This window comes from Electrona antarctica, assembly GCF_951216825.1.
Source record: "Electrona antarctica genome assembly, chromosome: 19".
Taxonomy (NCBI): domain Eukaryota; kingdom Metazoa; phylum Chordata; class Actinopteri; order Myctophiformes; family Myctophidae; genus Electrona; species Electrona antarctica.
Genome location: NC_136800.1, coordinates 3,506,595 through 3,650,773, shown reverse-complemented (window position 1 = coordinate 3,650,773; position 144,179 = coordinate 3,506,595). Strand labels below are relative to the sequence as shown.

Below are 144,179 nucleotides of genomic sequence, written 5' to 3'. Positions count from 1 at the left end.
TTGTGCATCAATTCACCCATTCACACACACATTCATACACCGATGGCGGCAGAAACCATGCAAGGCACTAGCCAGCACATCGGGAGAAATTAGGGGTTCAGTGTCTTGCTCAAGGACACTTCAACACTAACTCTGGGGGAGCCGGGGTTCAAACAGGCAACCTTGCGGTTACCATCCAGCCACTCTACCCCTTAGCCCTCGCACACAGCGGTGATGTGTTGGGTTTTCCAACTGACGCGTCGATAAGCACTTCCTGTCAGAATGTCAGTAAGAGCAGCGTGACGTTACAGAGAAACCACATGACTCTGATGAAGAGATCAAGATAAAACACGATGTGCCAACCCCAAAGAGACACCAGACAGCACTACGTCTATAAAACCCCAAAAAAGACACCAGACCACGCTGCGTCTTGTTGACTGAAGGTCCATTTATCTGTTCTGACGGCTAGAAACAGATATGTTTCTATATCAAATATTGGTGCTGTTCACCTTTTTCTGGACCTCAGGTAGGACTCTGTTTTTGTTGATTGTTTTAACGTGTTATATAAAATAAATTACTAAACTCATCGCCTTCAAATCACTCAATGGTTTTAGGGCTAAAATGCATACCTCTGACTTGCTTTTACATTGTGAATCCTTTAGAAGTGTCGTGTCATCAAGGACTAGTTTGAACACAGTCCTGTATCTGTACTGGGACATATATAAGTTTTTCTTTCCTGTCAGGGTCGTAGTCTAGATGAGTTCATGTTACAAAATCTCACCAGGTTTGGTGTGTTGACATAAAGTAGAGTATAAAATGGTCTCACGCAATACAGCATTGAGTATTATATACTCCAGACGAACCAGATCATTATATCTTTTTCCTTTATCTCTTTTTATAATTTCCAAATGACACTATATCATCTTTCAACATATAAAGTTAATATTCTTAAGCATAATATGCAGAGGCGTATCTACAATAAGGCGAGGGCAGGCGGCCGCCTGTCCAAGTCTCAATCTCGCCTGTCCAAACTGAGAGCAAAGTGTTGCTCCAAATTGTTCGTCCATTCACCCATTTCACCCCTCGCCCATTCATCACGGCCCGGGCGTGTTCATTATGTGGCGCGATTCGCGACCCTTCCATAGACATGCTTTCCGTCTTTTCCGACCCCCCCCCCGGGTTTTTATATGTTCGCCTGGCCAACTTGTAATTCCTGCATACGCCACTGATAATATGTGATGTAACAAGCAGAGCAACATTGACGTGCCACGGGCCAGTCTTTGCCTCACACGCGGCCTGCAAGGCAGCAGCACAAGTCTTCACACCAGGACCGTTTGGTTCGTTTAAAACAAACCATGGGGATCACTATTGATATGACAGCTGTCAGCTGATTATAATAGTAGACCACTATCAGACCCGCATCCATGTAGGAGGCGCAGCGCAAAGTTATGACGATCAAAGCCTACATCGTGAAAGACAGTATGTGTGTGTGTGTGTGTGTGTGTGTGTGTGTGTGTGTGTGTGTGTGTGTGTGTGTGTGTGTGTGTGTGTGTGTGTGTGTGTGTGTGTGTGTGTGTGTGTGTGTGTGTGTGTGTGTGTGTGTGCGTGCGTGCGTGCGTGCGACTGTGACTGACTGTGTGTGTGTGTGTGTGTGTGTGTGTGTGTGTGTGTGTGTGTGTGTGTGTGTGTGTGTGTGTGTGTGCGCGCGTGCATGTGACAGACATATTTACATCTTTGACAGCTAATACACCAGATGTTGTTGTGGTTGATGAAGAGTCCAGAGAAGTGTCTGTAGGCCTACTAGAGATAGCAGGACCTTTGACCACAGCCTAGAGGAAGGAGGAAGCCTTTATGACCAAGGTCATAAAATACCAACCACTTCTATACATACCATCAGAGCTGGGCTATAGGTGCAGACTATTTGTGTTTATATTCGGCAGCCTAGGGCATACGCACAGACTGCATGGTTGTTAGATGGTTCCAACAACTTGGGATGCACAAAAAGGAGGCAAAAAGGCTGGCAAAGTATTGTGGTGTCTCTGCTATTATTGGCAGCCGCCACATATGGTGGAGACGCTGCTACTTATGTCAAACTCAAGGCCCAGGGGCCAAATCAGGTCCGTGAATGAATTATCTTTGGCCCGCAGGATGATATTAAAATAGTATTAGAACTGGCCCTCTGGTATATTGCACACACCACCACACAAGCCTGCATCACTATTGATCAGCAGTGGAAGTGTATCAACTGTGGTCAACTTTCAGCGCCTACCCCTCTCCCCAAAAATGGCTAAAGGAAACTGGAAAGGTGGACTCTGAAAACAGGGGTTCAAGTCAGGTGGGAGGCAGAGGGGGAACCTCTGTGTCTTCTGTGTGGAGACAGTGTGGCTGTAATGAAAGAATATTACCTAAGAAGACTTTATGATAAGAAATGAATGCAACCGATTTGATTTACTTTCTCATTTGACCATGAAAGCAGTGCTTGGTGAGGATCATAGAACAGGAAACTGAGCTTTAATAATATGCATTTTCAGTTTTTAATGCATGCAGTTTCATCTTTGCATTTATCTTGCTATTAAGGGACATTGTTTTTTTTTTTTAAGTACAATTACTTTTTTGCTGTTTGCCTGGGACGTCCTGTGCCATAGATAGATGCTGAGTGACATGCCTATTGTAGGCCCTACCATGAAAACACATGCCATGATTTTGTAAGTGTAACTGTACTGCACCTTAACTATTTGTGTCCTTGTGCATCTCCTTTGTGTGGACATAAATAAATGGTTAAAGTGTGTGTGCGTGCGTGCGTGTGTGCGTGCGCTGCGCGCACATATGCGGGGAGAGACCCGATATGGGAGAGACGCAGAGACAGAGAAATATTAAAATCATCCTGTCTCGCTCTAGCGCACTGCCGCACGTATAGAGAAAGAGCCAGGGTTGTCAATATTGTGCACATGTGCACGCACGCACATGTCATGGATTCGTCGTGGTGTTGTGCAACATAGAATCAAGACGTTTTTATTTGCCAGTAATTTTCTTATTTTGATCACAAGACCCAATTACTGAATGTCAGTCTCCAAGTTTTCTTCAGAATATATGACATTTATTCACTACGGCAATATGGCATAATATTATTAGGAGTCCTGACCAGCACAGCTTCAAGTTTAAACCATAATATATATGTATAAATTGCCCGCCGATTTGATGCGCAGAAATAACCTAACCGGGAAGAAATGTCCTTTTTATCAGGGATACCTTGTTGTAGGCTGTACGTCTCCGGTGAATTGCACGCAGCCATAAGCACATTATTGTTGTTCAAACACCTGCTCCTCTGTTCATCTGTTGCTCTTATTTTGGCGTATAAAATAATTATTAAGAAATAATGCAATAGCAAGTTGTTGCTGTCATTCCATGTTGCTGTTCTCTTCTCTCTCTATGTGTGACTGAAGGTTGTGCCCAAAAAATATTGTAGACAGTGATTTCCCCTCGTTCTTTTTCCCTCGGTCGTAAAATTACCTCTTTTCTTATTTTTCACCATTTGGTTCGCCTAACATGTCCACGTGTAATTTGTTTACATATTTGTTTCGCTTTAGACAGATGAACAGAGGAGCAGGTGTTTGAACAACAATAATGTGCTTATTGCTGCGTGCAATTCACCGGAGACATATAGCCTACAACAAGGTATCCCGATAAAAAGGACATTTCTTCCATGTGTGCACCTTAACCCGGTTAGATCTGATATGTTATTTCTGCGCATCAAATCGGCGGGCAATTACATGTCATAGTTGGTTTAAACTTGAAGCCGTGCTGGTCAGTTATTGAGATTCAAGTCAGAACAGCTCTGCTGCAGCTAATTGACTTGACCCTGTTTCACGTATTTTGCTATAGTGATGTAATCAATTAATCATTTGGGACCACCTGTGTAGCTTATTTAACATTTTAAATGGCTTGCATGTAGGCTACTTTTGACATTCGTCTTCAATTTGTCACCATTGGCTCTTTCTCTAGGATGATTTTAAATATTTATCTGTCTCTGCGTCTATATTGATGTTATTAATATATCTTGCTCATTAATATAGCTTTGTACTGATTGATAAGATCATATAGACAAAATCTGACAGATGCTTATTTACTCAATGTTCATATCTTGCTCAATACTGATTTGTATACTGATTGACTCAAGTATAGTTAGTATAACCTTTTGCGCATGTGAACCTTGTACGCTGCCATTAAATTTGCGCTGCACCTCCTACATGGATGGATGCGGGTCTGATAGTGGTCTACTATTATAATCAGCTGACAGCTGTCATATCAATAATGAGCCCCATAAAAAAATACATGCTTTTAGAACGAATTATGAATGCAACCTCACAACTGCCGACGCCCGACGGCTTTTTTGGCTATCTTCCTATATTTGGTCCTCTATAAAGTCCGAATGCGTTCACACACACCAGTAACTGACTGCGCCGTGGTTCGTTTGGAAGCAAACCGAGTTCGGCATTTTTTGGCGGACCATGGTTCATTTCTTTGATCCGCACCACCTGAGTTCGGATGCACGTTCACTTCATGGATTCGCCTGGAGTTTTTATTTGCCAATAACTTGTACTTGTAGGAGCAGTGAAATGTGGTTGTTCCGCAAATTGTGCTACAATCTAATATATTAACCCATTTTGGGCGGGAACCCCTTTTGGTGTTTTAAAGCATTATGTTATAGCGGCTATAACATAATGCTTTAAAACACCAAAAGGGCTATAATAGCCTATACTTTAGCTATTGAAAAATAGCAGATCTACTAAACTATGAACTTGTAGGTCTGCTATTTTTGAGAAATCGTGAAAATGTGCCTCAAATCTTTGAATATATATTATTACAGAGTGAACATTTTAACTCAAATCTTTGGTCCTGGGGAGGTAACTGGAACAACATATTTTCAGATGGGGGGGCGGAGGCATATTACATATCATTTTTGGGGTCCTTGACATGACATATTGAGCACCACTGATACAGAAACATGAGGTTTTTCAGAAAACTGTCAGGATTTAAAAAAGGGCCTATGGGTTATAGCAAAAGTGGCAATTTTGTATTATTTTACACATCATTATAATGTTCTTTATTTTGATCATAGTAATTACTGAATGTCAGTCTCTCTGAAGTTTTCTTCATAATATGTATGACACTTATTCACTACGACAATATGGCATATTAGGAGTCCTACTTGTTCTCAAATGTTTTATTTGCAAGGACCCTCTAAACTCTGACCCCTATAGCTGACATTATCACTTCCTCCAGATCTGCCATGTTCGCCGCGCCACGCCGGTGTACGACAAAGCATAAACTGATGTCTGTCTGTCTGTCTGTCTGTCTGTCTGTCTGTCTGTCTGTCTGTCTGTCTGTCTGTCTGTCTGTCTGTCTGTCTGCCTGCCTGCCTGCCTGCCTGCCTGCCTGCCTGTCTGTATGCATGTCTGTCTGTCTGTCTGTCTGTCTGTCTGTCTGCCTGCCTGCCTGCCTGCCTGCCTGCCTGCCTGCCTGCCTGTCTGTCTGTCTGTGTGTCTGTCTGTCTGTCTGTCAGAATGCTATATACTCTATGATGCTGAAGCTACTGAGAAAACTGTTGCGCCTTTCTTCGTCTTTTTTTTTTTTAACTTGACTTTTATGAGAAAAAGACTCGCTCACTATATAGAAATTATATATAAAGAAAGAATAATAAAACATTTTTATTTTAACATGCTCAATTGCTCATAAAGTGCTCTGTGCTCAAAGTTCAATTAAAAGTAGCAAACATTTCTGTCCTATAAGAGCACTGACGAAGGTCTTAGAACCGAAACGTTTTTATACCGTGAGCGAGTCTTTTTCTGTCAAGGTTTCCTGCCTGTCAGAATGACCTCTACTTTTAATCATTTGAGGGAAACAAAGAACACATGTGAGAAACGCATCAGAAAAGATAAGAGTCAAGAAGAGAAAAATGCTGGTGCGAGATGTTAGATTTGTGAAAAGTGACAATTCTATTGACAATATCCTAAGGTGGAAGGGCCAAGGATGATGCTGTGACCGCTAACCCAGCCTTAGCCACTGAAGAGGCAGGACTCAGCAGCCAGGTGGACACCACAGGTGGGTATGGCATGGGACGTGCACACATAGACATCAAAGGGGGCTTCAGCCTTTTACCCGTCTGTAAAACAACTGCCCTTTCCAGACCACGAATGCAGCATTTACTGTTTACATCATACAAGGGCAACTGGCGGCCCGGGGGCCACATGCGGCCCCCAACATCACTTAATGTGGCCCTCAGGTTAATATCACAATACTGATATATTATTGATTTGAAAACATGACCCGCTTGAATTACTTCTGTCTAAATTCTAGTAGCTTAATGAGTAGTATTATTAAAATGTTATGTCTTTTTTATGTCCAATGTATTTGTATTTAGTTTATAAAGTTAACATTACATATTAATTAAAGTCATTTGAAAGGCATTTTAAATTAAATAATGTTACTTTTCAGGATTCCAATTGAAAAATAGCAAAAAGTAGCTGATCTACAAGCTCAAAACGTTTTGAGCTTGTGGATCGGCTATTTTTGCTAGAACAGTAATATGCAATGTGGCCCCTCTGGAGTGAGTGAGGAAATATAGTGGCCCTATCCATCGTCAAAGTTGTCCACCCCTGGTTTACATGGTGAAAGAAATGCAAATGCCCTCCTCTCCTTTCCATGCCATGCCGGAAGGAATGCAGCGTTCAGGAGTAATGTTTTTTTTCTCCTCCTGTCTCCTGAACTTGAACGCGGTATTTTGCGTTGAACAAATTTGTTTTGCAATCCAGGGAGACATGGGTTGGGAACCGATGGAGACTAGGCAAAAGGGAGAAGTGATCCGCTTGTGGAACCGTTTTATTAATCTGCCAGAAGATAGGTTAACAAAAAAGGTATTCAATTGGGATAAGGCACACAATGGCCCCTGGATGAAGGAAGTTTTTTCTATTTTTAGAGAGGCAGATCTGTCGTATATCTTTCAAAATATGCTTTGTGGTAATATCAATAGGTTGAAACAAAAACTATTTAGTAATTACAAAGATAAATGGTCAAATGACATATGGTCTAAACCAAAACTTAGATCATATGTCCAGATGAAGCAGTGTTTTGGTACTGAACTGTATATGTCAAATCCTTTCTGACCAGAAACCAGCGGTCATTGTGTGCCCAGCTGAGAACTGGTATCCTGCCTCTGGCTATTGAGGTAGGGCGGTTTTCAGCGGTCCCAGAAGAGAATAGATTATGTATTGTATGTGACCTAAATTATGTGGAAAATGAATTTCATTTTATGTTTTATTGTACCCTGTATGATGATTTTGAGGGTTCCACTGTTTGAGGTAATGCAACAAAGAAATCCTGATCTATTCTGGGAAGATGATGGACAGAAGTTAGACTGGTTATTTAATTATGAAGTATTTAGGACAGCCCAGTTTGTTTCTAGAGCCTGGAGTAGAAGACAATGCCATGTTCAAGTAGGTACATGTGTCTCCTGTCACTGCAGGCCTAATGGTGTATTTTATTTTATGTTATATATTATGTAATCTGCTTCGTAAGGATCTGGAGTGTCAGTTTGGTATTCAATTGATCATTGTTTGCAAACCGTCATGTCGGTTTATTGTAATTGTTCATGTAAACTGTAAAAAGTGTCCTGTAAGTCCATATGGGCTGGGCTTCTTCGGAAGCATGACACTTAAATAAAGAATCAATCAATCAAAATCAATCAATCCACTAGCTAAAGAGTGCTGGGTTGCGCCCCGAAAAAAGCTGATCTACAAGCTCTCAACGCGTCGCAGCACGTCGCGTTGTGAGCTTGTAGATCTGCTATTTTCGCTATTTTTGTCCAAAAAGTGCCCTCTTAACGGGATTGCAGCCCCTGCCCCTCTATACACTCTCTGCATGTGTTCCCTTTTCTTAGATGGTTTTAATGGTGAAATGCTTCTTATGTTTTTATTTTTATTCTTTTTTTGCTCACTGTAGCACTTTTATTATTATTATTATTATTATTAACATCATCTAGATATTATAGGTCTAGGCCATTTATTATGATATGTCGGGGAGAAACCAACTCCAAAATGTTCATAAAAAAACCAAACAATTTTAAATAATGCACACTGCCTCATCACAATTGGTATTGTGACTTTATATGTTGTCAATTACTGTCCCCGACAGTGACGACAGATACATTTTTTGGTAACACTTTACAATAATATGGCCACAAATCATTAACAGTCATTAGCATGACTAACATGTGAGATGCTCGATTCATTATTTACAATTTACAATTTAGGCATTTAGCAGACACTCATAATCCAGAGCGATTTACATTAAGCAAGAACAAAAAGCATGGCAATGCATCGCATAGCCTACATAAAAAGTAGTTATCATGAAACATGCATAGCTAAGAACGTAACAGTGGAATATCTATATACTGAAACTATACATACATACTATACTTTATTACATGGCTTGGTTGAATGCTTGATTCTGATTGGTCAATCACTTAATTCAGCGGTGAGTTACCTCATCATAATGACCGATCCGCTGTATAACAGACCTCTGCCTAATCAAACCCACTGAGCACCAGCTGCGCGGCTGCGCCCCGCTTGATTTACTGCTGTTTCCAACATGACAGCCATGTAAACACACACACACACACACACACACACACACACACACACACACACACACACACACACACACACACACACACTAGTGACACACAATGTCATTTACAGCTAAACATTACTCTCAAAAAAAAAATTGAAAACATTTGAGCGAGAAATAGACAAAGCAGGACCCGAAAATGGATTATATTTGATCAACTCACTTCCTTGTTTTCTGACAGTGCTGCAGCCCTGCAGCTGGCCAGACACAACCAGCGCGAACTTATGGAATACTTTTTTGTTGTGTTTTGGGTCAATGTATTAATTTATGTAGCCCTGAAACATGACTGCCATGATGATTATCATGGCAGTCATGTTTCAGGGCTATAATTATTTATGTTAGGTAGCCATGTAATAAGCGGGATAATATCTGGCTAGGTGGTCATTGTCGGGAGATAATTCACCGACAGGGAGTTTAACCACCGAGGCGAAGCCGAGGTGGTTACACTCCCTGAAGGTACATACTATGCTATGAAGTGCTATGACTACATACAAAGCATACAATGCAATTCTAGTGATACAAAAAGTGCTATCTAAGGGGGTAGGGTGAGTGCTACAGGCCATATTTAGATATTTGATTTTAACGCCCCCTTCAATTACGAACACTAATTGTAATTTCAAACTCACATTTTAATACCATGATGGATTCATCTAAAACATTTGAATACCATGATGAATTCATCTAAAACATTTTAATACCATGATGGATTAATCTAAAACATCCATCCTTTATTGTCTTTATGTAATACTACTTTTTATGAATAAATAAAAAGGTATAATTGAAAAAACACTCATGTACTAGAATTAGAGGGACAATTAAATGTTGTGTTTTGTTTTTTAATCTTGTATGAAGTAATAAGGTACTGTAGTAAGGTCTGATAAAATGCACATCAGCATGAGCTTGTAGATCTGCTATTTTTCAATAGCTAAAGTATAACATAATGCTTTAAAACACCAAAAGGGGTTCCCGCCCAGAATGGGTTTTAAATACGTATGTTTGAAAGTGAAATATCCCTTCAACCATCATGCAGCGTTCACCTTTCTCTCATGCCAATGAAGCCAATTGAATTGAATTGAATTGAATTGAATTGAATTGAATTGAATTGAATTGAATTGAATTGCGTGCGCACATTGTGGGTGTGTGTGTGCGTGCGCGCATGTATGTGTGTGTGTGTGTGTGTGTGTGTGTGCGCGCACGCACGCACGCACGCACGCACGCATTTGTTAAAATACAAATAAAAGTATGTCACGGCATCACAGGTCCTCTCAAATTGTTGGTGCTGGCTCCCCGGCTATTGTGATTCTGTAGAACACTGTTGTTATGCAGAGTTGTGGTGATTAGACTCCATTAAAGCTTTCGTCTGTAAGCTCCTCTGGTTGTGGAAGCTCTGCTTCTCAAGGCTCTACACTGTATGTGTCAACCCATTCTGGACGGGAACCCCTTTTGGTGCTTTAAGCATTATTTAAAACTTTAGCTGTTGAAAAATAGCAGATCTACAAGTGCACCAAGTGCCGCGCTACGAGCTTGTAGATTTGCTATTTTTGAAAAATCATGAAAATGTGGCACAAATCTTTGAATATATACTTTCAGAGCGAACGTTTTTTAACTCAAATCTTTGCTTCTGGGGAGGTCCCTGGAACAACATATTTTCAGATGGGTGTCCGCTCAGCAGCCAAATACAGATAATTATTCGGGGTCCTTGACATGAAAAAGGTTGCACCACTGACATAGAAACATAGGTTTTCAGAAAACTGTCATGATTTAGAAGACATTTTGTAGAATCGACCTCAGGTCTAAATGGGTTAAGATGGCCAGGGTCCACTTACTGAAATAAATTAATAGTTACCGTATGCAATAAAGAGGTTTTCTTCTAAACCAAACCTTTTAGCCGTGTGACTCAAAAAGCAAAATATGATGTCTCCCCTCCCCGACACCCAAACTATAGCCTAGTTACTGTAAAATAGCCGATCTACAAGCTCACAACACGGGCGCATTGTGAGCTTGTAGATTGGCTATTTTCACTTGTTTTCTAATTTATGGAATTTCTTTGATTTTCTTTCTTTGATTTCTTCATGACATTACTTAAAAAATGTAATTTGCTTTTTTTAAATGTCCTGAAATAGTAATAAATAATAATTAAAAACAGAATGTAGGAAACAAAAAATAAAGGGACCCACAACAATGTGTCCATGACCCACAAATGGGTCCCGACCCTCTGTTTGGGAAACAGTGTTCTAAAGAACTAGTTCTAAATTTAAGGAAACACAGAAAACAGACAAAACTGAGGACATTTTGATCTGGAAGGGCAAACCTCGTAAAAAAAAAGAGAAAAAAAAGTTGCAGTATACAAAAATCAATTGAAATGCTTAATATAATATTCAAATAATGAAATCTTACCTGAAATAGGTTCAAAAGTAGGTGAACTTTATACGCTTGCATAATGCATGGCTGCCAAATGAACTACTTTTCTCCAGTGCATTTGGTGCAACAGATAAACCACAACTAGACCCAAGCAGAATGTATTAGTAGAGACCATCCATGTTCTCTGTTACAGTGGAACTCATTTATTTATTCTGATATCTTTCTCCTCAGCTCTCCAGACTGAATCACACAACACAACAGGTACACATTATTATTATTGTTGTCTCCACCAGGCCGAAGGCCGGTGTGTGTGTGTGTGTGTGTGTGTGTGTGTGTGTGTGTGTGTGTGTGTGTGTGTGTGTGTGTCCGTCCGTCTGTTACCAGCTATTCTCCGGCACCGTTAACCCGGTCGATGCCAACCTTTGCACACACACGCCCTGGATACCAATTTTCCAGAACGGCCTGTTATAGCGCCACCAGGAGGCCAACTTTTGTAAAACACATGTTTTTATATTACTCCTCCAGATTCTGTCCAAAAATCCTGCAAATCGTTACACACTATCTCTATAGTCATGTGCTCAACACAGATCTGTCCGATATTTCATATTCCATCCTGATTGGCTAACATTGGCTCTCAAAGTTTACAGGATTGGCCCGTTTTGAACAAAAAGCCTCAAATCATGAACGCAGCGTGCAATTTACGTGAAATCTTTCACAGACGTTCCTACTAGGCTGAGGAATATATCCCACCCTTTTCACATTGGCCTGTTATAGCGCCACCAACAGCTGGATTTTTGCAAAACACATTTTTGGAACAAAATGCCTCAAATCATCCAATTGCCATCCAAGGCGTAAGAAGAAATTGCACCCTTTTCACATTGGCCTATTATAGCACCACCAGGAGGCCACAACCTGACCTGCCCTGGTGGAGACCTGTCCTATTATAGCGCCACCAGGAGGCCACAACCTGACCTGCCCTGGTGGGGACCTGTCCTATTATAGCGCCACCAGGAGGCCACAACCTGACCTGCCCTGGTGGAGACCTGTCCTATTATAGCGCCACCAGGAGGCCACAACCTGACCTGCCCTGGTGGAGACCTGTCCTATTATAGCGCCACCAGGAGGCCACAACCTGACCTGCCCTGGTGGGGACCTGTCCTATTATAGCGCCACCAGGAGGCCACAACCTGACCTGCCCTGGTGGAGACCTGTCCTATTATAGCGCCACCAGGAGGCCACAACCTGACCTGCCCTGGTGGGGACCTGTCCTATTATAGCGCCACCAGGAGGCCACAACCTGACCTGCCCTGGTGGCGACCTGTCCTATTATAGCGCCACCAGGAGGCCACAACCTGACCTGCCCTGGTGGGGACCTGTCCTATTATAGCGCCACCAGGAGGCCACAACCTGACCTGCCCTGGTGGGGACCTGTCCTATTATAGCGCCACCAGGAGGCCACAACCTGACCTGCCCTGGTGGGGACCTGTCCTATTATAGCGCCACCAGGAGGCCACAACCTGACCTGCCCTGGTGGGGACCTGTCCTATTATAGCGCCACCAGGAGGCCACAACCTGACCTGCCCTGGTGGGGACCTGTCCTATTATAGCGCCACCAGGAGGCCACAACCTGACCTGCCCTGGTGGAGACCTGTCCTATTATAGCGCCACCAGAAGGCCACAACCTGACCTGCCCTGGTGGAGACCTGTCCTATTATAGCGCCACCAGGAGGCCACAACCTGACCTGCCCTGGTGGAGACCTGTGCTATTATAGCGCCACCAGGAGGCCACAACCTAACTTTATCTAGTTATTGTCGTTGTCCAATGGATCCACTGTAGTTATTATTCATTCACAATATCTTGTTAATACTTTTGCATTGGTTGGTTAGATATTCATGAAACTTTCACTTATGTTTATTTTTATTTATTTTTAAATAGCTAAAATAGCCGTATAGCTAAAAAAAATAGCTAAAATACATGCGATGCGATGTTGCGATGCGTTACCGAGACCAAAACCTACATTAAGAATGAATGACTTAAGCCCTAATTGATAGTGAAAATAGCAGATCTACAAGCTCACGTTGTGGACTTGTAGATCTGCTATTTTCACTGTCTTACTTTATTGCGTTGTGTGCTTGTAGATCGGATATATATATATAGGAACAAGCAGGGAAAAAATATGGAAATAAGAGGTTAACAATATATTCCAGGTGTGGGATTGACAGTAATAAACACAGACATTAATAAATGAAGAAGAACTGTTGCTTTTTCCTCTTATTGTGTAATAATGTTCTGACCCAACACCTACTGTACTTCCTGTGCCTCAGTGTTCAACAGCACGTGTGACAGCGAAGAGTTCCTGTGTCAAAACCAAATATGTGTCCCCAAGAGCTTTGTCTGTGACCATGACGACGACTGTGGTGATGACTCAGATGAGTCCAAGACGTGTGGTGAGTGGACCATTCTTTAAGGAGTGTGGTGAGTGGACCATTCTTTAAGGAGTGTGGTGAGTGGACCATTCTTTAAGGAGTGTGGTGAGTGGACCATTCTTTAAGGAGTGTGGTGAGTGGACCATTCTTTAAGGAGTGTGGTGAGTGGAGCATTCTTTAAGGAGTGTGGTGAGTGGACCATTATTTAAGGAGTGTGGTGAGTGGACCATTCTTTAAGGAGTGTGGTGAGTGGACCATTCTTTAAGGAGTGTGGTGAGTGGACCATTCTTTAAGGAGTGTGGTGAGTGGAGCATTCTTTAAGGAGTGTGGTGAGTGGAGCATTCTTTAAGGAGTGTGGTGAGTGGACCATTCTTTAAGGAGTGTGGTGAGTGGACCATTCTTTAAGGAGTGTGGTGAGTGGACCATTCTTTAAGGAGTGTGGTGAGTGGAGCATTCTTTAAGGAGTGTGGTGAGTGGACCATTCTTTAAGGAGTGTGGTGAGTGGACCATTCTTTAAGGAGTGTGGTGAGTGGACCATTCTTTAAGGAGTGTGGTGAGTGGACCATTCTTTAAGGAGTGTGGTGAGTGGACCATTCTTTAAGGAGTGTGGTGAGTGGACCATTCTTTAACTGACGTCGAAATAAAAAACACGTTTGCTCTGAAAGAATATATATTCAAAGATTTGTGCCGCATTTTTACGATTTTCCAAAAATAGCAGACCTACAAGCTCGTAGCGCGCCACTCGGTGCCACTCGGTGGCGCGCTATGAGCTTGTAGATCTGCTATTTTTCAATAGCTAAAGTAGAACATATATGCTTAGTTAAAACACCAAAAGGGGTTCCCGTCCAGAATGGGTTAACCCGGTGCTTCTCATACTGAATGAATATGGATATAAATTAATTTGGTTGCGGACCCCCACAGGAAAATATGTTGTGCCTAGTTGTTGAAACGTTTCAAACATATTCACAATTTCTTCACTTTTTTGCCCCTCCAAGATAGTTTGAAAATAACAGCGCTAGAATCTCACGACAACATCGTGATGCATTGTTAGCTTGTAGTGGTTAAAGTGAATTTGGAGGCTATCAATTGGCTGTGGGACCCCAGAGTGTCCGATATGTGATTCTTTGACCCATTAGCCTGTAAAGAACAGCCTCTAGCCTCCATTTGTGACTCTTCAAGCTCTCCTTCCTGTTCCAGAGTATCCAGCATGTGGCTCCAACCAGTTCCGCTGTGCCAACGGCCGCTGTCTCATCCAGAGAGCGTGGGAGTGTGACGGAGAGATCGACTGTCACGACCACACAGATGAAGCTCCCAAGAATACTCGCTGCAAAGACCCAAGTAAGAAAGGCAGGCACGCACGCACGCACGCACGCACGCACGCACGCACGCACGCACGCACGCACGCACGCACGCACACGCACACACACGCACACAACTAGCCTACATGTAGCAATGAAGACTTAGTTTCGTAAGCTTCGACACGATCAGAATCAAACTGTGTGATTATATTGTAACCATTGTTCTCTGCCGTACGGAGACTGTATCCTATCCACAACTATACTTCATATTTATAACACATGTATGAGAAACTCCAGCATTACACCCAGATGTGTAAAGGGGCCACACACCGCTATACATCTGATCACCGCTGGCATGCAGATTCATCACACCCTGCTGGGACAGCCAACCAGGGTCCACAGATGGAACTACACCCTGCTGGGACAGCCAACCAGGGTCCACAGATGGAACTACACCCTGCTGGGACAGCCAACCAGGGTCCACAGATGGAACTACACCCGACACCTAATCTGACACCACCAGCAACACATTGAACAGCAGCTCTCTTTGCTGATCAGTTTTTGATTGATTGATTGAAATATTTATTAACAGTTTGCAGAATTACAGTACATTTCAAGCACAAACTCAATACAAAGACTGTTAACTGTGAGTGGACGACCCAATTAAGCATTACACTTGTTTACAAGAGGGTCCACCGTGTTCAATTCATCAAAACATTTAGAGATGTACAGATAGACACTTCTATATAGTCAAAGAACAGAACAGGAATTCATCATAAAGGAGGTAAAAAGGGAAAAGAAACATATACAGTGAGGGGAAAAAGTGGGGGGGGATTCAGATTTTACGGGGGCCAGTTTCGAATTGCAGCCGTCCATAGGTGCCCCTTGAGAGCGGTTTTGAAGGAGTCAAGGGATTCACATGTCTTAATGACTGTTGGTAGGGCGTTCCACATTTTGGTGGCATAGGAGCGAAAATAATTTAGTCCCTTGTTTGTGCCGAATCTGGGTTGTACATGGTTTGTTGCACTCCCTCTGGTGTTGTGGGTGTGGACTTCGTTAACATTAAGGAAGTATTTAGACAGGTACATGCATGGGTATCTTGGTGGTGTATCGAATCTTGTGGACCCGACCCATTGCAAGATGCCGTACTCTCCTCTGTCGTCGACCCTAAGCCATTCCAGCCTGTCAAAGTGGGCAGGGGTGAGGTGGGTTCGGGGAGTGAGGCCAAGTAGGAGCCTGACCAGTTTGTTTTGGGAGGTCTGGAGCCTTGTTTTAAGGGCCTTTGAGGTGCTGTGGTACCAAGAGGTGCATGCATAGTCAAAGAAACCTTGTACGAGGGCTCCTGTTAAGGTCTTCAAGGTGTTTTTGTTGACCAGTGAGGAGATCCTGTAAAGGAATCTTGTTCTTTGATTGACTTTCTTGATTACGTTGGTGGCCATTTTATCACCGGAAAGATTAGCCTCCAGGATGGAACCTGGAGGTTAATCTTTCCGGTGATCTATTCCACTGGTTCCCAGACTTTTTCATGTCAAGGACCCCCAAATTGACACTCATTAGCCCTCATTAGCACTCATTAGACCCCCATTTGAAAAGATATGCCAGGGACCCCCATAAGAGAAGATTTTTACGGTTCTAGCAGTGATTAATTTCAAGGACTCCCAGTTTGATTGATTGATTGATTGATTGATATATTAGACAGAAATGCAAACAGCAGGAGTACAGTCAAACACTTGGTCTAAAAGGATAACAAAGCGTCATGTGGACTTGTTTCCATCAAGGTCTTATGTAAACAATAGAGAATACACTATTCTATATTACAAGGTAGGATATTGAAGATATCAGTCACACATTAAATTAATAAACAGATACATTAATAAGAGAACGTCAAACATCAGAACGTCAACATACTGTAGACATAACTATAGAACTGGCTTTTTGCTCTTATTCTATAATAATGGATTGACCTAAACAACTACTTCCTGTGTCTCAGCAAACCTGTGCCCCAGCAGCCAGTTCATGTGTCAAAATAAACGATGCATCCCCAAGAGTTACGAGTGTGACAGATACGATGACTGTCGGGACAACTCAGATGAGGCTCACTGTAATAACCCAGGTAAGACACGCACGCACGCACGCACGCACGCACACGCACGCACGCACGCACGCACGCACCCACGCACGCACGCACGCACGCACACACGCACACACACAGCTATGAGAGCACCTCTAACACCTCTAAATACTTTCCAGGAAGACTTAATTGCGTCATAAACTTTTACTTTTACTTTTACACGATCAGAATCACATTCATCTGAACCTCCTCTGCTTCCATTGCTCTTCCCTTTCTCCACAGTTCTCCCAGTTTCCACTCCAACAGAGAAGATATGCTATGTTTGTCACAACGGGAACTGTGTCCAGGAGACATTGCTGTGTGACGGCAAGGATGACTGTGGTGACGGCTCTGATGAGCTCAGCAGCTGCTCTGTTAACGAGTGTCTGAACAGCGAGCTGAGTGGCTGCTCCTCCCAGCTCAGCTGTAAAGACCTCAAGATAGGCTTCAAGGTATGGAATCGACAGTGCCATTTGATACAGATTCCACAAAGACACTGATGAAACACCTGGTCAGCATCACGCTCTGTTCCTGTCTCCTTACAGTGCACATGTCCCAGCGGCTTCCGTCTGAAGGACGATGGGAAGACGTGTGTGGATGTAGATGAGTGTAGCAGCTATCCCTGCACCCAGCACTGCAACAACACACAGGGCAGCTTCCACTGTCTCTGTGTGGAGGGTTACCAGCTCAGCCCTGAACACCCCACCATCTGCAGGTCCACATCTGGTAGGAAACAATGGGAGCTGAAAGCACTGAAAGCACATTGGTTGTCTATTCCAAGAATAGCAGATATAACTTATACAAGCTCATAGCGCTGCACTGTGCCGCGCTATGAGACCGTATAGCTCTGCTATGTTTGAAAAAAAGTATGACAAATCTTTGAATATATATATATATATTTTTAAAGCGAACATTTTTAACTCAAATCTTTGCTTCTGGGGGTCCCGGGGTCCCTGTAACAAAATACTTTGGGATGGGGGCCAGATACAGATAATTTTGGGGGTCCTTAACATGAATACTTTTGAGAACCACTGATACGTTTTTCAGACTGTTTGGGTTTAGAAGACATTTGTAGAATGTCTGTCTGTCTGTCTGTCTGAGTTGGTTATTTGAATTCATTCATGAATCTTTGTGTTGTAATTTTACCAATCTCTTTGTAACTGATATTTTTGTCTCTTTTAACCCAAAGAATATATATTCAAAGATTTGTGCCACATTTTTCAAAAATAGCAGACCTACAAGCTCGTAGCGCGCGAGGAAGGGAACCCCTTTTGGTGTTTTAAGCATAATTTTGAACTTCTATTGAAAATTAGCAGATTTATAAGCCCATAGCGCTGCACTGAGTGCCGCGCTACGAGCTTGTAGATCTGCTATTTTTGAAAATGTGGCGCACATCTTTGAAAATATATTATTTGAGAGCAAACATTTTGAAGTCTTTGCTTCTGGGGGGGATGATTTCTCATCTCTATGTAGTTTTATAAATGATGCTGTGTTCATGAATATGTTCTGTCTCTCCCAAACAAACAAATAAAGCATTGCATTTTTTTTAAGCTAAATGTGATGTCTAATTTTCTCTAGATGTGGAGCCCTTCCTCATCTTCACCACCGGCAACGGACTGAATAAGATGAACTTGAACGGCTCCAACCACACTGTGCAGGTGAAAACCATTGAACATACTGTAACAACACAATCCTATACACGCTTACATGCAACAACAATAACACATTCAAGCCCCTAATCAACTGCATAGATGATATTAAAACCTGGATGGATGAAAACCTCTTACATCTCAATGACAATAAAAGGGAAATCATCATCATCACAACCTCGGCCCCTTCACTTCCAATATCAACACAGGCTGTTATTTTTGATAATATTTTTAAATTTGACAAGCAGATAAGCTCTGTTGTCAAAACAAGCTTTTATCACCTACGCCTACTCGCCAAGGTTAAACCCTGCCTCCCCCTCAAACAATGTGAAACGGTCATTCACTCCTTCATCTCTTCAAGGCTGGACTATTGTAACGCCCTATACTATGGCATCAACCAATCCTCACTCCGAAGACTCCAATTAGTCCAAAATGCTGCTGTCCGCCTTCTCACCGGACCTAAAAAGTTTGACCACATCACACCAGTCCTGATATCACGCCATTGGCTCCCGATAAAACAAAGCATTGATTTTAAGATCCTCATTTTTTACTTTTAACCCATTCAGGACAGGAACCCCTGTTGGTGTTTCTAAGGATTATGTTATACTTTAGCTATTGAAAAATAGCAGATCTACAAGCTCATAGCGCGGCACAGAGTGCCGCGCTACAAGCTTGTAGATCTGCTATTTTTTTTAAATCGTGAAAATGTGGCTCAAATCTTGATTATATATTCTTTCACAGTGAACGTTTTTAACTCATACCGTTGCTTTTGGGAGGACCCTGGAACTACATATTTTCAGATGGAGGTCCTTGCCATGAAAAAGGTTGAGCACCACTGACAGGTTTTTCAGAAAACTGTCATGATTTAGAAGACATTTGTATAATATGGTCTATAAGGTCTAAATGGGTTAAATCTCTTGCCCTATATGGCTGAACGTATACAGCGCTACAACCCTCCCAGAGCTCTGAGGTCTGCTGACCAATCACTGCTGACCGTGCCAACAACCTGAACCCTCAGAACAAGAGGTGACCGCGCTTTAGCGGTGGCGGCCCCAGAGCTGTGGAACAACCTCCCCCCCCTTTATTAGAGCTGCCCAATCCATCGAGATTATTAAATCCTTACTTAACCCATTTTGACCTGAGATCAGATTCTAAAAATGTCTTCTACATCCTGACAGTTTTCTGAAAAAGCTATGTTTCTATGTCAGTCGTTCTTCGATTCTTCAAAAATAGCAGACCTACAAGCTCGTAGCGCGCCACTCGGTGGCGCGCTATGAGCTTGTAGATCTGCTATTTTTCAATAGCTAAAGCATAACATAATGCTAACCCGCCCAAAATGGTTTAAAACGCACCTTTTCTCCCTGTTAATGTAATCTGATTTTAATGTGCTTATATATTCCTATATTGTCCATGTATCATGTTTGCCTCATTTGCTATGCATCTGGTTCTACTTGATGTAAATTGCTTTAAATGATATTTGCTCTAAATGTTTTTTCTTTCCTGTGAAGCACTTTGGTCAATTTCAGTTGTGTTAAATGTGCTATAAATTAAGGATGATTTGATTTGATACAATACACACACTGCTTTTGACATGTTGGAATGTATTCGACCTGTCAGAGACTAACAGCTAACTAAGTAACTGCTGTGCTGTGACAGCTCTTGAATGAAGCGTGGTCTCTGGACTTTGACTACGAGCAGCAGATGGTCTATTGGACAGAAGGGTTCTCACCAGATCTCCCCACCAGTCGTGAGTCGATCAGTCGTATGCACATCAATGGCAGTGACGTCCAGGTCAGTGTGACAAATACACAGATGGGAAGTGAAGCAATGTCAGAAAATGGTTATACTTGTATTCAAAATACTTTGTAATATCACCGTTAGACAGTCTGGTGGGAACTAAGTATTTTTACTCAAGTACTGTAAGGTACTTGTGTATAAATACTTCCCAAGTATTTATATTTCCTAATACATACAACTCCACTACATCTCAGAGGCATATTTGTACGTTTTACTTATTTGACAGCTTTAGTTACTTGCAGTGGTGGACAGTAATGAATGAGGTACTTTTTAAATATGAATACAGCAATGCATTGATACAAATTATTTATTTACACATTATACAGTATAGGCTACAAGTACATCAGTACTTTAGCTCAAGTACACATTTGACAGAGCAATTTATACTTAGTTGAGTAATATTTGACCAGGAGTATCTATACTTTGACTCAAGTACTGGGTTTGAGTACTTTGTACAACACTGGTTACTAGTTACTTTGTAGATTTAGATTGTTATGATGTTATACAATATAAATAATAACATTATTTATTGAAAATGTTCAACATAGTTAGAAAATAGCAGATCTACAAGCTCACAACGCATCACGTCACAATGCATTGTGAGCTTTATAGCATAGACCTGCTATTTTCAAAAAGCCAAATTATGAAATAAGGCTTAAGTGCTGAGAGTTGTGCAAACAAGCAGTCAGGTTGAGTAGTGGCAGTTAATTAGTGCACAGACAATATGCTCTTTATACAATATCATGTGATATTAATATGTTGAACAAATGACTTACAAATAGAACAATAAAACGTGGTGAGTATATCCAGAGTGAATGTATGTCTCATTGACAGGTCCTCCACACGTCACTCAGTGGACCAGTGGGTCTGGCTGTTGATTGGGTGGGAGGAAACCTCTACTGGAGTGACCATGAGCAGCACACCATAGAGGTGTCCAAACTAAACGGGGCGTACCGAACAGTCCTGGTCAACACCGGCCTGGAGGCGCCATACTCCATGGCTGTGGATGTACGCTACGGGTAAGTGTACTGTACGTGGTGTGGTGATCATGAACCTTACACTGACTTTATCAACCGTCCTGTGAAACACCACAGATACAAGAAGACTGAATTACATCTAAAAGCTAAACGGATGACATTGCATCATATTTATTTGTTGTAGGCCTACCTCTTTGACAGCAAATTCTGATTTAGTCTTAGTCTTTTGAATAACACCATTTCGTTTTAGTCCTATTTTAGTCTTCTGAAATTGTTTAGTCTTAGTCGACTAAATATCAACATCTTGTGGTCTTTATTATTTTAGTCTTTTAATCTTAGTCTTAATGAAGTGTACATTTTTAAAGATTTAGTCTTAGTCTTTTGCACAACACAGCATTTTGTTTGAGTCCTATTTTAGTTTACTACACAACATAATTAACAGTCTTGCAGATCTAGTTAAATAAAAGTCACATTAGTTCTTTTTTTGTATAAGACTAGGATGGATCACATGAGTATATATATATATATATATATATATATATATATATATCCGATCTACAAGCTCGCACAACGCGTCTCAACGAGACCGTCGAGACGTGTTGTGTGAGCTTGTAGATCAGCTATTTTTGGTGTATGTTCCCCCCAGAATAGGGATGGTGAAGTTCAAGTGTTTAAAGTAAACGTCAAGTATGAAGTTATTTTCATGGAAATGACTAGTTGACGTACCGTAAAATGACATAAAGGTTCTATAAAGTAACAATGCAATTCAGGGGTGCGGTTGACGAAAACGTTATTTTGCCGATCGAGGTGCACTGAGCCAAAAATGTTTGAGAACCACTGCTGTACAGACAGTACTGTATTAATTTTGTTGTTAACAGTGACCTGACACAGTGTCTCCTCTGACAGCTACTTGTACTGGGCAGACTGGGGCAGCAACAACCCCCACATAGGGAGGATAGGGATGGACGGCACCAACAGGAGCATCATAATGGAGGATAAGATCACCAAGCCCAGGGGCCTGACGTTAGACTACATCAATGATCACATCTACTGGAGCGACGAAGAGGAGAAAAGCATTGAGTTTGCCAACCTGGATGGAACCAACAGACATACAGGTAACACACACACACGTTTGTGTGGGGATTCATGGATGCCATTTTTACAAATGTTTTGGTCAACACAAATCATAGAGAGCCAAATATAGCTGATCTACAGGCTCACAATGCGACGCGTTGTGAGCTTGTAGATCTGCTATTCTTGGTGAGTGACACCGTTGTGCAGTTAAATAAGTAAGGCATAATTCACGCACACACACACGCACGCAGCCACACATGCACACACACGCAGCCACGCAGCCACACACACACACACACACACACACACACACACACACACACACACACACACACACACACACACACACACACACACACACACGGTCCCCGAGCCGTCTGTTCATGACAAGCTGTCACTCACTCCTGGGAACCGCCTATTGTGAAAAGCCCCGTTGTTTGCGCCGGTGCGAGTGAGAGTGTGGAGGCAGACAGACAGAGAGTGAGAGAGAACCGTCAGCGTTGGACCTGTCACTAGTGAACGAGCAAGTTGAAGTTAGCCCCTCATTCTCCGTGCCGTTTTGGTCCGTAATGTGGCGTAGCCTCGGGCGTTGTTCAAACCTGCAGAGCTACAAACAAGCATTCAAACGGACGACAATAACCCACAACCACAACTGACGATCCCCGCATCCTGGTCTGTCCCTTCTCCTTGGCTCAGCTGTCACGCACGGAGCAGTGCGGTAGTATTTGATTCCCCCACTATTATTTCAAGAGCTTGTTTTGTTTATTATTTTGTTGTTTTGGAGACTAATTAAAGAGCCGCTCTGCTTGGACAGACGGGCTACTTTCATAACATTTACTAACATTCACGTTGCGTGGATCTGGAACAATACCAACAGTTTATTTATGTATTTATTTATGAACTGCGCACGGTAACTCACTAGGCTACAAAATGGTTGTCATGAAATGAATTGATGCATGTGTAATAAACCTTGTCTCAGGTATGAGAAGTGTAAAGAGCCCGCCCTACAGAATATTTCCACTGTGAGCATTTAATAATGGAGCCAGAACATCCCATGTACTATTTCACAGCACAGACACTTTATTAATTCACTCTTAGGAAATAGACAATAATAAATATGCAGTCAGATATTTTCCTTCCCCCACCCACTACAACCCCTTTAAAGCACAGTACAGATCATTGACGGAATGCCATCAGCCGATGGACTTCCCAAGCATTCAATATTCAATCTATACATTTCATAAGCAGTTTAATAATTCATCCTAATTAAAACCTACACCATATACACAATACAATTAGTCTAAGATCACAATATATAATATCCGTGCACTGACTGACTGAATGTCTTTAACGCGCTATGTACTTAACTTTCCACAAGGAAACGACCCCCCACAGGGTCGGAGCTGTGTCGTTGGCTCGGCTGTTCGTTTGTCTGTGTTGGTGTGTGGGAAACACCGCCGGCCCAACGCCGTGAGTGATCTCCGTGGGCTGTATGAGACCGCTCGCCCCAACTGGAGAGCGGAACAAGAGCACTCCTATGTCCCCGCTATATCTTACTCTCTCCCTGCCTAACGCAGGAACCTGGCCCTAAGTCCCTGACTATCTTCGCCGCCGGCAGCCCTAAACAGCGTGCGAACGTCACCCACCCCCCCAGTAGTGAGTGCACAAACAAATAGTTCGGTAGTTGGCTCAACGCCAGCAACAACAGAGCTCCGCTCTCCAGACACGCCGTAACGTACTGAGCAAAACAGTTTTATAGTTTCACCTTCCTCAAACCAATCATGTCCAGCCGTGAGTGATCAGCGCGACGCACGTCTCACACTCAGGCGGTGGCCATCAGTCTGTGATTGACAGTTGTCATTTCTGACGTCACTCCAAGTTCAGGTTCACTACACATGGTTTTGGTTGAAAGGTTACGGACGTAACCCCATTTCTTTGAGTGTTTTCTCCCTCATTTCTTTGAGTGCAAACTGTTGGGTCTTGTTTCATGAACTGATTAACTGTTTGTGTTTATGTTGGTTGAAATCTCAATATATAATAACTTGAGAGTGAGACTGAGTTGATACCGTGTGTTGTGTGTTTTATTTCTTGGTGTAAGGGTTTTCATTTTACTCATACTCACATACTCACATACTGATACATATTTATTGTGACATATTTAAGACACCGTAATTACACAATTCCAGGTCCATTTTACACTCTCAGTGTTAAAGGAATGCTCCATATTTGACTGTGTTTAAGAACAGCTTTTGTAAATGTTGTCCATGAGTAGTGGAAGAAAAAGTAATTAAAGCAGTAAGAACATGATTTACTTTAGTACACTTTACTAAAACATTGTATATCTTATTATAAATAGTCTTATTACTATTTCATAATATTCTGACACTTTTGGTTTTGTGTGTCTGTAGTTCTGCGTCAGGGAGCTATCTATGGTATTACCCTGTTTGAGGAGTTCATCTACTGGACAGGCTCCAGCTCCATCTCCAGAGCTCACAAGACTCAGGGAACCAACAACACACAACACAGAAACCTGAAAGCATTTGACATCAAGATCTACCACCCCTATCAACAACCTGAGGGTCTGTACCACCTACTGTACACAACACTCTCATTATGACTCTGCTTAATGTTTTATGACTTCTATTAACTGTCTATCATTGTATTATTATCTGATCTGTTTTGAAAAGCATCACGTATACACTATACAGTATAAATACACCCTATAATAATAACAACAACAACAACAACAATAATAATAGTCATATTGTGACATAGTAGTAGCAATAGTATTAGTATAGTATAATCGGAATTGGTCTCAAAATAATCCAGATTATTTAATCGGTTTACACCAGCAAAATAAATGAAAAATTCTACATTTAACTTGTGTACTCATCTCATTCAGTAGTCATTCAGTTGTGAAAATGGACACTTGGAAAAAGAGTATAGGTTATTTATTGATTGATTGAATACTTAGGACCTAGGCTTGTTTCCATTGTGGTCCTCTGTATAATGAATCGGTCAGATTTGGTATCGGCAGATATGACCCTGCAAATAATCGGAGGTCGGATATCGGTCATAATTTCATAATTGTGCACCCCTAAATAGTATTGTAACATAATAGTAGTAGTAGCAGTATTGTATCATAGTAGTATAGTAGTAGTATTCAGGGCTCTCATATTCATTACATGTGTACATGTTTTCCTGCAGTGTCTGCTCATCCGTGTCAGACCAACAATGGAGGATGCAGTAACCTGTGTCTGCTCTCACCTGGAGGAGGCTACAAGTGTTCCTGTCCAACCTACTTCTACTTGGCAGCTGACAACAAGCAGTGCATGTCCAGCTGCGCTGCCAGCCAGGTGATTCACCTCCATCACTTGTGTTATATGCAGTGCTTAATTTCTAACTCAATGGATGCCGGAGCTCAACTCCCGCACATGCACACGCGCACCAGTGTGCGTGCATGTGCGGCCACGCACAGCGTGGCTGCCGAAAAAACTGTTTTTCGTCGGGTTTGGGCGTATTTATGCCGGTTATTTGGTGGTAATTCCGCCCCAGAGTGACCGCCAGACTTTAGGTAGGCTATACCAAACACTTTTTCACAAATCAGACTGCACAGGCTAGCCACAGACTGTACAGTCACAGAGAGTGAGACTACAGAGAGTCACCTGTCATGATAATACTCATAAGAGAGATGATTATTGATTACAAATACAAACTGCAGCAGCAGCACTGCTAGTCCCGGCCGCTAGCCGCCAGTGTGGCTCAGCCTGTACAACACACAACAACAACAACCAGGCGCGTCACCACCATTCACTGTGAGTCGCAACACCTGCTGTAATGAAGGACTCTGATGTTGATGTCTGATGGACTCTTTGATGTCAGAAGGACCCTTTGATGTTAACGAACGACCCTTTGATGTTGACGTTTAAGGACTCTTTGATGTTTGATGTTTACTAATTGTTCTCTTTGATGTTTAACTAGTTGGGTCATCATGACCTATGTGAGCCAGTGTGACCTTATGTGTGTTGAAGCACTTGTTTGATGTTTTGGGTGTTCAGCTCAGAGAGAGAGGGGCAGCAATTACAGCCAGGTGTGTTCAATTGAGTTTGTTCTTTGTAGGGAGGGTTTTTGGTTTGTGAGTCAGTCAGTTTGCAGCTTTCACAGAGTGAGGACCTATTCTCTGTTGGACATAGGAATACATGTTTTTGATCGTGTTTGGACTGTTTCTCATTAAGGATACCTTTTGTTTTATTATCTGCAATACAGGGCTGTTTTTGGGCAGCCTTTTCTGTACAAGGATTTACAATAAACATCTTTGAGGAATAAGAAGCCTTTCTGCATTTTTACCGATGCACCACAGTGGTCGCCACTTTCCAAACCAGTGAAATAGTTTGTCTACATTACAAACGGTCCTTCGAGCCGGATAAAGTGACTGCTGTGGAGAGAGCGAAGATGTTTCCATCCGACAAAAATGGAGTTACGCAGCCGGCCGACGCCCGCACCAAACGCCAGGTGCGTGCGCCCGCATGGCTTGCTGAATTTGACTATTCTCTGCCCGCCTTTGGGAGACCTATCACCGATGGACCCCCCTCAGCTGCAGCTGCCTCAACCCAGTACCCCCTTCAGCAACCCCAATACGTGCAGGAGCCCTACTATAGTAAGGAGAGGGTTTCTGATATGCAATATCTCACCCCCCTGCTATCCGATCAGTGGAGCCCATCGGCTGGTGCTCGCCCAAAGCTCCCCAGAGAGTCAGTGTACTCGGGACCCCAGCACCACAGTACCCCAGACCCACTGTCATCCCGTGCAGAACCAGAGGCTTCACTTGCTATATTGGAAGTACTGAGACAGATGAGAGAAGATAACCAGAGGCTGCAACTCACTGTCATTGACATGCAAAGGCAGATGAATACCAGCAGAGGGCAAGGCCTACCCTCTCCCCCTCCCCCCTCCTCATACAGTTATCCTCCTCCTCCCACCACGCCATACAGCTCACACATCTATCCTCCTCCACCTCCCCCCACTCCATACAGCCCACCAAGCACAGCGCTACAGGCCATGGCTAACTATCCAACAAGGTCGGTGCATGCAGCACGGAAGGAAGATGGGGACTGGCGACTCCCCCCTCCTCCAGTAGCGGAGGAGGACACAAGGCGTCAGTTATCCACTGCAGTGATGCACACCAAACCCCCTGTACCCACTACCACACTGCCCACAGACCTAGTGGCAGAGCTGACCACATGCCTTAAGAATCTGGGAAGGACCTCAGTGCCCAGACCCCCAACACCTGAGTACTGTGAGCCATACGAGTCTGAGTCGGAGGGGTCACACCATTCCTCAGAATCACCAGTCATCCTACATAGATCGGCCTACCCCGCTCCTACACATCGAGGCCACCCGGATGACCAGAGACATGAGGACTTCTACCCCAGCCGTCACACAGAGTACGTGTACCGGGGCCCTCAACCCACCATCCCAGACTTCAGTAGAGGGGATCCCCGTGAGTTTGCCAGACTAAAGACCTCCCTGGAGAACCTCCTCCCTAAGGATGCCACAGAGAGGTTCAAATATCAGATCCTGGTAGATCATCTCAAATTCGAAGAAGCACTTCTCATCGCTGACTCGTACACAAACTCTGCAACGCCCTATACAAACACCATGGCGTCTCTAACAGAGCATTATGGGCAACCCCACCAGCTGGCGTTAAGGCGCATTGCCGACCTAATGGAGGCCCCTAGCATCCGTAGCCAAGACACAGGTGCTTTCAAATGTTTTGCCCTCAGAGTGAGAGCCTTGGTTGGCATGCTCGACCAGCTTGGACCGAAAGGCCGCATTGAGCTACAGTGTGGGTCCCACGTCACTAGATTGATGTCCAAGCTCCCCCAGAGTATGAGATCTGAGTTCATGAGGTACATTTTCCCCCAACATGTCGGTGTCCCTACTCTGCTACACTTTGCAGACTGGCTGGAGTTCGAGCTGAAGATTCAGGAGTATGGTTATGAGTCTCAACCTCAACACAGAGAGGGCAAAGAAAACACTGAGGCGAAGAGGGACAGGCAGAAGGATTCAAGGTCTGGCAGACCCACCACCGTCCTCCATGGTGCCGAACAGACAGTATGTAGCACCGCTGTCTCAGACCCCCCAGCCATTAGTGCCAATACACCAGGAAAAGTCATACTGCCGTGCCCATACTGTGGGGACGCACCGCACTACCTGAACCAGTGTACTAAGTTCCCCCAGCTTTCAACTGAGCAGCAGAAAGCCTGGATCAAGAGTAACAGACGGTGCTGGCGTTGCTGTCGCACCCACCAGGCTGCACAGTGCAGATTAAGGGCCAAGTGCAAGAAATGTGACGGCAAACATCTGGATGTTCTCCATGACGTCAACCAGAGGCCTGCCACAGTGGACACCTCCTGCCTGGTAAATACTGCCAATGAGGTGCTGTACTTGGACAGGCAGTCCGGCTGCAGTCAGGTACATCTGAAGGTGACCAAGGTCATGCTGCACAATGGAGAACATACTATGGAGACATACGCGATTTTGGACGACGGATCGGAACGCACCATGCTCCTACCAGCGGCTGCTAAGGTGCTTAAACTGCAAGGAGAGCCAGAGGCCCTTGCCTTGAGGACTGTGCGCCAAGATCTCAGAGTCCTGCATGGTTTGTCTGTGTCCTTCTCCATTTCCCCTGCAAGCCAACCACAGAATACGTTCAAGATCCAGAGAGCCTTCACTGCTGATCAGCTGGGCTTGGCGGAGCACTCACAGCCCGTAGAGACACTCCAGCGTAAGTATAAGCACCTGAGAGGCCTTCCCCTTCAAACGCTGGACCGAGCCCATCCCATGGTCCTCATTGGTTCGGACTACCCCCACTTAATCACCCCAACTGCTCCGGTCCGTCTGGGACCCCCAGGAGGACCAGCTGCTGTGAAGACCAGGCTGGGCTGGACTATTCAAGGGCCTACCAGTGTTGTCCGCCAGTACCTTGAGCCACAGCAGTGTCTCCATATAGCCACCAAGTCACCGAATGATGAGCTCCTTCATCATGTGCAGCAGCTCTGGCAAATGGATGTGTTGCCTTACAGGAGCGAAAAGATGGTGACGCGGTCAAGACAAGACCAAGAAGCAATACACATGCTGGAAACTCAAACTGTAAGGGTGGAAGTTGATGGAGTGCAACGCTATGCTACCCCCTTGCTGCGTGTGAAGGACATGCCCCGTCTGCATACCCCTAAAGAGGCAGTCTTGCCTTGTCTAAGGAGCACTGAGAGACGCCTGATGAAAGACTCAGCCCGAGCATCAGCCTATAGTGCTGAGATCCTGAAACTGGAGCAGGCTGGATATGTGAAGAAGGTGGCCGAAAAGGAGCTGAGCAAGTCATCTGAGTCCTGGTTTATCCCACACCACATGGTGAGTCATAATGAGAAAAATCGGATTGTATTTAACTGTTCCTTCACCCACAAGGGTTGTAACCTGAACGAGCTGCTACTACCAGGCCCTACTCTGACCTCCAGCCTGCTAGGTGTCCTGCTGAGATTCAGAGAGCATGTCGTCGCCATCAGCAGTGACATTAAAGGCATGTTCCACCAGGTCAGGTTGCTGCCTGAAGACAGGCCCTTGGTCCGTTTCTTGTGGAGAGACTTGCACAGAGAGGCACCACCCACCATTTATGAATGGCAGGTCCTCCCCTTTGGAACGACCTGTAGCCCATGCTGCGCCACGTTTGCACTCCAGAAGCATGTGGCAGATCACAGCCAGCCAGAGGAGGACGTCAGGGTGGCCATCGAGCAGTACTTCTATGTGGACAACCACCTACAAAGTCTCTCCTCCCCCACTGTGGCCAGGCAGCTGGTCGACAAACTGAAGACGATATTAGCCACAGGCGGATTTGAGCTGCGGCAGTGGACCAGCAACGTCCCAGAAGTCATCAGCCATTTGCCAAAGGAGGCAAGATCGGAGAGTAGTGAGTTGTGGCTCACAGAGTCAATGGCAGATCCACAGGAGCTCGCACTTGGACTCCGATGGTATTGTGCCTCCGACACCCTTGGCTACAAGTGCCGCCTCACCGACCGTCCCCTACCGACTATGAGGAACATTTACAGCACACTGGCGAAGCTTTACGATCCTCTAGGCTTCCTAGTCCCCTTCACTACACGGGCTAAAGTCATTGTGCAGCACTTGTGGGACAAAGAGAGAGAGTGGGACGACCCGTCCCTGCCAGAGGACGCTCTCAATGCGTGGCTAACCTGGGAAGATGAGCTACAACATCTGCCAGATATCAGTCTTCCACGATGCTACACGACACCTGCTCTAGACCACCCCAACTCCGTGAGAAGCCTCCACATATTCGGTGATGCATCTGAGAGAGCCTATGGCTCAGTTGCGTACCTGCGCACCGAAGGCCATGACGGGAACGTGGGGGTGTCTTTCCTGACAGCACGATCAAGAGTTGCTCCCAAGCGGCAACAATCTATACCCCGTTTGGAGTTATGTGCAGCGCTAACTGGTGCACAGCTGGCTGCGCTGTTGCAGCGCGAACTCACCCTGGTGCTCGACGAGGTGGTACTCTGGACAGACTCCACCACAGTTCTCACATGGCTGCAGTCTGACTCTTGTCGTTTTAAAGTGTTTGTGGGTACGAGAGTCGCCGAGATCCAGGAGCTGACTGAAGCCCAATCCTGGAGATACGTGGACTCGGCCAACAACCCCGCAGATGACCTCACCCAGGGAAAGACACTGAAGGAACTAGCAGCGGAAACCCGGTGGAGCAACGGCCCAGCATTCTTGCTCCTTTCACCACAGTGCTGGCCCACAAAACCACAAGTGGAGCCCTTGGATGGCACAGAGCTGCGGAAGACTGCATTCTGCGGTTCTATCACCACTGCCCCTCTTCCTCCTCAAGTTGATGCCAGTCAGTTCACACGTTTCAGGGGTATGGTGGAGGCAGTTGTGCAGGCACGCCACGGGGCGGCAGGTGATCAGTCTACCCCATCTGCACAAGATTATCGAGAGGCTGAGAGAGACATGCTGAGACAATCCCAGATTGACTGTTTTGCCGGTGACCTTCAGTACCTGTCAGACAACAAGCCAGTTCTCTCCACCAGCCGTTTGATCACCCTTGCCCCTGAGTATGACAAGCAACTGGAGCTGATCCGAGTTGGAGGTAGGCTGCGTCGCAGTGACCTTCTGGAACCAGAAACCATTCACCCTATAGTTCTGGACCCAGCCCACCAGGTGACCAAACTTATCATCCATGATGTGGATCAAGATCTACATCACCCAGGTGCTGAGAGGCTCTTTGCGGAGCTCAGGCGCAAGTATTGGATCCTCCGTGGAAGAGAGGCTGTAAGGCGACACCAGCACGCCTGCCCGGATTGTCAGAGATGGAGGGCGAAACCTGCAGTACCTCGGATGGCAGACCTACCCCCTGCACGTCTGAGGCTGTTCAAACCACCGTTCTTCTCGACAGGAATGGATTGTTTTGGGCCCTTCACCGTACGAGTTGGACGGCGAAACGAGAAACGGTGGGGTATACTCTTCAAGTGCCTCACCACCCGTGCAGTCCACATAGATGTCCTCAGTAGTATGGACCAGGATTCCTTCCTAATGGCCCTCCGTCGATTCATCTCACGCCGGGGGAAACCAGCAGAGCTTTTATCGGATCAGGGCACCAACTTCAAAGGTGGTGAGAGGGAGCTCCACGACTCGTTCAATGCTATGCATCCTACTCTACAGTCTGAACTGGCCAAACAGCAAGTCAAGTTCAGATTCAACCCTCCAAGTGCACCTCACTTCGGTGGGGCCTGGGAGAGGGAGATAAAGTCGATCAAAGCTGCTCTGTATGCTACTACCCAGATGCAGACCGTAACAGAGGAGGTTCTGCGCACTGTGCTGATCGAGGTAGAGGGCATTCTAAACTCGAAGCCCCTGGGGTATGTTTCCAGCGATGTAGCCGACCCAGACCCGGTAACCCCGAACATGCTCTTGATGGGGCGGCCCGACCCTTCGCTGCCTCAGATACTATACCCAGAGTCTGAACTGTTGAGCCGCCGCCGCTGGAGACACACACAGGTCCTTGCAGACCAATTCTGGAGGAAATTCATCCGGCTCTACCTCCCAGCTCAGCAGACCCGCACCAAGTGGCAGAAAGAGACCGCCCCTCTGCAAACTGGTGTGGTCGCCATGATTGTGGACCCTCAGCTCCCGCGAGCACTTTGGCCTATCGGTCGCATCACCAAGGTCATTCCGGGGGTGGACGGGAGGATTCGGACAGCGGAGATTCAAGTTAACAAGAAGACGTACACCAGGCCGGTTGCCCGTCTCATCCCGCTCCCTGCCATTCCTGAGACGGTACCCGAGACTTTCAGTCCTTCTCAGGGTTAGCAAAATTGACTGTGCATTTTTGGGGGCGGCTGTAATGAAGGACTCTGATGTTGATGTCTGATGGACTCTTTGATGTCAGAAGGACCCTTTGATGTTAACGAACGACCCTTTGATGTTGACGTTTAAGGACTCTTTGATGTTTGATGTTTACTAATTGTTCTCTTTGATGTTTAACTAGTTGGGTCATCATGACCTATGTGAGCCAGTGTGACCTTATGTGTGTTGAAGCACTTGTTTGATGTTTTGGGTGTTCAGCTCAGAGAGAGAGGGGCAGCAATTACAGCCAGGTGTGTTCAATTGAGTTTGTTCTTTGTAGGGAGGGTTTTTGGTTTGTGAGTCAGTCAGTTTGCAGCTTTCACAGAGTGAGGACCTATTCTCTGTTGGACATAGGAATACATGTTTTTGATCGTGTTTGGACTGTTTCTCATTAAGGATACCTTTTGTTTTATTATCTGCAATACAGGGCTGTTTTTGGGCAGCCTTTTCTGTACAAGGATTTACAATAAACATCTTTGAGGAATAAGAAGCCTTTCTGCATTTTTACCGATGCACCACAGTGGTCGCCACTTTCCAAACCAGTGAAATAGTTTGTCTACATTACACCTGCACTCTCACATATACTGTAGGTCAGTGATTTCACCCCCCCGCCCCCCACATAAACACACACACTTTGACCACCCGATAGCTCCGTTTGGAACAAGTAACAACAACCGGCATTCACAGCACAGGACACTGCAAGGCTGCAAGTTGACAGTTTATTTACCTGATTGCTGCTGCCCGTATAGTTCAGTCTGAAGCCTTTTCTTTTTTCATATCCTGAACGAACGGATAAAGTCGCTTCATGATGAATAGATTCCGTGTGTTGTCTAAAAATAAACTCTCCCGTCCGAACCTGAACCGATTACAACGAAGCAAAAATACTTTGAAAGGGGGGCGTTTCTACGTGGTGGGAATAATAATTTATACAGTCAGCCGTCAACAGGCATGTTTCCAATTCTGATCACTAAGGTATGTTATTGACGGAAGATTCCACCCTTATGAGCAGCGTACACTCACTGCGCAAAGAACGTAGTTGCGCCCGCCCTGCGCAAAGAACGTAGTTGCACCCGCCCTGCGCAAAGAACGTAGCTGTACGTTCTTTGAACGTAGTTTTTTGCGCAGTGCGGGTGGAGGCCTTTTTGGGAATCGGGGGCCCTACGCAGCCTGTGTAGTCTACTCTGCGTATAGGACCAATCGGCTCCCATAGCGGAGCGCCACCTACAGGTACCGGAGCTGCCTTTACACTTAGGGGAGCTGAAGTGACAGTTACCGGAGCTGAGCTCCGCCAAGCTCCGGCTGAAATTAAGCACTGGTTATATGTCTTTATGTCTTCATGTTTCGTGTCTGCTGTCGATAGTCATTCTAAAGATGTGTGTCGTCTCTCCCATCAGTTTCCTTGTAAGAACTACAAGTGCATTCCGTTGTGGTGGAAATGTGACACGGCAGATGACTGTAAAGACGGCTCAGACGAAGCTGCAGACTGCAGTGAGTATAGAGACTCCGAGACTGAAACACTATCTTACTACATGTGTTTACACTGATTACACTTAGTATTACTTTGTACTCCAATGTCCTTTAACTGACATGCAACTCACATGCATTAAATATATAACTACAAATGTCTTCTAATTCATGACAGTTTTCTTAAAATCCTGTTTCTGTATGTCAGTGGTGCTCAAACCTTTTCATGTCAAGGACCCCCAGAATAATATGCATTTGGCCGTGGACCCCCATCTGAAAATATGTTGTTCCAGGGACCACCCAGAAGCAAATATTTGAATTAAAAATGTTCACTTTGAAAGAATATATAGTCAAAGATTTGCGCCACATTTTCACGATTTTTCAAAAATAGCAGATCTACAAGCTCATAGCGCGGCACTCTGTGTCGTGCTATGAGTCCTTTTTGAGTAAAATCTATTGGTAAAAATGAAATAGAGGTCCATTTTAAAACAACCAACATCCAACAGACCATACAAACAACTGTAAAAAAACAAAAAACAAATTAATAAAATAGCCTACTAATGTAAACAATTAAAAACAAATGGCTTCTAAATCCTAAATGTTTTCTGTAAAACCTGTGTTTCTATGTCAGTGGTGCTAAACCTTTTTCAGGTCAAGGACCCCCAGAATTTCGCCGTATACCCCCATCAGAAAATGTCTTTCCAGGGACCCCCCAGAAGCAAAGATTTGAGTTAAAAACGTTCGCTCTGAACGAATATATTTTCAAACATTTGCGCCACTTTTTCGCGATTTTACGAAGCTCGTAGCACGGCACTCGGTGCCGCGCTATGAGCTTGTAGATCTGCTATTTTTCAATAGCTAAAGTATAACATAATGCTTAAAATACCAAAAGGGGTTCCCGTCCTGAATGGGTTTAAGGCCATGCACAGTGCACACACACATTTAGAACTGATGGCTTCCCCTGTTGGACAATTACAAAATAACTTTACACACAGTGTTATGAAGCATGTCCTGTGAGTTGTAATGTTTGGACTTAACAATTCATTGACAGCCAACTGTTTGATGGTGGCCGTTTGAAGTTTTGAACAATAGGCTATACATGATATGAAGTAATACTATACCGTAATGTACCGTGAACAATCCTCAAATATGAAGTGCGGCAGGAACAATGTACCCCTCACTTTGTTCCTGACACACTTCATATTTGAGGATTGTTCACGGTAGTGAAACAAAATGTGTTGTCCGTCCACTATGCCATTTGAAACTTAATTAAACTAGCTATATTACAGGAACAGGCACAAAGCAGATATCCACCAATACAAATATACAAATAGTTTGGGGAGTGGGACAACGTCGCTGCACAACACATGTAGTGTCGCTCTCTCGCTGATTGAAACACACGTATTTTAGTGGTGGGCCGTCAGGGCCAGCAAGGCCTTCTCTGCTGGCCCTGCACTTTCCTGATGCAGAAATTTATATTTTATAATAAGTTTTTCTTTTTAACTAATATTATATATTGTATTTATTTCGCTGCCACTGCACTATTTCTCACTCAGACAGGCTGGATGCTCTGCTTCCATTCTGTGCAGGTACAACAGCGCTTGTTTTTTTTTTAACCAATAGGATTATTTCCTTGTATTGTCTCCGGGTAAAAGTCTCTACCGTCAGGCCTTCATAAACTCCACTGAATCCCCTTGCTGTTGAAATGAATGGGAGCAATATAGAGATTGACAGGTTCCTTAGCCAATCAGATTTCAGTTTTCCCTGCTGGGCGTCTTCTTTCAAGTGCTAGGGCCAGCTAGCTGGCCTTTGGTGATGTTAACGTCTTGCTTGGATCCCATCGCTGGGGGAAAATATTGTCCAATGAGAAAAGAGAACTGGGTGTTTGAAACTTTCTGCGCGAGTTCCCATCTGATTCTGATACTCATTCTGAGGTGGGCATTGACTGTGTGGGTAGTTGTCATGATCCAAGGAATCCAGGGAATGTCAGTTTTGATTTTACGACCTTTGATTCAAGAGTTATGGGCCGAAATGTAACGCCTGGCCTGGTGGAGACAATGTATTAGAGTAATAGAGACAATCCACGTTCTCTGTTGTGAAGCTAATTTATTGTGTTATTTGTTTCCCTTCAGCTCTCCAGGCTGAACAAACACACAACACAACAGGTAAACAAAGATTACAAATCATCATAGATTATAGATAGACCAAGAGAGAGCTTCTTCTAATTAAATCTCTCTCTCTCTCTCTCTCTCTCTCTCTCTCTCTCTCTCTCTCTCTCTCTCTCGGTGTGCGTGTGTGTGTTTAGTCCCCCGGTGACAGGTTGACACTTGACAGGCTGCAGCTTATTATTATTGTTTGTGTGCTTTCGTTGTTCCAAACTTCCAGTATAATAACGTTGATGTGCATTGTTACGCCGTTGTGTGTGTGTGTGTGTGTGTGAGCACGCGCACAGCCGTTCCGCGACCGTCCCAGACGATCTCTAGATTGTTGAAGGCCCAGTTAATTTCAGTACGGACCGCCACTTGTGACTTTTCTTTGCTCACATCGCTGGCAGTGAGGACAGGGTGTAAGTATTGAACTGTACAGCCGTACATAAAGTCAAACCTTTCCCCCTATAGGTTCCTTGGGTCATGACACAATGACACATGTAGGCCTGACAAGACTTTCTGGGATGAAGCTCACACAAGAAAAATATAATTCCACCATTGCTTTACACCTGCAAAACTGTGATGTGACAAACTAAACAGATTCTGATACTCATTCTGAGATGGGCATTGACTGTGTGGGTAGTTGTCATGATCCAAGGAATCCAGGGAAAGTCATGTTTTGATTGTACGACCTTTGATTCAAGAGTTATGGGCCGAAATGTAACGCCTGGCCTGGTGGAGACAATGTATTAGAGTAATAGAGACAATCCACGTTCTCTGTGTTGTGAAGCTAATTTATTGTGTTATTTGTTTCCCTTCAGCTCTCCAGGCTGAACAAACACACAACACAACAGGTAAACAAAGATTACAAATCATCATAGATTATAGATAGACCAAGAGCTTTTTCTAATTAAATCTCTCTCTCTCTCTCTCTCTCTCTCTCTCTCTCTCTCTCTCTCTCTCTCTCTCTCTCTCTCTCTCTCTCTCTCTCTCTCTCTCTCTCTCTCTCTCTCTTTATCTCTCTCTATCTCTCTCTCTCTCTCTCCAGAGTCTGTGAGGTTGGTGAATGGGACCAGTGTGTGTTCAGGCAGAGTGGAGGTGAAGTCTAATCAGTCTTGGGTCTCAGTTTGTGAAGATGACTTTGACCAGCAGGACGCAAAGGTGGTCTGTAGGGAGCTTGGCTGTGCAGCTCCTTCAGTCCTCCAGGGGGCGCTCTATGGAGAAGTGAACGCTTCAATGTGGACCAAAGAGTTCCAGTGTGAAGGCAGCGAGTCTGTTCTCCTGGACTGTAGAACTTCAGACTCAACTAGAAACACCACCTGCTCACCTGACAAGACTGTTGAACTCACCTGCTCAGGTAATTATATATATATATATATATATATATATATAATTTATTTATTTTTGAAAGAAAATGGTTGCACCTGTCTGTATGTTCATTACACTAGGTATGGAGGGCTCTGCAAATAACACACAGCCCCGCCTCCCCCTGCTGTCAAAGCAGTTATCAATGTTGTTCACAACATCATGTCAATGTTTACAACTTTATGTCAATGTTTACAACTTCATCTCAATGTTTACAACTTTATGAGAGGATTAAGTGGAACTTGTGTTCTCTCTCCCAGGTTGATGTCAGTAAATAAATCAAAGTAACTTTACATTGACATGCATCTCTCTCTTTGTCATAATGCTTGACAATAGTGAGAGTATTTCATATGTTTAGTGTGATGTAGCGTGTTGCACGTGCACGTTGTGTTTAGTGTGATGTAGCGTGTTGCACGTGCACGTTGTGTTTAGTGTGATGTAGCGCGTTGCACGTGCACGTTGTGTTTAGTGTGATGTAGCGTGTTGCACGTGCACGTTGTGTTTAGTGTGATGTAGCGTGTTGCACGTGCACGTTGTGTTTAGTGTGATGTAGCATGTTGCACGTGCACATTGTGTTTAGTGTGATGTAGCGTGTTGCACGTGCACATTGTGTTTAGTGTGATAAAGCGTGTTGCACGTGCACATTGTGTTTAGTGTGATAAAGCGTGTTGCACGTGCACATTGTGTTTTGTGTGATAAAGCGTGTTGCACGTGCACATTGTGTTTAGTGTGATAAAGCGTGTTGCACGTGCACATTGTCACAGTACATGGATGTGAAGGTTAGGAGGAGGAGCGAGCCGTAACAATTCGTCCCCTACGCACCAACAGAAGAGAAACAAGGGTTTATGCACAGATGAGAGAGAGGGAGAGGTTTCCACGTTCATATGTTAAATCAATTAATATTATTATTATGGTTAAATCAATTTATTTCATATCATGAAATATTGGGCTTCTAAGAATTTACAAGCACTGTGTGCAGCGCTTTTCCAAAATGTATTTAAAGCATTTTACAAATGCTGCAGTGGCAGCGAAAGATACAACTTTTACTATAATATAACACAAACGAGATACATGAGAAAAAGTATCAACTTAAAACAAATTGAAGATATTCAAAAAGACACTGACTCTCTGAGATAACGACACTTTTAGTTTTTGATGAAATAAAACGTTGTTTTACTACTTACTCCCTTGTCTCTGTACAGAGCCTGTCAGGCTGGTGGGAGGAAGCAAGTGTACTGGTAGACTGGAGACGCAACACCAGGGAGACTGGAAACCTGTGGATGGTCATTCTGACTGGAACCTGCAGTCATCTTCTGTAGTGTGTAGGCAGGTGGACTGTGGCTCTGCTGTTTCAACACGATGGAGTTATGCTTCAGAAGATCAACCGGTATGGAAGATGACAGTGTCCTGTGATGGGTCTGAATCTTCACTGAGGGAGTGTGGAACCAAGACGTCTGATACTTCCCGTAGGATCCTGGAGGTATTCTGTTCAGGTAACACAAACAATCACTTCAACAATGACTGTAATCTGTACAGTTAATGTAATTGATCTGTCTGTCTGTCTGTCTGTCTGTCTGTCTGTCTGTCTGTCTGTCTGTCTGTCTGTCTGTCTGTGTCTTTGTTGAAACTCATGTCCGTGTCTGTTATGCACAGTGGTGGACAGTAGCAAAGTATGTTTACTTGTATTGAGTACTATTACTTAAGTACTTCTATTTTTGTATACTTTTACTCCACTACATTTCAAAGACATCTCTAGGAAGGGAAAAGTTTAACCACTTAAATGCACTTTAAAATACAGTGAAAATAGCAGATCTACAAGTTCACAACATGTTGCGATGTGACACATTGTGAGCTTGTAGATCTGCTACCTTCACTATCCTATCCTACTATAATAAGGAAACCGTTCAGTCAGTCAGTCACTCTTGTCTGTTCTGGATGGTTCTCCTCAGTGGCTTGAGCAATTGCTCTGCACACGGGCATTGACCATTAGCATATGCACACAACCACAACGCCTGTTTTTAACATTTAAGCTGTTTATTAGCGTGTCTGTGTAAACACCGGACATTCAGATCGTAGCTGCTGGCCAGACACTGCCACACAGTGAACGCCACAACACACACACACACACACACACACACACACACACACATGCTGCAAACTTATAAAGGGCTTTCATTTACGGCCCGAGTCCAACACATGTTTTATGAGCGGGAAGGCTCTTTGGGATATCATCCTCATAGCACGAGCACGTAGCTTAACACAGCACGCCGGTCAGTTGACTTAACTCACAAAAACACATTTAACATCCTGTTTAACCTTCAAATTCAAATCATCTGACAATGCAAACAACGACACGTGCGTACTGCATGTATGAACGTTCTCGCGCGTGGCTATATGGAAAGCTCACTCCTCCGTTCTTCACTTGACGTGTAGATTTCTGAACGAACTTGACCACTGAATGTACCGCTATGGTTGACGGCTGCAGTCTTGTGTTAAAAGCATTTTAACACAGCTTTAAATTGAGTGACTGGCTGTAGGCTATTTACTGTATGTAATCACGGGTAACAGGGCGGACAACGGGTCCCTTATTTGACGGGCGTGGCGGGTCTGGTTTGTATTTTGATATAATCGCTGGTGACTGGATTATTATTATATTATATTATGGATTATTGACTGGCAGGGCGCGGGTTGTCAAAATTGGAGCCCATTCACTGGGGGTCTGCGACAACCTGCCTCACAAGAGGGATATTTATTTCATCTTAGACTGTCGAAAGCTGATTTCCCACTGCATGGCTACTGCTTTGCCTAGCTTGATAACAGATCAATAGCCTCCTGTAACAATGGCATACTTCGTTCACGCCTTCGTTCTATTCAAATCAACTAAGATCCCCACTCATTAATGTTCTTGAAATGATTGTTGTCGATTAAATAATCGTCCAAAGATGAAGGAATGACAAAGTTCTTCAGGGTGAAGTATTGAGAATTTATTAAGAAGATTCAGCAGAGAAACAATATACAGAGAGTGAGGAACAGGCCTCCGTGCCTGTTCCAGCAGCCCCTCCGGGCGCAAGCCTCCCCAACCCCATTCTCAAACAGTTCTTATAGTCTTGTTTTAACAGAGATGCTATACTGAATGGTCATATAAGGGTCTGTGCTAAAGATAAGGGCGACACACAAATAGTTACACAAGTACACATTCGCTGACATAGTGATAGTAAGCATGGAGAAGTCCGGTCAGCTGTTAGATTGACAGCTGCATGAATTAGACTGAGCACATTGGTGAGCGAAAGAGACTTAATGGAAGGAAGATAAATACACAATAATGCATATATTTGGCACTGTAGTTGGCATTCTAAAACTCCCATAACATGATCTATCTCTCTCTCTCTCTCTCTCTCTCTCTCCAGAGTCTGTGAGGTTGGTGAATGGGACCAGTGTGTGTTCAGGCAGAGTGGAGGTGAAGTCTAACCAGTCGTGGGTCTCGGTGTGTGAAGATGACTTTGACCAGCAGGATGCAGAGGTGGTCTGTAGGGAGCTTGACTGTGGGCCTCCTTCAGTCCTCCAGGGGGCACTCTATGGAGAAGTGAACGCTTCAATGTGGACCAAAGAGTTCCTGTGTCAAGGCAACGAGTCTGTTCTCCTGGACTGTAGAAGGTCAGACTCAACTAGAAACACCACCTGCTCACCTGACAAAACTGTTGGACTCACCTGCTCAGGTAATAATACAAATCACACCCGTGTGTGTCGTATCTGGTAGACACGAAACACTCTAGTTCTACTATACGAAATACTGTTAAACCTGAAAGCTGGGAGAGCACCGGAGAAAATGTGAGACGGCACGACAGCAGACAGAGTGAGATGTTCCGATCATGTTGGTTTATTCAGCAACACAGCACACAGCATAGGCTCCTCCGGCGGCCTTACGCCGTCCGGTAGACTGACAAAGTTACATTCAATTGCATGGAATTAAGTACAGTTTCACAGACATAGGTGAGAATGTAGGCGTGTTCACTGTTCCTCTGAAGGCGAGATGCTTAACCTTTGATCAAGCACTCCAACAGTGGCCACTTTGAACTACTATTTAGCATGTAATTGCCCCTAGGTGTGACCCAGGAACTCAGGACTCAAACAAAAGGCACAGACTACAGTATAAACAGGCGCCACATCGACACCCCCATAGGTGTCAACAGGATGAGCTCTACTGCATGTAAATAACACAAGGCACATTTTGTAACATGAAATATTGAAGAATTATTGGTTCCAGATTCCACAAGTGAGGGGCGCTCTTATCATCATACATCATCACATTCCGGCCAATCAAAATTTGCGTCCTCAATGTTTGTGTTTACACACTTTTGTCCTCAATGTTTGTGTTTACACACTTTTGTCCTCAATGTTTGTGTTTACACTAACACTCAAAGCTGGACATAGGAGGGGCTAGTGCCCCTCAAAAATAGTAATAAGGACAAAGGTTACATGCTTTACAAACCAACATCTTATTTGAAAAATCACACCCATGTGAAGTGAGGGGCACATCACCATGACGTAAAATTAGACACATTGTCTATTTGCTCAGACACTATGACACAACGACTGTGGACACAGACTATGGACGTGGGAGGGGCTGGCGCCCCTCAAAAGACAAAATTAAACGACATGAGAAATGATGGTGAAAATAGAACAGAATCAGTTAAAAAAACAGAAAACAAACACAAGGATGTGGTTTCGATAGCCTGACATAACAATCTACACTCTTTGTTAGGATTGTTATTTTATAAGGAAAGTAATAGTACTTTGTTTGACTGTACTTATGGTATTCTCACTTGTCTCTGTACAGGGCCTGATGATGTTAGGTTGGTGGGGGGAAGCAGTAACTGTACTGGTAGACTAGAGATCAAACACCAGAGAGAATGGAGACGAGGGTTTACTCAGTCTGTCTGGAACCTGAAGGCAGCATCTGTAGTGTGTCGGCAGATAGACTGTGGCTCTGCTCTGTCGACACAAATGAGTTCTGCTGATTATACTGATGATACTGAAGTATGGGATATTATATCTTCCTGTGATGGCACTGAGTCTTCACTGAGGGAGTGTGGCGCAATGAGGTCTGGCAGCTACTCTCACAGTCTGGAGGTGATCTGTTCAGGTAACACAAACAAACAATAACAGTAATCTGTACAGTCTGCTATTTAATTGATCTGGCTTGTCTGTCTGTCTGTCCCCGTCCGTCTGTCCCCATAGGTCTGTCCATCCGTTGATTCATGTCTATCTGTGTGTGTGTGTGTGTGTGTGTGTGTGTGTGTGTGTGTGTGTGTGTGTGTGTGTGTGTGTGTGTGTGTGTGTGTGTCCTCATGTTCTCGTCTGTTGTCTGTTACCTTTAATGAATGAAAATGTTGAACACCCTCCCCCCCGCCACACACACACACACACCCTCTCTCTCTCTCTCTCTCTCCAGAGTCTGCTGTGAGGTTGGTGAATGGGACCAGTGTGTGTTCAGGCAGAGTGGAGGTGAAGTCTAACCAGTCGTGGGTCTCGGTGTGTGAAGATGACTTTGACCAGCAGGATGCAGAGGTGGTCTGTAGGGAGCTTGACTGTGGGCCTCCTTCAGTCCTCCAGGGGGCGCTCTATGGGGAAGTGAACGCTTCGATGTGGACCAAAGAGTTCCAGTGTGAAGGCAACGAGTCTGTTCTCCTGGACTGTAGAAGTTCAGACTCAACTAGAAACACCTGCTCACCTGACAAGACTGTTGGACTCACCTGCTCAGGTAATCAGGGACGTGCAGAGGGACCAGGAGAGCTGTGGCCTGATTCTTTTCTTTTTTACTATACCCAGATTTAGAGGAATATCTCATTTTAAATGAACACTAGGAATCTAGAACAAATTGTAACCGCAGTGCATGATGCAGTAAAGCCAATATACTCAAACAAAAATAATACTTGTACATTAACCGTTTCCGTACCCAATGGACCCGTACATAGGACGTCTGAGGACGTCCTAGCGCATCCTCAATGATACAGGGCGAGATAAGAATATTCTGAATTTTTTCCTTTTTTTTATTTGTCAGTTCGCCTTTCGGCTACCGTATGCTACACTCTAGGCAATTGTTAGCTTATCATTGACTTAGCTGTTAGCGCGGCGGAAAGAATGACTCGTCTCTCATAATCCAGGGCGCTCTCCGTGGTGTTGAACGGATCGATATACTGGCGCTTCATTTCTGCTCCTCATCCGTCTCTCCCGCAAAATATGAACGCTTTTTGGATCATATATCGTATAAACTAAAACTATCGCAATGTAAGCTAGCTATGTAAAGTAAACCTTTTTTAGTGGATTGTTTCCGGGTCATGGGTTTCCGAGTAAAAGCGGCCATGTCTTTCTGGCACCCCAGAGCTCCTATTTTGAAGGACTTCCGGCACTGATTGTGTTAACCCATTTAGGCCTGACGTCGAAATTAAAATAATTAGGTATTTCTGAAAAACCTCATGTTTCTGTATCAGTGGTGCTCAATATTTCATGTCAAGGACCCCAAAAATTATATGTAATTGACCACCGACCCCCATCTGAAAATATGTTGTTCAAGGGACCCCCCAGAAGCAAAGTTAGAGTTAAAAATGTTCGCTCTGAAAGAATATATTCCAAATTTGCGACACATTTTCACGATTTTTCAAAAATAGCAGACCTACAAGTTCATAGCGCGGCACTGAGTGCCGCGCTATGAACTTGTAGGTCTGCTATTTTTCAATAGCTAAAGTATAACATAATGCTTAAAACACCAAAAGGGGTTCCCGCCAAAAATGGGTTAATGAAACAAACAACGCAAAATAGACTAGAACAGTCATACCAGGTCACTTTCCTATATCAGCTGAATCTCATCACGATTGCAAATGCTTTCCCCACACTGAAAGTACAAAAACTATCATTTCATTGGAATGACCACGATGGGCCGCAGAGACATGAAGCAGAGGCCGCATGGGGCCCGCGGGCCGCGGGTTGAGTAGCGCTGCTGTACACTGTGTACAGTATGTGTTAAAATTGATGAGTTATGTGGACACACCCACCTGACCCATCTCCTCTGCCTCCTCCTCCTACATCACAATGTGCTATGACAGCAGCCTATCATTTCAAACTTTAATTAGCATTCTTTTCAACATGCGTGTGATTTGCTTTAAATGGTAAATGGTGCATTTACTGTATATAGTGCTTTTATCCAGAGTGCTTTACATAGATTGTGCATTACATTCACCCATTCACACACACGTTCACACACCGATGGCAGAGTTAGTGTCTAACCTACTTAGAACCTACACTAACTCTGGGGGAGCCCGGGATCGAACCGGCTACTCTACCGGCCACTCTATCCCTGAGCCACTGCCCCTTTACTTACTCTGATTTAGGTTGACAGATCTTTTTGGAACGTACCGGTGATGCTTTCTGTGTCCCCTGCAGGATAGACTGTGTAGAGTCTTAAAACATACTTAAAATGAAAGTAATGCATTTTTTTTTTTTTTTTTTAGTTTTTACTGCTTACTTTCGTTTCTGTACAGATGTCAGATTGGTGGAAGGAACCAGTAACTGTGCTGGAAAACTGGAGATGAAACTCCATTATGAGTGGAGACCAGTGGATGATTCTGACTGGACCCTGCAGTCATCATCTGTAGTGTGTAGACACCTAGCCTGTGGTTCTGCTGTTTCATCACTAAGACTGGTTGGTTCTACAAATCAACCTGTATGGTGGATAACATCTCCCTGTGTTGGCTCTGAGTCTTCACTGAAGGACTGTGGAACAAATGCGTCTTATACTTCAGCCCACAGACTGGAGGTGATCTGTTCAGGTAACACCTGTTCTGTCTGTCTGTCTGTCTGTCTGTCTGTCTGTCTGTCTGTCTGTCTGTCTGTCTGTCTGTCTGTCTGTCTGTCTGTCTGTCTGTGCCTCACCTGAGACACCAAAACTGATACACACAGAACACACACCTCCCTTGTGTTCTGATACACACAAACATCTTTACTTGTATTAACCTGAAGTACTAAATAAAGTACCACCAACAAAATGCTCACATATTAATAGGTTACCGAGTCCTGACTGTCCATTACAGAGACATGTTAGGAATTCTGAATACACAAATATTAGTTATTACATTTAGACAACTCCTTATTTGTGCGTAGTGATGTTGGAAAATGTATTCTTGAATGATCTCAACTAAGATCCCCCACTCTTAAAAAAATGGCATTTCAGAGATGAGCGGAGCAGTCCTGGAAAAGTGTAATGTATTTGTTTTTGATAAAAAAAATCACTCTCTCTCTCTCTCTCTCTCTCTCTCTCTCTCTCCAGAGTCTGTGAGGTTGGTGAATGGGACCAGTGCGTGTTCAGGCAGAGTGGAGGTGAAGTCTAACCAATCGTGGGTCTCAGTGTGTGAAGATGACTTTGACCAGCAGGATGCAGAGGTGGTCTGTAGGGATCTTGGCTGTGGGGCTCCTTCAGTCCTCCAGGGGGCGCTCCATGGAGAAGTGAACGCTTCGATGTGGACCAAAGAGTTCCAGTGTGAAGGCAACGAATCTGCTCTCCTGGACTGTAGAACCTCAGACTCAACTAGAAACACCACCTGCTCACCTGACAAGACTGTTGGACTCACCTGCTCAGGTAATAATAATCACAACTAGAAAAGAACATTTCACATAATGTGACTGGTTTGTGGTCACCTGCAGCCTGGCATCATTCACTTCCCTGTGCAGTGAGTGAAATGTACTCTAGCTGCAGACAACGTCATGTCTGTGATTACTTTGATTCTGATGGGATGAGAAATCACATCCAATATAAGCATATGGTTGTGAATCACCAAGGTGGTAAAACTGGAGCTATTTAGGCTATTACCGTGTACTTCCTGCTGCCACCGTAGTCCAATTGAATTGTGGAATTGGTCGAATTGAAGAAGTAATCCAGCACCGCACCACATTGTGGGTGTGAGGCAGAGTACAGAAAGTTTGCATGCCAGTCTCTCATGGCTCAGAGTAGAGGAGAGGTTGGCATGCAATTTAGTGAGTTTCTTTAGGAATGTTTGTCATAGTAAACAACCAGTTTGTCTGTATTCACAAATACAGTATGTGAGAGATCGTCATAGTCATGCTACCAGGCAGGCTACTAGTGGCCACATGGTCAAAGAAAAACCCAGAACAAATGCGGTTTGCAGATCTGTAATGTTCAGGGCTATTTCAGTATGGAACACGTTACCAACTATAATCACGGAAGCACCCAGTAAGGCTAGTTTTAAGAGGCTCCTTAAGAGACACCTGATCAATTACCCCAATTTTAATTTTAATTAACTGTCATCATTTAAGGGGATGTCTTGTTTAGTGTTTTTATTTTCTCTGTATTTTTAATGTCTTAAATGCATTTGTATTTTGTATTATGAATGTATTTTTTTCAAGATTGCACCTGTTTTTATTGTGCAGTGTTATTTTTGATTGTGTTGTGTTATATGTATTGTTTGTCATGGACCCCAGGAAGAGTAGCTGCTACATTGGTGGCAGCTAATGGGGATCCATCTGAATAAAGAATATCACAAAGCACAAGGCACCACAAATATATTATGCTTAGGGAACCCAAATGGCCAGCAGCTGCCCTGATTACCTCTATGGTCATGTCATCAAGGGAGACCTGTCCAATAATTCATATTTCATCCAGATTGGCTAAGATTGACCTCTACTATATTGTCGGTGGAGTCCTGTGCTCAGAGGAGCACATATTTCTAGTTTAAAACATGAAAATGACATTGCTAGCCTGAGATAATTCGGATTCCTATTTAACAATGAAAGTAATAGTACTTTATTTTATTCTTTGCCTCGTTTTGCCACTGTACAGAGCCTGGTGACGTCATGTTGGAGGGAGGAACCAGTAACTGTTCTGGTATACTGGAGGTGAAACACCAGGAAGAGTGGAGACCAGCGGGTTCTATTTATGACTGGAACCTGAAGTCATCATCTGTAGTGTGTAGACAGCTGAACTGTGGCTCTGCTGTTTCAACACAAAGGAGGTCTGATGCAACCGTTGAACCTGTGTGGAAGATTCCATGTGTTGGATCTCAATCTTCACTGAGGGAGTGTGGAACAAAGGAGTCTCACAATTCCACTGAGAGACTGGAGGTGTTCTGTTCGGGTAAAACAAATAAACAGTGACCTCAACTATTACAATAATGTGGACTCCACTTCACCTCCACAACTCGTGCGTGTGTGCGTGCATGCGCGTGCGTGTTGAAACATTAATAAGATACACGTATGTTGACAACCACCCCCCCCCCCCTCTCTCTCTCCAGAGTCTGTGAGGTTGGTGAATGGGACCAGTGTGTGTTCAGGCAGACTGGAGGTAAAGTCTAACCAGTCGTGGGTCTCAGTGTGTGAAGATGACTTTGACCAGCAGGACGCAAAGGTGGTCTGTAGGGATCTTGGCTGCGGGGCTCCTTCAGTCCCCCAGGGGGCGCTCTATGGAGAAGTGAACGCTTCGATGTGGACCAAAGAGTTCCAGTGTGAAGGCAACGAGTCTGTTCTCCTGGACTGTAGAACCTCAGACTCAACTAGAAACACCACCTGCTCACCTGACAAGACTGTTGGACTCACCTGCTCAGGTATAATCTAATAATTTGAGTAATGTCCTCAAAGTATGAGGAGGGAAAATTACCATCTATGCCGCCAAACTTTGAGGACGGAATTGCAGCAAAATTAACCATGTATGGCCGACATTGGCGATGTGGTTGGCCGATTGGCTGGAAGGTGTGCCATTATTCCCATTATGCACTGTGATTGGCTGAGCATGGCATGAGGGTGTGCCACAGCCAGGGACACCCGTTATATATAAGTTGCACGGAAGTTGCATATTCCGTGCATATTCCGTGCTCAAACTTTGAGTTTTGAGTTTGACGTTTGGTCAAATCCGTTCCAAGAAGTCACCCGTTTGCCGTCTTGGGAGTGACAGTTCACCATGTGTTAGTGTTAGACAGTGTTAGGAATAGATCCCCACCATCTGTTAACAGAACACCACCATCCATTAACATGGAGTGGGAGAACTGAACACTTTCGGCTCACAAGGCATGTCTGCTCTAAATGGTTTGTAACGGTCTTCTCTCTGTACAGAGCCTGATGACGTCAGGCTGGTGGGAGGAAACAGTAACTGTAGCGGTGTACTGGAGATGCAACACCAGGGAGACTGGAGACCCGTGGATGGTCAGTCCGACTGGAACCTGAAGTCATCCTCTGTCGTGTGTAGGCAGATGGATTGTGGCTCTGACGTTTCAACACAAAGGAGTCCTGCTTCAACGGTTCAACCTGTGTGGTGGATCACAGCTGACTGTGTTGGAACCGAGTCTTCACTGAGGGAGTGTGGAATGACACTGTCTCAGAATTCCACTGTCACATTGGAGGTGATCTGTTCAGGTAACACAAACAGTGACGTCCGTCTACTTGCCTACTTACTTAACCTACCTATCTACAGCATAGAAACAGGATGTTTCTTTTTCTGAATTAATTTAAAATAACTTTTTTTGCATCGTCTAATTTCAGCAAAAGTCATACAAAAGCCTTACAATATGTTGGATCTCTAATCTTGGTTCCATCTCATTGGCTACTCTATACTGTATGTAAATATCTGCTGTACTATAATTCAATCACTCGTGTCTTGTTACAGATCTTCTGTTTAAGCCAAACATCAGTGTCTTCCCCACTCTAAACGGGGTTTCTGAGGGCCAGCAGCAGGGGCAGCAGGTGTTGGAAGGTTCCAACTTCAGCATCAGCTGCTCCATCCTGCCACAGTACCCAGACGGCTCCTTCCACCTCACCTTCACTGGAGCCAACAGCACACACAACCACACCCAGCCAGCTGTCAATCACTCTGCCAACTTCCTGTTCTTCGAAGCAGGCCCCGGCCACCAAGGGAATTACAGCTGTGCTTATCACGTCGACGTTGTTATAAAACACACCAACGTGTTTTCTCACAATGTCTCCTCTGAGAGCGACATCCTCTCTCTCACCGTCACAGGTAACCTGAATGAAATTACCTTTAAACCATTCTGGGCGGGAACCCCTTTTGGTGTTTTAAGCGTTATGTTATACTTTAGCTGTTGAAAAATAGCAGACCTACAAGCTTGTAGCGCGTCACCGAGTGCCACGCTACGAGCTTGCAGGTCTGCTATTCTTGATACATCTTGAAAATGTGGCTCAATTCTTTGAATATATATATTCTTTCAGAGTGATTTTTTTTAACTCAAATCTTTGCAACATATTTTGGGCCAAATACAGATAATTCTGGGGGTCCTTGACATGAAAAAGGTTGAGCACCACTGACATAGAACTGTTAGCATTTAGAAGCCCTTTTTTAAGAATCGGCCTCAGGTCTAAATGGGTTAAACTCACAATATGAATCTCCGTCAGGCATGATTCAATCAAACATGAAGGTTTATTTGGTGATGTTTTTTTCCCACAGTCCCTCCTACAGTCCCTCCGACAGTCCCTCCGACACCTGAGGACAACAGCAGCAGAGTTACAATCACTGTGGTGGTGCTGCTGTTGGTGGTGCTGTTGTACCCACCCATCGCCCTCTATTGTCTCTGGAAGGTAATACATCTTTACACAACACAAGACTGGAATGTAAATGACAGTTAAACCAGAGTTCACGTGTCTTCATATACAAACAAACAATAGAGAGATAGGAGGGTTCTCAGCCAGATGATGATTCAGTGACTTAACGTTGGGTGTTTCTGTGTTTCTCCAGGCCTCCAGAAGACATAATGCAGGAGTGTGGGACACTGCGACGGTTCATTATAATGTCGGAAATGAGAACATTGATATCGAGTATTATAATGTTGTTGGTTCTGATTCTGAATCTGGCCTCGAGTATGAAGTGATAGATGAACAAGTAGTTGTTGGATCTGGCCCCATTGAAGAGGCAGAAGACTCAGATTATGAAGAGATAGACAAACAGGTAGTTGTTGAAGCTGCTGGACCCAGTGAGGAGACAGAATACCACCAGTATGAAGAGATAGATCAACAAGTAGTTGTTGAAGCTGGACCCAGTGCTGAGACTGGAGTCCAGGCCCCATAGACCCTTGAGACGCTCGGGTGGCACAGTAAAGTAGCTGTGCCCACCATTGCGGAGTCTGGGGGGTTAGAATCCACCACAATGCATCTGGCTTTGTCGAGCATCTACACGAACACATTTGGCCCATGTTCGGGGTAGAGAAGCCGGGCGGAGAGGGTGATATATGTATATATAGTCACTGCACATAATCCTACAGAGTATTCCTTCCTGTCAGCAGGGAGTGTTGGGTGAGAGGAGTCAGATGAAGGCTCTACATCCTCCCGGTAGGAGCTCCAGGTGAGCTTGTGACAATGTACAGAAATGTGTGTGGGGGGCAATACATTGGCATAATGAGGAAATTGGGGAGAAAAAGGGGGGAAACGAAAAGAAAAAATGATTGACAGGAACAGACAGACGGAAGAACAAGTACTGTACTTTACCTGGTGTTTGTGGTTGTAAATAGAAATTGGGGAGAAAAAGGGGCAAAAAAAGAAAAAAAGATTGACAGGAACAGACAGACATTAGAACAAGTACTGTACTTTACCTGGTGTTTGTGGTTGTAAATAGAAAGAATTCCTCCCAGTCCACACAGACCAAAGCTAAACGAGGACAGACATAAGATGTGATTTTGAAACGGAAGCCCTGTTGCGTTGTTATTTAGCTTGTTATGGGAGCATGGTTGAATCAATTAATTTAATGTCACGGTCAGTCATCCATGCTGGCGCTGTATAATACTACAAATATTATTAGTCCCAAACGTCAGGCTCAACCGCCGCCTATGCAGGCAGTGACGCATCCAGTCAGGATGCTCTCTGTGGTTCCTCTGTAGAAGATAAGATTATGGGACCATGCCCCGAGAATTAATATCCCACGCAGGCAACAGCAACACGTAAATAGTTGTGTAGGAGAATTAAAATAGTCAACTTGATGAAGGGCTATAGTCAGTGGTTGCTATACAATTGTTACTTTTACATATTTTATGCGATTAGGGTATTAATATGAATAATCTTGCATTGTCATTCAAGCTAATGTGTAATCCCTCCATTTTTTGCTCTGTGTTTTGTTTATATAATTTTTTACAGAACAGTGTTTGTTATGAGCAGTAAACCATAGTGTAAATAGGAGGTTATTGTTCCTTTGCATAGGCTCAACTTATGTAACTTGCGTGTGTTACGTGTGTATACACTCTATAGTGTATACGCATAGCTTCATTATATAGATATTCCACTGTTAGGTTGTTTGCTTACGTATGATTCATGATAAAAAAAAATATGTATTTGATATATTATTATTATGTTTTTGTTCTTTGATTATTTTTTTTAAGATTTAAAGATTATTTTTTAAATCACAGTTAAGCAACTTTACTTTGTATTGTATCCTTTTCTTTGTGTTACTTATCTCTATTGTTGGATGAACACCTCATTGAAGTTGGTATACTGTACATATAGTCCATTATGAAGGCATGAAACCCATTCAAAGTCCATTGATTTCAAAAGCGCATTGGAACTGAATGCACCTTCATTACTGTAAAGTCGACGGTTGTGACTTAACTATTCATATAGTTTTAAACAGTTGAATTGATGAGATAATGTAATGTTTGTTTCTTTGTGCCTTTTGAAATAAAGACAAAAGTCCTGAAAATGAAGAATGTTCTCTCCACAATGTGTTGTGTGTAGTAGAGGAAGCTTCCATTGGTTACCATGAACACAAACGCATCCAGCAGCAGCAGCAGGAGACAAGCTGCTACGGTAACTAAACTAAACATTTTAACATAGATAAAATATTTGGCCATGAAAGAGCCTCGTCAAACACATTTTCATTCAAAGCAACACGAAAACAATTAATGCAGAGTGAAAACATCACAATAACGCACACGTTACACCAGAGCAAAGAACAATGAAGAATCAGAAATCATCATCTTCAGGGGGGTTCCTGCAGGCACTGAGGCCGGGGCCACTGGAAAATATATGCAAAACATGTGTTGAATGCATTTTGTTCTCAGTCCCCCTGGCCAAATGAGATATAGCCTATAGTCTTCTGGACTATAGGCAGGGCTATTTATATACGTGTATGTAACATAGCCCTACACATAAATAGCTACTATAGGCTACTAACATACAGTATGTTTAGTAGCCTATGCATGCCTGGGCATACAGTCCTACAAGTGTGTGTAAGACTCACCTTGTGGTTTTCTGGTTCTCTTTTATGTAGATCAGCAGGGTCACCACTGTCACTATATACTCTAAGCTGTCACTGCAAACACAATCTGAGAACCCATCGTCAAACAAAGGAAAAACAGCGCCCTCTTTGCCAGTCAACAGTCTGTCTCGAGAGACTACTGCTAACCTAGAAGTGTTACATGAGCACCCCCTGGTGGACAAACTTGTAAACAGCATGACATGCAGTATAATGGCATAATGGACTGAACAGACAACCACTGCAGTGGAGCAGTGGTTCCCAAAGTGGGGACCGGGGACCCCCAGGGGTCCTTGAGGTAGTTCCAGGGGGTCCCCAGCTAAATGATAATTAGGAACCAAATGGACCCTTATGGGTCTGTAACTCTGAGAGTGTACAAATGGACCCTGACGGGTCCATTTGGTTCCGTTTGTACACTCTCAGAGTTAAATTAACAGATTTAGAGATAGAAATGCCATTAAATGGGGGTCCGTAGACTAATATGCATGTCAAACTGGGGGTCCTTGAAATTAAACTGGTTTAATTTGAATAGCTGTAAAAGTCTTCTCTTATGAGGGTCCCTGGCATGTGTTAATTAGCTAATTAGTGTCAATGTGGGGGTCCTTGTCATGACAAAGTTTGGGAACCCCTGCTGTGGAGAGGGTTCAAGTGGATAATGTGTGTGTGCTCGTCTGCAGACACCACATTTCGTTTTAGTCACCCGGAATGTTGTAGTGTTAGTCTAGTTTTAGTCGACTAAATATCATAACATTTTAGTCGACTAAATCTACAGTTGTTTAAACTAAAATGGATGTTCGCGGCCCTTGATGCCGTCGTAATGGCTGATTTTACACTGGAAATAGCCGATCTGCTATTTTCAGCATGTATGCAACCAAGTACCATGTATGCAACCAATATGGTACATTGAAGCGCAGTCTAGAAGGGTCCACTGTGAACCTCTATAAATCCAAAGCTTGAGTATAGTCTTTCTCGCTATGTATAAGAGTATTCCAACCAACTTGGCGTTGTGTCTGGTCCTTGCACTGGATACCTTAGCTGCTAGTACACACTGGAGAGGTGACAAGTTCAAATTGTATCCAAGCAAGGTGTCCAGCTCATTCTTCACCTCATTCCAAAACACCTGTATCTTTGTACATTTCCAAAGAATATGTGCATATGTACCAACTTCTGTGTCACATTTATTACAGTTAGGAGAGCTGAGACCAAGCTCGCTTCTCAGTAGAGGTGTATAATGGAGTCTGTGTAAAATTTTGAATTGTCTATCATTATTGCAACTCAAAATAGTAAGTGTATTTCCTATGATTGTTGTCCAAGTATTGTCTTCTATCTGACATTCCAAGTCAATCTGCCACTGCCTTCGAATATGATCAGTGGAGTGGTTTGAACTTACATCAAAACATTCATACAGATAGGAAATAAATCTTTCTGGCACAGGTTGTGTAAGAATATTTTCTAGGAAGGATGTCCTAGGGGCTTGCATGTTCTTTGTTACATAATGACGAATTTGTAAAAATCTAAAGAAATGTGACTGTTGTAATGAATATTTATACCTTAGATTCTCAAATGACTCCATTGTGCCTCAGTAGCAACAGTGTTCTAAAGGTTGGATCATGAGTTCTTGCACTGTTCTAAGACAATGGTAACTGTCTCATCAGCTTCTCATCTGACTTAATCAACAGGCACTCATGTGACGTGTGAATTCCTCTGATGACTTCAGAGCTGTATGTCAGAGTTGTACAGTATGTGTGTATATATGCCTATATTGCAATATGAATGATATGCCACTAATTAATACTACTGGTTTGTTACCACTGAAACACCTCAGCCTCGGGCCTAGCGGTCTCCTCTCTGTTCTTGCACTCCTACTTTGTTGCCTTTACGTCTGTCTTAACATGGTAGTTTGCAGGTTTCACTTTGGTTCCTGCAGAATCATTACTCTGGCCTCCAAGTTGGGGAATGACCTCTGACCTCACTCTGGATGGATTATGACAGCTCCGTTCCACTGTACTCAAAAATGCTTTACATACAAATACAAATTAAAACAGGGTAATAACAGAGGTAAGGGGTTTAAATCTGGTCAGTAGTAAAAGGAAGACAATTAATTTAAAATGAAAGTAACCCAATTCCAGTAGTAATAGTAGTTGTTAGTCATTTTACACTACTGCCTATTTATGGCTTCTTGTCTTTTGGCCAGTGATAGATATTTTATAAATGAACTAATGTTAACCCAAGGCCACAAGAGGGCAGCATTGTTTCTTTTTCTCCTCATGCCGTGGTGGTGATCTGTGAATTTTAAGAAACCAATATCAAATATGACATGAAATGATGTACATGTACAGTAGCTACACCATTTTAGAGAATCCACTTTAAGTACATTTTGTATAGCACATTTCATACCAGGAAACACAACTAAATCTGCTTTACATTAAATACAAAGATTTCCACAAACATAGAATAGATGTTCTATATAGATGTTGGTAGGCCTACCCTGCCCGATTGATTGATTGATTGATTCATTCATTCATTCATTAATTGAAAATTCTATTCAGTTTGTAGAGTGGGTACAGTAAAGGTCAATACAAAAACTGTTACAAAACAAAACAAAATCACTATAAGACTTGTTTACATCAGGGTACTCCATTTTCAATTCATCAGAACATTTAAAGACATAAAAGTTATATACCAGTAAGACGCCCTGGGCCTGAGGCGTGCATGCATCTGCCTGGGTGACGGCAGACTGCTGGGCGAGCCCTGGCGCTTCGGGATGGGGGGTCAGATCAACATATGGAATGAATTCTGTAATCTGTACTGGCCATACATGAAGCTGTCTTGAGTGTAGCCTACAGGGTTTGATGAGGTAAGATCAACATAACTGTCGGTAGAAACAGTTAACTCCATCCTTTTCCCTTTTTACCTCTATGATGAATTCCTGTTCTGTTCTTTGACTATATAGATGTGTCTATTTGTCGCTCTAAATGTTTTGATGAATTGAACATGGTGGACCCTCTTGTAAACAAGTGTAATGCTTAATTGGGTCGTCCACTCACAGTTAACAGTCTTTGTATTGAGTTTGTGCTTGAAATGTACTGTAATTCTGCAAACTGTTAATAAATATTTCAATCAATCAATCAATCAATCAATCAATCTGTGGGGGACTGCAGCTCCTCAGCGCCGCGCGGAAGGTAAACAAAAAGAACGACAGTTTCTGTGTGTGTGTGTGTGCGTGTGTGTGTCCTGTGTGTGTGTGTGTGTGTGTGTGTGTGTGTGTGTGTGCGTGTCTTGTGTGTGTGTGTGTGTGTGTGTGTGTGTGTGTGTGAGAGAGAGAGAGAGAGTGAGAGAGACTGATGACGCAAGAGTTTGTGTCTACTATCTGACTGTCATGGCGGAGCGTTTCAAATGGATATATTGTAATTTCTTGCGTGCTGGTACGAATGGGAGGAATGGGATTTAACTTTTGCGTGCCTGCATGTTTGTTTGTGTCGGTCCCACGTGTGTGATGCGTGCGTGCGTGTGTGTGTGTGTGTGTGTGTGTGTGTGTGTGTGTGTGTGTGTGTGTGTGTGTGTGTGTGTGACTTGACGTGTGCACCCGTGCGCATGTGAGCGAGCGAGAGAGGGACAGACAGACAGACAGACACTGAAAGAGGCTGTGCGCGTGCGTGTGCGTATGCGTGTGTGTGTGCCCGTGCAACATGTGAGTGAGCGAGAGAGACAGACATAATACTAAAAGAGGGTGTGTGTGTGTGTGTGTGTGTGTGTGTGTGTGTGTGTGTGTCCATGTGTGATAATCAAACTTGGAGATTCATTGTCAGTGGAGTTAAGAGGTTTTTTCTGTCATTGATAAGAACTATCTTCAGTATCTTGACAGAGAAAACCACCTAACTCCACTTGAGCTGAATTTGGGTAAATTGGGTAAATTACGTCTCTAAATGTTTTGATGATTTGAACATGGTGGACCCTATTGGAAACAAGTGTAATGCTTAATTGGGTCGTCCACTCACAGTTAACAGCCTTTGTATTGAGTTTGTGCTTGAAATGTACTGTAATTCTGCAAACTGTTAATAAATTCTTCAATCAATCAATCAATATAATGACACATGCAAGTATCTGATAAATATACAAAGTCACAATACCAACTTTGATGAGGCAGTATTGCTTTGTTTAAAAAAATACATGTTTTTCTTCAATTTCTGACAAATGTAAAATTAGTTTTTCCATTTCCTGAAAAATGAAGATTTTGGAGTTAAGAGGTTTCCTCCCGACAGCAGAGATAACATAAATAATGCATGTACTATGTGTACTATGTCAACTTAAGAAAAAAAAAAAAAAAAAAAAAAGAAGGGGTGGGGGGCGACCCACGGGTTGAGATTAGAACCCCTGCTCTACAGTATAGATGAACACATTTTAAGACCACATCATGTTCAGGTCAATGTTTTCACATTAGGGCACAGGCTAGAAATATAGGCTCAGTTTAAGGTCTGGGCTCATCAAAAGGATCGTATGAACATGAGTCTATGTGTGTATGTATGTGTTTTTGTCAATATGTGCCACATTGCTTGCTTGTTTGTGAACATAGAAGGGGTCTATATATGAGTAGATGTTGGTATCATTGCTGTAAGACACTCTTGATGAAGGTTTTATTTGAATCAAACTGATGCTGCTGAACAGTTGCAGGATTTGTGTTCATGAAATATTATTTTCATCATTGCTTCATATCCAAAACAGAAATGATTAAGCAGAAGTTACTTTTAGAAAGATCAATAGTGGATGTCTGACCGTTTTTTTGTCTCCTCCTCTTTGTGGTTTAAGCGCAGCGATGCGATTGGTCGGCACGGCGGGGGAGCGGCTCCGCAGGGCAGCGGAGGAGGCAAAGGAGGAAAGGGAGCCCCTCCTCCCCCCCACATGAACCACCACCAGTACAACCACATGAAGAACAAGTTCTTCAATGAGCTCACACACCTGCCAAGTGAGTGCACATACACACACAAACACTCACACCGCACATGCGCACACACAGTCACACACTCATGCCTTTATTACCTGTGAAGACATCAACAAGTACAGTGATTTTACATTTTTTTTGCATTTTTTAACATGTCTATAGCTATAGCCGAAAATAGCCGATCTACAAGTTCTCAACGCATTGTACTGCAACACTTATTTGTGAGCGTGTAGATCAGCTATTTACAGTGTGTGATCCCCACGCGTAAATATGTATATGCATGCACGCGCGCACACATACACAAACACACGCACGCACACACACACACGCACGCACACACACACACACACACACACACACACACACACACACACACACACACACACACACACACACACACACACACACACACACACACGCATGTGCATTCGTGCAACATACTCATAGACGGCACCCATGTCATTAAATATCCATTTTCTACCAATACCATAATGTTGTCATTTCATTCTCTTATTTGTTTCATCATTACCATACCAACTTCCGTTGTCTCATTTCTTCATCTTGCCACCTGGCTTGTGCACTCATGAAGATCATAAAGTCAGAAGTAAGTTCTTCTCGTTCTACATCTCCCAAAACCTTCACTTAAACCCTTAGTGTTGCTTCATCATTTGAGCTTGTATATATCTGTCGTTTTCTACAATGCAATAGCATCACACAACAACAAGTCAGTGATTTTCAACCCTTTTCATTATCCATTATTTATTTGGCATTTGAGCCACCATTTGATGAGATTCAGCCTCTCAGACCCAATAATATTTTGTTGTCGTGGGATGCGATTTTGTCCACATTTCCATGCTGCATTGATGTGGCACCATAGGAGAGATAACAGGCAAAATAACACTTCTTCTACCTTCTCTACTTGTGTAGACTTCTTGCAAATTAACTAATACACATGTTTAACAATAATGTAACTCTTGAGAGACCTTACGGGTCCATTTCACGGGTCTCAAGAGTTAAAGGACCACTTCACCACTTTTCAACCTATCTTCATATAATAGGTCCTCACTAATAATCATGATAAAATAGCACAATGTTTTTCTACTCAGTCTGTGTCTCATAGGAGGGCTGTGGGCAGTTCAGAAACTCGTCCACCAGTGACATCATCATTAGGCTTCTTTTTTTTTTAAACAAGATTTTTTTTAACAAAAATGTTTAGATTTGTATTATCGTGAGAACGATGGCTTCCATTTTCGCATTGCAACTTTTCAGGACAAGAAAGCCTGCAGTTTCTATTGATGATGTCACTGGTGCACGTTTTCTGAACTGCCCACAGCCCTCCTATGAGACACAGACTGAGTAGAAAAAAATGGTGGTGTTTTATCATGAACATTAGTGAGGACCAATTATATGTAGAGATGTTGAAAAGTGGTGAAGTGGTCCTTTAAAGATCTAATAAGGGGTCCATTTGGTTATACCAACTCGCCATAATTTAGCTGGGGAGTGGTCCCCTTGGTTGAAAACCGCTGATTTAAGTGATTAAAATCTGTTCTTTAACTTACCATATTGTTTGTGCCTCCCCCTCTTAGTGCCCATGTGGGCCATAGGGGCCATGTTGGTGGTGGTCCTAGCCCTGGTGGGCTGCATGGGCTTCTGTATCTACAAGAAGTGCATCAACAAGACCAAGAAACCCAAGAAGGTCCGCGAGAGGAAGGGCGGCCGAGGGCGCCGGAAGAAGGACAAGGAGGGAGAAGGCGAGGGTGAAGGAAAGGTGAACAAAAAGAGGGCCAAGCAGTGTTGATTTCGTCGGCTAAAACTACGGCGAAATAAATGTTCATTGACTATACCTTTTTTCACAGAGGAAGCTATGATGACTAAAACTAAGACTGCTGACAATTTCGTCAAATAAAAACTAGACTCAAATGTCAGGGAGGGACTAGTGAAGAAGACCCAGTAGAACTAAAAGACAAGTCATTTTGTGTTTGGTTGTCCTCAGGTATTGTCCTCTGAAAATAGCAGATCTGCTATTTTCAGCATGCAACCAAGTCTAAAATCAGCCGTTACAACACCACCAAGGCCTGCCAAAATCCATTTTAATCGACTAAGACAACTGTAGGTTTAGTCTACTAAAATCTTCTGATATTTACTCGACTGAAACTAGACTGACACTAAAACATTTCAGATGACTTAAATCTCAATGGTCAAAATAAACACTAGGGCCAAGGAGAGTGAATTAGAACATGGGTCGGTTAGAGATGTCTCGCGTTATGTCATTTATTTGTATTTTAATTTTGTTTTGTTATATCAATCATCACACGCTACAGGAAGGCGAGGAAGGGAAAGAGGAAGAAGAGAAGGAGCAGTTGGGCAGACTGGAGTACACCCTGGATTATAACTTCACTTTTCTTCCAGGAAATAAAACGTCTGGGTTTCCGAGGCTATAACTCCACTGACAATCAGGTGCGCACGCACGCACGCACGCACGCACGCACGCACGCACGCACGCACGCACGCACGCACGCACGCACGCACGCACGCACACACACACACACACACACACACACACACACACACACACACACACACACACACACACACACACACACACACACACACACACAGTAACCTCAAGTCACCAGGCTTTCCACCTCGGAGGAAAGACTGGTCTGTGTTACAATATTTCCATGTCACCCGGTCGGGAGCGGAGTCATCATGCAGGCCGGAACCCTCAATCTTCCTTTCCCTCAAAACCGGAAGAATAATAACCTTCCCAATAAAAGCGTGGCTCGTTCTCTCGTAGCCTGTGGCTTTTATTGGGACAAATCGGTTTGAGGGAAAGGGAAGTTCCAGACACATCATTTTCGATTTTAACCACTTTAACCCTTTGGCTGCCACCCCCTAATTACAGCTTATTGTGACTTATGCCAGCTATTGACGAGATATTTGAATGCCAATAGAAATATGTGTGATATGACCACAATGTCAAGAAATGTCTCATTTTAAAGCTGCAAGTGTCTACTTTATACAGAAAAAAAGATTATGTTCGTAGCATGTTCCATGGTTGACTAATAAGCATTTTAGTACACCTTGGTTCGAGTGAAAAAGGTTCCCTTCTGAGAACCGATTTTGAGTTACAAGCCGTTTTAGTTTCGTAACGTTTATAGCCCCATATAACACTGTGTGATTTAACTACAGTGACACACAATAGCTCATTTTAAAGCTTTAAATATCTACTTTACCCAGAAAAAAGAAAAAAAGTTTCCAGCATGTTGCATTCTATATTTATGGGCCGTTGAAAACACCATGCTCTGACTAAAGTAGGCCCTGCTTTTAGGCCATTTACACTAATCTTTGAAGTCCTATAAAAAACTGTGTGATATGACTACAGTGACACACAATAGCTCATTTGGAAGCTCTAAATCTCTACTTTACACAGGAGGAAGGACATGTTTCTAGAATGTTGTGTTCTTTACTTACTAGGCAGTTGAATAAACAATAGTTTGAGAAAAAAGGCCCTTTGAGAAATCCAGGCATTTCTGAATGAACTCTTTCAAGGCCAATATAAAGGCCAATATAAACCATGTGATATGATGACCAAGACATGAAATAGCTCAAATGAAACATCAAGGACTCTACTTTACCCAAAAATAATAAGTGTCTAGCATATTCAGTGCTTTACTTCTAGGCAGTTGCATACACCTTGGTTTGAGAAAAGAACACAGCCACTTTTGAATTCTCTCCACCATGAATTTATTTTTCAGGGAGAAATAAGTGTAGTTTACAGACAGTATACATGGAAGTGGACAAGAGATCACTTACACTTGGTTGCGTGCTGAAATCAGCAGATCTACAAACTCACAACGCGTCGTGACGCAAATATAGATAATATAGAAATATAGAAATAGACAAATAGAAAAACAATCGGCTATTTTCAGCAAGTGTAAAATCAGCCATTACGACGGCATCAAGGCCGGCCAAAATACATTTTAGTCTACTAAATCACTTACACTTGGTTGCGTGCTGACAATAGCAGATCTACAAACTCACAACGCGTCGCGACGCAAATATGGATAATATAGAAATAGAAAAATATAAAATATAATAGAAAATCGGCTATTTTCAGCCATTACGACAGCATCAAGGCCGGCCAAAATACATTTTAGTCTACTAAATCACTTGGTTGCGTGCTGAAATCAGCAGATCTACAAACTCACAACGCATCGTGACGCAAATATAGATAATATAGAAATATAGAAATAGACAAATAGAAAAACAATCGGCTATTTTCAGCCAGTGTAAAATCAGCCATTACGACGGCATCAAGGCCCGTCAAAATACATTTTAGTCTACTAAATAAACTGTAGATTTAGTCGACTAAAACTAGACTAACACATCCCAGGTGACTAAAACTAACTGAAAACTACAATCAACATGTGCTGCCAAAAACACTGATACATGGCCATCCTCTTTCAGTACAGCACCTCTTCAAAAACAAAGAAATACAGACAAGAAACATGACATGAAAAAAAAAAAAACTTCGTCCCTCTGTACAAAGGTGCATGTCACATCATTCATAGGGTAGTTCTTGTTCCGTGTGGTACCGGATGTGACATGGACCTTTGTGCAGAGGGACGAAGCACACCACACACTGAAAACAGGTCTCACGGCGTGGGCCCCCCTCTCTGTGTTGGCTACACATCCTGCATCGTTTGCCAGGGTTTTGTTTCTTTAGAGTGGGGGGAAGCTTTTCCAGGACATGGAGTGTTGGCAGGGGTGCAATGTTGGCTGTTAGCCTGACCCTTGGGTTCCTGTAAGGCGCTCTCCGGGTCTCTCGCTTGGGTGTAGACCACTTCAGGATCACTGAATGTATGAAGCTCTTCATGTCTCCACAGCAACCTTCAGGGTTTTGGATACGATACAGGACAAAGGCATTGTACATGCTAATCTGAAAAAGGTACATGAGGAATTTTGTAGTCCACTTCGAGGTCTTCCTGGTCCAGGGATAATAGGTGATGTGCTGGTCCAGCCGATCCACCCCGTTCATCCACTGATTGTAGTCAACCGCCGACTGGGGCTTTTCGTAGGCAAACTGGGTCCCACCTTTCTGCCACTTTAGCACGTTGACCACAGTGTCCTGGTGGAAGGTCGACACCTCACCACCTTGCTATCCCTCCAAGCAACAGACATCACTTTGCCAGTGGTCATGGCTATTCTGTCGTTGGTTTTGAGGGTGGAAAGGCTGGCCTCCTGGATCTCTGGGGGTGGGCCTCTGTTACCCCGAATGGTCCCACAGCTATGGGTCTTCAGTTGGAGGAGGTGCTCACACAAGGACACGCTGTTGTAGAAATTGTCCATGTATAAGACATGACCCTTCCCTGCCAAGTCTCCAAGAAGAGTGGTGACAGTGTCCAACAAGGAGTGGTACTCTCCAATGTACGGCTTCAGGTTATGGCAGTACGCTGTAGAGGAATCTGCTAAGATATAGGATTTTATTCCATAGCGTACGGGCTTCAGCGGGTTGTAAACGCGGAAGGAAAGGCGTCCCTTCCATAGCAACGTACCCTCATCTATGGCGATGTTCTGACCCGGTTCAAACATCTCCCGCCATCTCTTCACCAGGTAGTCCAGGATGGGACGGATCTTGAAGATCCGGTCCTCTCTATTCTCCAGGAGATCTGTGTAGTGGAGGAACTTCAATATGAGTTGGAACCGGTTCCGACCCATCACTTTCCCGAAGTACGGCGTGGCCAGTGCTTCGTCTGTTGACCAGTAGTCCGCCAGCTCTGGTTTGTGTATGAGCCCGGTAAGGAAGACAAGACCGAAAAAGTCTTTGAGCTCCTTGAGGTCAAGATCCTTCCATGCATTGACCCTGGATTGGCCCGTTGGTGGCATCGCTGCAATGCTCCGCGCTGCATAAGCATTTGTCTTGTTCACCATCAGAGTCAGCAACTCATCGGTGAGGAAAAGTTCTACAAAGTCAGAAGGCTCTACAGACTGAAGTGCCGCTGCCTCGCTGCGAGGTCCTGTGGTTCCAGTGAATGGTAAGGACTGGGGCTGCCAACCACTCTCATCCAGATGACGCCACTCTGGCTCAATGCGTGAAGTCTGGACACGCCGTGGTTTGCCTCGACCTGAAAAAATAGAAATATATAATTACTTACAATAAACATCAGCGCTAGAGGGAAGCGGCCCGAACTTCTAGTACATACACACATGGATGTACATTGTGTGTGTGTGTTATATGTGAAAAAAAAAAAAAAAAAAAAATCTTCAACCGCTTATCCGTAGTCTGGTTGCGGGGGCAACAGCTCTAGCTGTTGCCCCCGCAACCAGACTACGGATAAGCGGTTGAAGATGGATGGACAGTGTGTGTGTGTGTGTGTGTGTGTGATATGTGAAAAAAAAAAAAAAAAAAAAAAAGAAATCTTCAACCGCTTATCCGTAGTCTGGTTGCGGGGGCAACAGCTAGAGAGCTGTTGCCCCCGCAACCAGACTACGGATAAGCGGTTGAAGATGGATGGACATTGTGTGTGTGTGTGTGTGATATGTGAAAAAAAAAAAAAAAAAAAAAATCTTCAACCGCTTATCCGTAGTCTGGTTGCGGGGGCAACAGCTCTAGCTGTTGCCCCCGCAACCAGACTACGGATAAGCGGTTGAAGATGGATGGACAGTGTGTGTGTGTGTGTGTGTGTGTGTGTGATATGTGGAAAAGAAAAAAAAAAAAAAAAAATCTTCAACCGCTTATCCGTAGTCTGGTTGCGGGGGCAACAGCTAGAGAGCTGTTGCCCCCGCAACCAGACTACGGATAAGCGGTTGAAGATGGATGGACATTGTGTGTGTGTGTGTGATATGTGAAAAAATAAATAAATAAAAATCTTCAACCGCTTATCCGTAGTCTGGTTGTGAGTGCAACAGCTCTAGAGCTGTTGCCCTCACAACCAGACTACGGATAAGCGGTTGAAGATGGATGGACATTGTGTGTGTGTGTGATATGTGAAAAAAAAAAAAAATCTTCAACCGCTTATCCGTAGTCTGGTTGCGGGGGCAACAGCTCTAGAGAGCTGTTGCCCCCACAACCAGTCTACGGATAAGCGGTTGAAGATGGATGGACATTGTGTGTGTGTGTGATATGTGAAAAAAGAAAAGAAATCCTTCAACCGCTTATCCGTAGTCTGGTTGCGGGGGCAACAGAGCTGTTGCCCCCGCAACCAGACTACGGATAAGCGGTTGAAGATGGATGGACATTGTGTGTGTGTGTGTGTGTGTGATATGTGAAAAAAAAACAACCTTCAACCGCTTATCCGTAGTCTGGTTGCGGGGCAACAGCTCTCTAGAGCTGTTGCCCCTAGAGAGCTGTTGCCCCCGCAACCAGACTACGGATAAGCGGTTGAAGATGGATGGACATTGTGTGTGTGTGTGTGTGATATGTGAAAAAAATAAATAAATATCTTCAACCGCTTATCCGTAGTCAGGTTGCGGGGGCAACAGCTGTTGCCCCCGCAACCAGACTACGGATAAGCGGTTGAAGATGGATGGACAGTGTGTGTGTATGTGATATGTGAAAAAAGAAAAAAATAATCCTTCAACCGCTTATCCGTAGTCTGGTTGCGGGGGCAACAGCTCTGAGCTGTTGCCCCCGCAACCAGACTACGGATAAGCGGTTGAAGATGGATGGACATTGTGTGTGTGTGTGTGTGATATGTGAAAAAAAGAAAAAATCCTTCAACCGCTTATCCGTAGTCTGGTTGCGGGGGCAACAGCTCTAGAGCGCTCTAGATTTCCCTCTCCAATTCACAAAGTATGTACTTGCATATCACACTTACACACACACACACACACCGCTTATCCGTAGTCTGGTTGCGGGGGCAACAGCTCTAGCTGCAACAGCTAGAGCTGTTGCCCCCGCAACCAGACTACGGATAAGCGGTTGAAGATGGATGGACATTGTGTGTGTGTGTGTGTAAGTGTGATATGCAAGTACATACTTTGTGAATTTGAGAGAGAAATCTAGAGCTCTCTAGAGCTGTTGCCCCCGCAACCAGACTACGGATAAGCGGTTGAAGATGGATGGACATTGTGTGTGTGTGTGTGTGTGTGTAAGTGTGATATGCAAGTACATACTTTGTGAATTGGAGAGGGAAATCTAGAGCGCTCTAGAGCTGTTGCCCCCGCAACCAGACTACGGATAAGCGGTTGAAGGATTTTTTCTTTTTTTCACATATCACACACACACACACACACAATGTCCATCCATCTTCAACCGCTTATCCGTAGTCTGGTTGCGGGGGCAACAGCTCAGAGCTGTTGCCCCCGCAACCAGACTACGGATAAGCGGTTGAAGATGGATGGACATTGTGTGTGTGTGTGTGTAAGTGTGATATGCAAGTACATATACAATACATACTTTGTGAATTGGAGAGGGAAATCTAGAGCTCTCTAGAGCTGTTGCCCCCGCAACCAGACTACGGATAAGCGGTTGAAGATGGATGGACATTGTGTGTGTGTGTGTAAGTGTGATATGCAAGTACATACTTTGTGAATTGGAGAGGGAAATCTAGAGCGCTCTAGAGCTGTTGCCCCCGCAACCAGACTACGGATAAGCGGTTGAAGGATTTTTTCTTTTTTTCACATATCACACACACACACACACACACACACACAATGTCCATCCATCTTCAACCGCTTATCCGTAGTCTGGTTGCGGGGGCAACAGCTCAGAGCTGTTGCCCCCGCAACCAGACTACGGATAAGCGGTTGAAGATGGATGGACATTGTGTGTGTGTGTGTGTAAGTGTGATATGCAAGTACATATACAATACATACTTTGTGAATTGGAGAGGGAAATCTAGAGCTCTCTAGAGCTGTTGCCCCCGCAACCAGACTACGGATAAGCGGTTGAAGATGGATGGACATTGTGTGTGTAAGTGTGATATACAGAAAAATAAACGTACCCCTGCCTGTGCTGCCAACAGCGGCCTCTGGATCAGTGGGCTGGTGAGGTGCAGGCCTTCCTCTTCCCCTTCCCCGACCTAGAATTATAAAGAAATAAATAATTATTTACCATAAACACACTATTTACATATACAATACAATAAATGCATTTTATTTGTGTGAAGAAATGTAATGTTACCTCTGCCTGCTCTGCCAACAGCAGCATCGGGTGGTTGTGGTGTCGCTTCCCTTGCACTCTTAGCTGAAAACACAGTACAATATATATTTATTATTTAGATAAATATAGGATGTGCACACCCAGCTTGAATGACATGCTTGAATAATAACATGCTAAACCCCTTGTACCTAAACTTCTTTGCCTTTTTTTTCACCATTTTTGAATAGTTCAAATAGCCAATCTACAAGCTCACAATACAATATATCGATGTAAATAGACCCCACAGTCTCAGTTGCCATTTAGTTCTGAAATTACATAACTATAGGTTACCTTCCAAGTCAAATGGATCACCACCATCACTGGGCTGGAGAGATGCAGACCTCTTCAGACCTGAAAATGCATATACATAATTACTTATTACCCCCCACACACACACACACACACACACACACACACACATAAATGAATTTTGCATTTTGTGTGCAATAGTGCAGAAATGTAACTGCACTCCTATAGATAATATAGGATGTGCACACCCAGCTTGAATGACATGCTTGATTGACATGCTAAACCCCTTATACCTAAACTTATTTGCCTTTTTTTTTAACCTATTTGAATAGTTCAAATAGCCAATCTACAAGCTCACAATAAAATATATCGATGTAAATAGAGCCCACATACATAATAATTACTTATTACCCCCCACACACACACACTGTAGCTTACCTCTGCCTGTCCTGCCAGCACCAACAGCGGCATCTGGTGGCGGGGGTGCATCACGTATCTCGACATCTGAAAATGGCGCAGACCATACAATATATATTTTAGTCAGATAACAACAATCTAGGGTGATGTGCACTATTTTATATGATTATTTTTTTGCTTGAATGACATCATTCAGACAGTCCCAGACAGTTGCAATTTAGTTAGTTCTGAAAATGAATAAAACAAATCTTGCCTCCAGAGTAAAGAGACGACTCATCTTCGTATTCTGACGAGCCGTATTGGTCTGACTCGTCAGAAGAAGTCCAGGTAAACTCGTCAGATCGCTCTACAAAAAGGTTAAAAAAAAAAAGAATACAAATCAATATGCATGAATTAGACACTATCCAGACTAACAACTTACATTTTAGCGATTCAAATAAATATTACATAAATAAATAATTACATAAATAGGTCTGGCCTATACGCTTACCATCGGTAAATCGTCGCTCGTCCCTGCCGCTGCGCCGTGCACGCGTCGGTGACCAAGACTGGCCGGAACTCTCGTCTCCAGAATCGAGCCCAGACTTGAGAGGAGATTGATGTAAACTATTGTGCGAGCTGTATGGAGACTCTAGCCGCTGTCTTTCCAACCATGCACGGGTGTGACGGGAACGTGGAGTCGACGCACCCGACACATGAGAAGACTGGGATGATGGGAGGGAAACAGGATGGATGGACTGACCAGGATCGATCGGAATAGAAGACTGGGATAACTTGATCAAATGCTGTGGTTCATCTTCCTCTTCATTCTCGAACTCAGAACCCGTATCAGGCCGGGGGATGGCACGGATAAACGCATCCAGCGTCGACTGACCACGGCCCGGAGCTAGCGGAAGCCTGCGCCCCCCACGGGTACCACTGGACCGGCCACGAGCTGTAACGCTTGGAGCGACACTGGGCCCCGGTATGGCATCGTCGCCAGCAGCACCTCCTCCTCCACCTCCACCACCCCCGCGGCGGTGTTTCGCGACCTTTCCTCGCCCGCCTGGAGCTACACCACTCGGCCCAGGTTTGGACTCGTCGCCAGCAGCACCTCCTCCTCCACCTCCACCACCCCCGCGGCGGTGTTTCGCGACCTTTCCTCGCCCGCCTGGAACTGGAAAGGCTGGAGCTACACCACTCGGCCCAGGTTTGGACTCGTCGCTAACGCGATGATGATGATCACCTCCACCACCGCGTCTCTGGACCTTTCCTCGCCCGGCTTGAATTGGAATTGGAAAGGCTGGAGGCGCTACGGGCCCAGGTTTGGACTCGTCGCGATGATCATCATCATCACCTCCTCCTCCACCACCACCACCACGGCGGCGTCTCTGGGCCTTTCCTCGCCCGGCTTGACTTGGAAACGCTGGAGCTACGGGCCCAGGTTTGGGATCGTCGGCATGATCATCATCACCTCCTCCTCCACCACGGCTCTTTCCACGCCCCGCAGGACCGTACGGTGTAAGCTTACGAGCCGACATGACACTCAAACTCGGACAACACACGCCAACAAGGTAACAAACTCACTCAAAAATACCGATATCTCGCTCTCTCTCTCAAACACGTCTTCACGCTCCACTTCAATACGACCTACTCCCACAAATCGGTGGGAAAATCACACGCCTTTTTATATGCCAGTATTTGTTTTGATTGGTTTCCTTTGATTTTTAGGCGTTGTTTAGGCGATCGGTCGCTTGTTTTGCATTACGGGGCAGCTAGACCTCGGAGCTAAAACACATAAAGTTGTTGTTTTTTTTTTCTTTTGATGTGATGCTGTGCTGATGTCTTGTGTGCAAACATATAGCTTTGATCAGCGTTTTTCCTATCGTTCGTTGGCTTGGGACCTGGGGTCAGAGTGACACAAATAAAAAAAATGGAGAGAAAGTTGTCGTTTTTTTTTTTTTGGTGGTTGTGTGGAATGGGTTACCGGAGCCGCGGCTTCCCCCCCCTCCCTCCCCCTGGAGCTGCTGTTGTGTGGCTGGCTGTTGTGCTGTTGTGATGGCGTTGTGTGGTCCTTTGATCAGCGTTTTGTATTGTTTGTTGGCTTGGGACATTGAGGTAATTCCGACACAGATGAAAGGAGGTGTAGAAGTGTTGAATGACTGTGCTATGATAGCCACGGTTCACACGACGGCCGACGCTCATGTTTCAGGGCTACTGAATGTTGTGATTTACATTTGGGGGGTAATAACATTTGAATAAGCCTTGTTGTGCTGTAGTGACTGTAGTGGCTGAACAATTAATTGTGAACCAACCATTGATCACAGCAACACGACACTTTGTGACAAGTTGGGTAAGACCCCCCCCTAGCCTGTGCACCCAAAAACCGTCAATCCGTCAATTCCGTCAACGGTAGGTCTGGATTAATTAATCCAATCCGTCAATTCCGTCAACGGTAGTCTAAGGGTTAAGTATAATTTTATACCGTGGCTATTCAAAAATAGTAATACGTATAATTTTGGGGGTCCTTGAAATGTTTTAAGTTTTAAGCACCACTGATATAGAAACATACTGTATGTTCTTTTTTTATTTATTTTTTTATGGTACAATCGGCCACAGGTCCTAATTAAATCACTCAACTTCTCTCTATCTCTCTCTCTCTCTCTCTCTCTCTCTCTCTCTCTGGTCTGAACAGACCTTAAAGGTGAAGCTCTCCTTCCAGACAGGGCTGAGGTTCTTGCGCTGGATCTTGGTCTCAAACTTCTTCTCCGGCATCAGGTATACTTTGACGTAGGGGTCAGAGGTGCCTCCGATGTCCATGGCTGTCAGGTTCTCTGCCTGCAGGATACCTACTACCAGCTGGAGTGTGTGTGTGTGTGTGTGTGAGAGAGAGAGAGAGTTTTTGATTGATTGATTGAAATATTTATTAACAGCACAACTCAATACAAAGACTGTTAACTGTGAGTGGACGACCCAATAAAGCATTACACTTGTTTACAAGAGGGTCCACCTTGTTCAATTCATCAAAACATTTAGAGACGTACAAATATACACTTCTATATAGCCAGAGAACAGAACAGGAATTCATCATAAAGGAAGTAAAAAGGGAAAAGAAACATATAAAGTGAGGGGAAAAAGGGGGGTGGGGGGATGGGGGGGATTCCGAATTTATGGGGGCCAGTTTCGAATTGCAGCCGTCCATAGGTGCACTTTGAGAGCGGTTTTGAAGGAGTCAAGGGATTCGCATGTCTTAATGACTGTTGGTAGGACGTTCCCAAAATGTGGGTCGTCCACTCACAGTTAACAGTCTTTGTATTGAGTTGTGCTTGAAATGTACTGTAATTCTGCAAACTGTTAATAAATATTTCAATCAATCAATCAAAAACTCTCTTTCTCTGTCACACACACTCCAGCTGGTAGTAGGTATCCTGCAGGCAGAGAACCTGACAGCCATGGACATCGGAGGCACCTCTGACCCCTACGTCAAAGTATACCTGATGCCGGAGAAGAAGAAGAAGTTTGAGACCAAGATCCAGCGCAAGAACCTCAGCCCTGTCTGGAAGGAGAACTTCACCTTTAAGGTCTGTTCAGCTCAGTGTTGCCAGATGCATGATAATTAGTGTATTTGTACGATATTTTTTACCCTCTGTACGATGTATGATCAATAATTACAAACATTGTAATGCCCAATTTTTGTGAATTTTCAAAATTCCCTGCTTGCTGATTCGGGATGTGGTTTGGTTCGGGAAGTGTCCAGTGTGTCCAGTTGCCTGCTTCCACACATCTGATGCGTCTTTTGTCACATTCTTGTCTCAAACAAGGTATTTTCTTACACTAAATACGCTATTCTTTGTGAGATTTATCTTTTTTTTGGTTGTGTATGGTAGTTTTCATTCAAATACGATCATTTTAAGCCTCCGGTACAATCATTTAACATTTCCTATCTGGCAACACTGGTACAGTTGTATATAAGTTACTTATGACTCGCTCTTTCTTTCTGTCCTCCTTCATCCCTCTGCCCCTGGTCTCTCTCTCTCTCTCTCTCTCTCTCTCTCTCTCTCTCTCTCTCTCTCTCTCTCTCTCTCTCCCTCTCTCTCTCTCTCTCTTTCTGTCTCCAGATTGTTAAGGTGGTGTTGCAGCACAACGGGAAGCGTCTTAAGAAGAAGAAGACAACGGTCAAGCCGAACACTCTGAACCCGTATACATCAACGAGAGCTTCAGCTTCGAGATCCCCTTCTCCCAGATACAGGTAAGCATGCCAGCCGGCCACGGTTCTATTCTATGACCCCTATACCGTTCCTTCCAAACGTAATACCCCCGTAGTATGACTCTCGCACGATAGAGCATTCATTTACCCATTCAAACCGGGAAAGCATCTGTGCCAAAGATTGATATATATATATTTGGCCGCAGACCAGAATCTGAAAATGTTTGTGCCAGGGTGGTAAAAAATAAATAAAACACTTTAAAGAATTTTCAAAAGGGACCTTTCTTTGTGGAGTTTGCATATTCTCCCCGGCTAGGGTAGGTACCCTCACAAAAAAACATGCAGTGTCCTATAGTCGGGCCCTGCAATAGTCTATACTGCCTCCCCCTGGCCAGCTGGGGGGGAAAGGAACTGGTGATCCTTCCACACGGGGAAACTCCCCACTGTCAGCCAGGTGAGGTGATAAGAAGCGACTTGGGACTCCTCATGCATTGAAGGAAGCATGAGGTCAGTCCGGCTTGGGACTCCTCATGCATTGAAGGAATAATGGGGTCAGTCTGTTGCTCTCCCCAGGTTGACAGAGGGAGTTTTGCACCCAGGATTACATTAGACAATTGACGCTGTGTGATAAAAAATGTTCAAAAATAGCAGATGTACAAGCTCGCAGAGTGGCACAAAGATGTGAGCTTGTCCATGGCACAAATCATTTTCAGATTCTGGTCCGCGGCCAAATATACAGTATATCAAGTTGGGGATCCATGGCACTCAAATCTTTGAGAACCACAATACCTCAGGTCTTAATACCCACTTCAGCCAGAGCAACACTGCCACACTATACGGGGGTATTGCCCTGTAGTGTGGCAGTGTTGCTCGGGGTGAAGTGGGTAATGTATGTTTTGTAATAATAATCCAAATCTACAAAGTTTTCAAATGTATGTAGTGGAGTAAAATTAAAATACTTATACCAAGATATAGTGGACTAGAAGTTAAAAAAAAGAAAAAGTTAAATAATCTTCCTGGCAAAGGACACCGTTGCGCGATTTCCGTATTTAATCGCAAGTCGCAGTGATTATCTCTCTCTCTCTCTATCTCTCTCTCCCCATGCAGAAGGTGCAGGTGCTGATCACCGTGTACGACTACGACAAGCTTGGCAGCAACGAACGACACCATCGGCAAGTGCTGGATCGGCTACGGCCCCTCCGGTGGCCCAGTGGCACGTGCTGCAGCAGCAGGAGGAGGAGCACGTGAACGAGGCCCTGAAGGCTCCTATCCGCTAAACTACACTGTTTCCCACAAACACTGGGTCGGACGGGACCCATTTGTGGGTTCGCCGCCCGGGACACATTTTTATTTTAATGGAGCCCTTCATTTTTAGTTCAGACATTGGCAGAGGGAGAGGGACTGAATGATGGTGTAGTCGTCTAATGATCGGACTCTCATCACAGATATTTCATGTTCAAATCCCAGTCCTCTTACAGTTCATTGCTTTTCAACTTTACCTAACTGAAGGCTAAAATACAAAAGACCACTTCAACAGTACTCAGAGATGGTGTACTGTAACTGGTGTGATGATCAGGCTCTCAACACAGAGGTTCCATGTTCAAATCCTGACTGCTGATTAAACTAAACAGACTGTCAGTTTGACAATACTATTCTTGTACCATTTTCCTCCTGTCTAATAAAATAAGACTCTTCTATCTACAGTTGAGTCCGGTCTAGAGCCCCGCCTACTGTATCCTGTAATTTAAACGCAGGAATACAGAAGGCTATTTCCATATCCGCTCTAGAGAGGATATGCAAACTGAAAGCAAATTGGATCTATGTTAATTTACGTTCCGTGACCATTTTCTTAATCAACATGGCCAACCCAGCATTCTGACAAAACGCGCATGTCATACATGTGTTTAGTAGTGAACTTTTGCATTCTATCATTGCCTGTTTGATTTCTTGTCCGCACAAAAGCAAAGGCGTAGATAGCAGCTTCTGTGACCCTGTAACAGATGACCTTGATGTCACCGTTGACCATGTGATTGGCTGGCTGAGCGAGCTCGCAGAGCCACAGACTATATACACACGGGCCGAGCAAGGTATCGCATCCGGAGTGATGTAAGACCATTGAGTTAGTTTCAATGGAAATAAACTACGGGAATTTGAGCTTACTTTGGCTGTTAACCGAGAGGATGGTGGTTCGAGACAACTCAGGGACGGCTACTGCACTAGTGAAATGTTCAGGTTTCATGTCTGTAAAATACTCACTTCAATGTATCCGTCAGCGTACCCAGACACACTGCTCACGCCTTGAACCTGTGACATTCTGCTCACCACTGTGATAGGACACTGTCTACATGATCAGAATGTCATGGGTTCAAATCTTCCTGGATCTTTAACTTGTGAAATGGGATATTCTGCATTACTTTTTGTACTTTGTTGATGCCATACTTTCCTGTACTACATTGCCATGTTGATACTTTTATTTCATAAAACACATTGAATACTTCTGTCTTCTTATTTCTTAAGGCCTATTCATATACTCCTGTTTTAGCTCATAGTGTGCTTCGCTATGAGCATGTAGATCTATTTTTGAGAATTGTGAAAATGTGTGCAAGTCCTGAATATATTAATGTAGCCTGGGTTCCATGTCACTCTGCTCATTTTGAAATGCTTTGTAGTTTCTGAGTTATTTAACTTAAACGCCCAATACATTCTCAATGGCAATAGCACAAACTTTGGCATGCTACATACTTACACATAGAAACCCCATTCAAACCTATTTAGGTTCATCTTACGGTGGACATGGCCTGAAAAGGAATCTTTGAAATGTTTCATAGTTTTAGAAATATAGTGCTTTCAAATTTGAGACATTTATAATGGGGCTCAATGGCAGCTCTATGGCACGTCAAAAAGTCACTTTCACCTAGAAACTCCATTCACACTTTTTATAATTCAGCTAACTGTGGGCACACATGCTGGAACTTTTTACTTGGGCGTTTAATTTAAATAACTCAGAAACTACAAAACATAGTTTCTGAGTTATTTAAATTAAACGCCCAATGTATTCTCAATGGCAATAGCACAAACTTTGGCATGCTACTAGTCCTACATACTTACACCTAGAAACCCCATTCAAACCTATTTAGGTTCATCTTACGGTGGACATGTTTGCCTGAAAAGGAATCTTTGAAATGTTTCATAGTTTTAGAAATATAGTGCTTTCAAATTTGAGACATTTATAATGGGACTCAATGGCAGCTCTATGGCATGTCAAAAAGTCATTTTCACCTAGAAACTCCATTCACACTTTTTATATTTCAGCTTACTGTGGGCACACATGCTGGAACTTTTTACTTTGAAATGTTTTGTAGTTTCTGAGTTATTTAACTTAAACGCCCAATGCATTCTCAATGGCAATAGCACAAACTTTGGCATGCTACTAGTCCTACATACTTACACCTAGAAACCACATTCAAACCTATTTAAGTTCATCTTACGGTGGACATGTTTGCCTGAAAAGGAATCTTTGAAATGTTTCATAGTTTTAGAAATATAGTGCTTTCAAATTTGAGACATTTATAATGGGGCTCAATGGCAGCTCTATATGGCACGTCAAAAAGTCACTTTCACCTAGAAACTCCATTCACACTTTTTATAATTCAGCTTACTGTGGGCACACATGCTGGAACTTTTTACTTTGAAATGTTTTGTAGTTTCTGAGTTATTTAACTTAAACGCCCAATGCATTCTCAATGGCAATAGCACAAACTTTGGCATGCTACTAGTCCTATACATACTTACACCTAGAAACCCCATTCAAACCTATTTAGGTTCATCTTACGGTGGACATGTTTGCCTGAAAAGGAATCTTTGAAATGTTTCATAGTTTTAGAAATATAGTGCTTTCAAATTTGAGACATTTATAATGGGGCTCAATGGCAGCTCTATGGCACGTCAAAAGTCACTTTCACCTAGAAATTCCATTCACACTTTTTATAATTCAGCTTACTGTGGGCACACATGCTGGAACTTTTTACTTTGAAATGTTTTTTAGTTTCTGAGTTATTTAACTTAAACGCCCAATGTATTCTCAATGGCAATAGCACAAACTTTGGCATGCTACTAGTCCTACATATTTACACCTAGAACCCCCATTCAAACCTATTTAGGTTCATCTTACGGTGGACATGTTTGCCTGAAAAGGAATCTTTGAAATGTTTCATAGTTTTAGAAATATAGTGCTTTCAAATTTGAGACATTTATAATGGGGCTCAATGGCAGCTCTATGGCACGTCAAAAAGTCACTTTCACCTAGAAACTCCATTCACACTTTTTATAATTCAGCTTACTGTGGGCACACATGCTGGAACTTTTTACTTTGAAATGTTTTGTAGTTTCTGAGTTATTTAACTTAAACGCAGCGGTGGCCGAACGGATAGCGGCGCGGTCTAGATAGTTACCGGAAGGTTCCCAGTTCGAACCAGCCGTCCGACACGTTAAAATTACCACCGCTGAAATGCCCTTGAACAAGGCATCAACCACTACGATGAAATGTGTTCTATGAGCAGGGCCTGGCTGGAAACAAGTTCTTGAGCTTAGCCCAGATACCCTGGGTAAATATAGATTTCATTTCATTTCATTTCATTTCACGCCCAATGCATTCTCAATGGCAATAGCACAAACTTTGGCATGCTACTAGTCCTACATACTTACACCTAGAAACCCCATTCAAACCTATTTAAGTTCATCTTACGGTGGACATGTTTCCCTGAAAAGGAATCTTTGAAATGTTTCATAGTTTTAGAAATATAGTGCTTTCAAATGTGAGAAACTTATAATGGGGCTCAATGGCAGCTCTATGGCACGTCAAAAAGTCACTTTCACCTATAAACTCCATTCACACTATAATTCAGCTTACTGTGGAACCTTTTACTTTAAAATGTTTTGTAGCTTCTTTGTTATTTTCGTCTTTTTTTTCAAATCCTCAAAAATGATGAAAAACGGCATGCTATAGTATTCCATCTGAGACCATGCGCTATAAATTATGAAAAACAAGGATTTTAAAAAAAGACGAAAATGACTCCGAGACCATGGGCTATATATAGTCCATAGTTTCAAAGTAAAAAGTTCCAGCATGTGTCCACAGTAAGCTGAATTATTAAGTGTGAATAGAGTTTCTAGGTGAAAGTGATTTTTTGACATGCCATTCTGCCATTGACCCCCATTATACATTTCTCAAATTTGAAAGCACTATACAAATACAAACATTTTTCGGCCACCAAAATCTGGCTCGGACCCTGGACTAGGTGTGTACCCTGATCTAGAAAACATTGAGAATCATACTGTTGCATATTTTATTTTACAATCAGTCCAAAACGGTAATGCTGAGGCTAAATTAAGGCACAGAACAAACATGTGGGAAAATAACCAATCTATATTGTACATTTACTGTACATTGTTAGGCTACTTTCTATATTTACACATTTTCAAAGATGTTATTTTCTCCAATAACTTAAGTACATCATGTATGTACAGTTTTAATATAACTGCACTGAAACAAACACAAAACATCTACACAACATACTATAATTTCCACTTTCAAATTTTGTATTTATATAAAATTGTTTTTGAGAACAATTAAACCGCCTCTTATTCCAAACAGTATATTTGGAGGACACCAAAGAACATTATCTTTGTCTTTTCAACTTAAAAGTGTTGATATTTAGTGGCCTGCCTAACGTGACAGGCGACAAGCTCGTAGATCGGCTATTCTTGGTGCACAAGAACGAGAATGGATGCAACTGGGACGTATCCTCAGTGATGTATCCCAAGGTCATCAGGGTTTCGGGTCTCGCGAACATCATACCCCTCACTCGGGTGACCCAGCCGGGGTGATCAAGTCCCGACTTACGTCCCAGTAGCTACCCTCGATCAGACCCACTAGGGAAAGACCAGGGCCACACAATCAGTTGGAACCACTCCGGAACTACTATGTCGGGACTGAGAGGTACAATTCTGGCATGTGGAGGGACTAGGCTCTGTGGGTTGCCTCCTGTCCGGGCCCCTCCTACGTCTCACCAGGTCCACACCTGCTCTCACCAGGAGTACAGCGAGGACCTGTGCGTTGCACCAGACTCCCAGCACCAGACACTTCATTCAGAAGTGGTGGATTCTTGAGCCGCAATGGTTCTGCAGGCTCCACCTGGGCAACGGTAGTACTGCAGGCTCCACTTGCGGCTCGAATGGCCCTCGTAAAGGCCTCATCGACTGTGCGCAACCAAGTAAATCAGGGGTTACAGTGTCACTCGTCTGTCTACCCGAACCTAGTACCTACTAAGCATATACCACAGAATCTGCATTAAGGTAGGGTACTGTATGTGATATTTATTTATATTCTGATAGTAATCATTGTTATACGTTATATAGAGTGTTTTTCAGTAACAGGAATCTCCATGTTTCTCCAGCCCTTTAGAAAACAGAAAATGCATTTTCAGGTGGGGTCCGGGGATACCAATTTTATCCAATCAGGATGGAGAGAGAGCTCACACGGGATAAAGAATAAACAAGTGAAATTGGAAGTGATGATAAAATTGGAACACGATAAAAATGAAGCTGATAAATGGGTATCCATTGGATTTATTGGATGAAATTTGGCCACGCACCTGGAAAATGTATGTTTATTAAAGAGCGGGCTCTTTAATAAGGTTATTGAACAAATGCTATAGCAACTATCAAAAACAATTGCTATCAGAATATAGTGCATTAACAAAACACTATTTGTTTCAAGTTTCAACCAAAACATTTGGGTTTTTTTTGAAAATCAGCTCAAGGGTTCCAATAACTGTTACTGGATATACGTGTGCATACTGAATGTCAAAGTGTCTTATGCCTGATTAGAGAGGCACCACTCTCCTGATGCTCTCTGCCTACATATGGGACAGTTGGGCTGGCTGTGGCAGGCAGGGCCTCATGCCTGATAGAGAGGCACCACTCGCCTGATGCTCTGCCTACACATGGGACAGTTGGGCTGACTGTGGCAGGCAGGGCCTCATTAGCCTGGCTAATAAGCCAGACCGAATCAGCCGTTGGCAAAAAAATATTGCCTGCCGGCGGATTACGGTCTGGAGAGGCTCAATTGTACGCCCATTTCCTACACCAGAGAACTGGTGTGGCCAATCGGGACACGGTATGCAATATGTGCGGGCTTTGGTACAGTGACGTTCAATGCTTGAGACCTTTGACTGACAGTAGCTCTAACCAATTGCGTCAAAGAGAAAATGTTTGAACCCACCCCCCGGGAAACAAGATCCATACACAGCATCTCCAGACTCAAATACCACACGACAGTGTGATTTGAGTCTGGCTTACTAGCCAGGCTAGGGCCTCATGCCTGATAGAGAGGCACCACTCGCCTGATGCTCTGCCTACATATGGGACAGTTGGGCCGTGGCAGGGCCTGGTAGCAGCTGAAGCAGCAGCACACACATGTCCACAGTCCAGCAGGACACAGCCGCGCGGCCGGCTGAGGCAGACCACGCAGGCGTTCTCCATGGGCACCTCCGCCGCCGCGCCGTCCTGCTGCGAGGCACCCGTCCCCGCCGTCTCCAGTCCCTCCAACTCCCTCCTCAGTCGCTGGCGGTCCCACCTCCTCTTCAGGGGCACGGCCGGCCGCCCCGGCCAGGGCGAACGCGGAGGCCAGCACCTGCCACACCACCGCCTGGCTCTCCTGCTCCGCTCGCAGCGTCTCGAAGTCCGCCGTGGTCAGGAAGTAGTCCGAGCCGTTGGCCGGCGGACGCAGCTTCAGGACCCGGTCCGTGTCCAGGATCAGCTCGCCCACGCCTGTGAGCGCAGCGCCCACCTGCCCAAAAAGAAAAGGAGAGCTTTGGATCCATTCCTTTGGGTTTGTTTTTGTGTTTTCTCCCTAGCTTAGTCATTACCATTTCCCCATGTGTTCTGTGGTTCACTATCTACCGCTCAACTGCATAAAACACTATGACTATACGCACAAGAGACAGTGTTTCTACTGTTTATATCTACTGCTATGCAGGTTCAACTCTGAGAGCATACTAATGGAACCAAATGCACCTGTAAGAGTCCACACCTCGACACTAACTCTGGGGGAGCCCGGGTTTGAACTGGGAACCTTGTGGTTGCCATCCGCCCCAATAATAAATCCCAACTGCAGAGGGTGTTAATTAATTACAAAAACTATCAACCACAAGGCAACATGGCGATGACCCCTGCTCTAGGGGCACCTTCTAGTAGTACCTTGAGAATCTGTTCAGTCTCCAGCTGCCCTTTGGGCTTCTCCCCGCTCAGCACCGTGCCGATGATGTCGGAGAAGCCCAACGTGGCCTGGTGGAACTCCTTGTGGATGACCTCCATGTCCAGGCCCGAGGCATCCAGGGGACACAGCACCATGACCACCGCCTCGTCCGCCCCCACCAAGCTGAAGGGCAGAGTTCACCCTCTGGTGCAGCACCCGCTCACTGTCCATCCTGCAAGGCAAGGCCAGCACAGAGTTAGTACCAGTGTTGATAACTTTAGACAAAAGAAATATGACAAACTAGAAAAACTGCCCCTCGGGGCACAGGTCTCCACCAGCCACGGTCAGGTTGTGGCCTCCTGGTGGTGGTATAATAGGCCAATGTGAAAAAGGTTCTAATTATTTTTCTCAGTTGACGGGTCGAGCAGTAATTGGCCAAATCATTGGCCCTCTCCTCCAGGCTTCTAGCTAGACGACTCCACGGAGGGGGACGCCCCGGGCGCAGCCATCACCAAGGTGCAACCAGCACCAGCCATTGCATCAGCCACACCGTCCAACAGGGCACCGCGGACATGGCGCAGTGCCCTGCCGGCCGGGTGCAGCCAACCAGTGCTGACCACACCCCAGTAACTGCCGCGCCCAGGGCACCCCCACGCGGACCCACCCATTGTCCTTTCTCTCATGCCAGAGCACACAGGAGGCTCTCTCTGCATTGTGTGTATATAAAAAATAAAAAGTAGACTAAAATGTTAGGGAGGTACCATGCATTTTTTTGCCGGGTCAAAGAGATGCAAAAAAAGGTGAACGCATAACAGTGTGTGTACATAATTATTTTAGAGCGAAGGAGTGTGTGCGTGTCCGTGCAAAACTGTTGTTACGCATTCATGTTCTTGTGCGTGTTGCCCGAGCGTCACGAGGCGTTGCTCGCGACGTGTTTTCTAGCGGGGAGGGGAGGAGGGGAGCGGGTGCTCAGATCAGAGAACCAATAGGATCCACGGCCTGTTTTCGACTGGCTCCCGCCCGTCTTGACCAGAAAGCACACAGGCTGGGCTAGGCTATAATGACGTGGTATCTCACCACATTCGAGCAAGGCTGTTCCACACCAGCTTGTGTTCCTTCAGCATGAGTTTCTGCACCACTCCAACGGTGCTTTCTTGGAACTGACTCCTCAGTGGCTTTCCCACAGTTTGCACTGCCCCTATACACATGAACATTCATTCATTCATACATACATACGCACAATGTGCAAAAGAGAGAGACACAAGTACACAATTAAGAACTAACGTACTGCAGGCATTTCCCTGGGGTGGCATTCAAAATGTCTGGGGATTACGCCTACGTTTTTTACGTGAGGTTTATTTGTCAGCGGGGCGAGGGAGGTGGTGATATTATGTGTTGGGTGTGGGGAGCCAAAGAGTATGATTTTTTTTGTCGTTTAGCATAAGGAAATTATCTGACATCCAGGATTTAATGTCAGTGAGGCAGTGTAACATGGGATCCAGTGAGTGAGTGAGTGAGGTGGTACCCAGCTAAGTGATGGAGAGTTTTGCATTTTGGCCTCCTAAACGGAACAAAACATTAACAGAGAGTTTGCTTTCAAGCTGCGTTTAAAAACAAAAGACACCGTTTTGGAGGTTCGTCATTGGCATCCAGGGAGTATGTGCACAGTTTTGATCGGGCAAGCGGTGCCAGAGATTAGGGTTCAGGGAAGTCCCTGCTAAATGTGTTTACCAATACTACAGCATACAAATCAGTACTTTAACCACTTTAACCCTATAGTCTATTTGAAAATAACAGATCAACAAGTTCACAGGATGGGTAAAATGCAGAGGACGAATTTAACCTATGTACTGTAGCCTATATAAATGGCAAATGGTGCATTTATATAGCGCCTATATCCAAGGCGCTTTACCCATTCACACTGTACAGTGTACACACACATTCATACACCGATGGAGGAGGAAAGCATGCAAGGCACCAACCTGCTCATTGGGAGCAATTAAGGGTTCAGAGTCTTGCTCAAGGACACTTCGACACTAACTCTGGGGGAGCCTGGGATCGAACTGGGAACGTTCCGGTACCCCTGAGTACTCTAGTACCCCTGAGCCACTGCCGCCCGATGTATATACATATACACGTCTCTCACTCACTCACTCTCTCACACACACACACACACACACACACACACACACACACACACACACACACACACACACACACACACACACACACACACACACACACACACACACACACACACACACACACACACACACACACACACACACACACACACACACCCCATCAGATGCCAAGAATATGACGTATGACCCCTTCCCCCAATATTAACCATCATCACTCAACCTGTTATTTATTTGTCCAAAGTCGGACATGAAATAAGTACCATCAAATAGTTAACGGTATATACTACTCATGCTTTATTCTCAGGATGGCGCTCCATACAGCGATCCACTGAAGTGACATGAACTTGAAATAACTGGGCTGAATGAGAACAGCACTTGATACTGTAATGTACACTGCTTACAATGAATCTAAAATGTACCTTCGCATACTTCATATTCATATTTTATAGAAACAATGTAGTCAGATATATTATATTCCTATAGTATTACTTCAACAGTGAACAGTGAAAGTTATTTATTCTATTGCAATATTTTGGCCATGAAGAGAAAACACTTTTTATCCATGTCTGACTTCCCTTGTTACTTTATGCATGCGAGGTGTGGTGTCTCCATGTCATCTAAACTGTGACCACAGACAATCACACTTATTATTCTTGTCAAGAGGTGTGATAACTGTAACTTTGTTTTCTGGACAGTAAAGCTGTCACCGAATTAGCACCAAGTTTCTTAACCACAGACTAGCACTATGCAGCGTCATAGTTGTGGGTCATCAATAGTTGCACCAGTTGTGCAGAGTCCATGCGTCCATTGTACTGCATGAATGTAGCATTAATACAGTGATGCAGGAAATTATCTTTTCTATTATAGTATATCTATAGAACTATAGTTATATAGAGGGAAATGTCTTCTAATAGAAAGATCTACCACTTGGTGATCTCTCAAGAAACATTTGCAAGGAATATATTTCAGCAGGATCGCTGTTTAGTTTGATGGGAGCTAATTTGAAAGTTTCAAAAACCTTAGTAAAAAGGCAAAGGTCTTCAGCTTTGATTTAAAAGAACAGAGTTGTAAGCAGACCTAGTGTGTGGGGAGATGAAGTAAAAAGTAATGCAGAATGTGACTGCACTAAATCAATGTGACCAGAAGGTGGCAGTCATAACCAGTTTCAGAAATCATGGTTTTGCCCATGACTAGGAGACTCTCATTGGAACTAGAGTAGACAAACTAATTATAAAAAAGGTTATCGTACTGACAATTCACATATGACTTGCACAAAGTCACATACCAGCTAAAATAGATATGTTCACAATCTTAAGGCAGCCTAACTGAAAATGAATTAGTCTCCATTGATTGAACAACATTCAGTGTGCAAATTTGGCCTAAACTTCACATATTTGGTGAAGATGACATGCTTAAGCAAAAGCTAGAGCATGGTTATTGGTTAGATTTCACACGAAAGACCAAACTCGGAGCGTCATCTGGACAGCGTTTGCTGAACAACAGCTTCTCAGATGAGAAGTCTGGATATCCTAAATATATATATATAAAAAGTATGCTTTGGAAAATAGTTTAAAATAACATTATTAAGGCCTAATATTGAAGTGTACATTTGTCTGATAATGTACCATGTATCCTCAAATCATTGAGCTGCACAGACTTCAGGTGCCCACTCTTCCAGGATCCCAGAAAACATTCCATGGACAGATAAGGAAAAAAGAAAACACAATTGGATTTCATGACTAAGATGAATGCATCTATCATTTAATGTTGAAATGTCAAGACATATGAACTTCATTCATTTACACTGTACTGTATAATTTGATTGACAAGTAATAAACGTGATTTTCACCTAAAAACCAGAAGGTTGTGACACTTAATAAAATCCAATGCAATTTCATTCAAGGAAGAAAAATAGTCGAGAAAAGAACATGCAATGCAAAAAAACAACAGAAGACTGCAACACACAAGGCTATATTCCAGCATATGAATCAGTGGGAAAGTATCACATATAAACACAATTATCCTGTGTCATGTCTTAGTGTATTATTTCCAAGCAGGGTAACAACCAAAGTACACAGTAACCGTCACATGCTTGCATATTGATCACACTAGTCTATTAGGAACACTTTAATTTATAATATATTACTGAGCACTGTCAGGTTAACATACTGAATACAGGGCTTAAAGCCAAAACAAAGCCCAAGACTGAAAATGTTTTTTTTTGCAAATCTGCACTGATCATTAAATTACCTCTATGAAATCCTCAGGACTGAGAACTTTAAGCCCTGTGAATAAGGCCATTTTAAAACTGAAACGTTACCCAAATAGCTCGTTGCACTCAAGGCAAATGAATCCTAGCATGCTTTTCATAAAGACACTTAACAAAATGTGTTACTTAGGTTTAAAAGTGTTACATTTAAACGAACCAACTGATGGCATTTGCAAATACATGCATAGCAAGAGAGTCCAGAGGTGGGTACTGAAGAAATGATTGAGCGGCATAAAGGATCATATAATACACTAATTAACAATTTCTCTGTTCAGTCAACTCTTCATATCTGAGGGTTTTAACAGTTAACACGTCACGCTTAATTCATACTTTGTTGTATTGCTAGTCATGTCCTTGACGTCGTTGAAGATCTTGGTGTACTTCGTGACACATGTTCTGACAGGCTCCGTTGCTGCTGGTCTGGGTGCTGCGGTGCGAGGAGACCCCCTTGGGTTCCTGACTGCCTTTGAGCTGGACAACACAACACGTTGCCGTTTTCTCCTCTCCGTGGTCTGCTCCTGGAGGTTTGGGAGACAGACAGATATTGGACATGGAACGAGCGGCTGATCCAGTGCCAGTAACACAAAATACTGGTAGAGTGGTTGGTCTGCATTATTATCAGTATTGGCACCCTTGTCTGACCCCGGCACTAATGTCAAAACGACGTCAACATCGGACCACATATCTATTTATGTTAATAGTGACCAGCGGTTATGGTTGGCCAATGATCTTGAACTTTTACTCAAAGGCAACTCCTGCCAAGTTGTATGTTTTGGATTTTCTGTAGAGTCAAAACTGACTTGGAAAACAGGCAGGGAACAGACAAAAGAAATCAAGTTATCCTTCCAAGTACCTTGGCGCACACAGTAAATTCATTCTCACTGCCCGTGCTTCCAGAGGGGTAAAATATGCCAGCCATTCAACACCCCTGCTCATAAACGTTATTGGTACAACATCCCATACGTACAACACTTAAGACAATAGACAGGATTCCACTTTGCTTCCCACATTACAGAGCCTGAGCTCTGTGCATAGATCCATCCCGTATGCTCATTGATAGACTACATCATTCAGACACCCACCCAGTCAGGGGTCATCAATATGCCCGTACACAGACAAATGTGTCCGTGGCAAGACTTGTCCTTGGCATATTCTAGATATTGTATTTAGATTCTTATTTTTATCACACCACCCCACTACTGAATGTCAATCTTAAAACTCTTCCACCAGAAGGTAGCGCTAATGAACAGAAAGGCTTTTGGTACATTTGGTGCTGCCTGCTGCCTATATCAGAAACAGTGAGTGAGTGAGGATGTGCATCTCCTGTTCACCGTTGTAACAAGATTGAGGCAGTAATCCTCAAACTTTTGCTCAGGAATCAGGATAGATGATGTCAACTCAAATTACTGTAACTTCTAAATGCAATGACACAAGAATACAATGCTGAGCCACACACACACACACACACACACACACACACACACACACACAGTATGATTACTGGAAGGAGAGTTCAACCATCACTGTGCACAAAGAGATCGAAAAAAAGAAAATTAGAGAGAAAGAAGGCATCAGAGGAAGATACGTAGTTACCGGTAGACACAATGTCAAATGTCCTACATATCTCACAGATTTCCAATACAGTACTGTCAGCCGGAAAGACAGACATGTACATAATTACAGACAAGTATTTCAAATGTTTACCAGATTTTCCATAAGAAACCGCACTTTATACACTCTCTATTCAGTAAATATGAACTGGGATCTGACTGTTATATTGTGTTCTTGCATTCTTACATAATTTTGTCCCAACGACAATTAGCAAAGATCTACAAACTTAGGACATCACATCATCCTGTTGTGAGCCTGTAGATCTGCCATTTTTGGAAAAAACGTCACCTACAGTATAATGACATGTCCAAACTAGGGATGCCAGGTTGAAAGTTGTAAATTGCATAGCGGTTGTTCAATGCAGCCTACAGAAGTAGTAGTGCGTTTTACCAGATGGTTCCAGCACCAGGAGCTTTAGAGATGTAGTGAGCCTCGTCCATGTCTTTGGTGAAGACAGCAGCTGCCAGGCCGTCTCTCTCCACATCCTCCTCCAATGTCTTGAACTTCAGAATCTGCATCACTGGACCAAAGATCTGCAGACAGTAGAAGCCTTCAATACACTCCAATTCTCAGAAGTTTAAGAGACAGTTGCACCACCTCACATGAAGTTCAAACTTAACGTAGTCATAGCTTAACCCATTTAGACCCGAGGCCACGTCTGTGTCACCTTACAGCCTTTAACCACTTTATTTTAAACTTTAGCTGTTGAAAAATAGCAGATCTACAAGCACAGCACTGAGTACCGCACTACGAGCTTGTAGATCTGCCATTTTTGGAAAATCGTGAAAACGTGTGCAAATCTTTCAGATGGTCGGTGGCAAATTATACTTTTTGTGGGGGGGGGGGGGGGGGACATTCTGTCGAAATGGATTAAATGGCTTTTAAATCAAGCTGTATAACTAGGCCAAGTTTGAACTTAGTGCCTAACCTTTACTCAAATACAATCAAATTCTCTCATAGAAGTTCAAGTGCTTAAACTTTACTCAAACTGTAATCCTCTCATGAAAGTACTAATAAAAGCATTCTGTATTAATCCACACAATTCTATATGAGTAAGGTATGAAATAAAAATGTCTGTCCTGATTCCACACCGGATCGTGGAATCCTCCCCAGCGATGGTCATGTTGTCATGTGACGTCTCCAAACACGGTGGGCTGGATGGCCACGCCTCCTCCACACATCAGCTTGGCTCCCTCCTTCTTGTGGTGATTTCTGTAACACAGGTTTGTTCCATCTACGGATTGTCCTTAGTTGATCTCTTACCGTTTAAGCTGTCCGGCATGCAACTGCCATGACCTGCTCTCTGGGTAAGAAATACATAAGCTCCTCCGCCAACGTCAAGGCGACAATCCATGGGAGGAGACCCAATTTAGTCATCGCCAATTCCCAATTGCCCCAAGTGTCCTTGAGTCCCTGTTGCTGGCACCACCACCCCCACAGCTGGGGAGGTTTAAACTACTGTGTGCATCCTCCCATACACACTTGCAAGTAGCTTCTGCAGTGCAGCAAAAGGGACGGTCACTTGATCCATCGCCAGATTAACTTCCCACCCGTAAACACGGCCAATTGTGTTTGATGGATGCAATACTGGTCAGAATACTGCTCCATTCTGCTGCTCTGTGGAGAGAGGGGGTTTTATTTGTTTGTTTTCTTTGCGACTATTATTACTTGATGTTAAAAGTTAAACCCTATAGAGTAGAGAGACAGTGTCAAGTTTCTCTGTGAGGCCTAGCACATGTGGAGGAACAAGATCTATGCCTCCAAGAGCCACTTCCTGCTGAAAAGGCACAAAACCAACCTGTACCAGAGGTCCTTAAGAGCTGCTTGTCGTCTAGGAAAGGTCACTTACCTGGTCGATACTCTCATCAAAGTACTACGAAAAGCATTCCGTATTAATTCCACACAATTCTATGTGTAAGGTATGAAATAAAAATGTCTGGCCCTCAACTTACCTGCACGTCCAGAGATAGACAGCTCCTTGTTCAACTTGATGCACCCCCGTTGTTGAGGAAAAACCCTGTGCATGCAGCTGCTACAATGAACACCGCACCCCAGGTCTGTCTGAGTTACAGTCTTAGACCTGTCTTGCTTCGAGGAGGGCCTCTGTCGATGGTCACATCGGCATCGGTCTTCCTCTTCAGCGATGGAGAAGGGGAAGGCGCCCCGTCACTAAAGACGAAACGCCTCCGTACCTTTTCTCCAGGGAAGCTACAGAACACGGACAGCTGCATCTGTCCGTCTGACCTATAGACAGTCACCCTCCACTGGCGCTGGACTGGCCTTCCGCCCAGCTCCCATGTGGCGGAGACACCTGAGATGACTCTGGCCAGCTGCTGACCGTTCACCTCCACGAGGTCATAACGGTTGCCACAGCGGGCTTTCCAACACCCGAAGGGGGGCGTTAGGGTATCAGGGTGTGGTGGAGTCACAAGGCACCCAGAGAACTCATGGAACAGGCTGTTGCTCTGGGTAGTCACCACCCTGGCTGGTGGCGTGGGCGGTCGCACCGGAACCCACGTCTTACTACTGTGGACGTAGCGAGTACAGAGACACCGCACGACCGTTGGAATAAAAGCAGGTCTCCACTGCTTTCTACGCCGGTCATAGCTTGCACGCACCGGCCTCCACTCTTTAGTGAGGTGGTCATAGTAGCATGCACAGGGTTTCTCCTCAACAACGGGTGTGACATCCTTCGGGGGTCTGAGCAGCTGCTTCTCAACTACTACTAGTGAGGAAACGTCACATACCTGGTCGAACTGGCGGTACAGTTCAGGGACACACGCTGTGATGACGGCCAGGTCGTCATCGGTCAGGGGGCGGTTTCTCAGGTTGTCCACGCGGACGTCTACCTGCCTTCTGGAACGAGCCCTCAACTTAACTGCACGTCCAGAGACAGCCGGCTCGTTGATCAACCTGAGTCTATACTGCTCCATTCTGTGGAGAGAGAGAGAGAGAGAGAGAGAGAGAGAGAGAGAGGTGCTGCTCTGTGGAGAGAGAGATAGAGAGAGAGGTGCTGCTGTGCCTGTGGGGGGAGAGAGAGAGAGAGAGGAGCTGCTATGTGCCTGTGGAGAGAGAACTGAGAATGAGAGAGAGAGTACTGAGAGAGCTGAGAGTTGTACAAGGCTGATACACCTGTGAAAGAGAATTGTAAAAAAAAAAAACAGATCTAACAATGAGTATTATTTATGCTACAAGTGGTTAGCTTAGGTCTGGGCAGCTATGTTGTTATAGTTTGATTCAAAATGTAATGGCCGAGCCACAATTTGAGTTAACTTTTAAATGTAGGCCGCCTAACTAACTTAAGTTTTAAACACAGTACAACGGCAATAATTAAGACGGGAACCTGACTGTGCAAAAAAACAATTGCCCTCTGTGATAGTAGTTGGCCAAGCTAGGCTACAACGGCTACCGACAGCCTAAATGCTTTCAAACGTTTATGAAAATCACAACTACAGACGTTATCGACGCAACGACGATACAGACAGCACAAATGCTTACAAACTTATTTGAAAAACTACAGACGTTATCGACGCAACGAAGATACCGACAGCCCAAATGCTTACAAACGTATTTGAAAAACACAACTACAGACGTTATCGACGCAACGACGATAGACAGCCCAAATGACTACAAACGTATTTGAAAAACACAACTACAGACGTTATCGACGCAACGATACCGACAGGCGGCAACGGTAACAGACCGTTCCCCGGCCCTTACCCCAAGCCCAACGTACGAGTAATTCGAAAATAAAACTCACTGTTGAAAATGAAAAGCAACAATATTAGCACTGGTGCAAGATAAACACTGGTTCCTTTCGTGGTTGTCGATGTATCCTCTCTGTAACTGTGTGTAATGGTGGTTGGTTAGTGATGTCTGTGGCTGTTGAGCAGGTGGTTGTAATGATGCTGTTAAGCGGGTAGGTAGATGCGACTGTCTCTGTTTAGGATTCAATGCATCTGAGGTAGAAACGGTGCGACTCGGCCTTTTATCTGCAGCTCCGCCCCCTACGCGTGCTCGTGCCCGCGGCGGCGCGGCCCGCCCCTCGTCCGTCATTGATTGGTTGACTGTTGGGCTGTCGCTGCTCGTTGATTGGTCGGTTTAAATGTCAACTAACTTTTCAGTTCAAGCGTAACCTCGCCTCACCAGGCTTCGGCCGGGGGGATTTCCACCAAGTGACGATGACGTCGTCGTTTAGGGTTGCGTTCGGAAATATCGCACGAGTGTGCTCCGGTGCGGTAATTCCGAACGCGCCCGAAGTAACAAATTGGTTTTGTGTGTTTATTTTTGGAATTTTGCTATTGTTATTATTTTTTGTTTTAATTCAAGTGACACATATGTTACGTTTAGAGGAGAAAATATGATTCGTTGATTGTTGAACTTGAACCACCACTGCATGCCACTGCAGATCAATGAAATTATTTATTTACATCAGCCTCGTAGCGTGGTGTAGTGTGTGTGTGTGTGTGTGTGTGTGTGTGTGCGCGCGTGACATGGCAGTGTGACCTGACGAAATATGTGATCATCTTGTGAACTTCAAATAACTTACATGGAGGTCTTTGACACATGGCCTAAATACCGCTAGGTTAGACTGCTATAAGTGCTAATAAACAAACAGCAATGATTTACGTATGGAATGGACACTGACGTTATATGATGTGTTATATGACCTATTTCAGCAGGTCACCAATTTCACGGTAACATCGCCATGCTGGAGTGACCGAGACTCGGCCGAGATTTTGGGTATTGTAATTCAGCGTTTACATGACATCACGGTGTCAGATCACGTTCAAGACATTTAGCAACTGTTCTGTAACTTCTGTAGTTACAATCATGTCGGCCACTGTTACTGATTTACATAATGAACCGAATACCCCATTAGTTATGTAAATGTGGCCCACATGACAGCACTCTATTGATAGTAAACTCATCTGTTCAATACACAGTAACACCCCCCTGTTGTTGTGTATTGAATAGATTGAATAGAGTAGTTAACCTTTCGACTTTTGTGTCGAAGACTAAAGTTCAAGGCCTTCTGTCTTGAACTTGACCATATACCTGAGGGGGGTTCAGGGGAGTCCCTGCAAAATGTGTTTAGCCTACTAATACTACAGTTATAAAAATCAGTACTTTAACCACTTTAACCCTACTCACGTCTATTTGAAAATAACAGATCAATAAGTTCACAGGATGGGTAAAATGCAGAGGACGAATTTCACCTATGTACTGTAGCCCAGAGCCTTAGATATAGCCAGAGTTATGCAAACTGCGTTCACTTCATGGGGCCAGTCCAATGGCGGCTCTTCTACATAAGACTTCTATTGAGCATGGGGACATTGGGACAACCAACTGTCCTGCAGACTGGAAGTAGGCAGAAAATGCATTGGACTCAGGCAACAGCCCAGCTTTAATGATCTTAAATCCCTTTATTTTAGATTGTTTAATAGTAATAGTACAACATAAACATTAAAGAGACTTTAGTTGTTACTGTACAATACTTTTATAAACTTTATAAAGTTTTCCTCCTTTTAACATTAAGTGTTCGATGTGTTATCCCGATTGATCCCAGGAGCACCTTTTTACTATTTTTACATTTTTGTATACCTGCACACCTCCTGAGCACCTGGTTGCCTCCTTGCCAATACTTTAAAACAGTTGTCATGTTGCACACATGCTTAAAATAGCTCTTATTTGCGCCGCCCTCGTTGAAAACAATGTATTTCCAACTCCAGCTTGTCTCAGTTCAGGCTGCATGAACAGCGCTCGAGCGCTCGGTTTCTGCCCCCTCATCAATATCGTAACTCTTCTATTAGATGGCTCTGCTGTAGCCTATATAAATGGTAAATGGTGCAATATAGAACCTATATCCAAGGCGCTTTACATAGATTACATTCACCCATTCACACACACATTCATACACTGATGGCAGATGAAAACATGCAAGGCACCAACCTGCTCATTGGGAGCAATTAGGGGTTCAGAGTCTTGCTCAAGGACACTTCGACACTAACTCTGGGGGAGCCCGGGATCGAACTGGGAACCATTTCGGTTCCCAACCGGCAACTCTAGTACCCCTGAGCCACTAAAATCCTTAAATTGGCTACCAGTATCCCAGATAATTGATTTTAAAATGTTGTTACTATAAATCTGTTTGTGGCTCTGGGCCCAGCTACATCTCAGACATGCTGAAGCCATATGAACCATCTAGAACCCTCAGGTCATCTGGGGCTGGCCTACTAATTGTTCACCCCATAGTTGGAACAAAACATGGGGAAGCAGCATTTCACTATTATGATTATTATTAAATATTATGCACCACAAACCTGGAATCATATTCCAGGATACATTAGGAAATCCCCAACCATAGCTGTTTTTAAGTCTAATTTAAAAACATATATTTGTTCGAATTCATATGCTCCTTTATCTTACAGTATTTCATTGTGTCTATTGTAATCTTTGTTTTTTAGGGGCCCGGACAGGAGTCAACCCACAGAGCCTAGTCCTTCCACACGCCAGACCTCCCAGTCCCGGCAGAGTAGTTCGGGAGCGACGAACTGTGTGGTCTTTCCCTAATGGGACTGGTGGTGGGTAGCTACTGGGACGTATAAGGGTCATCTGAGTGAGGGGTGTTGCGAGACCCGAAACCCTGATGACCTTGGGATAGGCCTATACATGAGGATACGCCCCAGGTGCATCCATTTAGTTCAGATATTATATTATATTCCTATAGTATTTCTTCAACAGTGAACAGTGTGTCTCCATGTCATCTAAACTGTGACCACAGAAAATCACACTTGTTATTCTTGTCAAGAGGTGTGATAACTGCAACTTTGGTTTCTGGACAGTAAAGCTGTCACCGAATTTGCTGCAAGTTTCTTAACCACAGACTAGCACTATGCAGCGTCATAGTTGTGGGTCTTCAGTTTAGTTGCACCAGTTGTGCAGAGTCTGTGCGTCCATGTACTGCATGAATGTTGCATTAGTACAGTGATGCAGGACATTCTCTATAGTGGAAAATGTCTCTGCCAATACGTCTGATAATAGAAAGATCTACCACTTTGTGATCTCTCAAGAAACATTTGCAAGGAAAATATTTCAGCAGGATCGCTGTTTAGTTTGATCAGAGCTCTCAGGCTATTGAGCAGGAAGCAAGCTAATTTGTGAAAGTTTCAAAAACCTTAGTAAAAAGGCAAAGGTCTTCAGCTTTGATTTAAAAGAAGTTAAAGAACAGAGTTGTAAGCAGACCTAGTGTGGGGAGATGAAGTAAAAAAGAATGCAGAATGTGACTGCACTAAATCAATGTGACCAGAAGGTGGCAGTAGTTTCAGAGCTTCAGAAATCATGGTTGTACTGACAATTCACATTTCTGACTTATAGCACAAAGTCACATACCAGCTGAAATACAGATAATGTTCACAATCTTAAGGCAGCCTAACTGAAAATGAATTAGTCTCCATTGATTGAACAACATTCAGTGTGCTAATTTGGCCTAAACACATATTTGGTGAAGTTTGTGTTAAAGATGACATGCTTTTAGGCAAAAGCTAGAGCATGGTTATTGGTTAGATTTCACACAAAAGACCAAATGTCAAGACATATGAACTTCATTAATTTACACTGTACTGTATAATTTGATTGACAAGTAATACATGATTTTCACCTAAAAACCAGAAGGTTGTGACACTTAATAAAATGCAATGCAATTTGATTCAAGGAAAAAAGAAAAAGAAAAACAGGAGAGAAAAGAACATGCAATGCAAAAACAAACAGAAGACGGCAACACACAATGGATATATTCCAGCATATGAATCAGTGGGAAAGTATCACATATAAACACAATTATCCTGTGTCATGTCTTAGTGTATTATTTCCAAGCAGGGTAACAACCAAAGTACACAGTAACCGTTACATGCTTGCATATTGATCACACTAGTCTATTAGGAACACTTTAATTTATAATATATTACCAAGGTTAACATACTGAATACAGGGCTTAAAGGCACAGACGTTCTATGAGATTGTTACACAAAATGTCATTCTCCAAATGTGTTGGATCACGTGTGTGTTTGCTCTTTCCAGAGTGGATCACTTAGATGAATGAGTTTCATGTCGCAGTGGAGTCTCCTGATGCTGTCCATGTCCTCAGGAGAGAGCAAGAAATCAAAGACCTGTTGAAACACCAACATTATTAACAACATAGCATAAAAGGTGGAACACTGGTCCAAAGTGTGAATCCATCTCATGACTATGACATCGATTCAATACTGTATACTGTAGTATGTCTATAACAGAAATGTGTAGATATGTTATCTATTGTCCTTGGCTCCTGACATCATTTCCCATTTGTTACTGCTACTATGTTTTCGGACTATGAATTTCACATTAGAAGGACACTGCAGCCATCTCCTTACAATTTAGTTTTTAACTGCTGACGGGGACGGTGTCAGCAACCATATTAGTTGGTGGTTGAGATCGATCAAGTAAGTTATTCGGTGAGATGATGTAGGCAAAGTATGTTTAAATCGAGGTATAATGTGATAATGTAATGTGCTGCACGATTCTTGCTCAAATGTGAATCTCGATTTTACTCCAAAATAATCACGATTCTCATTTTTTTCCCATGAAAATATTTATTTAAAAAAAACATAAGAGTAACTAAAATGAATTAGACAGCCAACTAGTGCTGCACGATTCTTCACAAAATGAGATTGCATAAGTGTCTGAATCTAGATCTTGATCTTTTATTTTGATTAATTGTGCAGCACTATAATGTGATATGTAGTGTAGAATAGATGAGTGCAGGTTTGGTCAGAGGAGAGAAGTCATTCTAGCCTAGGACAACACAGATTACAATATCACAAGAAAATCGGATCCCATTCATAACAGATGAATGCAATGTGCAACACGGTGTACTCCGGCAACAAAGCAGAACAGCATGATGAAAAAAGGGAGAAGAATCACTTATGAATACAAAGATCATAAAGGCACCGCGAGGAAAACATGCAGAGAATCAACAGATAGGACGGCTTGTGTTGAGAAGAGAGTGCGATAGAGAAGCAACGTTAGAATGGAGATGTTGTTGGTAAACACCTTGTGCTACTCCACATGGGTGGGATCCCAGGATACGTGTCTCCCATCATGCAATCTGCCCAAAGTTGCCATGTCCACCTCCTGCAACTGGAACCCAAACACCTGAGAGAGGAAGGACGGTGGTGGTCGTGGTGGCGGTGGTGGTAGTAGGGGAGTTAAAAGGAGAACGAAACTGGGTATATGGATATTGACAACGGTTGGAAATGGGCAGTATGTTTCTGGAACACCTTGTGTTTTCCCACTGATCTTTACCATTCATTTCTTATTACCGACTTCCCTCATTTGAGGCTAAAGTGATGGTGGGGTCAACAAACATGTACTTTGTACAACAGCAACTGCTTATGTTGAACTCACTTGACAATTCTCTTGTACTCTCTCCTTCTTGGTAGATTTGGGTATTGTGACAACACCATTCTATAATGGAAAAATAGTTTAAACACGTTAATACATATAATAATGCATGCATACTACATAGTTTAAGGCAATAATAATTGAAAGAGTGGTTAACCTTGGGGATAATGTGCTTTTATGGCCTACAGACCAGACTAGATTGTCAATATTATGACATGATTAATACCTGTATGCTCCAGCGTATGCAGATTTGAGCAGGGGTGCGTTGGTACTTCCGTGCAAGCTGTAGAACAGTGGGATGGTTAAGGGCCTGTCCCTTGGCCAGGGGGCAGTACCCTTCAAACACTATGCCCTCCTGACGACAGTACTCCGCCAGCTGATTGGGCTGCTGGAATGGATGGAACTCTACCTGATTGGGTGAGGGTGGGTGTTGTACCCCAGAGGTTAAATGTTGAATTCAGCTCTTTAGAAACAACTGTAATATTATATATCTAATATTCTTAGTCAGTTGTTTCATTGTTGCACTTTCAAATAGGACCATAGTATACCAGTGTTTTTGCATGTCTTATTAAGACACATTTGGATCCATTAGCAGCAGCACACCCTTATAGATTTTGGTCTAAGGTTGGTTAGCTAGCTGGAATACTCACTTGGTTGACATGTGGTACTACACTACAGTCATCCTTTAACTGTTGCAGGTGGTGGACCAGGAAGTTGCTTACACCAATAGCCCGACACACCCCTACAGAAGCAAAATACACAGGCTATTTTAGAGAGTCTTTATTCATTTGTAAATTGACACAGGAGTAGTGCATAGCAAAGAGATGCATTCCAAAGCCAAAGGAAATACTTAAACACTTCCTATTTTGACTAGGGTCCCCCAGGTGTCTATCCTTGGCCCCCCTCTTGTTTCCCCCTTTACACCAAACCTCTTCGCCGAAAATAGCTGACCTACAAGCTCACATAGTTAGAGAAAATTAGCGAAATGTGTGGCAAATCTGCAAAAAAAATGCTTAAGGTCTCCACACACCGGGCGCGAATCGGATGCGAATTCGAATTTTTAGCGGCGTATCGGTTTTCCGAAAAACGCGGCCGGTGTGCAACCACCTTTACCACTAGCTTTCTCCACAAATGTGTTCATAAAGGTGTCTACTATAACATATAAATGTGTTCCAACCCAACTCCCTTGGGAAACTTTGTGACAGCTGCTGAAAGTTGGGGTACCATTAACAGCCAATATATGGCAAAATTCCAAAAATGTCATTATTAAGTAGCATGTGACGTGTCAAACTAGGGGGTTTTCATGATGCTCGCCACATGTGCCACGGGTGTTAGAAATCTGCTGGTACAACGATTAGCATTGCTGCATCCCGCGTTGTTTAATAAAAAGCATTTTTATCCGAGCACCCCAACTACTTTTCTCAGCAATGCTAATCGCTGTACCAGCAGATTTCTAACATGTAATAATAATAATAAGGCCATGTAATAAGCATTGCAATTATTTAATGAATCCCTTTGTTTCTCACCCTCTTCATAGAGCTCCTCCAGGGCTCTCCACGTCTCCGCTCTCACGTCCCTGTTAGAGCGACCAGGCTGTCTGGCATCTGGCCAGTGCATCAGGTACAAATCTGAGTGGTAAGGAGTTCATAAAATTACAAAGGGGCATTTTGAGAGTAATAAGATAGGGATAATGTGGTTTACAGACCAGACAGTAGGTGAACATCATCTTACAACGTACCAAGATATTCCACCCCCATCCGAGAGCAGGACTCAAGGCAGGCCTTTTTGGCATGTTCATATCCATAGTCCCCACACCAGAGTTTACTGGTGAGCCACAGCTCACTTCGTGGAATCCCACTTTCTCTGATAGCTTCACCTAGCTGTGTCTCGCAGCCATAACGCTTTGCTGTGTCAATGTGCCGTACACCACACTCACGGATTGCATACACAACAGCATCGTGGGCGTATCCACCATCATGTGATGTTCCTTTGAAGAGAGAGATCAAGGACAAACATTTCACAAAAATCTGAAATCATCAGTGGTGGAAAAAGTACTCAATTGTAAAAAACAAAAAGTACAAAAGTATTGGCATCAAAATGTACTTAAAATGCCAAAAAGTAGAAAGTACTCAATATGCAGAATGTCCCAATTCAAGTTTTCAAATGTATAAAACTCTAGTAATAATAGCAGATGTACAAGCTCACAATGCGTCGCCATGCGACACATTGTGAGCTTGTAAATCGGCTATTTTCAAATGTCCGAAATGTATAGGGCTGAACTTAAGTGTTCAATGTATGTTTTGTAATAATAATCAAAGTAACAAGTAACTAAAGTTTTCAAGTAAATGTAGTGGAGTTGGAGTCAAAGTACAATATTTGCCTTTGAGATGTAGTCGTGTAGTATTGGAAATTGTACAAATACCTCAAAATTGTACTTAAATATAGCCCTTATTAAGTAGGCCTAAATGTACTTTCCACCACTGGAAATCATACATTGCATATAACATAACGAGGCTTGTTCATTGAGTTTAAAGCTCATTTCCCTTACAGTTGTTTAGTTAATGAGTTAATTTTTTTTTTTTGCTTGCCTCAAGTTGCCTGGTTGAGTAAGTAAGTGGGTGAGGAATAGACCATTTTTGCACCCAGCAACACCACTTGTAACTTCACTGAAGCATACAGAATATAAGTGCTGTCTAAAGTTTAAGTAAGGCAGGAAGATACAAGGACAAAGCAAGTTCAAGTGCAATGTCGTAGTCCAAAAACTTGATCAACTCACACACATGCGCATGCATGCCATGCACCAAAACAAATGTGCAATGAATTCTTGTGTGTTTCTCAAACTGCTACTGTTAATAAACTGACAGGGTCAGTGCAGAAGATGCAGCAGCTGTATATTGCATAGGTCAAACGCACCTAATCCAAGCTGGGGAATGTGCAGTCCGTTAGAAAGAGGAATATTGGGACAGTTAAGAGAAGAACACATGATGGAAAAAAGCCCAGACTCACTGACGTGAAAGAAGGTAAAAAATCCGACAAGAATAGAAATTGTGTAACGAAATACATTAAAAACAAAGTCAAAGAAAAAGGTCTGCCGACCTGATCGCCAAATCACTGCAACCCTGTGTTTTGATCATCTGGGTAATTTATAAAATGCAGTTTCCGCTTCCTATCAACTACATTCGGGATCAATTCACTTAGCAGGTTTCAGATCCGGGCATCCGGCTTTAGAGCAGATATGGAAATGGTACCTGTGCGTTTGTGTTCAAATGACCGGATACAGTCAGTGGGCTAAAACCGGATCTGAACACTGAGACGCAAATAGAAACACTTTCGGACTGTACTAGCGGGTTGCTATGGTAATGTATCAGCTAGCCCGCTCTGAGCTAGCCTAGCAAAGATGGCAGCTACTTGACTGAGACTGACTGCGAACTCCTGTTTGTTTGTTTACAGCTGGTCGTGGAAGTTAGAACTCTTTTCTTCAAAGTTCTTTGATGTGTCAACACATGGCAGGGCGTGAAAATTAAGAGGTATTGCTCTACCAGCTGTGAGCATAAAATGAGGTAACGTTAGTTCCATTTCCTCCATGTTTTAAGAAGTTATCTCTCGTTGTTTTTCAATGGTTAATTACTTCATGTATGTATACTTCATGTATAGCACACTTGGTCATCTAGAATGGCTTTTAAATATGCTTTATAAACACATTTTATTTCATACAAAGAAAAATATGTAAGTGTTTAATGCTACTTTTTAAAGAAGAGTTGAGAGAGAAGTGACCACTGAAGTAGGATTGAAGGATGAAGGATTGTCATGAGCTCATAGTTTAAAAGTGGTTAAATTATAGCAGCTGTCACTGGATGCTCAATGAAACACTTCCTTTACGTGACATGATTGAAAAGTAAGTGTGCAAGTAGCTATTGATATATAATTGATATATATCTGGCTGCTGACCCCCATCTGAAAAGAGTTTGTGCCAGGGACCCCCAGAAGATTAAAAAAAAAGAAAAGGAAAAAATGATTGCGATGCTACATTAAATACTTTTAAGTTGAACCCCGTGGAATCGCCACCCAAATGGTAAATGGTAAATGGTGCATTTATATAGCGCCTTTATCCAAGGCGCTTTACATAGATTGTGCATTACATTCACCCATGGACCCCTGGGGGTCCCCATACCCCACTTTGAGAACCAAAGGTGATGGTCAACAGGTGATGGAATTCAATGAACCGTGAGAGAAGGAAAACGTAGCATAACTTAAATGTTGCATCTGTCTCTTCTTGCTACAGGGTCCTTCGCAGCTTTATGGGTCTCTGGCGGCCGTATCTAGTTTGGCCAATACTGCTCCTCCTGCTTCTGGTCTGTGCAGCCTTGACCGCTCTATTGCCACCCGCTGAAGACAGAGGAGGCGACGGGGGCGTCATGGGAGTTCTGCGTAGAGCATCGCCCAGCAAGTCCAACTTTGCACAAAGGAAGACAAAAGAGGAGGAGGAGGAAGAGGGATTCACTATCGTCATCCAAACGTATAATCGCACGGATATTCTGCTCAGACTCCTGAACCATTACCAGGGAGTACCCCGCCTTCGGCGGATAATCATAGTTTGGAATAACGTTGGGGAACAAACCCCCCAAAAGCTTTGGGACTCACTGGGGCCCCATCCTGTCCCCGTGGTCTTCAAGGAGCAGAGTGTCAATCACATGCGCAACAGACTGCAGCCTTTCACTGAAATTGATACAGATGGTCAGTATTTTATATCAACTGATTGTGTGTTGTCTGTCATGGATGGACTGTTTTACTCTGAAAGACTAATATCTTCTAACATATATGCCTTGTTTCCAACACCGTAGCTGTGTTGATGCTGGATGACGATACCTTGGTCAGCGTTCCCGACATCAGTTTTGCTTTCTCTGTCTGGAAGGTAATGCCATCAGCTTTGATGTAGTCGTTGAAACTAATTATCATCCCATGTATCTGGATTCCATCTTATCTGATAAATGCACCATGTCTTTGTCTGTCTTGTCTGTGTGTATACCACGTAATTTGAGAACCGTTCGCCCCACCGACTTCAAATTCGACACAGGGGGTGCCTGCTGTCAAGTCGGTCGGACCCACGGTTGTCCAGAACCGCCCCCAAAAAGGCCTCTGCCCGGGCTCTGGACCGGGCCCCTGCCCAGGGTCCATATATGGAGCTGGACTGTTCTGACATCACAACACTCCATATTTGGGCATGCCTGACACAGAATTCCATAAATATTTGGGAATGCCTGACAAAGAACTCCATATATACGTAGGCATAAAAGGGACACAGACATAATATCTGGGTGGGGCATGCATTTGCAACTTGCATCGTTCCAAGTAGGCCAGTGCCCAACGGGCACAGCTGTAGAGGCTCCAACGCGTATTATCTGGGTGGGGCATGCATTTCCAACTTGCATCGTTCCAATTAGGCCACCGCTGTAGAGGCCCCACAGGCACCGCTCTAGTATAGATTAATGTGCATTAGACATTGGTGTGTGTGTGTGTGTGTGTGTGTGTGTGTGTGTGTGTGTGTGTGTGTGTGTGTGTGTGTGTGTGTGTGTGTGTGTGTGTGTGTGTGTGTGTGTGTGTGTGTGTGTGTGTGTGTGTGTGTGTGTGTGTGTGTGTGTGTGTGTGTGTGTGTGTGTGTGTGTGTGTGTGTGTGTGTGTGTGTGTGTGTGTGTGTAACTGCTACAATATTAATGCCTTATTTTGTCCCACAGCAATTTCCGGATCAAATTGTTGGTTTTGTCCCTCGAAAACATGTCTGCATGGCGGGTGGAGTGTATAGCTATGGTAGCTTTGAGCTGCAGGATCCAGAAATAGGTGGAGGGGACAGGTATGTCATCCTTCAACTACTTTTCGTTTTCAACCTATTGTGGGCAATTTCATTTTAGGCAAAACATTTCCAAAAAAACCAGCAGTCTTTTTTTTTTTCTTGAGACACTTTCTATTTTGCTTATGTTACACGTCCCAAGGAGTAAACAGAAACGGGAGACAGTCAGTTTCAGTGTTGTGCTTTCTCTCTTCCTTGTTCATCTGATTTATTAACAATTATGCAGGTTAAATCACCATTTACTTTCTTTGTTTTAAAGAGTTGCAATTACTGTATGAACATTCACATTTTCACACAATATCAATAAACCCATCTCTTCTCATACATATTCATCACAATACATCTTATTTTCCTTCATATTCCACATTCCCATGTCTTTACATTGCTCAGCATCAATAAACTGGAATCTCAGAAAGTGCATTTGCCACCTGGTGGCGGAATGTGGAATAGGTCCATTCCTACAACATAGACTCCCTGCTCATTCTCAAGACACAATAAGGCTATTCAAAATACAAGAAAACATTTATAATAAAACAAAAATGCGACTACACAGTACACATTTGGGTACGTCACATTTACTCTTCTATTACTTTGATTACGGAATTGACCACAATACATTTTAATCCGATTTTATTCTTTTCCATGCTTTGCCGTATTTACACACTAGCATGTGCTGACTGTGTCAGCAAACTTTGTATTTGTTTTGGTTGTCGGAGGTCCACAGTTCCTTCTATACTTTCCACTGCAGGTACTCCATGGTGCTGATTGGTGCGGCTTTCTTCCACCGCCACTACCTGCAACTCTTCCAGGACCAGCCTCAAGCAGTACATAAGCTGATTGATGACACTGAGAATTGCGACGACATTGCCATGAACTTTGCCGTGGCAATGCATTTGGGGAAACAGTCGAGGTTGCCGTCGAGCTCATCCAGGTCAAAGGGCAGCATCGGCAGACCCTCGGGGGTCTTCGTCAAGCCCGTGGACCTACGCAACCTGGAGAAAGACGCCAGCAGTGGGTACCTCGGTATGTGGCGTCGCCCCGAACACCTCCTTCAGAGGTCCTACTGTCTGAACAGGCTGGCACAGATCTACGGCTCCATGCCACTCTGCTTCTCCAACCTGATGCTCTGCCAGTTTGGCTTCCCCAGCTATGGCAACCACAAGAGCAAGGGTTGAAGGGGAGAAGTTCCTATTACAACCACAAGGGCAAGGGCTGAGGAGCAGCAGTAGATGGATACAGTGGGATTCAATTCACTGACTGCCTGCCATGGATGGAATGAAGTCAATTGCAAGTAGAGTTCAGGTGGGTCTATGGCGATGTGTGACTTACTATTTGAAAGGGCTGGGGGTTTAGATTCATACATAACCTGATGCAGTGGTTTAGTGGTGTCTACATGATGACCTATGGCCCTCGTTAAATGTCTTTGTTATTTTTTTTTCATGTATTTGACCATCAAAGTATTAGTTTTAGTCACACTTGGCTTGATAACTTATCAGCTAAAGAAAAGAAGAAAAAAAAGACAAATGAGTCATTTCCTTGTAAACCAAAGACAAGTAGTATTTCAACAGAGGCAACCTTGCTGCAGATACATTTTTGAATGAGTAAGCATACGTAATTATTAGCATATTCTCTTCAAATGTCTCAATCTGTCCCATTCATAATGTAATGGAGCCCTTCCGGCTGTGGAGGACCTTCTTACTTTTGAATACCAACGCAGATGGTGCTTTTCCTTTTTTTTCATAAATAACGCTTTAGCCTGATGAGGCAAACATGTTATTTTTGTATTCTTGCCAAAGCTGCCTTTACCTTAGTGTTTACAACTGGAGTACCTTGTTATGCACTTACTTTAAAAGCCAGCAGATGTCAGTCTCATCTGCAGCTTTGACATATAGAGTAACATTGCTGTACAGACATGAATGGTGCTGTCTAGAATTTTACTTCCTATAGAAATATGTCTGTTTTAGAAGGCGGCACAGGGTCACTTTAAACTCAGGCAATATGTTGATAGACAAATCATATTTAGCCTTAAAATCTGATTCTGTGTAATAGTGATAAAATGTCTTATCAGTATCTACAATTCCAACACAATCTATTATATTATCTGTCACTATTTGTTTATCTTGTGGGTCCAGTTTCAATAGATCTGTAATGACAACTATTGTTTTTTTGCTGTGTGGATGTGCAGAGATAAAAAATAGCTGAACAATAAATTCTGTGTATCTTCAATCTAGATCTAGACTCTCAAGTCAGTCTCTAAACGCTTTGCTCTCTTCTGTTCTTAATAGCCATCTGATCTGTTGATGGAAAAACCATAACCACTTAAGCCCTCCTATATAATTTGTTGTATGACAGAGTGTAGAACAGATTGAAAACTACCTGCTAGGTTCCCGCATTCATGAATAAATTGACCCGCCCCGGCAAAAAACAAAAGAGTTGGGTCCCTGCATCACTAGAGCACCATTCAAAATAGTCATTGCATGCGAGAACCTTAATCCTGATAGCTAAAATGTTTTTGATTGTTGACCATGATAAACTAACATATACACACACACACCATTCTCAATAATAAGGGCATAATTAATGCAGGATTCCCAATAGTATAAAAATAGTTAATATTCTACTGTATTACTGTCATTGCAATGTGTTTTTGTTTCAAGGAAACTCCAATGTCTTGTGAATGACATTTTCTTTCTACTTCATTGGAAGGCTTGATGCAGCCCTTTTCTCTGCACAGTAACTACAGTATATCACAGCTATCAGGCATTTTAGAGCTATCCTTAAATCTTAAAAGGACAACTTTGTTTTTTTACAACACCGTACCTTTTTCAAACCAGCCTCACTGTAGCAAATTTACGCTTTGGTCTATAACTCTTGAACTGTAGGTCTTACAATCAACATCTTTTTTTTCCTCAATGGTTTCTGTGGCATTTCTTCCTTGGGTTGTGTGTGGCTGTGCAAAGTTTCACAGCAATCTTAAGCTGCGTTCATGATCTGAGGCACAAAACGGGCCACTCCTGCAAACTCCATACCGTCCCATCTGGCAGTCAGTTAATAACTCCCTTAACCAAGCAGGAATTACTTATGTCAGGATATTTCACCATTTGATAAGTTGGTTGATGGTGATGCACAAAGCTTTGCACCAACAACTCAGTCCATTGGGTGCGTGAGGCTATACAGACAGTACTTGGCAAGAGATGAGAAAGTGGTTTAATAATAATAATTGTTTGTTTTATTGTAATATTGTTCCAGCACAAGTTGACAAAAAGGAAATGGAGTTCTTACAGTAGGTCAAAGAACAATGAGGTATCTGTTTTTTTTACTGTACATCTTTCACACAAACTATGACAAACCTTTTTTTGGATGGGTCTGAAAGGTGGTGTGATGGTATTTTGAAAGTGTTAAATAGCTTTAGATTGCCATTGTAATCATTGCTATGGACTAGACTCTAGTCACTAGAGTATTCAGTCAAGGATCTCCATTTCTCTAGTAAAGACATTTTTAGGTCATGATGCCAATTTCATCCAATCAGGAGAGAACTCATACAGGATAAAGGAGGAGATAAATGGTTTATCGTCATTGAATTAATTAGTGACCCACCTCAAAATATATTTTGTTATTTAGACCTGAGGTCGATTCTAAAAACGCCTTCTAAATCTTGACCTAAGTTTTCTATTCTTCAAATATTTATTAAAAAAAGAAATGACTGCATGTTGCTATATGCTGTACAAAGCAACAACCACCCCAAAAGGGGTTCTCTGATTTGAAAGGTATAGTATTAGTTACGTATAGGGGTTCCCGGTCTAAATGAGAGAGCTGGAGAGACGAGGAAGACCCAGACCAAACACTATAGCAATGATTCCGATCACAATAGAGCTCTATTTTTTTTAACAAACATTTGTTAAAAAAAAAATTTTGTTCAGTATAGTTTCAAAAAAATCTAAACATCACAAAAGATCATACTGTACACTTTACAGTAGAATTGATCAATCCATTCCAAGCCACATCACTGATATACAGACAGTATGCATACAGTTGTTCAGCTGCACACACATGTTCAAACTAATTTAGAACTTTTCTGGACAGTCTTTGAACACATTTCTTAATGAGCAATTCTATTCAGCAATGTGAATAGGAAATGTGTAAGATGAAACCTGCCGTATTTACTCAAAAGTTCGGTTGAACATTTTTTTTTTTAATAGGGGGATTGTCTCCAAATCGAAGATCTCCCTGTACCACGACACCAGATCACTCCTCAAGGGCCAATTTCAGTCGCCACGACTCTTATTTTGGTCCAGGCCCTGCACCACTATTGACACCAGGTCCACTTCCTGGCCTGCCTCCACCAGCACCTGGAGACCGCATGGTATGCCAAAACTTTACGAGAGGTTCCCTCTTTCTCCACATAAGCTTGTGACCATATGTTACGTACCACCTGTAGGACAGAGGGACAGGATAAGTAGTATATAGATTATAGAGCCAATTGTGGGAAGGGCATGGCTCTTGCTAAACATTTAGGTTGCATTGTGCACATCGTCTGTTGATGCATGTTCATCTTTATTAGTGATCATTCATAGGTAATGGTATTCACCTGGTCTGTGCAAATCATAATTGCTAAATGTGGAAGCATATAATCTTAGTTTAAATTAGAAACACACTAGTTACTCACACTCCGAAAAGGGCCCCACCGAGATGAGCTGCATGGTCAAACCTCCGCAATCCCATAATTAGTCCTGCTGCATCTATGGCAACAAGAGCTTTCAAAGCCTAAGCAAGATGGACATTAGGTACTGTGAGTGACTACAGTGGGTACGGTACAGTACGGCACAGCACAACTCTCTTCCATGCATTCCTAGATGCATACTTACACATTCACACATTGGGAACTAACCCGGTTCTTTCATGCACAGACAGACACGGTACATTTGTTGCCTGCAGTAAAAAACAGAAAATATGTATTCTTAACACACTGACAGCATATTACTTTATATTAGCAGGTACGCATTTTCCGTCCGTGGAACACAATCACATGAACGCAAACAGCAATGTATGCATTGTATGTACAGTATGTATAAAGTGTGTATATCACCTACATTTCCTGCTGTGAAAGTGATCATGGGAATGAAAATAATCCCTAGTTTAGCTTCTGGCACCTTTGTACAGACCGCTGCCAGGACTGTCATGACAGCGCCGGACTGCAGATGACACAATAAGAGACATGAAAAGATTGCATTTCTTTTTCTCAGTTTTTAAACAGAGCTGAATTATTATGTTGGTAAGCAGCATCCTTACCGCTCCCAATGAGGGATGCACCCGTCCGGTGGCTGTTTTACACATGTAGCTGACCATGTTGGAGATGACACCTGAAAATACAGTCTTGGGGTGAGAGTTGGCAACTGTCACGCAGATTATCCACCACTCTACCTGTTCTTTTTGTCAAAGTGAAAAATATAGTAATTTTGGAAGGTTTTCTCTTGCAAAAGTGTAATGCATACACCCCCTTAATTGTCTGAGTCTGCACAAATCCATGTCGCTTACAAGGAGAGTTAAACTGATAGGAAAAAACACCTGGGTCCCTATGGGGTATCTCCCATTTAACCCCACCTCCAAATCGTTTATTGTTCTTTCATATAGTAAAACCTAATTTTATGTAATGTTGCCATGTTGTCATGTTGCTCGTGACAGATTTTTGCACTTCTTGTCAACTCTGTAATTTTCAATTAGCGATATCATCATGCAACAGACAGTGAATTAATCCATCATCATTTCTGCATACCGGCGGATGCGTATACGGCAAGGAATTGCTCCCTGCCCAAGAGGGAGACGATGCTGGAGGAGAATGTCCAGAGGACCCACATGTTGGTCGCCATATGGATGATGGAGTAATGGCTAAAGGTGGACAGGGCCATGGGCAGGCATCGTGTTTCTGGTGAGAGAAGAAGCGAAAACACACCATGAATGGTGTACTAATCAATCATCATGGCTTGGATGCCAACCTACACCGTTTGGTCGGTGGAGGGTGTACACAACCACGTCTCCTCTCCGATACACATGGAAGTCACCAAGCACGCTTCTTTTCACATGACAGGGAGGAGTTTCACCAGGATTTCTTAACGTTCAGAGGAGTAGGAGTAGGAGTTGCTACACTAGTGCAGCTAAAAGGACACGAACCCCTGCTGGGTTCCCATCTGTGAAGTGAATTAGGTGGAGGCTGGAGCACCTGGCCCAGCCGGACACACTGCTGCAGGGAAGTGACTCCAGGAGGCTAGTTTTTTATTCCTAGGATAGCTCAGGTTTAGGAGCGCTCGTTTTACCACTCCGCCACATCTTTTACTACCGCGGATTTTTTAATAGTTTTTGGATTAAGGTTGGTGAGGGGTACGTTAATAGTTTTTGGATTAAGGTTGGTGAGGGATGCGTTGCTCCCCTGCTTGCGGTTATGTTTAGGTTAGAGTTAGAGATAGGGTTAGTACTAGTCATAGAGTACTAGTAGGCATAAACACTTGTGTGCGGTCCAAAACACAGCCCAGCGCTTCCTACTCCACTGACAACCAATCACAGCGCTCCAAATTCCCTCCCATCATAGGAATAAAAAACTCGCCTCCAGGAGGAGTCATCCCATCACACCCAACCCAGACATCTCAGCTGAAGCATTTCTTTGTTTGAAGTTGAACAAAGACCATTTCACTGGAAATTGACAGATTTCAAAAACTTAAAAAAAGTGCATACTCACTGGAGGCTGGGTTGGAAGTGAAGTACTTCATCATGGTTCTTTGCATGGAGGGGATCCGCCAGCAGCATAAGACTACAGCATTTATTGCTATAATACCTGGAATGAAAAGGCACTGACAATCAGCATCTTAAACCGTTTAGACCTGACGCTGATGCTACACATGTCTTCTAAAATCACGATAGTTTTCTGAAAAACCTACAGTATGTTTCTATGTCAGTGGTTCTCAAACTATTCAGAATCAGAATCAGAATCAATCTTTATTGTCACATCACATTACAAGTAAGGTGGGTGAAAAACTTGGTTTGGTTGGTATTACATGTCAAGGAGGCTGGAGCCCCAACATTATATGTAATTGGCCGCCGACCCCCATCTGAAAATATATTGTTCCAGGCCCAGAAGTAAAGATTTGAGTTAAAAAACATTTTCAAGATTTTTCAAAAATAGCAGATCTACAAGCTCGTAGCGCGGCACTCAGTGCCGCGCTATGAGCTTGTAGATCTGCTATTTTTCAATAGCTAAAAGTATAACATACTGTAATGCTTAAAACAATAAAAGTGTACAACAGTCAAAAAGTGTATATCTATGTGAGACTATATAGGAAAGGGTGAATGAGAGAAGGAGCGAGTACCGTGTGTGTCCGTGCGTGCGTGTGGAGGATGGCTTACCACTGACAGTTCTCTGTCCCTCGCTGAGGCTGCTCCAGAGGTCATCCGCCGTTGTCATGAACAAGATGAGCCGCTTCTGGATACCTGACAGCTGGTTCCACCAGTCATGCCAGTACGTCATATCCTGAGGACCCTTGGTGTAACATTGTGGTGGTTCGTTAAAATATTAACTATAAAAGTAATTAGCATTGGTTGTTTTTCCACAAAGGTTTAACTTTAACCCATTTAGACCCGAGGTCGATTCTAAAAAAATATCTTCTAAATCCTAAACGTTTTCTGAAAAACCTATGTTTCCATGTCAGTGGTGATCAACATTTTTCATGTCAAGGACCCCCAGAATTATCTGTATTTGGCCACGGACCCCCATCTGAAAATGTGTTTTTCCAGGGACCCCCCCAGAAGCAAAGATTTGAGATAAAAACGTTTGCTCTGAAAGAATATAATATATTCTGGCACAAATCTTTGAATATATTATATTCAAAGATTTGTGCCACGTTTTTGCGGTGTTTCAAAAATAGCAGATCTACAAGCTTGTAGCGTGGCATAGCTAAAGTATAACATAATGCTTAAAACATCAAAAGGGGTTCCCGTCCTGAGTGGGTTAAGTAACTGTAATGCCTGCACAACACATAACACGTCTGTGGGGAGTTTTGCCAATCGGAAACATACTTGCGTACACTTACTTGCAAGGTTTTTTCCGACTCAACTTCTTCCCTCGCCGTCTGAACTCTTGATTTCAGTGATTCATACTGCAAAATGGCCGCCATACCAAACGAGCAGCCTGTAAACTAACATGGAGTCAGACAACGGCAAGAAAACCAAACCACTGCCCCATCCATCCCATCTACAAAACGTGAAGTAAGCTACCCATGTTATTTCTTGCTTTGGTTTGAACATGAATAAGTTCCAAGATCCATGCACTTTTTACAACACGGGATGAATGAAAAGAGTGAGGGGACATACCCCTACGGTGAACATCAAGGGTTTGAATAGGTTGGATCGTGGGACCCTGCGAGGGGGAGGTGGGGGCGCTGGCGACGGAGACGGCCCCACTTTGTGTTGAACACCATCAGCGGCTTCAGAGGACAAAGTATCCGTTTCTTTGGCGACATTGCCTTTCTTTGTTTCTGGCCTCTTGGCCTCTCGTCGGAAGGCACATCTCTGCTGAGGGTATGGGCTGAGTCTGTGCAAACCAGAAGAACTATAATGAGTTTTGTTTGTCCACACGGTAGGCCAGACCAGCCACAGGTGCAATTAATTGCCTTTCAACAAGGCATGACACTCAGACTGTTTACATTACAACACTGACTGACACCATAGTAGCACATAGACTAGACCTAGAATGTCTGTGATCATTCATATACCTCGTAAATTCTGTATACACAGACATAGATCGGTTGCACCCGCTTCTGGGTGGAATTAAACATGCGCGGAATAAATGTGATAAATGCTTAGTTTGTACTCGCCCATTAAATAATTCCAAAGACGTGGAGTGAAATATTGTCCTCTAGTTTCATATCCATGTGAAAGTTCTGGCACAAAACGTAGTCAATTATCTCCACTTTTTCACGAGCTGCAGTGCACACGGATGACTTTCTCTCCGGGCGAGGGGCCCGGAATGATCGATGGACTGAATTTACCAACAATTCCTGTTGATTACCACAAACGTCATCATAAATTGACCAGGGATGGAAGCACAAATGTTTGGGGCACACAATTGGCAGGTGGTGTGATTAATTACCCAGCAGCACCTATCGCAAGGCACCTGCCAATTGTGTGCCCCAAACATTTGTGCTTCCCTGGACAATTGATGATGACATTTGTGATGATCAGAGGAAGTTTTGATTAATTCAGTCCAGCTGTCATTCCAGGCCTCTCGCCCAGAGATAAAGCCGTCCGGGTGCAGCTCGTGAAAAAGTGGAGATATTTGACTAAATACACGTTTTGTGCCATAACTTTCACATGGATGTGAAACTAGAGGACAATACCTCACTCCACGTCTTTGGAATTATTTAATGGGCGAGTACAAACGGAGCATTTATCACATTTATGCCGCCGTTGCAACCGCAAGTCATGACACTGATCTATGGCTCCTGTATGTGGAATACTGTACCAACTGTATGATTGTAACAACAGACATTCTAGGGCTACACATAGACCAACACAATTGCTCAATTTAGTACATAATGCCTGTATTATAGGACTGATTTGTAGAATTAGGATGATAGATATGTTAAGCAGCAACACACACACACACACACACACACACACACACACACACACACACACACACACACACACACACACACACACACACACACACACACACACACACACACACACACACACACACACACACACACACACACACACACACACACACACACACACACACACACACAGTCATTGATTTGTTGCAATCACTAAATCACCTGTGCCAGAAATGGATCCGCTACTATGCCTGGGTGAGTACCAGTCCCAGTATACCAGTAGTATAATAATACCAGTACCAGTATACCTGTAGTATAATAATAATACCAGTAGTCCCAGTCCCTAGTTAGTATAGTACCAGTACCAGTCCCAATATACCACTAGTATAATACCAGTAGTACTAGTATACAGTACCAGTCCCAATATACCACTAGTATAATACCAGTAGTACTAGTACCAGTCCCAGTATACAGTACCAGTCCCAATATACCACTAGTATAATACCAGTAGTACTAGTATACAGTACCAGTCCCAATATACCACTAGTATAATACCAGTAGTACTAGTAACAGTCCCAGTATACAGTACCAGTCCCAATATACCTCTAGTATAATACCAGTAGTACTAGTACCAGTACCAATATACCACTAGTATAATAGCAGTAGTACCAGTCCCAGTATACAGTACCAGTATCAATATACCACTAGTATAATACCAGTAGTACCAGTATACAGTACCAGTCTACCAGTAGTTAGTATAGTACCAGTCCCAATATACCACTAGTATAATACCAGTAGTACTAGTACCAGTATACAGTACCAGTCTACCAGTAGTTAGTATAGTACCAGTACCAGTCCCAATATACCACTAGTATAATACCAGTAGTACTAGTACCAGTCCCAGTATACAGTACCAGTAGTACACACAAAACGCAACAAACTAGAATTCCACGGAGGTACTAATCTCTCCATGAAATAGCTCTCAGGTCCATAGCCTTAATGCAGGGCAGAATCATAGAAGCAGTAAGGCTATGGACCAGAGCTAGGCTGGCTGTCATGCAATGTAATAAACAGATATAGGCATAGTCATTCATTCTAGGGAGGATAACTATAATAGCTAGTATAGCTATACTGTATAGTACACCTTCACATCAATACAAATCAATGTATATATATTATCAATGCCATATTATCAACATGGCAACTTCCAGTAGTTGTTTACAATGACGGTTAGATAACAGAGTTAACAATATTACAATGTATTATGACTTTAGAACCGGATTTAGCTACATTAGACAGTCACATACACTACTACCGGAACCCCACCACGGTACATGCTTTCCGTGTGTCTCTGGTCTCACCTGGTACCTCCTCGGCACCCTGTGCTTAATGTGGATCTGATGAACTCTGTTTTGGTCCATTTCATAAAACATCCCATCCACGCCATATTCCAGTGACCCCCGGCTGAAGTAGCTCCGCCCCCAGCTGTTCGTTCACTACCGGGGAGATTTCTTTAGATCCCATAGATCGTAGGAACGATCGCGTTGTGATTGGGTAGTTTGGTGTTGTTGTCAGCAGAGCCCGGTTGTCACAGGCAACCATTGCTACGCGTCAAAAAGGAAGCAACCGACTTGAATTAAATGCCTTTGAGTTTGAGGCGATCTTATCTTGGACAGGACATGTCTTGACAGGATAATGTCTTGGACATTGTCTTGGACAGCACAGACTTGTCTTGGACATAGAGAACCGTATGAGTAGAACCATATTGTATATATGGCTTTCTTATATATCTAAACCATCTCCCGCTGTTCTTTTATTTTGTACTCTGGTCGGTGTTCGTTGTCAATCTAGCCTCCGCACTAGACCGTAACAAGACAGACTGCTGCTGTGACATTGCTGTCCCCTAGTGGCGCTGCTGGCGCAGTGAAATCACAAAGATGTAACATGAAACTTTATACCCATTCACTGCAGTTTAATACTAATACTATTATTAATAATGTATCTCTGTTCTGATATGAATAATTGTTATGTGAATCACATATTCTAGCTGTCAATGAGAGAGAGAGAGAAGGAGAGATGGGGGGTGGTAAACTGTGAATAATTGTTATGAATCCCATAGGCTTATCTTTGTTTTTGTCAATGAGACAGAGAGAGTGAAGGGGGAGTGGTGCAGAGCTGGGTGGTGGTGGTGTGGGGTGGTGGGAGGGGGGATGTTACGCATCAGCAGCAGCAAGGCTATATTGATAGGTTTTGGTTTTGGCATCTGGGCGGGTTTCACAGTCTTCTCACAAGCTTGCCAAGCTAGAAATAGGTGAATACGGGTAGGAATTCTTACAGCACAGCTATAGGTAGCTGCACTGCAGTGTCTCTGTGTCTGCAGAAGCATTTGGGGGATGTACTGTACAAGTGTACATGTTTACCACTAGTTGGAGACCATAATAGGAAATATCCCACAGAGACTGCTGCCTGCAATACAATTCATTAGTTTGGTTTTTATCGCACAAATAAGTCTAGAAGGATAAGTAATAATAACCATTATAGCAGAGGCCACTTTTATGCATCAATATCTGAGTATATGATCCCCACTCATACAAGGGACACAGAAAATTACTAAGCGTTGCAGCAAAAGTGAAACAAATAGGGCAGAGACGGAGCATAACAAGAGAGGGGGGGGGGGGGGGGGAAAGGACCAACAATGTGCCTTTGCCACCGTGTGAAACTGTGTGTGTGTGTGTGTGTGTGTGTGTGAACCCCAAGGACACACTGCGAAGCTAGATGATACCCTACGGCTGTAGGTCTGGGGCATGCAGGCGGAAGACAGGACAGACTGAGAGATGCAGGAGAGAAAGAGGGGGCACATGCAGCGAGGAAGGGAAGGGGAGGGAGGGGGAATGACAGAGAGAGGTGCATGGTTGGGACGGAAACAGGTGGCGACACTGGGAAGAAAATCAGAGGGAGATGAAGAGGAGAGGTCCAGGAAGCTGCCACAGAAGTGCAGGGTTAGCTGAGCAGTTGCTTTTGGTTGTTTAAATGCCATTTAGAGTTACCGGGACCTATAGGGATATTTCACTTTCATACATGTTTGGGGTTGTTTTAATGTCTAGTCAGGCTTTTGTGAGCACCCCACTTTTTTAAGTTGCTTGTTCAATATTTAGATATTTATACAAACCCATTGTAAACTCTTCACTCCATTCATCGAAATCACCCATCCTTGGTCCTGTGGTGACTGATATTGACCAAGGACGGGTGTTTTCAATGATTCTATCTGGTTTGTATTCATGATAACATGAAAATGAAAATGACCCCAAACGTGTTTGAAAGTGAAATATCCCTTTGAAACAACAGCTTTGCCACAGCAGTAAACACAATGCAAACACACACACACACCAATCAGGTGGTAAAGTCTGTAGAGGACTTTAGGTTCCTTTCTGATCGATAGAGTGGATTTTTCCCAGCAGAGGTGTCCCCTTTCAGGTCCTCTCATCGATCTGCTGTGAACAGACGCCAGCTAAAGGATTTGCTTCTGTCGGCATCAGGGCAGCAGGGGTTCTGACATGTGACAGGAAGTACAATGGGTGTACCTGAAATTGAAACAACACCTTGCCACTAATTTAGGACATTATACCAATTCCAGCCTGACTGTGTGCATGCAAGCGTGCATACCGACTGATAAAGGAAGTCTGCTGTTCTGCCCCTGAATCATTGTTGTGATCCAGGGACGTGCACACATAGACATCAAAGGGGGCTTAAGCCCCTGCCCCTTTTACCCGTCTGTAAAACAACTGCCCTTTCCAGACCACGAATGCAGCATTTACTACGGTGAAAGAAATGCAAAATGCCACTCCTTTCCATGCCATTCCCGGAAGGCAGCATTCAGGAGAATTGCTTTTTCCCCCCGAAGTCTCCTGAACTTGGAACGCAGCATTTTGCGTTTGTTTCGAAATCCACGTCGTTATACACCGCATCTCCAGTAGACAAAGAGTGCTGGGTTGCGACCCGAAAATAGCTGATCTACAAGCTCTCAACGCGTCGCAGCACGACACGTTGTGAGCTTGTAGATCTGCTATTTTCGCCCATTTTTTCCCAAAAGTGCCCTCTTTTCGGGATTTCAGCCCCTGCCCCAGTAACACTCTCTGCACGTGCCTGTTGTGATCCATGTATCGTTGACACCCTGTTGAGTGATTGAGTGATTTGGCCTTGAGGCTTCTAGTATTTCAGCCTAGAGGCTAGAAACATCTTATACCAGCAGCATGTCTTTTTATACCATCACATGAAACTCTAGCTGTTATCATTGCGTCCCAACAGAATGCTGACTGGGGGCTTTCTAAGACATTGATTAATGGGCCAGTTAGATAATACCTCACTGTGACTCGCCTATACTTTTTTTTCCATACATGTTTGAATATACATTTTTAAACACTGTTGTGTGTGTGTGATAATAATGCCACATCGGGCGAAATGATGCGTGTATGCTGAACACAGGACTAACGGAATCGAGTAGCACGTTAGCACAAAATATGTAATGCTTCAAAGATGATTCGCTCATTCGTGGCTATAGGCATTTTAGCTAACCCACATGACTTAGATAAAAGCACAAATGTCTTTGTATAAACTTTTATTTTCCATCAGATTTTGATTATATTTAACCACTTGAACTCTATAGCCTCCCTATTTTGGAGGGAACATTCTGCGAAAATATCAGCCCTATATTGTAATGCGTTCGCAACGTGTTGTGAGCTTGTAGATCAGCAATTTGTGGTGTAGAACCTTTGTACTAGAAGGGGGGGAAAAGAGTGGACCAAGTACAGAGCTGACCCCTAGGCTGTCACGTTTATCAAGAATAGCAGGTTTAAGTGCTTAAAACATGCCATGGCCATGTCCGTCAGCTGGTTAGTCCTACATTGTTGATCTTTGAATCCCTTATAAATCAGAACAAAATGTTAGATCCTCAGACAGAGAAGGCCCTTCTGTCTGTATCAAATTCTAAACTATATACAACAGCTTCAGCAACATATCATGCGTATTTAATTCACATGCAAACTTCACATTTCACATACTTCACATACATTTTCAACAAACATTGAAACATTACTGAGAAATTCAGTCAATGTTGGACAAACATAATTGCTTGGCTAATATTTGACAGATATTTGTTGAATAGAAACACAATGGTAGTGCAACTTTGACAAAAGCTAAGTTCACTGTGTTGGATTAACTATCTACAGTATATGTAGTAATAATAATACAAATAATACTTGCCATTTATATAGCGCTTTTCTAAATATTCAAAGTCGCTTTACAAAACCAAACAAATAAAAACAACTTTATTAGGAAAATGACTAGTTAAAAGGCAAAAAAAAAAACTATGCAAAAGAAAGTAGAAGGGGGATTTGAATTAAATGCGTTTTGAGTGTCGTTTTAAACATGGCAAGGGCAGCTTTGAGTGACCTGGGAGGGGTCGAACTGAGTTCCATATAGGGACATGGCGGCAACTGAAAAAGCCCTGTCACCCCCAGGTTCATTTCAGGGCAGTGGTGTTCTTGGAGGAGGTCAGAGAGGTAGCGGGGAGCTTATTGAGGTAGGTGGTGGTGATCAGTATCTTGAAATCTATTCTTTGTTTTACTGGGGCCAATGAAGGCCATGGAGGACTGGTGTGATCTTAAGCAATTCTTTAAAGTCATCTGGCCCTGCAAGTTGATGTTAATATTGTATTCAAATGAATAGAACCCACTGGCTTCCTGAAAACTCAAACCAACCAGTATGCTATGGAAAATGGTTGGTGGTAGCAAGTATATCGTCAGTCATAGTCAATGGACTAATTATGCCAGACCACCCATGGTTCTTCAAGGGCAAATCGGAGGCTTAAAGGAATCTGAAGGACAAACACCACCTCAGCAATGTACAGTTTATGCCACTGCAGTCAGAAAAGTGCCTGCGTTGTCACAAGGTCGCCCCAGAGAGAGACATAAAAGAGTTGTTTTCCCCCTGGCTATCAGAGTCCTGAACAATGGCCAAACAGCCAGGTCAAATGTTTTATTTTTATTTATTTATTTTGGGTCAATTACCCTGCACATATTGTACCTTGCACAAATTGCACTGTGCCCTATACTGTATATTTTGTAGTTGCTCATTTATTCTGTCATCATATTCTGTACTCTCTCTTTACTGCTGCTAAAGGTTTGACTTTTTACTAGTTTACTTTTCATAAAACGTATACCCTATTTATATCTTCTTGATATATTGTTAGTACGCACAGGGCATGAAATACCAACATTTCACTCCACATACTTGTGTGAGTGAGTGAGAAATAAAACCTCATTGAACCAAAAACTCATTGCCTGAGCGGTGGAAGACAACCTGCAACGTTCCAGTGCCCAAAGGAGTGCATCCTATAGCAGTGTTGTTTTCGTCGACTAAAACTATGACGAAAAATGTTCGTCGACTACCTTTTTCCACTGATGAAAACTGAAAACTAAGCTATGATGACTAAAACTAAGACTAAATATACTGACAATTTTGTCAACAAATAAGAACTAGACTAAAATGTTAGGAAGGGACTAGTGGACAAGAGATCCAGTATAAGTCATTTTACACTTGGTTTGAATGCTGAAAATCGCTCATCTACAAGCTCACAACGCGTCACATCACGCCGCGTTGTGAGCTTGTAGATCAGCTATTTTCAGCAAGTGTAAAATCAGCCATTACGACGGCATCAAAAACACATTTTAGTCGACTAAATCAACTGTAGATTTAGTCGACTAAAATCTTATGATATTTCGACTAAAACTAGACTAACACTAAAACATTCCAGGTGACTAAAACGTGACTAAAACTAAATGAAGTTTCATTCCAAAGACTATGACTAGACTAAAATAATTTGCTGCCAAAAACAACACTGCATCCTAGTACTCTTTATGACTATACAGACCAGTGGTACTGACCTCATGAAAACCTTTTGAGAGACAATAGTTCTGCAGCACCGTCCTACTAGCCTGGCTAATAAGCCAGACCGAATCAGCCGTTGGCAAAAGAAAATTGCCTGCCGGCGGATTACGGTCTGGAGAGGCTCAATTGTACGCCCATTTCCTACACCAGAGAACTGGTGTGGCCAATCGGGACACAGTATGCAATATGGGCGGGCTTTGGTACAGTGACGTTCAATGCTTGAGACCTTTGACTGACAGTAGCTCTGACCAATTGCGTCAAAGAGAAAATGTTTGAACCCGCCCCCCGGGAAACAAGATCCATACACAGCATCTCCAGACTCAAATACCACACGACAGTGTGATTTGAGTCTGGCTTATTAGCCAGGCTACCGTCCTACGGCCTCTGGTGAGCGACTCCCTGGACCCTAGTCTTACAGTTCGCCTACCATCACTGAGCCAAAGTTGGGGTGGAGGATGCCATCATCTATTCTACATGCTGCAGAGGGCCTATATACGCTCACTTGGAGAAGAAGGGGAGTACGGTGAGGATCATGTTCTTCGACTTCTCCAGTGTGTTTAACACCATCCGGCCCCCCTGCTTGCTGAGAATAGAGTTCTCAACAGGCCTGAAGATTAAGGCCCAGCCCTAACTGATCGGGCCAGAGGCTAATGAGCATAGGTTTTTAGGCCCGACCCGGCCCTAAAACATCGGGTCGGGCCGGGTCGGGTTTGGGCAGAATTTGAGAACTTTATACACAAAGTAAAAGTGACATGCCAGTCAGCACCATCTTCACGATAGATAAATACACAAGCAGACAGAACAGAACTATTATTTCTGTTATTATGAACAAATTCAATATATATATATATATATATTATTTTTTTTCATGGAGCCCGAGGTCCGGCTTGGCCCGGCCCTACTGATTAGCATACATTTTAGGCCCGGCCCGAAAATGTCGGGTCGGGCCAGGTCAGGTTCGGGCAGAGATTGAGAACTAAGCTTGCATCCATGCATGTGGCCTGGATTACAAATTACCTCACCCCGAGACCACAATACGTCCGGCTACAAGGCTGCCAGTCCGACGTGGTAATGGGAGTACCCCAGGGAACCGTTGTGTCACCCTTCCTGTTCACCACCTATACTTCTGACTTCAGCTTCAGCTCCGGAACATGCCATTCTCCGGAGGTTCTCAGATGACTCCTCCATTGCATCACTGAGGACAATGACGAGGAGTGCAGAGGTTGGAGAACTTTGGGCTGAACAAAACCACCCTATACCGTTGAACATTCGGAAGACCAAAGAGCTGGTGATTGATGCCAGCGAGCCAGGTGAAGAAAGAGGATGACGACCCCAGTACCCATCACCATCCAGGGAGAAGACGTAGAGATAAGTTCCTTGGTGTCCACCTGAATAAAGATCTGGACTGGAGAGACAACACAGAGGCCGTCTACAAAAAGGGACAGAGCAGACTGTATACCTCCTGGGGAGGCTGTGTTTTAAGCAATATTTTATACTTTAGCTATTGAAAAATAGCAGATGTACAAGCTCATAGCTACGAGCTTGTAGATCTGCTATTTTTGAAAAATCATGAAAATGTGCTGCAAATCTTTGAATATATATTCTTTCAGAGCGAACGTTTTTAACTCAAATCTTTGCTTCTGCATGGGAGGTCCCTGGAACAACATATTTTCAGATGAAGGTCGGCGGCCAATTCTATTTGGGGGTCCTTCACATGAAAATGTTTGAGAACCACTGACACAGAAACATGGGTTTTTCAGAAAACTGTCAGGATTTTAGAAGACATTTTGTAGAATCGTCCTCAGGTCTAAATGGGTTAATGTGTGTGCTACTGGTAATGTTTTACCAGTCTGTTGTATAGCCAGCATTCTGTTTTATGCAGTGGTATGCTGGGGGGCGGGGGGGTGGGCAGTCAGTCGCGGAGAGCAGGGACAAATTAGCCATTGGGCCAGTGGGGCCGTGGCCCAGGGGCCCTTGGCTCTCAGGGGCCCTTCAGGGAAATTGGACCATGAGGTACTGGGTTTGACGCCCTGAAAAGGGCTCCTGGGGCCCTTCATTGGCCATTGATTTTGTTAAATTTAGGTCAAAAAGGTGATAAAAACACTGAAAAACACGAAAATGTTGCGCGCACCTGCGCTATGGGGGCCCTGCAAAAATTACCGGCCCAGGGGCCCTCATGGGGGTTAATCCGTCCCTGGCGGAGAGGAGGATATAAGGGACAAACTTAACTCCATGCTGGCGAACTCCCATCCATTTTATGGCATGCTGCAACAAGGGACCTTAAGCCAAAGTCTCACCTTACCCCAGAGAATGCGGAGCGGTACAGACTCTTGTTTCATGCCAACTGCCATCGGACTCTATAATGCAAATGCATAAGAACTGTCTCCTCCAATGCATATATATTGTCTTCATGTTCATCTGTGTTTGTTGTTTTTCTGTTTTGTCCAGTAGTTTTATTTATGCATCACATTATGCTGCTGTAATGCCTCAATGTCCCTTTGGGGATTAATAAAGTATATCTCATCTCATCGCTCATGGAAGATTTGAATGATGGGGGAGAATGGGGTCATTTTCATTCATTTTTGTTTTATCCAGAATCTAAATCACATCCAGGTTAATATAATGGAAACTCTTTTCTATCTGGACTTACAGTAAGCCAATTTGAGAGTGACATGACTGAATATTTAAAGATGGAGTGCCGTGATTTTTTCCCCCCACCCTAAAACATGATCATCAGGTATTATTATTATATAAGGAGGAAGATTCTTTTCAAAAAAGTGTACACGCCCACCAGTTAATTAAGTATGCCTGGTTTGATTGATTGATTGATTGAAGTATTTATTAACAGTTTGCAGAATTACAGTACATTTCAAGCACAACTCAATACAAAAACTGTTAACTGTGAGTGGACGACCCAATAAAGCATTACACTTACCAAAGAACAGAACAGGAATTCATGGTAAAAAGGGAAAAGGGGTGGGTGGGGGGTCAGATTTTACGGGGGTTTCGAATTGCAGCCGTCCGTAGGTGCCCTTTGAGAGCGGTTTTGAAGGAGTCAAGGGATTCACATGTCTTAATGACTGTTGGTAGGGTGTTCCACATTTTGGTGGCATATAGGAGCCGAATCTGTGTTGCACATGGATTGTTGCACTCCCTCTGGTGTTGTGGGTGTGGACTTCACTGACATTAAGGAAGTATTTAAACAGGTACATGGGTATCTTGGTGGTGTATCGAATCTTGTGGACCAGACCGATTGCAAGATGCTGTACTGCCTGGTGGGTGGTGATGGTTGGTGATCCACCTGAACTGAAGCCGCACCCACAGCTGTTGTTGTTTGATAAAGGGGGAGGGGTTAGGGGAGGGGATGATATTGTGCTGTTTTTTTTTCCATTGGCATGTTTGACTGTCAAGGTTTCAGCCTCCAGGAAGAAACCCTAAACACAAAGGGAAGACATCATTGCACATAACAACCACACCAAGGGGTCTAATGAAGCATATACTGTCACCTCATAAACCCATGAAAAACTGGAAAAAATACAAAAATCACAGCACTCCATCTTTTAACAGTTACATATATATATATAAAGTAATGTATGTCTTTAGTGGCTGATTACCTTTTTGAAAAGCTATTTAATTATATCTGTCTGGAATCTTGGCCATATCAATCAAGTAATTGAATAATACAATAATAGAATGCATCAAACTGTCAATATAATACTAAACAATGACCCTTTGTTCCTTGTGCATATAGTCCAAAAAGGAGTCATGAAAGCAAATAGCGGTTTAATGCACGTTTGATAGGCACTTAATATCTCCCCGGCTTGTACAGTACACGTCAACCCAACAGGGTTACTGGATTTCAGCACCACTGCCAAAGGACAGCTCCTGCCAGCTAGCGCTGTGATAAAAGCCATGCACTGCGCTGTATTATTTCTGCGTTAAAAGACACCGTGAGAGGATCCTCTTACCACTGACACACACACACACACACACACACACACACACACACACACACACACACACACCCCTCTCTCTCTCTCTCTCGCTCTCTCTCCCCCAATCCCCCTCCCTCTCCCTATTATTCACACGCACTCATTTATACCTGGGAGCCTTACTGAACTCGTGCAAACGCCAGATAGATCAAGTCTGCTAACAGGCCGGGCTCCACAACGTTTAAAGACTAAAGAGACCCCAGAGGGTCTCATCACTTCTCAGCGATTAAGCTACTTTAAACTCTGCTATATACCATCTTTAGCCTTTATTTTATTCTCTCTGTTCGGTTGTCCCATCTGAAGAAGCGAGCGCAGCCAGCCCTGCATGCGAGTAGTCCCTCCAGTCAGAGCTATATACAATCCTCAACTTTTTTTTTTTTTTTTTTTTTTTTTACATCGACCTGCAGTCACAATAAGGGGACATGACTGATAAAAACACCGGTAAGAAACTTTCACCATGCCTGCATGCATGAATGTGTGTTTATGTACGAGCAAGTTATATTGCAGCTGTTTGTGTGCAGGGTGAATATCGTGGACTTTTGTCACAATGTTTTGTGTCCCATTGCAGCAAGGCACCGCATGCAGCAAAAAATACGGTGCCTTCTCGAGTGTGGTGTAATTCCGCCAGGGGTATAGCCTATTAGGGCTGATCGTAGAGTTGGGTATAGGCTATTAAACCTATACAGTGTCTCAGTCTGTGGCACATGTCTCAGCTGTGTATGTCCATGCAACACCGAGCCTGCTCACCTCAGGCTCGTTGGCATCCTACATAACCCACATCAACCCTGTCATCGCCGGCATAAAATGACGCTTCTCTCTCACGTCTCACCACAAATATACAAAATAATAATTAGACTGTAAAATGTAGGTATTGACCCTCCACCTGATGAAACTCCTAATGGGCATTATATATCACGGGATATTGTTTTACATGCTTTCAAGTTTCAATACGGTCCCCAATTAAAAATGTATCGGATTTTGCTTGGCAAACATTTGCATTCCTTCACTGCTGTGACGTGCGTGCTGCAGGAAAAGTGCTTGCTCTCCACTTTTTCGGCGCGAGATGAATATCTTGTTTCCCCCTGCCTGGTTGCGGTGTAGGCTATAATAGCTTCAATTAAACCAGGCATGCCATGCTGTTGACAAAGCCTCAACTCCGTTCATAATGGGCTACGAATTACGATTTACGATTGTGTCTTGGAATCTGCAGGAAAAAACAATAGGCTACGACATAATCACTCACTACAAAAACAGATAAAGATCGGGAGACCTCGTTCAAATGTATAGCTTACCAGTTAGTTACCATAGGCTAGCTATAGCAATCGACCCATTGGCAAAAAACAGTAGCCTATATAGGCTACAGCCCATCCTATCATATGCACATAGGCTTAAATGACTAAATAAGTCGAACCTTGCAGTGAGAGTGCTGCTTCCTGTGAGATATACAATATATTATTGTGGCTATGTATGCTTCAAAGACCTTTTGGGGTATACAGTGCATATGGTATAATGCATCTAAAATCACTGAGGAACACAGAGCCGTTGGTTAATTGCACAAATCAATCACACCCCCATTCAAATACACACAGACCTTGTCTGAGGTTTGTGGCAAGGCTGAACGGCTTTGTAGTGCAGCATGGTCCATAACAATCGTTCAGTTTGTGATAAAAGCATGACATTTGGTACACATATAGCCAAAGGCATCCCAAACATAATTGGATGTGGAGGCATTTTTTCATTTTTTTTTTCAAAATGCCACCATTGACATCCTATTATAAGGCAATATTTTCTAAATTTCCTTATGCTTTAAGTAGCATGTGACATATCAAACTAGGGGGTTTTCATGATGCTAAATCCATTCCAAGCATTAGTTTGGGCTAATTGGCCAAATTGGGCTAAATTTGGCCATAGCAACTTGCCCAAATGTGCTGACATCAGCACAGTTGGGCAAGTTGCTATCCCAATGAGTGTTTTTATGCAAAACTAATGCTTGGAATAGATTCAGCATCATGAAAAACCCCTAGTTTGATATGTCACATGCTACTTAAAGCATAAGGAAATTTAGAAAATATTGCCTTATAATAGGATGTCAATGGTGGCATTTTGAAAAATGGCTGCCATGGGTGCCATGTTGAAAATTCAGGATGCCTCCACATCCAATTATGTTTGGGATGCCTTTGGCTATATGTGTACCAAATGTCATGCTTTTATCACAAACTGAACGATTAAAACTATGATGTTAAATCTTGCTTTTAATTCATGCATTTGTTACTATTAAGTTCAATGCCCGTTGAGTGTTCATATATTTCCTATCCAGGAGATATTATATGAATCTGTGCGGTATACAGACAATACCTTACATGGCCTCTGTTTTTAATTCAAGTCAATAGATATTTGTTTTATTGCAGGTTTTAAATGTGTACACATGAATACCAGACATTGAAAGAATAGTTAGCGTCTCCTTCTTGTCCATTAAAGGGGAAAACCACCCATTTTCAACATTTTACTATGTCATTAATATACCTTAGAGCTGTTGTGTGGAAATAATAAAAAAGTCCCCCCATTCTGTGTTTCCTAGAACTGTAATTATGAAAAAAAATCATTAACATGGTGAAACACATATTGATGACATCATCAAGATGTGTTTCACCATGTTAATGATTTTTTTCAGACCTCTAGTTCTAGAAAACACATAATGGGGGGACTTTTTTATTATTTCCACACGACAGCTCTAAGGTATATTAATGACATGTTGAAAATGGGTGGTTTTCCCCTTTAATTTGACTGTGACTCATCAGACCTATACCTTTTTCTGCGTGTGGGGAATGCATCATGCATCCAGCACTGGGAAATAAACCCTCACTACTTAAAGCTGCTATAAGCAATAATATGTCAAAATTCTAATGACGTTTTTTGGGAGCGTTCTACCCATTGCTGGCTGTCTGAATAATACAAAAAAAAAGTAATTCAAATTTTGACATGTTATTGCTTATAGCAGCTTTAATTCACTCACACAAATTGAGGCTGGACAATATATTCAATATTATGATATGAAGATCAGAGTTTTAAGCTCACAATGCGACTTGAAGCGTTATGAGTTATTTTTGATAATGATAATGTTTGGAGAAAAAAAAATTGGTTCAATATTTTCGAAACAACACACAACGTCGTCATTCAATAGCACTGATTTATGAAAACAAAAAAAAGAGTTATGAGGTTTTCTCCCGACAGCAGAGATATGCAAAATATAGTGTGGTAGCATAAAAGAAAAATAAATTGTATAGTCCTAACAGGGAAGTGACACTGACAATTACAAACCGCATAACCTGAATCAAGTTTTACAAACACACAAAGGTGGGCATAGGAGGGGCTAGCGCCCGTCAAAGAATATTGTTTTTTGAGGATGATTGGCTGATCACTCCATATAGTCCGGCAGCTGACAGGCTTCTTTTGTTTAAAGTGGGAAATTTGGTATATAGTATTTTTTATTGGCCTAAAATATTGTCTATATACATACATTCATGAATCCACTTTCTGACCGGCTGTTGTATTGGGCAATCTTTTTTATAGGGGTTTCTTGTGACCCTATACCCAGAGTAGTATAAAAGAGAGTAATGACACTCCCGTTGACTCTCATTGTAACAATGGAATGTGGAAGTGCTCATTCTATCTCAATGGAATAGTTCCAGCCATAGGAGCAATGTTTGGAACTATCGCCCATAGGCACCCGCTTTGCGGCGAGATCAAAGCGTGTCACCACTCTCTTACTAGATTACTCTGGCTATACCATTAACATCCTATAGGCCTATGGCAGGCAAAAATGTCAAATTTTCCTTTTGCTTAAAGGACCACTTCACCACTTTTCAACCTATCTTCATATAATAGGTCCTCACTAATAATCATGAAAAAATGGCGCCATTTTTTTCTACTCGGTCTGTGTCTCATAGGAGGGCTGTGGGCAGTTCAGAAACCGTCTTCCAGTGACATCATCGATGGGGAATACAAGCTAATAGAAACTGCAGGCTTTCTAGTCATGAAAAGTTGCAATGCGAAAATGGAAGCCATCGTTCTCACGATAATGAAAATCTAAACATTTTTGTAAAAGAATCTTGTTTAAAAAATAATCTGCCTAATGATGATGTCACTGGAAGACGGTTTCTAAACTGCCCACAGCCCTCCTATGAGACACAGACTGAGTAGAAAAGAATCGTGCCATTTTATCATGATTATTAGTGAGGACCTATTATATGAAGATAGGTTGAAAAGTGGTCCTTTAAGTAGCATGTGACATGTCAAACTAGGGGGTTTTCATGATTCTGAATCCATTCCAAGCTTTAGTTTTGCACAAAATACACTCCTTGGGCTAAAAGCAGCCATAGCCACTTGCCCAAATGTGCCCAAAATGTACTGACCTCATCACATTTGTCATGATGTCTATGGCCGTTTTTAGCCCGAGGAGTGTATTTTGTGCAAAACTAAGCTTGGAATGGATTCAGAATCATGAAAACCCCCTAGTTTGACATGTCAAGCAAAAGGAAAGTTTGAAATTTTTGACATGTTTGCCTGCCATAGGATGTTAATGGTAGGGTCACAAGAAACCCCTATAATCCCCTATAATCATTTTGATTGCCCAATATATTCAGCCGGTCAGCAAGTGGATTCATGAATGTATGTATGTAGACAATATTTTAGGCCAATAAAAAAGACTATATACCAAATCTCCCACCCGTCCACCTCGGCTGCCGGACTAATAGTGATGATTTGATTGACTGAGTAAAGAGGATAAAAGTGAAGGCAGAACATTGACATTACTGAATGATGATTTAATTTATTTAACCTGACTCCGCCAGGTTGCGGCAGTATTGAGTTCGCTGCCACCAGCTGGCGGAGTCAGGTTCGATTGAATCGGCTGAGCACGGAATGTGACGTATGATATTTCTTTTTAAGAAAAGGGGCACACACACACACACACACACACACACACACACACACACTCACACTCACACTCACACTCACACTCTCACTCTCACTCACACTCACACTCACACTCACACTCTCACACACGCTCACACTCACACTCACACTCACACTCTCACACACACTCACACTCACACTCACACTCACACTCACACTCACACTCTCACACACACTCACACTCACACTCACACTCACACTCACACTCACACTCACACTCTCACACACACTCACACTCACACTCACACTCTCACACACACTCACACACACACTCACACTCACACTCTCACACACACTCACACTCACACTCACACTCACACTCTCACACACACTCACACACACACTCACACTCACACTCACACTCTCACACACACTCACACACACACTCACACTCACACTCTCACACACGCTCACAGTTGTGTGCTTGCTAAGTGGTTAACAGTCTCATGTATGTCATGCATCTCTCCCTGCAACATTTGGGAATCAATTCATTGACATAATTATAGGGGTGCAATAGTTCACTTATACTTACTTACTTACAGTACGAACTAACTTACTAACTTACTAACTTACTAACTTACTAACTTATACTTACTTACTTACAGTACGAACTAACTTACTAACTTACTAACTTACTAACTTACTTACTTATTTACTTACTTACCTACCTACTTACTTACTTACTTACTTACTTACTTACTTACTTACTTACTTACTTACTTACTTACTTACTTACTTACTTTGCCCTTTGCTCCTCTAGTGTGCTTAGGCCTTTGACAAAATGTCCTCCATTTCACTCGGTTTTTAGCGGTCCTTTCAAGATCTCCTCAATTGAGCCCACTCTCTGACATTTCCGCCTTGACACGTCTTCTCCAGCTGTTCCTGGGGCGACCTCGTTTCATTTTTCCTTGGGGGGGGGGGGGGGGGGGGGTTCCATTTCAGGCTTTCCGAGGCTGTGGCCAATCCCAACTTCACTTTCTCTGTCGGATTTGTAAGTCAATGGGATCCTAGGCTTGTTCTTTTCCACATAGCTCCACATGGCTTTGTCTCTCCACCAGATGTGTGTGGGATTCTCCTGAGGCGCAGGTGTTGATAAATGTTTGCAGCCTGTGAGTTTTCTTGTCCTCCAAAGTCTCAGCCTTGTTGATTGTGCTTCTTATGTCAGCATCTGCCCCTCCGGTGGTGTCCACAACACTGCCTACTAGGTAAGTAAAAGCTTCTATACCTCCTCTTCTAGGGCAGTGCTGTTCATAAGGATATGGGTTCATGATGGTTTTGACATGGATCTTGATGACCTGTGTCTTTGCTGTGTTGGGGGAGCGAGACCAAGATTTTATTGCACTTTGGTGAGAGTCTGTCAGTCTTCTCTTGCAATTTGTGTTTGTGTATACAGTATGTGAAAGGAGAACTATATGTCCTCCGCAAAATCATATGCTCCCATATTGTCGACTGAATTCCATTTCTCCTCCCCCTCAGTTTTTTCCCTCATGACCGGGTCAGTTGCCTGGAGGAGCAATATTGAAGAAAGTAGGCAACCCTGCTTGATGCCCGACGCCCGTCTTGACATGGAAGCTCTGACAAAGCTTGCCTGAATGCATGACTTTGTTTGCATGAGGTTCTGTCGTACGAGTTGGTGCAATGGTTACAGTTGCTAAAACCTACACGGTAAAATCCTCTTTAGTGTCAATCTAAGTCTGAGAGTGTATACAAGCCTAGAACCTAACAGACTATAGCCTGACTGACTTCACTCAGTTAATCACTTAACCACTTAAACCACAAAAGATGGTATGTGTTGTGAGCTTGTAGATAGGCTATTTTCAAAAATAATAGTCTTATAGTGAAATATCTTTTTCTTTGCTTATACTGACTTGCCCAAAAGTGGAACGCAAGGGTTAAAGTGGTTAAAGCAATGTTTCGATCGACTGACATTCAACAAATATTCATAGCATTGAACTTGAAATATTAGTGGTCTCAGAAAGCGTAATGTTTTTTCTTAAAATGCTGGTACTAGCACTTACTGTATCCAAGAGACATATCCTTTTTCTGTGTTGATATGTTCAGTTTGCATAGTCGTCGCTTTGTGGCGACTATGAGTTTTGGCAGCTTTATTGGACTCAAACATTTATTTTGTAAAGCTATTATTATTGTTTGGTTAGTATGATTATGTTGCATTGCAGAATATGAGAATGCAATTCGACAATTTCGCACTGCTTTGAGGCCTAAGGATGTTCATTATACTACCTTCTCTTGCATCCTCGTCTTGCATCTTGTTCTCCTTCTTTGGAATCACGGTTCGATGCATGACTGTCAAATGCAGGGCAGTGTAACTGTAAACATGAGAATGCAAATGCAGGTTGCCTGTTATGTTATCGAGGTATAGTGTCATGTGTTTACTTTCCTGATGTTGTTGTTTGAGTTCATATAATAATCATGCATTCAAATGTGCAGGTCATTTTCTTAGACGAACAGACGTTGGACAGTTGATATTTTAATCTAACGTTCAGCTTCCATATTAAGCATCCAGGGCGATGCCTATGGGGTTGCAGTTATACAGTTGCCTTTACCGTCGGTGTCCACTTACAAGGTGAACTGTTTAACCTCGCCTCTGTTGACACATCAAGAGGCGAAATGAGAGAGGACAGGGCCAGTAGTCTGCCCGTAGTGTCATCACACACACAGACCTGAGTTTGCTCAATTACAGACAGGTCACATCTTTTGGATAGGATACAAGAGGACAGGTGTGAACAGCGCATAGTGAGGTGATTTTTATTTAATTAAAATCCCTGCCAAATGAATCAGAACCGGAGTCTCCTCTATGTGCCAAATCCATGCGCAGCATGCACAAGGTAATGGGGCATAGCTGTATAGTGATATGGCGCAGAGAGAGACATAGACGAATCCAGCATGGATATACAGTCCGGACTAACATATTCGATTCAAATTGAGTGCAACAATGTCCATGAACACGTACAGTATGTAACTATGAAGAAGAAATGCGGTACCACCATCATAAGCAGCTAATGGCAGGTCCGGTGCATTAGTGGGGACAGCGCAGCGGACAAAGGAGTATAGGAGTACAACACTGGAGCATCTTGGACCATTAAATGCCGCTTTATAGTTACAAGGTGCTAAGCATCCCGGTTGATTAACGTTTCATTAATCAGTGCATCTTCATCAGAGTCAGCAGAGGAGGATCCACTTGGCATGGAAACGTTTAGTCGTCAACCTGTATATTTTTGCACCTTGTAAATATAGGATACTGTGAATAAAAAAAAACGCATGTAATCGCCCGAGGTGCTCCGGTGCTTTGCTTCATCGGAGTCGGTCTCTGAAGAAGACACACTTGGCATTGAAATGTTGGTCAACCTATATACAGTACAGGCTAAAGGCCTACTTACAGTAGCACCTTGTAAATAAAAAAGCATTTAATCGCCCTGACGATGCTCCAGTGCTTTACTGACTCCTCTTGTCTATATGTAGTATGTTCGTATACCTATATGTGTAAGACGTATGACTAGGTGGTATATGTTGCAGAGTCACAGACACTTCCAGAACAGGCACAGTCTGAGCCAATTAACACACCACACTAACAAGGGCCTATATTGGATGATTGAATTGGTTCATATGTGGTCTATAGTATGTGGCGTAGCCTGCGTAACTGTTCAAAATAAATCATAATCGTGTGAATGGGCGGCTTTGTTTGCTTTCGTATGCATGCATGCTTAAAGCAAACATAAAACGTCCATAGACTTGACGGCAGGGGGGCATGCTGATGTTTGTGGGGGCATGTTGATTTTTGGGGGGTGCATACTTAGTTTAGACTAGTCATTGGTTAGACATGGGTTAAGGTTAGGTTTAGGTGTGCTGCCCCGTGGGAGGTTAGGTTTAGGGTAAGGGTTTGAGATAGGTTGTAGTTCTAGGACTAATGACTGGTCTAACCAATGACTAGTCTAAACCAAAAACTGTCTAAACTAAGTACTGCACCCGATTTTTGGAGGGGCTAGCACCCCTCAAAAGGGAAAGGAACAAAACATTATGCATAAAACAGTACAGTGTGGATGTGTGCTGCAAAGTATCTGCTATACACTGTATATTTAATGTGCAAATACTTATAGTTCAGATATTGTGTGTGTATACTACTGTAGGCCTATGTATGTTGTGACTTGTAACGGTGGGTGGATGGCAAAACGAGGCGCGATATACCCCTCATCATGTGCTTATATTAGGCACAGCACTTGGTGTGGTACAGATTGATTGATTGATTGATTGATTGATTGATTGATTGATTGATTGATTGATTGATTCTTTATTTAAGTGTCATGCTTCCGAAGAAGCCCAGCCCATATGGACTTACAGGACACTTTTTACAGTTTACATGAACAATTACAATAAACCGACATGACGGTTTGGTACAGCTGTTTTCCTGACTTATTTGTGCTGTAGTAAGTCAGGAGTGCAGCCGTGTGTAAAGACATATGGCTTGAATTGGTTCTAGGACAAGGTGTCTGCTGCTGGGAATGTGTGTGAGGCCATTGTCACTAAACCAAAACGGAAAGAAAGTTATATTTAGGTGCCAGCAAAACCTTTTTATTATGCAGGTACCGTTAAGGATTATTTGACAGGACATATTCTTATTATAAATACCGCTTAAGGGTGGAAAGTGTAATTGAATTATCGAATCATCAAATTAATTGACAAATGGTTGAATGGTGAAGTAATCGTGATCGTGTAATGTCTTTATGTATACACAGCTTTACTCAAATGTCAATGTGTGTCTTTGTTACAATGACAAGTTGTGTTTTTGACAGCTGGGAAATATGTTAAGCAGTTTGCATTATTGTTTGTTTGTTTGATGAGCATTACCATAATTGAATACATCATTACCTGCCCCACAACAAAACGAATAATTGAAAAAAGTAATGGACACATGTCTCGTATCTAGAAGTATATAGTCACAACCTTTGTGCCACTGCTTTAGCCTAAAACAAATGTCATTCCTCCACTTTACTTCTGTTCAAAAGTATCTTCAATTTATGCTCTGGACGAGAAATTACAGAGTTACCGTGTGGGGGTCCCCAGGGGGTCCCTGGGGGGTCCCCGGAACATCCAGACCCCCAGGAACGTGCCCAGGGGGGCGGCCCGGTTTCCGGCGAACCGCCCCGCGTCCGAAATGGTTGAGAAATGAGTTACCGTGTGGGGGTCCCCAGGGGGTCACTGTACTGTACTGTACTGTACTGTACTGTACTGTACTGTACTGTACTGTACTGTACTGTACTGTACTGTACTGTACTGTACTGTACCACCCCAAATCATCATATATATAGTTAGTGTGTGTGTGTGTGTGTGTGTGTGTGTGTGTGTGTGTGTGTGTGTGTGTGTGTGTGTGTGTGTGTGTGTGTGTGTGTGTGTGTGTGTGTGTGTGTGTGTGTGTGTGTGTGTGTGTGTGTGTGTGTGTGTGTGTGTGTGTGTGTGTGTGTGTGTGTGTGTGTGTGTGTGTGGCAGTGCAACAGTGACACTTGGTTGTGAAAACCAACCAAAAGCAATTGTTGTGCTCGGACAGACAGACCCAGGGACCCAGGGACACACATAGCTGTCTATAGGAGACAGCTATGTGTGTCACTCAAAAATCATTACAAATAAAATGTATTAATTTACTTATTGTTACAGTACAAAACCTCATACATATCCCTATTAAATCATATACAATTGCACACCGAACGTGCACATGTATGTGCATAAAATGTCCTAGGTTGTGGTCGGGGGTCAATGACAGCATTGGAGTAGCCTATACATCCACTACCAAATAAGGCAGGTTCTGGGCCAAAGGCAAACAAGCTGTCGAAAGAAAGAAAACTGCTCACACACTGCAGGGCTCCAGAACTGATTTATCACATTTTGGACTGAGGTCGATCACAAAAGGCTTCTAACAGTTTTCTGAAAAGCCTATGTTTCTATACCGGTGGTGCTCAACCTTTTTCATGCCAAGGACCTCTAGTATTTGGCCACGGACCCCCATCTCAAAATATGTTGTTCCTGGGACCCCCCCCCCCCCCCCCCCCCCCCCCAGAAGCAAAGATTTGAGTTCAAAACGTTCGCTCTGACGCTATACATTCAAAGATTTGCGCCACATTTTCAAGATTTTTCAAAAATAGCAGACCTACAAGCTCGTAGCACGGCACTCGGTGCCATGCTATGAGCTTGTAGATCTGCTATTTTTCAATAGCTAAGGTATAACATAATGCTTAAAACACCAAAGCACCAAAAGGGGTTCCCGTCCTGAATGGGTATAATTCACCAAGTGAGTGCCGGACTCGGTGTGCCGTATTGAGCTCACACGCTCTTCTTCCTGATGAAGACTGATCAGTCCTGTCTGTTTGTGTTTGGCAAGATGGCAAGATTATTTATTTTAAACTTGGTGGGGAATGATGCAGCAGCTGCACTGTATTAGAGATGATCAACATTTAAGTTGACAGAAATCAGAGACAAAGGTCAAGGTCACAATGGGCTTTCACTGCATGGCCACCCCAAGATGCATTACTTTACTTTTATTTATTTATTGCAAGGTATATTTGCACAGGAGCATGCATGCTTATGTTCCCTCAACCGTATATGTCTAAGTAACAACTCAATTATTCATTCCTGCTACTATTGACTACGAATATAATGATAAGCAAAAACATGATAGACAGATATAAAGGTAAGCTGAAATAGAAAATAATCAAAGCTATATGTACAATATCCAATATACCGTATACTAAAGCAATAGAGTTTCAAATAGCAATAAACATTGTACACTATACAATCTGAAATATAAAGGTGCCTTTTAGTAATACAGCTTGTACAACTGTACACTATAGAGTATAGTACTGTATACTATACTGTAGGGGTAAACAATCAATATTATTCATTCCAACTTAACCCATTCTGGACGGGAACCACTTTTGGTGTTTTAAGCATTATGCTATACTATAACTATTGAAAAATAGCAGATCTACAAGCTCGTAGCGCGGCACCGAGTGCCGTGCTACGAGTTTGTAGATCTGCTATTTTTGAAAAAATCGTGAAAATGTGGTGCACATCATTGAATCCATATTCTTTCAGAGCGAACGTTTTTAACTGAAATATTTACTTCTGGGGGGGGGGGGGGGGGGGGGGTTCCTGGAACAACATATTTTCAGATGGGGGTCGGTCGGTGGTCAACTACATATCATTTTTGGGGTCCTTGACATGAAATATTGAGCACCACTGATACATAGGTATTTCAGAAAACTGTCAGGATTTAGATGATTTCTTTTTTTTTTACGTCATGGCCTAAATGGGTTAAGGAGCGTGACTGATTGGCTGTTAGTTCATGTGTTGGTATACATACAGGGGGGGTGCGAGCATGCAGCCATGTGGTTCTCCAGACTGCGGGTCGAGACCTGCTTACTCAGCCACACGTGCTGTTTCCTGCCTGTTAGCTAATCCCTGATCCACTTGGATGAAGTCAGGCATGTATGCTCAGCTCGCTGAGCTTGTCCTTGGAGCACAGTTGACATTGACAAGCTTGACATAATTTGGGCCAAATCCAGAGCATTATACTATCAGCCTTTTGGTTAATGTTCTAGTATATGTATACAGTATATAATGTGTAACTTATATTTTGTTTTTGCTCATTTATTGCTCATTTATTTATTAATCGAACTCGATAAGATCCACCTAGAGAAGCCATCTGTTTGTTATATATAGGCCGGTTGTTATGTGCTGTAAACCTGTAAGTGACACACAAAATAAGTTTTAATGTTTTTGATCGGTTAAACATGGCTTTTCTTTGTTGCCAACTGTGCCAATGTATGTCAATCTCTGCCAAAGTAGAGCTTTGAAATAGATATAAACCCTGTTTCACGGTTATGCTTTTCAGTGAGTCTGCGGGAGTCAAATCATACGTGGAGTGAGACTGAAAGTTCAATTACTTTATGCTTTATAGATAGTTTAATAATTATATATTTAAAAAAAAACCTATTTAAAGCAATTCAAATGGAAGAAAGCATTGTGCATTATTATTTAAATATAATATCCTTTATCTATGGAAGCCTAACGATGATAAAAAGTTAAGACACAAAATAAGTTGTTATATAGGGTTTCCATTTTAACTGTACGCACACACGATGTTGTTCATTGTCTCCACCAGGAGAGTATGTTTTGCACTCCGTCCGTCCGTCCGTCCGTCCTTCCGTCCGTCCGTTACCAGCTAATCTCCGGCACCGTTAACCCGGTCGATACCAAACTTTGCACACACACTCCCTGGATGCCAACGATGAACCTCTGCACCACATTTTCCAGAACGGCCTGTTATAGCGCCACCATGAGGCAGCTTTTCACATTTTTTACCTAAAACTGCACCGATCTGCGTGAAACGTTGCATGCACACTCCCTAGAGGCCAAGGACAAACCTTTGACCTGCATTTTCCGCATCTGCCTTTTATAGCGCCACCAGGAGGCCGACTTTTGTAAAACACATTATTTGATATTACTCCTCCAGATTCTGTCCAACAATCTCACAAATCGTTACACAGTATCTCTATAGTCATGTGCTCAAGTCGGATCTGTCCGATATTTCATATTCCATCCTAATTGGCTATAATTGGCTTTCAAAGTTTGCAAGATTGCCCCGTTTTGAACAAAAGCCTCAAATCATGAACGCAGCGTGCAATTTACGTGAAATCTTTCACACATTTTCTTACTAGGCTGAGGAATATATCCCACCCTTTTCACATTGGCCTGTTATAGCGCCACCAACAGGTTGATTTTTGCAAAACACATTTTTGGAACACAATGCAAAATGCCTCAAATCATCCAATTGCCATCAAAGGCGTATGAAGAAATGGCACCCTTTTCACATTGGCCTATTATAGCGCCACCAGGAGGCCACAACCTGACCTGGCTTGGTGGAGACCTGTGCCCCGAGGGGCACTTTTTCTAGTTGGTTTTGTTTTGCCAAGATTATTTGGCTATTGGCCTGTAGCGATTAAAGTTAACGTTATTTGGCCTTCTGCACGTTGGCCGAGCACACACAGGTTAGCTGGCTTACCTGTGTGACTGAGAGCCTGCCATCATGCAACCTCCAGCTTTTCACCAGAGGAGAAAAACTGAATTTATTTATTTTTCATCCAAAATGAGTTAATAGCACAGGGCAGCCTCTTCACATACTAGAGCATGTCTGAAATAAATATCAGAGCTGAAATCGACATGTAAATATGAAATAAATGCTTGAACATGTAGCTATAGGTGTGATGTTAAGAGTCCACAGAAGTGAACCTTTCAAGCCTGTTTTCTCAACTCGCTGTTTTCTACAAGACATTACTCTATAAGCCATATCTCCAAAAACTGGTGGGTCAAACTGAACAACCAATATCTCTATTTGAAGTTTCATGACGTGAAAAAAACGAAAATTCAAAATGTTCCAATGGCAGCCCCTCAGTCAAGTTTAGTCACATATACATACCCCAGTGATCTTATAGCAGGGCTGCAAACTATCAACTGAATCTATTAGTCCAGATTAACCACTTATTTTTGTAGTTATCGTGCAATGATGTCAGGCAAACAAACAATATATATATTTTTCTTTCTTTAAATGATTTCCTCCCAAAAATGTATACTCTATTAAATCAATGAGTTTGATTATAGCACACGGACTGCACTCCTATTATATACTCTCTGGTATAAGCTTGTTTATTCTATAGGGAGGTCTGTATGTCATTTCCATCATCCCCTTCCCTATATCTATCCCTTCCACTTCTCTGTTTCTGTCTCTCTTTCATGCCTGTCCTTGTCCCCCCCCCCCCCCCCCTCTCTCACTTTGCCGTTCTCTTGCTATTTCTCTGTGGTATATAGAGGTGATATGCTCTCTGCAGTGGGACAACGGCATAGAGAACTTGTGGTATAAAACAGCAGCATCACTGTATCTCTCACTTTGGGTCCGATGCCAGCTCCCCCTCCTTCTTCCTCTTTCCCTCTCTGACCTTTTCTTATATTTGCATGAACGCTATTGTTGAAGTCTTTTTTTTTTTTTTTGCCCACCCAAAGCAACTATATAGTGTGATACAATTTAATGACACAACTTAATTGTCAGTTTTACAATTAATTTAGCATTCTTTGGCAGTTCCTTTAGCACTTTCCGTAGACAACACACATCAAACAGTCATGAAAATACAGTACATTCTACATCACAATGACATCTTGTATTATGTATATGTATATAATACATGTACATGTACATGTACATGTACATGTACATGTGTATGTATATGTACATGTACATGTACATGTACATGTATATGTATATGTATATGTATATGTATATGTATATGTATATGTATATGTATATGTATACGTCGTATATGTATATGTGTATGTGTATACACTCACACACACACACACACACACGCACACACACACACACACACACACACACACACACACACACACACACACACACACACACACACACACACACACACACACACACACTGTATGTTATCTGCACACAGTTATTTGGGTGAAGTGAAGTACAGAAAGGAATTCGTCAGCAAAAACATCCTTCTTTGTACATAGTGTATAGAGTGTATAGAGTATAGGCCTATACATTGTAAGGGCATATATCCCGGCCTAACCATGGATGGAATGCAATTTATTGTGCCTTGTTGTGGCGCAAGGTTGTGCAGGGACACAAACATAACTTTTATATATGAAAGTAATTTCTGTAAAGTCACTGCTATGGCTGTGCAGTGTGTCCTGGTTCTATAAGCACATGTAAGCAGAGAGAAGGAACAATCTTCTCTCTGCGCTTGTCCACCCTTGAACATAATTACATTCATATCATGATGGTATAACCATTGACCATTACTTTGTCTTAAGTTAACTTCAATGCTCAAAACTCAGGCTCACTCCAGCTAGTGTCATGTTTTGTGTTATGGCTCCCCCTAGTGTACAAAGCTGTGAATATCACCTGGAGTCAACTCCAGGTGATATGTGTCACTCACTCTGTCCACTGACTGTTAACCTTATACGAAAATATAAGTTGTAATCTGTGTTCGCCTTGGTTACTGAATTGCGTTTGAACAAACGAGTCCGTGCTTTGGAGTGCTATGCTTTAACTGACAAGAAGTGAGACGAGATAAGGCTTGAAGTTGTCATAATATTGACCCTTAAAGATATACTTTTTTTGTCCCAGTTTGGGGTGCCATATGCCTATATATGTTTAACACTGACGCAAAGAACTTGCACTATATTGATGTATTGAACAGAAATAATGCTGAGGTTTTTCCAGAAAATTAAAGTTCAAGGGTGGGCTTTTTTTCTTCTCTTCTCTTCTCTTCTCTTCTCTTCTCTTCTCTTCTCTTCTCTTCTCTTCTCTTCTCTTCTCTTCTCTTCTCTTCTCCTCTTCTCTTCTCTTCTCTTCTCTTCTCTTCTCTTCTCTTCTCTTCTCTTCTCTCCTCTCCTCTCCTCTCCTCTCCTCTCCTCTCCTCTCCTCTCCTCTCCTCTCCTCTCCTCTCCTCTCCTCTCCTCTCCTCTCCTCTCCTCTCCTCTCCTCTCCTCTCTTCTCTTCTCTTCTCTTCTCTTCTCATGTGAGATATTAAACCTCTGTGTTTGGGCTCGCGATGAACGCGAATCTGACACATTGATTGGTGAACGGTGAGATGATCGCGGTCGTTAAAACCATGACTTGGCACGTTAGTTTGTGCGCCAAATTAACTTTTCTTCATCACTTCATGTTTATACTATAGCCTAAACAGCCTATGCGTTGTCTTTAAACTGTGCCGTGAGTGACGTAGGTTATGCGTTGTGTCCACTGACTGCTCCCCAGTGGACCATTCAAAACATTGGACTGTATCCCAAAAATCTGTGCAGCAATAAGCGACCCGATCAGCCACAGCTGCCCGTTGGATTGGATTGTGCAGCTCTGCATTACCTCACCCATGGCCAGTACTGCCACTTTACCCCTGCAGTTTAACTTTGGCGTTCAACGCTCGCACCAGCACCCCCCCTCCCTCCCTCCCTCCCCACCCCTTCTCGTTTCCAGCTCTCTCGCTGGCTCTCTCTCCCTCCCTCCCTCCCTCTCCACCCCCCCCTCTCCCCTTTCCTGCTATTACGTCCGCTGCTGGTAAAGACGCGTATAGACAGGGGGTGGGGGGGATGTACAATTAAGAACACATTATAATTCTAACGTCCTTGCGTTGCCTTGTCGTGGTGGCACTGTGGCAGAGAAGTGCATGCGCTGTAAACGCGAATGACCGAGGAGGGAGAGAGGGAGAGAGAGAGAGCGCGCGCGAGAGAGAGAGAGAGAGCGAGAGTGAGATAGAGAGAGAGAGAGAGAGAGAGAGAGAGCAACACTCAAGATGCCTCGTTTTAGCGTAATTTGTCCTGCAGACTGTGCCCTTCCGGCGGTTTGAGGGCTGGTTGGTGTGTGAACCTGGGCTGGCTTGGCTGCTGTAGTCGAGTGTGGTGGTGGCGACGCTATGCTACCTGCTGACCCCGCTGTGTTGTGATAGCGTTATCATGTCCGATTGCTTGGATTGAGAGGAAAGGCTCCCACCAACCCAAATCAATGAGGATTCTGAGGCCATTCCTTCAGAAAGGAGCGCATATGCTGCAGTGTTTCTGTGGACAACGATCGAAGACGACCACTATCGTTAACGGTGAGAAGCACACACACTCTCACACACACACACACACACACACACACACACACACACACACACACACACACACACACACACACACACACACACACACACACACACACACACACACACACACACACACACACACACACACACACACATAGCAGCAACTATGGCTCATATATATATAAATATATATATAGCTACCCTTTGCTTGCGTGCTTTCTCTCTTGAGCAGTGGGGAAAATAGGGGGGGGGAGATATAGAGCGTTTTCATTGGCCCACCCGCGAGTGCTGTGAGTAACATCTTTCGAGTCTGCAGTAGAAAATAAGAGAGCCTCTCCTTTTGCTGTGCATCTGTCCCGAGTTTTGTCTCTGATCGCCGCCGAGAGCTCGGCGCAGTGACGGCAACGGCAGTGCGCCGGGGAACTCGTCATCACTCTATAGAGATGAGAGAGAGAGAGAGAGAGGAGAGAGAGAGAACGACCCCCGCAATTACTTTATCACATACTCGGGGATATATTTGCAGACAGTCATGACGATATACCGTATTATAATAATGCCGGTTTAAAGGACCACCGCGGACGCTATAGGGATCAAGTCATCAAACTTGCAGGGCCTGAAACGTCAGCAGTATAAAAAAGGGCCCCAAACAAACAAGGCATATGTTTTCAGCACCATGGATAGCACCATAGCAATAACACAGTCTGAGCCTCTGAGGTACACACAAGTTTTTCAGCCCAGAGGACAAGGCATATGTTTTCAGCACCATGGATAGCACCATAGCAATAACACTACTGTCTGAGGCACACAAGTTTTCAGGCATATGTTTCAGCACCGTGGATAGCGCCATAGCGCCATAGCGATAACCGATATACACAAGTTTCAGCCCCCTATATATATGTTTCAGCACCACGGATAGCGCCATAACAATAATATTCTGAGGTACACAAGTTTCAGTGCAGATAGTATGGTAGTCTATTCATGGCCTTATACCTGTACCTTCAGTCCACGCAAATCTCAACGTGGTTTTCGCATCAGAAGCAATTTTTTTCGCACTTGTTAAATAGGGGACAACATTGCAAACGTTTGTCTTTTTTTACAATAAATCCAGCGTTTCCATGACAAAGAATAGATTGAAGAGAGGAAGTCAGCTATACACAACAGTAGTAGCCTATACATTTGGCACCAAGCCCAAGACACCTGTCTTGCAGTTGTGCTTCAGGCTACACTGCAATGCTGTTGACAACACCGTACAGTTACAAAGAATTGCCCAGGGTCTCTGGAACTGGGATATGCTTTATTCTTCATCTATGGTTCTGTTGTTGTTGTAGTAGTAGTTGTTGTTGTTGTTGTTGTTTTCCAATCTTCTGTCGCCCCAATTTAATCATTGCCAATTCCACCCCATGTGTCTAGTCCCACCTACAGTATAGTCACTGCCAACCCATATACTGGCAGTATAGTGGGGAAAATGTACTTAATAGAGGGTATGCGCGTGATATCATCATAAGAAAAACGACTTTCTGGCCTTGACAGCCCATACATCCACACAGAAAAGTCCTATCTGATTGCATTAAACAACCTTAAGCAAAGTTAAATTCACTTCTCCACTCATTTTGCCACTCAATTTGCCACTCAGTTTGACACTCACTTTATGCATGCGCATACCCTCTATTGTTTTAAGTAAAAGTAGCAATCCTGCATTGTAGAACTACTCCGTTACAATTAAAACAAAAAAAGAAAGTTCGGAATTCAAAATGTACTTGAGTAAAAGTAGACAAAAGTATTGGCATCAAAATGTACTTAAACTACTCAAAAGTAAAAGCACTTATTGTGCAGAATGTCTCATTTCAAGTTTTCAATTGTTTTCAAAATAGCCGATTTTCAAAGCACCAAAATGTATTTTGGGTTGAAGTGGTTAATGTAGGTTTTGTACAAAATGAATACAAATCTACAAAGTAACTAGTAACTAAAGTGTATTGTAGTGGAGTAAAAGTACAATATTTGCCTCTGAGATAGGTAGTGGAGTAGAAGTAAACGTACTGACAATTGGAAATACTCCAGTAAAGTATAAAAATACCTCAAAACTGTACTTAAGTACAGTACTTAAGTAAATGTACTTAGTTCCACCAGTGCTGTTTGATCTGGGGAGGATGTAATCTCCAGCAGTGTTGATTCCGTCGACTAAAACTACAGTATATGACAAAAAGAGTTGTCGACTACCCTTTTCCACTGACGAAAACTAAATGGAAACTAAATGAAAACTAAGCTTTGATGACTAAAACTAAGACTACATTTTATTGACAATTTCATCAACAAATAAAAACTAGACTAAAATGCTAGGAAATGACTAGTGGACAAGAGATCCAGTATTATATAAGTCATTTTACACTTTTGCATGCAGAAAATAGCAGATCTACAAGCTCACAACGCGTCGCAGCGCGACGCGTTGTGAGCTTGTAGATCAGCTATTTTCAGCCAGTGTAAAATCAGCCATTACGACGGCATCAAGGCCGTCGTAATGTCCGACGTAACGTCAAAATACATTTTGGTCGACTAAATCAACTGTAGATTTAATCGACTAAATATCATACGATTTTATTCTACACTAAATCTACAGTAAGACTAACACTAAGACAATTCCAGGTGACAGAAATGTGACTAAAACTAAATGGAAACCTATTCAAGAGACTACAGTATATGACTTAAAAACTAAAATCAAAATGCTGCTGTCAAAATCAACGCCGACCTCCAGCCACGCTTCTTTTTCCACGTGACAATGAGGCGTTTCATTGGGAGGTTGTAAACGGCATGCCATGCCAGAGGAACATGCTATCCCTCTCATTTCCGGTAGTCTCAGTACAAATGGCTCTCAAATTCAGGGCAGAGACAATTAGAATCTCCATTAAGCACAGCTGATTCCTGTGGGGGGCGGTTTGTACCAAAAGCAGCATGCACCCTGCGGATCTCTCTCTCTCTATAGGACCCAAAATATAGGCTAAAACGCGATCCGTCACCATCATCATCACGTTCCTGTGATTTCACACATTTCTGTGAGGTGAACTTTCTGCATGACCTCAATTAGCCCGTCTCCGGACCCCCCGGGTTGAGCTCCTTTGGACCCCAACCCATAGGGTCCGGTGACACCAAAGCAAAGCTACATGCTAATTCTCAAACGCACACTGACACCGTTGCTTTTGCTTTTGCTGCGCTGTGTGTTTGTGATGCTGACACATTCCAAAAGAAGCATATAAGAGCTATAGGAGACAACGGAGACAACCGAACCCCCCGCGAACGGCGCAGAAGCCGTTAAGTATTTTTAATCTTTGTCAGACCGTTTTGGCAGCTCTGAAATTATCTCTTCCGTCCTTCCTTGTTGACATCCCATTGTACCGCCTCCAGCATCGGGGTTGGCTAGCTGCGCCTCCCTACGTGCCTCGTAGGCGCAGCTAGCCAACCGAGATGTCAACAAGGAAGGACCGAAGAGAGAATTTCAGAGCTGCCAAAATGGTCAAGCAAAGTTTAAAAATACTTAACGGCTTCTGCGCCAAAGGAAAGTTTTATTGATGTTTCCATTGGCTCCTATAGCAGATATATGCTTCTTTTGGAACAAATAACTAGCACACACACGGCGCAGCAAAGGCGGTTGCGACGGGAAATCGGGTTGTATATTATATTTAACATATAGATTAAGATACGTGGGAAGGGACCCTACGTCTAAAGTCATCCAAATGTCAGAAAACTTTAACGTAGGGTCCCGAGAGGGGCTAGACCTCAATCAGGTCTTAAGATTATGAGTCAGCTCATGTCTCAGCACAGTGGCTCAAAGTTAACAATGATTGCATGTGATGTGCTGTATATGTTTGCTATCAAAGTCGACTTGAATGCAGTTATAAGGCTGATGGAACCATGCTTAAATCAGTGGTTTTCAACATTTTTCTTCATATCAGGGCCCATTATTTATTTGGCATTTGAGCCACGGACCGCCGTTTGATGACATACTACTATAGCCTCTCAGATCCAAAACAAAGAATATTTAAGATGTTGTCCACAATTCCATGTTGGTGTTGATGTTGGTATACCATAGGAGAGATAACAGGCAAACTTTGATCAAAAATAACAATTCTTCTGCATTCTCTAATTGTGTAGACGTCGTCTTGTAAATGAATTGATGCAGATGTTTTAACAACAATTTTAACTCTTGAGAGCGTAAAATGAAACCGAATGGATTTGGTTTCATTTTACGCTCTCAAGAGTTACAGATCTATAGAAGGGTCCATTTGGTTACCAACATCATTTAGCTGTGGGACCACCTGGAACCACCTCAAGGACCACTGGTGGTCCCCGGACCGCTGGTTGAAAACCACTAGGCTTAGAAGAATACTCTGTGTAAGAGCCATATGATAATTATATTGTTTTAGGCTCCTCATTGTGACGTCATCAGATGAGTACTAAAACAATATCAGAACGTCATATGGCTCGTTTACACTCTGAGT

The 144,179-nt window shown here is 43.2% G+C and overlaps 6 protein-coding genes, 1 long non-coding RNA gene and 2 pseudogenes across 13 annotated transcripts in view; 5 read left to right on the top strand and 4 right to left on the bottom strand.

The window, feature by feature from the left end:
• The first annotated feature begins 22,837 nt into the window (after nt 1–22,837).
• On the top strand, nt 22,838–25,670 carry LOC306943682. The gene is made up of 3 exons (XR_013792449.1): nt 22,838–23,075; nt 24,766–24,936; nt 25,565–25,670. It is a non-coding gene; the product is annotated as an uncharacterized lncRNA (long non-coding RNA).
• A 17,160-nt stretch (nt 25,671–42,830) lies between these two features.
• On the top strand, nt 42,831–50,830 carry LOC306943788 (scavenger receptor cysteine-rich type 1 protein M130-like; the record flags this gene model as incomplete). The annotated part of the gene is made up of 10 exons (XM_079530315.1): nt 42,831–42,895; nt 43,205–43,513; nt 45,291–45,578; nt 46,076–46,384; nt 47,603–47,896; nt 48,054–48,362; nt 48,868–49,167; nt 49,418–49,768; nt 50,213–50,343; nt 50,501–50,830. Exons 1-10 carry the CDS (start codon nt 42,850–42,852, stop codon nt 50,828–50,830), a joined length of 2,667 nt encoding a protein of 888 aa, XP_079386441.1. The 5' UTR covers nt 42,831–42,849.
• A 6,985-nt stretch (nt 50,831–57,815) lies between these two features.
• Nucleotides 57,816–73,309, top strand: LOC306943670 (annotated as a pseudogene). Its single transcript, XR_013792579.1, has 5 exons — nt 57,816–57,965; nt 59,528–59,709; nt 60,351–60,398; nt 71,850–71,980; nt 73,046–73,309. The product of XR_013792579.1 is annotated as an uncharacterized misc_RNA (transcript).
• A 6,004-nt stretch (nt 73,310–79,313) lies between these two features.
• On the bottom strand, nt 79,314–84,037 carry LOC306943787 (mitochondrial ubiquitin ligase activator of nfkb 1-A-like; annotated as a pseudogene). The gene is made up of 5 exons: nt 83,965–84,037; nt 81,466–81,517; nt 81,273–81,393; nt 80,198–80,427; nt 79,314–79,787 (listed from the first exon to the last, which is right to left on the bottom strand). The product of its transcript is annotated as a mitochondrial ubiquitin ligase activator of nfkb 1-A-like (transcript).
• Nucleotides 84,038–84,079: 42 nt separating this feature from the next.
• Nucleotides 84,080–90,160, bottom strand: LOC306943228 (uncharacterized protein). 3 transcript variants are annotated; one of them, XR_013792369.1, is made up of 4 exons: nt 89,980–90,160; nt 87,311–87,453; nt 86,610–86,752; nt 84,080–85,126 (listed from the first exon to the last, which is right to left on the bottom strand). XR_013792369.1 is itself a non-coding variant. In XM_079529446.1 (4 exons), exons 2-4 carry the CDS (start codon nt 89,150–89,152, stop codon nt 84,955–84,957), a joined length of 501 nt encoding a protein of 166 aa, XP_079385572.1. In that variant the 5' UTR covers nt 89,153; nt 89,980–90,160; the 3' UTR covers nt 84,080–84,954. The 3 variants fall into 3 exon arrangements, 1 of the variants encoding a protein (XP_079385572.1); XR_013792370.1 differs by having other exon boundaries at nt 87,311–87,431; XM_079529446.1 differs by lacking the exon at nt 87,311–87,453 and adding an exon at nt 88,967–89,153.
• A 3,994-nt stretch (nt 90,161–94,154) lies between these two features.
• Nucleotides 94,155–98,838, bottom strand: LOC306943608 (putative oxidoreductase ZK1290.5). Of its 2 annotated transcripts, XM_079530037.1 has the most exons (8): nt 98,574–98,838; nt 97,399–97,647; nt 97,187–97,288; nt 96,311–96,402; nt 95,887–96,069; nt 95,664–95,723; nt 95,310–95,411; nt 94,155–94,387 (listed from the first exon to the last, which is right to left on the bottom strand). In XM_079530037.1, the coding sequence occupies exons 1-7, from the start codon at nt 98,641–98,643 to the stop codon at nt 95,316–95,318; spliced, it is 852 nt and encodes a 283-aa protein (XP_079386163.1). In that variant the 5' UTR covers nt 98,644–98,838; the 3' UTR covers nt 94,155–94,387; nt 95,310–95,315. The 2 variants fall into 2 exon arrangements, with proteins under 2 accessions (XP_079386163.1, XP_079386162.1); XM_079530036.1 differs by lacking the exon at nt 95,310–95,411.
• Nucleotides 98,839–99,016: 178 nt separating this feature from the next.
• On the top strand, nt 99,017–103,735 carry LOC306943395 (exostosin-like 2). Its single transcript, XM_079529691.1, has 5 exons — nt 99,017–99,220; nt 99,943–100,394; nt 100,502–100,572; nt 101,393–101,508; nt 102,254–103,735. The coding sequence occupies exons 1-5, from the start codon at nt 99,216–99,218 to the stop codon at nt 102,678–102,680; spliced, it is 1,071 nt and encodes a 356-aa protein (XP_079385817.1). The 5' UTR covers nt 99,017–99,215; the 3' UTR covers nt 102,681–103,735.
• Nucleotides 103,736–104,901: 1,166 nt separating this feature from the next.
• On the bottom strand, nt 104,902–112,584 carry LOC306943660 (presenilin-associated rhomboid-like protein A, mitochondrial). 2 transcript variants are annotated; one of them, XM_079530158.1, is made up of 10 exons: nt 112,472–112,584; nt 109,864–110,083; nt 109,584–109,688; nt 108,901–109,033; nt 108,236–108,331; nt 107,279–107,428; nt 106,795–106,865; nt 106,596–106,697; nt 106,172–106,269; nt 104,902–105,937 (listed from the first exon to the last, which is right to left on the bottom strand). In XM_079530158.1, exons 1-10 carry the CDS (start codon nt 112,555–112,557, stop codon nt 105,787–105,789), a joined length of 1,212 nt encoding a protein of 403 aa, XP_079386284.1. In that variant the 5' UTR covers nt 112,558–112,584; the 3' UTR covers nt 104,902–105,786. The 2 variants fall into 2 exon arrangements, with proteins under 2 accessions (XP_079386284.1, XP_079386285.1); XM_079530159.1 differs by having other exon boundaries at nt 112,418–112,553.
• Nucleotides 112,585–139,607: 27,023 nt separating this feature from the next.
• fgf12a (fibroblast growth factor 12a) overlaps nt 139,608–144,179 on the top strand; it is a gene marked incomplete at both ends in the record, with an annotated part of 63,774 nt that continues 59,202 nt past the window's right edge. The window contains one exon of the mRNA XM_079530178.1: nt 139,608–139,698. Within this exon, the coding sequence (XP_079386304.1) occupies nt 139,608–139,698 (91 nt within the window). The remainder of the gene's footprint in view (nt 139,699–144,179) is intronic.

Excerpts from the sequence above, each read along its gene's own strand:
- LOC306943228 (XM_079529446.1), bottom strand. The coding sequence starts at position 89,152 with ATGGAGCAGTATAGACTCAGGTTGATCAACGAGCCGGCTGTCTCTGGA. Across the intron at positions 86,753-88,966 it reads TGTACCGCCAGTTCGACCAG|ATCTTTGGTCCAGTGATGCA; the intron begins GTATGTGACGTT and ends TACTGTCTGCAG. Across the intron at positions 85,127-86,609 it reads CCTGGTGCTGGAACCATCTG|GAGCAGACCACGGAGAGGAG; the intron begins GTAAAACGCACT and ends CCAAACCTCCAG.
- LOC306943608 (XM_079530036.1), bottom strand. The coding sequence starts at position 98,643 with ATGTGTTCTTCTCTTAACTGTCCCAATATTCCTCTTTCTAACGGACTG. Across the intron at positions 96,070-96,310 it reads TAGTACCACATGTCAACCAA|GTAGAGTTCCATCCATTCCA; the intron begins GTGAGTATTCCA and ends TCACCCAATCAG. Across the intron at positions 94,388-95,663 it reads GAGTACAAGAGAATTGTCAA|GTCTTTGATTTCTTGCTCTC; the intron begins GTGAGTTCAACA and ends GTGTTTCAACAG.
- LOC306943395 (XM_079529691.1), top strand. Across the intron at positions 100,395-100,501 it reads CACTGAAATTGATACAGATG|CTGTGTTGATGCTGGATGAC; the intron begins GTCAGTATTTTA and ends CCAACACCGTAG. Across the intron at positions 100,573-101,392 it reads TTGCTTTCTCTGTCTGGAAG|CAATTTCCGGATCAAATTGT; the intron begins GTAATGCCATCA and ends TTTGTCCCACAG.
- LOC306943660 (XM_079530158.1), bottom strand. The coding sequence starts at position 112,557 with ATGGCGTGGATGGGATGTTTTATGAAATGGACCAAAACAGAGTTCATC. Across the intron at positions 109,689-109,863 it reads CCTTGATGTTCACCGTAGGG|TTTACAGGCTGCTCGTTTGG; the intron begins GTATGTCCCCTC and ends ACTCCATGTTAG. Across the intron at positions 106,270-106,595 it reads TCACTTTCACAGCAGGAAAT|GCTTTGAAAGCTCTTGTTGC; the intron begins GTAGGTGATATA and ends CATCTTGCTTAG.